General features: G+C 36.1%; 4 protein-coding genes and 1 long non-coding RNA gene across 6 annotated transcripts in view; 1 reads left to right on the forward strand and 4 right to left on the reverse strand.

Moving 5' to 3' along the window:
• Positions 1-15,880, reverse strand: part of LOC127848187 (uncharacterized) — a 47,885-nt gene extending 32,005 nt beyond the window's left edge. Inside the window, exon 1 of the mRNA XM_052380488.1 lies at positions 15,475-15,880. Within this exon, the coding sequence (XP_052236448.1) occupies positions 15,475-15,814 (340 nt within the window). The 5' untranslated portion in view covers positions 15,815-15,880. The remainder of the gene's footprint in view (positions 1-15,474) is intronic.
• LOC127848188 (uncharacterized) lies at positions 7,252-8,367 on the reverse strand. The gene is made up of 3 exons (XR_008034400.1): positions 8,266-8,367; positions 7,934-8,045; positions 7,252-7,434 (listed from the first exon to the last, which is right to left on the reverse strand). It is a non-coding gene; the product is annotated as an uncharacterized LOC127848188 (long non-coding RNA).
• A 42-nt stretch (positions 15,881-15,922) lies between the features above and the next one.
• LOC127849174 (uncharacterized) lies at positions 15,923-24,235 on the reverse strand. The gene is made up of 4 exons (XM_052381893.1): positions 22,855-24,235; positions 18,659-18,758; positions 18,063-18,176; positions 15,923-16,063 (listed from the first exon to the last, which is right to left on the reverse strand). The coding sequence occupies exons 1-4, from the start codon at positions 22,905-22,907 to the stop codon at positions 15,923-15,925; spliced, it is 408 nt and encodes a 135-aa protein (XP_052237853.1). The 5' UTR covers positions 22,908-24,235.
• Positions 24,236-42,452: 18,217 nt separating this feature from the next.
• Positions 42,453-84,348, reverse strand: LOC127847384 (ATP-dependent RNA helicase DDX54-like). Of its 2 annotated transcripts, none has more exons than XM_052379253.1 (20): positions 83,962-84,348; positions 81,183-81,303; positions 80,497-80,567; positions 78,957-79,145; positions 77,578-77,627; positions 74,115-74,156; positions 73,486-73,581; positions 72,342-72,525; positions 70,580-70,711; positions 67,441-67,651; positions 64,144-64,278; positions 63,067-63,158; positions 57,046-57,181; positions 54,730-54,803; positions 51,166-51,354; positions 48,277-48,455; positions 45,976-46,080; positions 45,136-45,243; positions 44,497-44,639; positions 42,453-43,351 (listed from the first exon to the last, which is right to left on the reverse strand). In XM_052379253.1, the coding sequence occupies exons 1-20, from the start codon at positions 84,214-84,216 to the stop codon at positions 43,167-43,169; spliced, it is 2,697 nt and encodes an 898-aa protein (XP_052235213.1). In that variant the 5' UTR covers positions 84,217-84,348; the 3' UTR covers positions 42,453-43,166. The 2 variants fall into 2 exon arrangements, with proteins under 2 accessions (XP_052235213.1, XP_052235214.1); XM_052379254.1 differs by lacking the exon at positions 83,962-84,348 and adding an exon at positions 83,298-83,411.
• Positions 84,349-84,468: 120 nt separating this feature from the next.
• On the forward strand, positions 84,469-121,447 carry LOC127847386 (mRNA-capping enzyme-like). Its single transcript, XM_052379255.1, has 18 exons — positions 84,469-84,600; positions 87,370-87,470; positions 88,415-88,524; positions 92,793-92,896; positions 95,080-95,244; positions 97,348-97,378; positions 98,215-98,323; positions 99,956-100,056; positions 102,148-102,251; positions 104,263-104,364; positions 110,878-110,959; positions 111,379-111,504; positions 113,865-114,029; positions 114,693-114,764; positions 116,107-116,210; positions 117,313-117,379; positions 118,216-118,345; positions 119,114-121,447. The coding sequence occupies exons 2-18, from the start codon at positions 87,392-87,394 to the stop codon at positions 119,260-119,262; spliced, it is 1,800 nt and encodes a 599-aa protein (XP_052235215.1). The 5' UTR covers positions 84,469-84,600; positions 87,370-87,391; the 3' UTR covers positions 119,263-121,447.
• The last annotated feature ends 1,272 nt before the right edge of the window (positions 121,448-122,719 follow it).

Raw genomic sequence — 122,719 nt, forward strand, 5'->3', positions numbered from 1 at the left:
AATTGATTAACATGACTATCACAAGATGAGCGAGCCGGTATTATTTCGAGCTGAACATCATGATCAAGCATGTTGACATAACGGTCAAGATTAATATTGTCAATTATGTCCGGCCGCTCTCCTACTCTTGAATTTAGGTCACCAACTAACATGATATCGCCTTGTTGACTGTGTACAAGTACATCGGACGCTATTTGTTCACAAAAAAATCAAATTCAAATAACGGAAAGTTAACATTTGAATACACATGTGAATCACGGGGTGGTATATAGAATGCACAAACAAAAATATCATTTTCTACACATAACGACTCTTTTTTCACTTTAAACGAGAGTATACCGTTAGTGTTAAGTTTAACTAGATCAATTGCATTTGAATATTTTTTCTTAAAATATACTACAACACCGCGACTTTCTCGCTTTGCTTTTTTGTTACATTTTTGACCTGGTCATGAAAAACAGTTAAAAGTATCAATGAGAATATTTGTTAATCTAGAGTTCCAAGTTTCCGTGAGAATAAGAATGTCATAAGTATTAATACAATTAGAACGTCACTATCATTTAATTTTGATAAGAGTCCCTAAACATTCCACAAACAAATACGTAGCTGCCTCTGCTCGATTTCCTAGTTGGTATGGGGTTGATTAGTGCCGCGACTTCCGGTGTCGCGACGATGGTTGTTCCGTTGTCCATGCTTTGGCATTTCCGGTACAGGCCCGGGCGGTGGGTGATCATGTGTGTTCTTTACACGATCGACGTACAGCGTGTCGTACGAAAGCGACACCTGCTTGCCGTCCTTTCGGGCTTGTATCAGACACTTTATACGCTCTCGTATAGTCTTAGGGAACTGGGGACCGTTTCTTAAAACTACGTACGTTCAAAAATCATGCGTAAGTGCAAAACGTTCAGTTTGTAGCGTTTCTATAAACTTCGTAAAGTTACGTTTACCGTATTTTTGCACGTAAAGTTACGTGTGCTCAAAGGCTCACGTAACTCAGTAATGTAGCGTAAATATGGCGGCGTATGCACCAATATTTCGGAGAACCGAACGTAGACTACGAAATCTACGAGCGCAACACCATTTTAGTTAATTTAAACCTTTATCTATATTAAGATCTTGGTAGGGCATGGAAAGATACTGTAACGGAAATCCTGCGTTGATTGTGCAGGCTCTTTTGTGTACGATTGTGGATTGGAGTTTTGCTAAAAGAGGAAATTTAACATGTTCGAATCGATTGTTGTAATGATTTTTTCGATTTTCCTTTTGACAATTCATTCAACTTTCGTTTTGAACAAGGCTTTATCCATCACAAGACAAGTTGAACTCAACGAATGTGACGTTTGCTGAGTGATAGAATTGATTAATTGTAAACATGGGTAAGTGTACTTTTTCTGTAAGAATTATGTATTACAATTGTATAATCTACGTTTTTGTAAATAGTTGCATTTATATTATACTGCTGTGTCAATGAATGACAATTATACAGTATATAATAATATTATATAATATTAATTCAATTAATCTTAGCACAGATTACTGTATAATTGTCATTCATTGACACAGCAGTATAATATAAATGCAACTTTTTTACAAAAACGTAGATTACCGTATACAATTTTAATTGATATGTCTACAGCGCTTCTTATAAATGTGTATACGGTTGTCACTTTATTGTTGAATTTGGCACATTTTCAGTTTAAGCAGAAGTTCTGCATCAAGATCCATTTCTTTTGGAAATAATATCATGCATATATCATTTTGTCAAAACTGCGTCAAATAAAATATACTATAGAGACTCTGAGATACAATCTGTCGACATGTTAGCTCAGTTCAGTTAGATTGGTCTTTGTTAGCTCTGGTACTACAATTGTATTTTATTTCAGGTGTGTGGCTTTAAATACTCAACACCTTCATTGTTTTCGACTGTGTGCTTATGGATTAATTTAATGTTTGATCTGCATAACGCCTGCATAATATCATAAGACAAAACATGTGCATAGTTGTCTTTTTGTAAGATTTGTTTTATATTGAAAACAATAATAACGTTTCATTTTTGTGCCGATATAATTTGCACAGATATTCAATTAGTTGTAAATATATGTCATAACTTATGAATATTAAGAATCACTCGCTCGAATCATGTTTCAAAATAAGGTTATACAATTCAAGCGTCTGTTGTTTCTTTGGCATTTAATGCTTAATGCATTTAATTTTGAATAAAATGCTTTACGTGAAGCTGCTATCTTATTTAAAAAATATTTTAATTAATGAATGACACGCTAAAGTTCCTGAGATATGTACTGCTTACGACGAGTACTTGTCAAACAAATTCAAACAAAATCCTCGCTTGATATATTTGTTTTAATTTTAATAGATCAAATAAAAGAAATTGCCAGTACCGATAAATACAATCTAGAACATCCCAGTAAAGAGTCACCGAATATCGTATTTCTTCAACAAGTGGCAATACAAGTGCAATACATTTTAGGTTTTAATAAACTACTCAAACGTTAAGAACTTTCGCAAATATCACTGTTGATTTATTGACATACAGTTTAATAATGCCAAGCATTTCTTAAGTAGCTTTACCCTACGGAGTTTGTCTTCGACTGTTGACTAAAGTAGATCAATAAGAACGCCTCCTGCATATGACAGAGTGTATTTAAATCAATATTTGAACACAAATGGATGGGGGATATCAAATCATCATCATCATCATCATCATCATCATCATCATCATCATCATCATCATCATCATCATCATCATCATCATCATCATCATCATCATCATCATCATCATCATAGTCATCAAATTGCTTTGACCATTCCAGACTTACCACATTAAATATATCTGACAATTCCACTGACATTTCAAAACAGTCCCGAACGGGCAAACCCAACCAAACCAACTGGCCATAACCATTCTGTAAAACCATGTTAGACTGTTACGAATGTTAGCTTCATGTTCTGTACGACTTTGGGCGAGTTTTCACTTGCCTTAAAGTGGACGAGCTGGTCGTTTAAGGACAACATTTGCTCGAGTTCTCTTCAACATTGACACGAACATTTAGACGAGCTCAATCAATATATATATTTATATATTCCTTATGTTAGTATATCAATCGCAGATATAATAACTGACTTCGAGAATGATCGAGTGTAGACGATTCTGCACGAGTTAATAAGCATATGTCGTTCGCGATTTCCAGCCCCCCCCCCCCCCCCCCAAATGCACACCAAAGTCGAGTTATGCCCTAGAATGCCAACAGAAAGCTAAATTCTACGGGACGTGAAGACATGCAGAAGATGTGTATTCGAGAGTGCACGATTGTCATGAGACGTGCCCTCGCTACGTGTACGATAGGCGTCGACAATATTGAACGGTTTAAAATTATCGCCGCTTCTTAGCGAGTTCGAGCAAAAGAAGAATACAACACTGCGACATAGAACGACGAGTGGGCAGATTCACACGACACAATGCAAGTTCTGGCGAGGTAAATTGACTTCTCATTACGATCAGCAGAGATCAGACAGACAGACGAACGGACGGACGGGGGGACGGACGGACGGACGGACGGACGGACGGACGGACAGACAGACAGACAGACAGACAGACAGACAGACAGACAGACAGACAGACAGACAGACAGACAGACAGACAGACAGACAGACAGACAGACAGACAGACAGACAGACAGACAGACAGACAGACAGACAAACAGACAGACAGACAGACAGACAGACAGACAGACAGACAGACAGTCTTTTTATTCCAGACTTGTACATAGTATATCGTCTGAACACATACATTTACACAGATAATGTAAATATAATAAGAAGTTATCATTTCCGTATCGTAAAATCAACAGTTAGGAATTATGTGTTGAGTTTACGCTAATGACGATACTATTTTTGTAGTAGAGATGAGCAAATATTGAATATATTGAATATACATTTGAATTTACAAAATAGATGTATACAGACATGACTGAACACCTCAAAACGACCACAATACGCAGTTACACACGGGTGAACGGTAAAACTTGAATATGCACCTTTCAATTTCTCATTTGCAGTGGGCTTATTTGGCGAATGTAAGAAAGTTTGGTTATTGAAACCATTTCCGCTGGTATAAGACATTTATAATTTCAATTTGTACAGGGTAGCAATTCAAATTGTTATTTCATTGTTTTATCTTAAATTGTGTTCGCCGAAGAAGTAGAAGTAATATGTCTTTTTAATTGAATTTGCTATAACATATAACATATATATATATATAATTTCGGACTAGTACTTGAAAGTTCCCTGGGAACTCTTATGTATGCTACAATATACCCTGGGTACAGAAAATATACTTAAACATACCCAGGAATACTTAGGCTAAATCTGCTGTTGTTGGCTCTATTTTCAAATTAATAATGTTTCCGTTTACATTCTGTGAAATGGCCTCCGCGATGATATTATCGAAACTCGTACTCAAACAAGCATATTGAGTTAGGTTTTGTTCAAAGAGGATTTTGATTCGTATTCAGAAGTGCGTTTGATGACATCAAATTTTAGGCAGGAATAAAATTCTGTACCCAGGGTACATTGAAGTGTACTTAAGAGTACCCCGGGTACTTTTAAGTAGTACGGGGCCAACAATGGCCAATCAAGCTTCAGTTGTTAAAGCGCCGCTACAATTATTAACTGGTAGTAAAGGTCAAAGCTCACACACTTGGCTAACATTGCGCAATGGTTATTGTAACAACTAAACCTTAAGTTATCTGAATATTAATAATGGCTAATTTTAAAGTAGGTTAGAAAAGTTTTCACTGTTTAGGTAAATTTACTGAAAACATGTATTGAAATGTACCAAATATGTAATTTTATACAAAAACTGTCAAAACACTATGACTTTTAAACTAATGAGATTTGTTTTTGGTAAGTTACAGTTGTAAGATGCTCAAAGTTGTATATTTAGCGAGGCTGTTTTCGGAGAGAGAAAACCCGAGCTATTGACATAGCCAGCTAGTTGTCTAACGTCCGCCCGTCCGCTGTAGGCAATGTGCTAAAACCTTAACATTTGGCTCCAAAATCAAAGTGCTTCCACCTTCAACTTTGAAACTTCATATGTAGATGCACTTTGATGAGTTCTAAACGCCACACCCATTTTGGGTCACTAGGTTATAGGTCAATGTCACTGTGACCTCTACAAAAATATAAAATTCTGACAAGCTTTCACAGCCCAGCGTTTTTTTTACCAATCCATGCATTTTTTTTAAATATTGAACAAAAAATATAATATAATTATATATGTGAAGAAGCATACTTTATGATAATTGCACATGCCTATTGTCTCAAATTAATATAAGCATTCATGGACAATGTTAATTTATCACAGAAAAAAGATTCTCATTTTAAATAAATTTATGAGTAAAAATCTGTTGTTGTTTTTTTTTTAAATATTTTGCACACAAGTATAAATATAAACATGGTAAAAACATGATGTTGATTGTTTTAAAATTATCTAGAAGTGCGACAACTGAATACAAGCTACAGAGTTTGTTAATTCTTCTAATGCCATACTGTACTACTGTACATTATCATTGATCAGTAAATGAAATGTTAAAAAATACTACCTTCTTTACAGAGGCCATTGCTGATGTTCTTCTCATTATAGGACATTCCATTTGTAATTCAGTCATGCACTAAACATAATCAAAGATACCCTTCCAGTAAATTGAACTCCTGTCAGGAAACTCCTTGATTATGTTTCTGTAAATTCAGATGTGTAAGCTTCAATACACATGCCTGTCTTCTCAGTATTATCCATCCATTTTTTTCCAGTTTGCTCCAGCAATTCCAGTTTTAAATATATATGACTAACCTTCGTAAAAGATTTGCTTCAGTAAGAATCATCTCTCCTGTTTTAACAAAGAGCATATCCAGCACAACAAAGAATGGCAACACTTAATTATGCTCCCCTTCGAAGAAGAGGGGGTATATTGTTTTGCTCATGTCGGTTCGTCCGTCCGTATGTATGTCCGTCCTCCAGATGGTTTCCGGATGATAACTCAAGAACGCTTAGGCCTAGGATCATGAAACTTCATAGGTAAATTGATCATGACTCGCAGATGACCCCTATTGATTTTCAGGTCACTAGGTCAAAGGTCAAGTTCACGGTGACCTGAAATAGTAAAATGGTTTCCGGATGATAACTCAAGAACGCTTAGGCCTAGGATCATTAAACTTCATAGGTACATTGATCACAACTCGCAGATGACCCCTATTGGTTTTCAGGTTAATAGGTTAAAGGTCAAGGTCACGGTGACCCGAAATTGTAAAATGATTTCCGGATGATAACTCAAGAACGCTTATGCCTAGGATCATGAAACTTCATAGGTACATTGATCATGACTTGCAGATGACTCCTATTGATTTTCAGGTCACTAGGTCAAAGGTCAAGGTCACGATGACCTGAAATAGTAAAATGATTTCCGGATTATAACTTAAGAACGCTAATGCCTAGGATCATGAAACTTCATAGATACATTGATCATGACTCGCAAATGACCCCTATTGGTTTTCAGGTCACTAGGTCAAAGGTCAAGGTCACGGTGACCCAAAATAGTTAAATGGTTTCCGGATGATAACTCAAGAACGCTTATGCCTAGGATCATGAAACTTCATAGGAACATTGATCATGACTCGCAGATGATTCCTGTTAATTTTCAGGTCACTAGGTCAAAGGTCAAGGTCACGGTGACCCGAAATAGCAAAATGGTTTCCGGATTATAACTCAAAAACACTTATGCCTAGGATCTTGAAACTTCATAGGTACATTGATCATGACTCGCAGATGACCCCTATTGATTTTCAGGTCACTAGGTCAAAGGTCAAGGTCACGGTGACTCAACTTAGACAAATGGTTTTCTCATGATAACTCGAGAACGCTTACGCCAAGGATCATGAAACTTCATAGATACATTGATCATGACTTGCAGAAGACCCCAATTGACTTTCAGGTCACTAGGTCAAAGGTCAAGGTCACGGTGACCCGAAATAGTAAAATGATATTCGGATGATAACTCAAGAACACTTTTGCCTAGGATCATGACACTTCATAGGTACATTGATCGTGACTCGCAGATGACCCCTATTGATTTTCAGGTCACTAGGTCAAAGGTCAAGGTCACAGTGACAAAAACGTATTTACACAATGGCTGCCACTACAACGGACAGCCCATATGGGGGGCATGCATGTTTTACAAACAGCCCTTGTTTTGTTTAATCTAAGGTTAACAAAATTTAATTCTGAATATATGTTACATTGTTTTAAAGATCCATTTAATAACTATACCTTACAAGGACTGTCGGTATTTTGATATGGTGTCATAAGATACATCTTGCATCCATAGCCAGAGTCACCAAGCAGAAGACCGTCGATTTCACCTGTTATAATAAAAAAGAAAGATCATTTTGCAGCACTGTAATGTCAAACAACGATATCAAGCAGTGTCTTGTTTAATGCATGCAAGTTTATGACATAGTTATAACGTTATATGTTGTTGTTTATGTTACATTTAAATAATTGTGATATTAGTTACTGTGATCATTTGGAATGATGTGATTTCAATGAAGTTCATTTTTTGTTGTTAGTATGAATTATTTATTAGGCTGTTGAGACGCTAATTCAATTGTGTCATTGCGTAAAAAAGTGATGTTTTAAGTTGCTTGCATTTGTCAAATTTGATGTGATAATAATACATGTGATCGTTTTAAAAGCTGTTATATAAAATAAAACCAGACTTGACAGATAGATAGATGGATGGATGGATGGATGGATGGATGGATGGATGGATGGATGTAATAATTCTGTGCTTAAATAAATGTGTGCAATGAATGAATAAAATCATAATACTGAGTAGTCTTCATGTAATTGTCATTATACCTCTTTCAAAGCGCTGACGTATGGCGCTTTCACGAAAGATCCTTGAATCGTGAACGCTCCCAGGCCACTTTGCGACTACGTCAACAAACCGAAAAGTGGCATCACAAATCATCTATAGAGCAAAAAGAAACCACAAATCTTAATAAAATTCACACTGCACAATGTCATTTTGTCTGATATCACAATAATACAAGTAAACAACAGAACATCCAATTGTCACTAGTTTCGTTTTGCAATTTTCACTGTGAACAGACAACCTTTAAACATATATAATCTAAAAAAAATACAAGTTGAGGAAATGTTCATGGACTTTATTTCACTTATTGTTTTACCTGTACATTAAGGGAGTGAAATCCCTTTCTGTTCACATAATCGTCTTCGTTGGCGCTAGGCGCTTGAATACGGATATGTGTCCCGTCAACCACACCAACCACTTGGGTGAAACCTTTAAAGACAATAACATTGTTAGTCTAATCGACATTTGTATTAGATAATTTGATACTAATTTGAGTATACTACAAACAAAGTTTCCGCATTTTTTTTTCAAAAGTTACAAGTTCAATCTTCTGTCTTTCATGTAAATATATGTGTTCCCAAAAATAACAATCACTAATAAACAGTTATGTTTATTATACTTATCAAACACGTAATATACTTAATATACACGTATGTTATTTCAAGACGTATAAATCTAGCATACAGTACTCATACAACGTTTTGAATTGTGCCCGATTCGACTAAGAAACATTTAACTCTCCTTATTTGTTTACTTGACAACCAATAAAAAATCATTAAATTGTCCGATTAAATTATATTGAGAGCTAATACGCACCAGCGATGTTATAAAACTGTTTTTGCACCGTCCGTTGCACATTTTCGATATTTGGGAAGAAAACAAAGTCATTTAGATGTAGACACACGCTGTCCGTGAATTGCTTGACTGCTCTAGATACACTGGACCTTGAGATTCCATGCAGCCCTGCCGTCACAATGTGGTGTGTGCCAGTTGCAAGGAAATGCAATGCCGCTAAAGTTGAAATGAGTGGCGGAAGAGGACAAGAACGTTCAGTAGCCCTCTCCAAATTCAGCATGTTGACAAGAAACAGAATAGTTTCCAGGAAAAACCGGTACCGTTCACGAATTTCCATCGGGGACAAAGTTTCCAATGGGTTCGTTCGATCACGGAAAACTCTCCTATCCATTGGAAACAATTCATTTATGTATCGAGCGCGACGAAGACGTCTTTCAATGTCGGCCATATTGTTTTCTTACCATGGTGATTGTCATCAATTTTCAATTTGACAATGCCCAATACCAATTTCAATTTCAGTGTCATTGATTGCAATTTGAAAATCGATTTTGGATGTCATTTGACATCGATTTTCTTTGTGAACACCAAGTTTGAGAACCGATGACAAAAATTGAAAATCAATGTCACTTGACATTGAAAATCGATGTCAATTTGCTTTGTGAACACGGGGCCTGGACACATTTCTTCATCGCAATCCATCTTTTCCGTTTTAAAGCACTGGATGTAAGCAGGCAATTCTTTGTGGATAGACATTCTTTGATCGACTGACAAAGGAAAGACTTATTCATCAAAGAAATTACCCTTTTAATTCAATATCGATTTCCTTCAATAAGTTAAAGAACAATTCATTGAGACTTTTCTTAAATTTAATCCATCAATTGTTCAACAAAACATCGCGTTATTCGAGTACATTCGACATTTTAACGAAATCGAAAATGGAGTCTCACCAGTTTCATTCCAGTTTTATATCCCAACACTGTTATTCATATTCATAATATGATAATAATCCATCGTAAACACACACAATAATCGTTCGATGCTTAAAAAATATTTAATTGTAAAATAAAAACCCTCCAAGTCCGAGTTTATGTCGTCCTTAAATTTAAAGCGTCTAGCTAGTTTCGTCATTTAAATTACGTCACACGAGTTACGTCATTAATTGCGTAATCAATTCAATGAAAATAAAAGTGCGGAAAGCTGGTTCTTCATAAATTTTAGTGAAGAATCAAAATAGTATTATAGTATGACTCAAAACCTGTGCCCATCTATAATTTAGTATAAAAGTAAGATATATATTATAGACGTTAATACACGGTTGAGCCGAGCCGGGCAGTGATAATTGGCCCCAGGTCGCAAACCAGGGTTATGCCCCCTGCGGGCCGATTATCACTGCTCGTTCCATCTCAGCCGTGTAGTATCCTCTAAATAATCCATCGTAAACACACACACACTCGTTAACTCGTTAAACGAATGCGTACCCAATGACGTGAATGACGCAATCAGGGGTGAAAGGCAAAAAAGTAGACCCTATGTACATGTTCTAAAAATAACTGTGAGATAAACCTTATCTAAAAATAACCATGGAGAAAACCTTATCTTTTTTATGAGTCGTATTTGTTTTATAAAATCATTTAGCTGTAGGATAAGTAAAATTATGCATTAAATTTTATAATCGTAGTCTTGATTTTCTTTTTTTTTATTCTGTTTAACAGAATGTAAAATAAAGTTATATTTCTGAGCTTTTAAAAAACACGATTATGTGTTGCTTGTTTTGTGAATGTGTTTTTTTCAACATTTGTCAAAAGGACGTGAATTGTATTGGTAATTTATTTAAATCTGTTTGAGACTTTTGGAGTTATGTTATGTGTAAGATTATTCAATAAAGAAAATTTAATTATTGCGCGTCCAACTGAGAACAGCGTGTCCGTCTCAATTATCGCGAACGTTTTTATGTGGCTGAAATAGTAATAAATTATTGTAAAACGCTTAAACGAAGGCATAGGATGTTGTTATTGTTGGTGCTATTAATATAAGATATGGTCATCCGTAAGACAGAGGTTTTGTCTTTGCTCTTGGACTGTATAGGACGTCCCCAGGATGGCCTTTCATTGCCCTCTGATTTTACCCTGAGATATGTGGCTGCACACAAGTGGATAATTGTTGGACTTCGACGCGCTAGGAACGCAGCTTATAATAGACACACACACACGCATGAACGCACACACGCACGCACACACGCACACACAAACCAGTGAAGGAACGTTGAGACAACGCAATAAATATGGCTCGGACGCGACGCTTTTGATGACCGTCGTATCGCCATAGTCGTGACCGACTGTGACAGGAACACAACGTCAGATTCACGCATGCAGAAGTTTCATAGTACACTAAATAAAACACATTGTTTTTGTATTTTCATAAAAATCCTAACTTTTCGTCATCTATTCGACGTTTTTCAGCGTTCCTTCTTCAACCAATTCAGCTTAAGGAGACCCTGTTACGTTATATCAAGCATGCTATCAGGAAGGGTAACTTCGAAGTCTTCCGAAAGTGCAGATTTGCATGCCTGTTCAATTTATCAAGGCTTGAAATATAGTTTGTTACCACAGCGATACAATTTAATGTCTAACTATTGGCTTTGTAAAGAATGCAAGGTGAATAATTGGAACATTGCACGTATATTGCACGTATATTGCATAAAAATAGTATAAACATTATTTTGATGTATTCATGTAAAAACAACACTAAGTAAGATATCGTTAATACAAGCATTGATTACCTGTACAGTAGTTACGCTGTCATTCGCTTAAATGCGTTTTTGGATTTGTTAAAGTTGTGTCCTATTTAATATATTTGATAATTCGCTTTTTTGTTGGTCATGTTAATTGTCTTTGTCTATTTAGTTGGAACAACTAAAATGTCCTGAATTGGCTGAGAACAAGTATTTGTATTATTTGATTGGTACTGAAATTCTTACGTGTGACAATTATTTTGTGTTTCTTATTAACGATGCTGCTTTCAGGCAAATATTCGGTAATACATAGTCCGCGGAAGTAAAGTGAGTTTTCAAACAAGGCTAACTTCTATAGATTTTATTTCAAGCCATGTTTGCACATGATAACTATACAAAATGATAATAATAATGATAATTATAATAATACTTTCGTATTTATGATATTGCATTCTGATAAAACTATTAATAGCAATAGCAATATTGATACAAAGAAAAAACATTATATATCATAGAGTATATTAAAGGTAATGAACGCAGATACACTTTAATACAATCACAATTTAAAGAACATAAAACGCATTAATTGATCAGAAATAAACTAAGTGTTTAAAATTGCGCATTTAATCTTACTACTAAATACAGGTATGAATCATTCTGTTGAAGAGTCATTCCAAACTAGAAAGCGTGTTGAAACGATTTTACTACAAAATCTGTATATCGCTAGATGAAATTGTAAATGATATAACACAATAAATAACAACAGCAATATCCAATAGAAAAGCAGATGAAGTGCAGTGGATAGAGATACTGTTTGCATTTACTTTGTTGAATGAGTTAATTGATTTTGCAGAGCGAACTGTGCTAGGCAATTTTATCCAGATGAGTCTTCCATTATTTGTGAAAGACAATTGCATGTATTTAGATGCATATCCATTGATTGGAATAACTTTTTTGGCGATTATTGCAGAATGTACTGTTCAATATTTGAGGAATGTATGATATCATATATTTATATATTCAGGGAACATATAATCCAAAGGTGTAATACATTAAGTGCAATTAAGAATTATTTTTTTCGATTTTCAAGAGTTAACCATTTGATATGACTCAACACCATAAAATGTTGGTTTTCTTCTGGGTTTATTAAAACTTATTTTGACTCCTCGTTTTTAATTTGTACCTGATTGTGTGTCCAATTCGGACTCTTCATCTAATTTACCCGAAAACATTTATGAAGTTCCAATTAAGCAACTGCAATAGAATCGGAAATATAGAGATGGTGAACGGTTACCGTTACCAATTATCTTAGTTCAAAAAAGGCCACCATTCTGCTAAATTGCACTTCATAGTTTTTGCACGTTTTCCTTACAAGATCATTAAGCAGATAGCAACTTTCGGTGAGTAGTAAAGCTCGAACTATTAGGCGAATGTTCGAGCTAAAATGAATGCATGATATACATATCGAATGAATGTACGATGTAGCACAATGCTCGACATAATTGAATTTGTTTGCAAATATTTAGTGGAATTGTGCACGACTTAACGAAAAATGAAAAAAGAACTTACCGTCTTACACCGCATGAAAATACACACGTTAGTTGAGAAGCGACACTCGCGGTCACCATAATCATTGTGGAACAAATGTCACAATTTATGGTACGTTGTAGAGTCAGGATAGTTTTGTTAATGCTTATATGGATTTACACTTATTTTGAGATATTTTACATGCTTTTTCAATTTTGAATAAAAAGAAACATACACAGGAAGGTTGATGTTGCTGAGAGAAAGACTTTGCGATTATGATTACTGTGAAATTAGAAAATCTAACATTGTTAAATTTGGTTTTCCTCTGTACAAACTAAAACATAACATCTACTATGTAGGCATTATGGATGGGGTTGCCTTTGTCGTCTGATCCTCGAGTTCACAATATAAATACTTCACAATGAACATATGTATATGATACATTCGATCAGTTTATGTTTGATCTCATCATTGAATGGCATTGTCAAAATCAAACACCCGATGAGTTAACTAAGCTGCATTTCAGCACTGCAGGAATAAAGCTGTCACGCGCAGTCTTGTATTATAAGCATTACGGACGTTATTTTTATGTATAATGTTTAGATATGTCAAGAGTCCCAGAAAAGATTTAATGCTCGGCGTGAAAACACGAAATCTAGTGCTTCAGATTTTCTTTAACTTGCTTTATAATCTAAATCTACAATAAATTCGAATTATCTATAGCAACATCGCAAAACGCTCATTTTCCATCTTAATGTAACGAAATAAAATAACGTGTAAGACTGTCATATCTTACATACCCGTGCTTTTGGTATATGTTTGGAAAATGTGCTGCTAAATATTGCATACAATAAAACAAATAAAGTTATAGAAGTAGCTGACAACACCGTGTGTATCTTAACAAATACTTGTATAACGTATTTTGTACTTTAAAAAGTTGTCATGTTCATTCTTAAGTACTTATTAGACGTTGCACACGCTGTACGTGCCAGTTAGCAGCATTGTTCGTATCGTACACGCTCAACGACTCCTCGTAGTAATGAAGCGCCCCTTCATAGTCTCCTTCTATTTCATAGCAATGACCAAGCAAATTGAGCACTGTCTCATCGTGATACATGTCGATCGCATTTCTGGGATCATATATGTAAGACTCGAGTATTCCAAGTGCATGTAGCTGTCTGTCGCGTTCACTGAGTCCTCCATACGTGAGATACTGTAGATAGTGAAGGAAAGGAAGAGCATCCACCTCAGCGCTGTCCATCCAGCGTTTATCAACGTAACCTCCCTGTGCAACTTCCTCTTCCGTCATGTTGCGATTCATTTCAAACCACAATATATATGGAGCGCAGCACGCTTCTTCTCTAACAAACTTGACACAAAATGCGAATGGTGGTTCATATAATCCATTGTCACAGTTATCTGATATAGTGTTAGCAAACACCTGGAGATCACGGTCTCCTATTTTAAATCTGCATCCACACACAGCCTTTACCTTGCTATGATAACTCCTCTCCACATCTTCTAGCACTCTAACTGCCGCTTGAAGATATCCACAACAGTATAGCACAGAAGCCAACTTTACGCGATTAGAAGCTACATCCGTGTTTAAAGAATATTTGAAACGCCTTATAATTACGCTGAAAACATGGTTTAGTAGTCGCAAATACTTAGATGACTGCATCGAATTGTGTTATGCGTACAGGTGATTGATATATTCTATAGCAATTTTTTTCATTTGGGCATTCCTGGAGTATTTAAAATAAGTGCGTAATTTTGAGTTTATGTTTTGCTCAAAGAATTCATTTGAATTGTGTGCAAAATATGTAATAAAGTTTAATTCTATAAGAAACCTCTCCAAGCGCTCAAACTTCAGCATTAAACTGATACTGTTATTTACGCATATACGTCTCCGTACTCCTCCAGCTTCTCGGATGTGCCGTATATCACACCCTTGTAACCGACATCCTAATTTATCTATATCTATATCAAATAAATCTAGCAAGTTGTTGTTAATCAAGAAGTCCACGTACTGTAAAAGGCGTCTCTGCTGCACCACAGACAGTTTTTCATCAAATAAGTTCACTCCTTCTATGATATAATGAGGAAGGCTTCCAAGTCGCAGCCATTTCCTTTATACTTGTAAACATAATAATATTAAAAACATGAGGTTATCTTCCATCCACAGAGAAGGGTGGGTTCTCTCTATGGTGTAGAACATAACAGTTTTACAATGAAAGCTTGTTATAAATTCTCCCACCATTTTCTTAAATAAGGATTGTTTAATCAATTTCAAAACAATATAACACTTTATTTGTATCATATTAAAACTAAACATCAACATTCGTTCTATAAGGTTCGGAGACAGTCGCCATTCTTCGCGCTTGTAATCACTTTCCGGATGACCGGCAGGTACCAGGAAAGACGGAGCTACCCGTGCAGCCTCCAGTAATTGGGCAGGCGGCCAGTGTCTACCTCTGCATCTTTCTATCCAGTGTTGTATTTCAGGAAGAGGTTGGCAAACGTGAAATGCGTTTACTATATCCCAGTTGGGTATAATACTCACAGAAGGTCCTTGTTTGGTTATCTCTCCTTGATCTTTATGAATGTACTCTGTTTCCTTTTTCCATTGTTCTGAGCTGAACAATACTGTCACAGAATCTTTCCTCACATACCTGTCATCACACAGTCGTGTCTCCGGCTCCGGTGTGTCTCCCCTAATAACCTGTAGCAAGTACTGTTGCGGTGGAGTGGTGTAGTCATGAAGCATCAGAAGGTTCCCCATCCCAGCCTCCCAGTCTCTCCAGTCTGTCATGATGTTTGCATTGTTATAACTTTGTAGCAAATCAATATCAGAATTGAGACCAGGAGAAGTGGTTCCTTCCGACTGACTCCCGAAATGAAAACTCTCCAGATTTTTCCCTTATAGATGTTCAATAAGCGTATCCATGCGCTCCCTCCGCAAGTATGTTACTCTCCGCTTCATTACAGTGCATTTACCAGCTCCAATATCATCAAGTACTTGCGATATCCGGATAGACAAGGCGGGAAAGTGCTCTGGAATCTGTATGTAAAACTATTCAATTAGCACTGTGTCACTTATTTTATAAATTCATCATAATTGTTCTAAAATACGTTCGTATGTGAACATTGAAAACACAGATACATGCATAACTTTGTAATAACCATTGACATTATTTTGATTTTAAACAAACAAAAAGTGTATTTGTTTTAATGTTGGGATAGTTTACATGCATTTAACGAAAAGTACACGTGCGTTCGTCTTTAAATGGTTTATTGGGAATTGTTATCATAGTTTGGATTTAGTTTGTATTCCTACTAAAATGCTTTAAATTGATAAATTTTAAATTCTGTACAAACTAGTTCTACGTTAGTACAAGACTGTAATTTGTGCAGCACAAAATAAATAAACTTTACTCCATCTGAACTAGAAAAACTGACTTTCAGATTAAAAATCTATCGCCTTAATCATTGGCCATCCGGGCTTATACATTCAGTAAAGCATGTTATACTTAATATAACCAATTTATGCATCGTCGCAAAATACAACGAGAACGGCTCCAACGCTCCCAATTATTCAAGTTTTTCAAAGGAAAAATTATTTTCAGTATGAGCATTTGCCATTAATGTCGCTCATGACGTACAGAGTTATTTTAATGCTTCAATCTGTAAAAATAACTTGGGATATCCTCATTTCGACAATCTTTGAGCGAATGCAATTCAAGCTCATTTATTACAAATTTACGAATTGACATTTTATAAACGTTTTATTATTAAGTGAATTATTCCAGAAAAGTAAATGACACTGCAGAAAAGCAATATTCTGAAAATATTTTTTTTTAATCATATTGTGGTTATTTCCGCCGTCTGTCTGTCTGTCCGTCCGTCCGTCTGTCCGTCCGTCCATCCTGGCCACTTTCTCCTCCTACACAATAAGAACTAGAATATTGAAACTTACACACATGGTAGCTATGAGCATATGTGCGACCCTACACTATTTGGAATTTTAATCTGACTCCTGGGTCAAAAGTTATGGGGGTTGGGGTGGGGCCGGGTCAGAGATTTTCACTCATTTTTTATGTTATTTTACATTTACTTCTTCATTTCAACACCGATTTACTTCAAATTGATACTGAACATCTCTTATGACAATACGGTCAATCTCAACTATGCATGGTCCCATTACCAACCCTGGGGCGCCCCTTGGGTCAAACATGCGGCGTCGGGATACACGTCGGCCTCTGCCGCGCCATTTCTAGTTTAAAATAAGTTAAATTATAAATAGTTACATACGCAAAAACACCGGAGTAATTTAGACAGTTTCTGTGGTGTGGTTTGGCTAAATGTATTTGATCGCTTACATTAAGTAAATTACTTTCTGAATCGTCGGGGGGATAAGGCTTTAGTCTGCATCCGGACAAGTCCAGTTGAAATCATGGTGTATTCACTCTTTTATAATTTATAATAATGTTTAATTAAAAAAATATAGTGATTATACCTCAGTTAATTCATTCATTCCTCAAATTTGTCAAAATAAAACATTTAACAACAAAATTCAACGTCAAACATCTATAACAAAAACTTTAAAGGTATTTGTTCACAGGTTTTCATATTTTTGAAAAATGTTATTAAAAATCACTAACAAAACTCAAATATGTTTAATAGGTAAAAAATATATAATTACAAAGATTTTTTTTTTGATTGTGAAAATAAGTCAGCCCTGTGATTCGAGCCCGATACTTCTAGAAGCAAAAGCTAACGATCTACCATGGACAAGCAGGCTTTTTAATTAGACAATTTAAACGCTTTAGTGGTAAGACACGTGTTTGCTTTATTGTCAATGAAAAGCGTTTGTTTTTCAGATTTTGACGATAATTTTCAATTACATAGATTTTTCAGATCTTTGTTCGTCAGGAGCATTATTTTGCTTGTTTGAATATAATGAATACATGTTTTCAATATGTGTTGTTGTTTTTTATGTTGGGAAGGGGATTCTCATTTTTCGAAACCGCCAAAAAGTCTTTGTAATTCTAGTCTTTTACCTGCAAGAATGTGACCAGGTGTTGATCCCGTCTCTTGTTCGAATGCCTCGATGTATCAAAATTAACACAAGCTCTTCTAACAGCATGACTGAGTTTCGAACTGGCAACAAGTACCTTGAGGATACATATCAGTATAATATAATATACAAGGTATGATGTATTGTGAACTATGCACACAATTCAAAACAAGTAATATTAGTTTGCATATATAATCCGCCCATACAGTTTGTTCGTTTCAATTTTGTAAATAAAAAAGCACTTCAAAATGAATATATATTAATTTACATATACATGAAACCGCTTTCAAGGCGAACATCAAACGCGTATGTGTTTATCATAAATATACATTTCGTACTGCAAATTACGTTCTATTGGGCTACTAAAGCTGACAGTTATTCAATATAGTGACATCAAATCGTTATAACATAAACGAGTTCGTGCATACGGTCTTTGGAACTAAATAGTATTTTCGGTTTTGTCCTTAATACGCTGCAGGCAAAGCATGGTTATTTACATCTTTAATACAATGGAAAACAACCGGATGTCGTGCTAGAAAAGGCATTCATGCTTGCATTGATTCATCTCAACACACAAACCTTGTCCCTTGTTCCTGTTTCACGAGGTAATGCCGGCGTACCCGACAGACAATCAACCGTCCTTTTGATCGTTTCATGTTCGTCTTCCATTTTCTCCAACCTGAGTATATAAGGGATGCTTTTTCTTTACTGTTTTGTTCAATCATGGTTAAATGAAGCACATACGATAATGACATGAGAAGAAATAGTGTACAGAGCATATTCCATTTTCGACCTTATTCCGCTGCTAATGCTGCTATATATGTGCTTAACTTGAAAATGTATATACACACACACAAGCACGCACGCACGCACGCACGCACGCGCACGCGCACACACACTCACACTCACACACACACACACACACACACACACACACACACACACACACACACACACACACACACACACACACACCACACACACACACACACACACACACACACACACACACACACACACACACACACACAACACACACACACACACACACACACACACACACACACACACACACACACACACACACACACACACACACACACACACACACACACACACACACACACACACACACACACACACACACACACACACACACACACACACACACACACACACACACACGCACACACACACCCACCCTCCCACCCCTATATATATATATAGTTTACGCAAACTGAAAATATTCATAATAATGAAAATTGATCTTCAATAAATATTAAGTGTCATAATGGGTCTTCTCCGTCCCACAAATAGTTCAACGATGTACCATGAACACGTTTTTAAGTACACCCTCTATCTATCTAGTTGTTCGTTTATGTTTAAACGTTACAGAAGGCGTTTCAATTAATCATTAACATTGCATGGCCTACGTAATCTACACGAAAGCGAAAGTAACTGGTAACGTGATTTCTCGGACACCACAACATTCGATATATATTCTTCTTTACATGGCATTAGTGTAGTAAACGTGTATTTATGATACGCAAAAGAAGAAAGGTAACATGACTAGCGTTGATGACCATTTCCATAAATAATGATGCGCAAACTTGCAGAAAACAAACATGAACTGATGAACTAACTTTTAAGACGAAAAGCACAATAATAACTTATGCTGAATAAGATGCAACTGCATTTGAATATAAATGTTTATTTACAGTAAGTTAAAATAAAATACATTCCTGAATGATCCATTTATTAACATTCTCGGATTTATTATTCTTTTTATGCTTATTGATCAGTGTATGTTAGCGCAACATTACAATCCGCTATATTTGGAATGGTTTATTAACCTTCTGGTACCCAAATCGGCTAGCATTTTCAATACGAGTATTCCACAATGAAACAATAAAAAACATATGTAAACTCAATTAAATTTGATATAACTTTTCCGATCAAAATTATCACGTTTATTTATGTAATTATTATGATATTATGGCCACTCGTGCCTAATATAGGCAAATTAATACAGAACTCAATTGTTTCCTGTGTACAAACTGACCTGATTCGCCATCTTGGTTACACTTATTCTTAACGCTATCGCTAAAGGACGTACGCGGCAGTTTAGTTTCACGCAAATATTTTTTTTACTGAAACACCGGTTGCGAAATAAGTGCAATATATTTCGGATATTCGGATAAAAAAGAATGTAAACAATGTAAGAACGAAAGAACAACAAAACATGCTTAAAATGAACGCAAGGTACAACAAATGGAGAGTTTGTGTCCATGAAAATGAAATACCTTTGATATGCCCCTTTAAAGGGGCCGTCCAACAGATATCGCGTCGTATCGACGCGAAACGATATTTTGGGAAACTACGAGGATTGCTTATATAGGTAAGAAATACATCCGCTCTCAATATGAGCGTGGATGGTCGAGTTGTATAGGCGGTAGGCTTTTTACTCCAGGAATCCAGGGGTCAGTGGTTCGGGCCCTGTTTAGGGTTACTTTTTTTCCTTTTTTTTAAATTGTATTCTTGTTGTTGTTTTTTACTGGAGATATTTAGTTTAAATGTTTAAATTTCAATATAAAGCATTTTAAGTATTTAATTACAAGCTTCAATACATGCCTAAATCTGTTGAACGACCCCTTTAATGTATTGTATACATCTTGTTTTCAGTTATTTACTGTATTAATCTTCTTTTACTCATCTTGCTAAACATGATTTGTGTTTTCATTTACATTTAAATGTACATTTTCATTGGCATGCAGCAATACATGTACTAGTATGTTTTTATCATGCACCATGTATATGGTTTTAACTGTAGTTTAAATTGCATTTTTAATACCTTCCGTAAAACTGCATTTGTGAACAAACGACAACGGTGACCTATTGTTTTCTTTTTATATTTGTATTACGTTATCACCCATTTAACATTTAGGTAAATTTGGAAAAAATCTAGGTGCAGGAAGGCATTTAAAAATAAAAATGACTTTGATGAATTTTATTTATTTTCATATGTGAAATTCTGTTGTTGTTTTTTGTTTATGTTTAAAAATTGATAAAAAAAACATAAATCAATCGATTCATGTTATATTTTTTTTTACAATCTAATTAAATCAGTATGACATATTTTGTGATAAATAGAGGTTGTTTTTAACACTTTTCTCAATAATTTACTCTAGATTTTATTTTACCTTATAGGTGAATTGTTCTTGTGCTTAAATATGCTTGTTGTTCAAGTGCGAATAAAAAATGAATAACAACGGTGACCCATGATTTTTATTTTATTTTTCTATCCACAACAGATGGTTCTACCTAAATACCAAAACTTATCAAATTCTAGATGTAGCAAAATTTGCATTAAAACTGCCGCGTACGTCCTTAACTGTGTGTTAAACACGCACCGGTGACCACATTTGGGTAGTTTCGTACATATCGTGTTTCATTCGCTCCATTTCTTAATTTTAATCCCATAAAAACAATATATTACCATCTTGCAAACTCGGGTCTCGGCAATTTCGGTGGGTCGGTCGGGAAGGGGAAACAAACGTGTTTGTGTTGGTCGTATGCCAATTTTATTCCTCATAAAGTATGTTGCAATTTGTGGTTAATGTTTAACAATTCAATAAATGCTGCAGTCATTGCATGTTTCTTTTGTTTTATGCTGATGATATTATTATTTTCCGCAACACGACAGAAGGATTATAAAAAGGCTTAAATTTACTTCAAAATTAATGTTAGCGCTGAAAACTTATTCTTAACACTGATCAAACTAAAATTATGATTTTCAACAAAGGAGGGCAAACAACTTCTAAACACTTTAATTTTAACGGAAAACTGATTGATATCGAAAGCATGTTTAATTATCTCGGAATCGTTTTTACGTCCGGAGGTTTCTTTTCGAAGCTTTCAGGACAGGCATTACAAGCATAAAGATCTCAGTATATACCATTCTATTACATACACCGACCTAAAATGCACAAGTTTAATTAATTACATGCAACTGAAAAATAAAACGTTGCTACACAAACTATGCCGTTTCATGTACAGATCATTTTAGTAAAGTATATCAATACATATGTTCCGTGTTGACATATGAATGTCTTAAACGGTCGCTTTAAATTAATCGTAAAATCTGTATTCTGTAATCTGTTTGTTTTTGTTGTTGTTGTTTTTATCAATTGTCACAGCATTATCCTTTCAATAAAGGAATTATTACAGGATTGCGCCTGTTCCTAAATACTTCGCTGACATTATGGCTGTATTATAAGAATTGTATTGCATTGTATTACAGCTATAAAAGAAGATTCAACTATTTAACTCAGAAGTGATGTATTTTTATTTATTATTTTTCATGGCATATTACATGACGTCTTGACCATGTTGTGTGTTTGTTTATCTACAGACACCGTTTTATATGATCCGTTTAATTAAATATTGTAATGCTAACGGAGCCTTTGTGATTCCTATTTTTTATTTGCGTATAAGTAGCAAGCAACGGTAAATGCTTATGCTACGCCCTTCATCGGAGGGTTAAAAATCGGATGATAACATTAACATGACATCGTGAAATTCACTCGGTATAAAGACCGTGATTCCGTGTTTACAATACTACGCGCTCGATTTTAAATCAATCAAATAAAGAATAATAATATAATTTTGAAAATGGTCAAGCTTAACCCACGCAAATAATGTAAACGGTTCGTTGTGGAGATACTTAACGGTAATAACGTCGCAATGAGCTATGATAAGCTTATAATTTAACGTACCTTGTACGGTTTTGGCGGAGATAACCAGGTGATAAACGAAGTAGGCCGGACATGTTGTCACCCGGGTGCCAGATATCAGATCGAAATGCAGTTCAGGTCGAAACGAGAGGCAATATAACGGTGACAATGCAGGAACCTCGGTGGCGCGCAAAGTGACAACGGTTGACAGCTGGTAGGTAAGGAGGAATAGATCGAATAAGGATCGGGTCGAGGTTCAATTAAAAAAAATAACAGTGTACATATACATATAAACATTTGGATATAAACGAACTTAAGAAGTATACAAATGATTTAAATATATACGTTATATGTGGCAATTTAGAGGTATTGAATTGTTTTAAATGATAATTTGATTAATGGTTGTGCTCCTATATAGTTGCATACGTTAACTACATAAGTCGTGCGATAGTTATCGCTTTCAACACTTTTATATCGTCTTTAGCCATATAAGTTTCTCGAAAACGTAAACTAGTCAGCGTACGCGCAAAGATTCGTGTAAATACTTACTTATTGCGATATTTATTTTAACATTCAGTTATCGTTTGTTTGTTAGATATTCAAATATTGCTTAGACCGTTTACTTGAATATCAATATACTATTACTCATATCGTTAAACTAATGTCCGTAAACTTTCCGTTTACTAGGTTATCTAGATTAGCGAAAGAAACCGCGTGTATTGAAGACCAGCAGGTTGGCTTGAGAGTAGGCTATTCCGTGGTCGTTAGCATGTTTATTATGCAGAGCATGGTTTAAATATATTTATCAACACCAGGTGAAAGATTCTTTGTGTAATATATGTATTTTAAAGCCTTAGATTAATTGATCAATTGTAATGTATTAACACATTTTAAAGGTAAAATGATTCAAGGTACCTTTCTCGCAGCATTGAACTATATGCATGCGAAACTGAGATATTATATACGCACGAGCCCAAACACTATATCTATTCCGTTTTTATGTCCGATCGGTGCAAAACAAGGGTAATTATGTTTATCGATAATCTTTATTATATAGATAAATATGCACATCTTAAGGACAAAAGTCAAAACTGGAATTTGTGTTACAAATTATTTTTCTGAAGTAATGTGTACACTTTCTGCTGATTTAATGGCCAATAGGATGCACACGTTCATTTAAATTAAGAATGTGTAGGTCGATACGTTTTTAAGTGAAATTGCATTTTAACAGAAATTTAATATATACAACATTAGTATACAAATACATGGTCATACTATTCACACCGAAGCCATATAAATCAGCTGCCAAAATTAAGCTGTCAGCACTAGCTAGAAAAGCATGCTTTTTATAGGAAACAAATTTTCATTTGGATCTTTTCACCTTAAAGAAGTCTTGCAAACCTATGATTCTGTTATATCACCAATACTAAACTCGGGAGTATGTAAACAGCGTTATTATTGATCATGTAAATATGTTTTAAGTGTTAAACCTCTAGGTATGAGTCTACAACTACATTCTGAATGTCATGAATGTTAAAAGTTTCTTGATGTTTTGGCCTAATGGACTCGTTGACTAACAGCCTCTGTGTACGAACCAGTCGACTCTATAGATGCCTCGTATGCCCGTTCACCACTTACAAGCTGAGCAAGGCTAGGGCCCATACTCGCTCATTCGGGCATCGCCATTGCTGTATGGCCGTCTAGGTCTTTAACGGACATTACATACCACCCGGGGAAACTCTACGGCCCAGAGCTGCTTCTGCTGAAGAACGGGTAGAGTTGGAGGCATGACGAGAACAGGCGAGGAGGGACCGGGAGAGCAATGTAAACATGGATCTCGTAGAATACTTCACTTAACAATGGGCTGAGGTCCATGAATTGGACTATTATCACGACTAGTGTTTAGCTTGACTGACTTGTGTGTAATATTTTAATATCAATGTTTAATATTATATAAGAGCAATTGAATTAATCCTTAAATAAATTTCATTTCATTCAATTATTTTGTTAAGGGGGGAGGAATGTAATAGGACTGATTTTTCTCCCTTTTAATTAATTATTTCCCATTTTGTTATTAAAACTTTAATATAATGTTGTTTAAGGGGTTTGTGTATTTTTCGTGTTGAGTGGGTGTTTCTTATACTTAAATTCTAGTTGAGGGTGGGAGTGGGTTTGTTTGTACATTGTTATATTTTTGACATTCATATTTTGTTTATACTCTGTACTCTGGGAAGTCATCTTCCATTGAAGGAGTCATTGCTCCGACGTAGGACACCGCCTTACAAAGGTATTATTGGAATCTAGTATTCCACTGTATAGATAAGTCCGTGTTTAATATTGAATAGAGTATTAATAAAGGGTTATTTCACTTATTTCAATTTTGTATTAACTTACTCCCAAAAGCCTTTTTAGGTTTAATAATTAAATTGAACCCGAGACTATTACACTATGTTCCGCCAACAAAATGAATGCTCAAATTTTCTATTATCTGTCTTGTTTCTTTAAAATAATTTTCTTGATGGCCACCTACCGTTAGTTTGAAACGTCCCGGAACCACTCGTTAATGAATTTTAATTGTATCATCCATCCTTTAAGTGCGTACGAAATATGCCAGACTTTAGCTAATCATGAGGATAAGAATGTATAAGCGATGAGCGACGTTTATCGTCGGTTGTTAAGAGCAAGAGTCAAAACAAATATCTGTTTATCAAACACCTGATTATCGTTATTAGTTACTATCATACCAGTTCATGGTATATCACGCTCAAGGATTACGATAAGAGTATCGACCAAAACATACCTTTCTACTTATGTCCCCCACAATAGTAGTGGGGGACATATTGTTTTTGCCCTGTCTGTTGGTCTGTCTGTTGGTCTGTCTGTCTGTTTGCGCCAACTTTAACATTTTGCAATAACTTTTGCTATATTGAAGATAGCAACTTCATATTTGGCATGCATGTGTATCTCAAGAAGCTGCACATTTTGAGTGGTGAAAGGTCAAAGTCAAGGTCATCCTTTAAGGTCAGAGGTCAAATATATGTGGCCAAAATCGCTCATTTTATGAGTACTTTTGCAATATTGAAGATAGCAACTTGATATTTGGCATGAATGTGTATCTCATAGAGCTGCACATTTTGAGTGGTAAAAGGTCAAGGTCATCCTTCAAGGTCAGAGGTCAAATATATGTGGCCCAAATCGCTTATTTTATAAATACTTTTGCAATATTGAAGAAAGCAACTTGATATTTGGCATGCATGTGCATCTCATGAAGCTGCACATTTTAAGTGGTAAAAGGTCAAGGTCAAGGTCATCCTTCAAGGTCAGAGGTCAAATATATGTAGCCCAAATTGCTTATTTTATAAATACTTTTGCAATATTGAAGATTAGAACTTGATATTTGGCATGCATGTGCATCTCATGGAGCTGCACATTTTGAGTGGTGAAAGGTCAAGGTCAAGGTCATCCTTCAAGATCAGAGGTCAAATATATGTGGCCAAAATCGCTCATTTTATGAATACTTTTGCAATATTGAAGATAGTAACTTGATATTTGGCATGCATGTGCATCTCATGGAGCTGCACATTTTGAGTGGTGAAAGGTCAAGGTCATCCATCAAGGTCAGAGGTCAAATATATGTGGCCCAAATCGCTTATTTTATGAATACTTTTGCAATATTGAAGATAGCAACTTGATATTCGGCATGCATGTGTATCTCATGGAGCTGCACATTTTGAGTGGTGAAAGGTCAATGTCAAGGTCATCCTTCACAAGGTCAAGGTCATCCTACAAGGTCAAACATCATATAGGGGGACATTGTGTTTCACAAACACATCTTGTTAAAAGTCGTAATTGTCGCACCTTGTTATTATCAAACATATCTATGATGTCTTTTTGAAGCACATTCATAAAGGTCATTATCAACACATTGCGTCGCATATTTACCGTCTTATTATCCCTTCTCCGTCGGTGGCATTTTTTGTATTTTGTAAAGTCGATACTTTTCATTTAAACGTTAATTTTTGTTATCAATTATAGTAACAGATTGCGCTGTTATTTATGAGTGTAAATCCACTTTATTCTGCACCATACGGTCTTAGCGGATACGTGTTTGCGAAGCTTTTTATATACCCATTATAGCCATTAGGTACCAGGTTTGAATAACTATGGTGCTTATTTTAAAGCCACCTTTTGTAGCCGTTTAAAATTTAACAACAGTGCTGCTGTTGAATAGCTATTCGCTGATTGCATGACGTTGATAGTAGTATGTTTATTCAAGACCAAACTGTATATGGTTCAATAAATAGTTCGTTAATTGCTATTCAAAGATCTAGCAATATTTTTTGCGTACATTTCTTTGGAGAGGCATTAAGCAAACAATTACAATTGCGCATATAATCTTACCTTTATTAAATGATGTATACAATCACTTTAGTGTTCGCAGTTTGCCGTATTATGTAGTTTGCGCTTTAACTTCGATTTGCCCAGCACTCAGTCTGTCAAATCCATTTTGTAATCCAATAAATGTTAACAACAAACATTTTATTATTAAAATTACAACGTTCCGACTTAACAGCTTTTCCTCGGTTATATACTCAATATCAAGCTTTACACTAGTATTTTTTTTTCTAATCACGATTAAGAACGAAACGGCTGAAGAATTCCCAATTTATATAAATATGTTGTTCTTAAAATATTTGCTTATTACAGTCCCAATAAGAGACGCGTCGGCTGATTTTCTGAAAATACCAAATGTTTTGGTTTCAGTTGTATGTCGTCCGCACACGTTAACAAACTGTTTCGCTAAAATCCTGCATCAAATTTCATAGGTTTGAATAAGAGACCGAATGTCATGTAAACAAAGACGCCTTTCGTGTCGCTGATTTGCAAAACACACGAATGTTTAGAATTAGGGCCTTACATTAAGGCAGGTTTGGCTTTAGATATCGGGTAACATCGGGCACTCCTCGCTTTGTGAACAGCAAGTTAGTCACACTAAACAATCCCTATTCGTAAAGTGTTATCAAGTGCTTATGACGTAAAATAAAAATAGTTGTTTGTTTCCACTGACGCGACTTAGAAATTTTGTTCATGAAGACTCTAAACTTTTTTGTGCAGGATATTAATATAATGGTAACATGAACTTTTACATATATCCATAAAGCTATTACCAAACCGATTTTTAAATTGGAAATCTCCTATATGTATTTAAAGACTTAACAGACAAAAAAGTTGGCCGACCTACCTACCAAATTGCTTAAATGTTATGATTATTGCTTTAAACATGGGGACGTAGAGGTATGATAAACAGAAAACCGGTTTTGTCCTATCGTTGTGTAATATATCAGGCTCGTCACGGATAAAACAACAGCATACAACCAGCTATTCTCTGAGTGAATGGACTTATCACCAGGAAAGCTCGATAAATCAATGATTTATCAATATTGTTCAAAATGCGACTTTGTGAAACTTTTTACAATTGTTTGCTAAGTTGTATAAGGTATGTAGCAATCACTCGTTTAAGTATGGTATCCGTCAATTTCAAACAAAAAATCATTAAAGCTTGTTTACATCGGTCTCACGTTGTAACATAAATTTGGATGACTTGGATATTGGATGGAACAATAAAACAAATAACTTTAATATCTTGATAATACTATTATTGCTACTACTACTACTACTAATACTACTACTACTAGTAGTAGTAGTAGTAGAAGATCGTGAATATTGCAACGTTCCGTATTGACAACCATTTTGAGACAACATGCTTAATGGCAAAATCACTTTACAACTGTATTTGTTTTTATCTAATCACGCTTTAAAGTGCAACAATTATTCCAATGTATATATGTCTGGGGTTTTAAAGTTTTGTTGTTGGTTATTATAGTCACAATACGAGACGCGTTGGTTAATTGTCGGAAAATACCAAATTTTTCGGTTTCGGGTATTTGTCGTAAGCACACGTCAACAAAATGTCGCGATGCAATATGTATCAAATTACAAAAGTTTGCAGAAGAAACCAAATATTATAAAGACAAAGACGCGTGTTGGTTCGTTAATGTGCAAAACAAATGAACGGGTAGGATTACGGCCTAACAATAAGGCAGCGTTGCCCTGAGCTATCGGGTAGCATCTGTCATTCCCCGCTTTGTGGATGGCAAGTTAGTTAGTTGCATTATTTAGCGATCCCGTTTTGTGAGGTGTTATCGAGATCGTAACTAAGGCGTGAAATGACAAGAGTTGTTTGTTTTCAATAACCCGACGCCCCTATTCGTTAATGACGACCCTACACTCTTTTGTATTGTAAATTATTATATTAACATTTTCATATGCAGAAAGATATGCAGCATGTAATACATGGGACTTGTCTTGTCAAAGATGGTGTTGCTCTGATCAAATATCGTTTGATCTTGGCAGAAGATTAAGTTGTATTGACCTGTAATGTTTTACATTTTGTACTTTATCAAAGACGTGTTCTAATGTTATAATAAAGTTTCTTGATGTGATATAATCAGGTGAACATGTCAAAAATATATGTTAATATGAAAACAATATGAAAATAATGCTTGATCATGTACTACGTTCCGATTAAATCAAAAGCATATGCTAGTATATGTCTAAAATACGTGTCATTAAATAACAATAAGGTTTTATCATATATTTGTATGTAAAAAGTATTGTATTGATGCTAATCTGTCGTTTTATCATATGCATGGATCAGCTGAACTTTTGAAAGGTATATGTTAGTGTTCTCAAAAAAGGTATACTTATTATAAAATGGTTTTTCATCATAGGCTACGATCAGATAATAATCTTGTCAAATAATACAATAAAATGTAATGACATTTACTCATTTTGTTTTATAGTCGCGTAATGTCAACTTGTCCGATCTGCGTTTGTTATATCTAACAGCTGTTATTAAACACTTTTTGGTATTCAATTTTATAATAATTGAGCCTGTAATAAAATAAAAAGCTAGTGGAATTTTGCATTGAGACGATATTAATAAAACATTGGATAAGAGCGAAATTTAGTTGAGCTCAATATCGTAAAAGTCATCCAGTAACGATCAGTCTGTAAATGATTCACAAACTTTACTTGACAAAGGAGTCGCTGGTCAATTACTCAAATATTGCTTTACGTTAAACACTTTTTCTTATGTTTCCAAGCCTCTCACTTACATTAAAGAACATGATTCACAAACTTTACTTGAAAAAGGAGTCGCAGGTCAATTACTCAAATATTGCTTTACGTTAAACACTTCTTCTTATGTTTCCAAGCCTCTCACTTACATTAAAGAACATGATTCACAAGCTTTACTTGACAAAGGATTCGCTGGTCAATTACTCAAATATTGCTTTACTTTGAACACTTCTTGTTACTTTTCCAAGCCTCTCACGTAGATTAATGAACATTTAGTGTGTTCATACATATATCAGACGGAAGGAATGTATTTTTACTTCCTGATTATTCAGGTGAATTGCTAAAAAGCGGCCTTGTGGGTGCAGGGTTAGGTTTAGTTTCTGTTCGGAATGCTATTTAAGATTGAATTGTTTGAATTGCGTGTTTAGATCTCTATCGTTCGTGTCTTTAAAACAGACACATCACAATCTTATTGTTGTTGATTTTTTTTTATACATAACTTCCTTATGGTTGTTTGTGTTACATTATTATTGAAGTAAAATAACTTCCTCGAATGAATGTTTACTGCATTACTAAGAGTATCACACCACATTTACCATTGTGTGATATACTAAACAATAATTGGCTGATATGATTGCCAGCGTTAATATCTGATCTAAATAAAAGATAAAACCAGAATGGTATGTTTGGTTCGAAGCACTCGTTATTTGCTAACGCAGATGTATTTTGTGCTAGTAGTGATTTAATTTTACTATTAAACTGTACACTGGTATTTGCACTTTCCTCATTAAGAATTTGATAATGAGAGTGGAATTTACATGAATAATATGAATACCTTCACTTTGAGTAAGTGATGGGGTTTATTAATGAAACCCAAATGTTGACGTGTCTTTTTTTTCTGTACTGAAATGTGTCCGGACTGTAACATGATGCATATGCTTATTTGCTAATAACTTGGCACAAAGGTTCACCTATACGAGACAGTGTGTTTCACTCAAGAACTACGAGGCTATATTCAAGGTCATTGTGAAACTTTGAGGTTATAGTAGACATTAAGAACTCGACTGTTAAGTAGGGGTTTTCAAGGTCGATCCCCTATGTTTTCAGCTCACCTGAGCTCAATGTGCTCATTTTAGCTTTTGTCCGTATTCGTTGAGCGTCTTCTGTCATGCGTCGTCAATATTTACCCTGTGAACACACTAGATCGATTGACCAATCTTCAAAAAACTTGGCAGTCTTGCTGACATGGTTGTATTGTAATCTTGAGAACACTTTAGCAGACACATGATTTCTATCCCAATGAGCATGATTCGTTATTAAAACATTGTTTTAATGATATATCAGCCGAGTTCAAAATTAAGTTATGATAAAATGCAAGCTAAAGAGCCACATTTCCGATAGGAACATCACTGACAAAATGCTAAGAAAAGTTTAGTTCCTAAGGTTCTTCTCAGTCGTGTATATCCTATCTAACGTCTGGTCTGGATATACCGGTAAGTAAATAGTGATCCATGCAATAATACACAGATTGATTATTGAATCTTACAGACACATTATATAACCATATACCGTTTCAAATTATTAAACGTTTCCACTTAAATGTCACTGTATTTACTAATGCGCCGATTCAACAAAACAATAAACAAAAAATCAACTAAGATGGTCCATTTGTTCTGTTCGTAGCAAGTGTAGCAGTCATTGCTTTAAAGTAAATATGAGGTTCAGAAAATAAATATTGCATAATGAGAAATTGTTAATAGTCGATTAACTTGACCAACAGCAGTAGCGATTTATCGAATAAATGATCGCTGATATTTGACGTGTCGCCATAAATTGGTCATGGTTTTCGGGAGTTTGGTCTCTTTTTTTCAGCCCATTCGTCCACACATCTTTAATTTGACTACTTCGAGTGTCCTTGATACCTGATTATATTTATATGTTTCTTTTGTAGAATTTAACTAATATGTAAACGCCGCTTTTAACTCGACCATAGGTCAATAATTGTCCGTTACGCCGCCAATTCTGCCGACCGTATCCGTTTTGCATTATGTGATATTTATAGTTCACTTTCTTCAATTAATTGCACGATTAACCAATAGATCATTAAAACTAAACTTAATTAACGAATACGACTTTTTTACGTGCGCCGGTTTGTCATACTCGAAATGATTTATCACCAGTATTTCTTAACTTACATGTGTTTTTAGTTCATATTTCGTCTCCAAATGCCAACATGGTTAATTGCATGCCTGGCAAAATGTAGGAACTACCATGCGCACAATAACACAGCAAAGCAATTTGTCAGTCCTCGTCTAAATATAATTTCGCATTGTTATTATACCATGCGCAAAAATAAAACACAATTGAAAATGCTTTTCTTACTAGGCAAAAACAAACTGCTCCAAACTGAGCGAATAAAGACTTTATTTCAATTATTTCATTAGTCCTATGTATTAAGCGCGTGCCATTAACTTACGAATATTCTACTTAACTAAATACTATTGCCAATGAAAATTTGACTTTGGAAAACGTTGATATAGCCTATTGACTCAAGAGTGGTCCGAACCGCAAGTAAGATGCCATCTTGTGCTTTAAAACGCGCATTACACGAAAAGGGTACTTCTGTACTTAAAAAAGTCATTTTTCTAAATGAAGAATTATAACAGTTGACCTTTTTGGCCTCGTAAAGTGTAGTATTCCTATAATATTTGATTTGTATCTATGATATCAAAATTTACATCCCAACACCTTTCCATCAAACTCTTATCTTAATATCGCTCCACCAATCAGCGATCGATAAATCTGGAGCCCTGATGCTATTGGTTCTTCGAAAGAAAATGGTAAATATGAATTGGTGTAACTGAATCTATTTGGTTTATGTGCCTCAGACAGTGGGAATCAATATTGATAAGTTAGTGGCGTGAATTTATACCATTTTCAGATCCAAATGCAATCTTGAAAAGTGCGAATGTCAGATTAAAATGTGTATAATTACCGAAATCTTCTTTATTGAACTTAAATTAATTTTTGAAAATGACCCAACATAGATTGATAAATGTCATAAAGAAATGTTTATTATGAATTATATTACGTGCATATGTATAACATGGATAATTTCGGTACTCGCTCCGCGTTATTTACCGAAATCCATATTTTAAATCTCTTTTTTGTGTCAGAAAGTTTTTAAACAATGTGTAACAATTTTCATTAATACCATCCATAAATGCTGTTGTAGGAGTATTATGAATTACTTATACCACCATTAAACGTGGAAACTCGATACCCTCGCGAGCGTCTAATATTGGCATCTTAGCGTTACATGTACCGAACTCCCCGTGATAAATCGTTAATTGTTTTCAGAATATGACGAATATTTGCACGTTAAATTATACTGCTTGATAAATGTCCTATAACCAATAATGAATATTATTAACAACATCGTTATATAAATGGGGGATTACGATACCCGCTCGGCGTCGGAAAGCGTGGTTAACTTACCAAAATCCCAGTTATGAAACGCTATATCATGTCAGATACATGTAACAACAATGTTTATTAATATTTTCTTAGTTACATGAAGGATTTCGTTACCCGCGCAAGCAAGCATCTGAGAAAGTTTTTAACTTTACAAAATAACATTTATAGCTATTTTCATTAAACAAAACGTAACTAATCGTGTTTGCATTTATACAATAAAGACGTGCTACAATACCATTTTACTAGTGTTATGAGGGATGATTCAAAAGTTCATCAAAATCATCCGGAATATTGCGTTATCTACAAGCATATACCACCTTTTGGTGTTAGCTTGTCGATGTATCTAACCGCTAAGTAACGTGATTAATAGAGAAGAGTGTTCGTCTTCCAGGAGATTTGTTGATTGTTCCTGAGATAATGTGTTTCTTATGATTTGCCAATCTTATATTTCATATATGCTTCATAGGTTTGACCAGCCAGTCAGCATATGTATACCAAATTAAAGGACAAAACTCAGACAAAGTTCAAAACATGGTGTTATTTATTATTATTATTATTATTATTATTATTATTATTATTATTATTATTATTATTATTATTATTATTATTATTATGTGTGAAAATATTAAATCTGAATTGATTAGACACTTATGTTTATTAAGTATCATTTGTTTATTGTGTATTTATACACGAAAATGAGTATAGTGTTTGGAATATTAAAAAAAAAGTTGAATGTGGATAGCAAGTAAATGCCTTTTCAATAATTTAATTAATAATTTTATATACATATGCACCATATTATTTAGCGCACTATGCATTAGTATGATACTTATTCAATTTATAATGTCTTGCAAATAACTTGATTTTAAAGATACAATCCGGTAAGTATTAATAAAATAGCTGAAATATATTTTTAAATCAACAACAACAGTAAATAACCTTAAAACATATTAAACGGCCAAACACACAACCGCAAGACAAAAATTAGCATGTTGTATTAAGCAATCCATACATCAAATTGCGTGATCTATTGCATAATTTCTGAGAAATTACATTTTAACAGGGACACGGGATAGTATGCCAATCAAATTTTAATTCAAAAGCAATAGTTAACAATACATTTATATTTGTGATGTGTATAATATACGTGAATGTGCATTTCCGGCGTTTATAAGTACATGACATGAATTTTACATATTTACCAGTCAATACATTACTAATGGGTATTGACGATTGACCTAAACTCGTGTTTCTATTAATTATACCACATTCTCAGTCTGAACGGTTTCGACTCGGAAGTGGTCAATCATGTATGGTAATCATAATTCTTGGAAACCTTTATCTTTCTATTAATATCAGTTGCTTCGAAAGCTTCGGATTGATAGAGACTCTATAGAGTCCTTATATTAGGACTAACCAGTAATTGATATCTTTGGAAAGATTATAATATGGCTACCATAGTTAGTGAACCTTGTACCCTCCGGAGCAGGGCGGACATATGCGTTGCACCGGTTTATCCTTGTATTGCGACATAAAATTGCGTTATACATGGATAAAAAACATATAGCCTAACACTTTTATTTTATTTATTTGTCCGTCATAACTCGATATTGTATGGTTTTGTTTTAAAGAGCTCACAAACGCATGCGTATGTTGGCATTAACCAGCCTTATAGAACAATTTAACAAAATAGCTTTATATTTATAATTGTCACAGAAGCAATAAAATAAAAATATATTGAGGTTAGCTTTATAATCCACCCGATACGCGATATACGGTTCTGTGGAAAACAATATTTTTTCCACAAAACCGTATATCACGTATCGGGTCAGTAACTAACCCTGCTGTAACGATTATATAACGTCAACTACTTTCAATCTCATCTAATTAACAAGGACAAACACTGATTTTAATAACTAGTATTAAAAAATATTAAAATCAAGAACATTATACATGTGTTACAATAACAAAACTTGTCTACTGCCCCATATAGTCTACTGACACCATATAGAATATATGGGGTCAGCATACTGCCCCATACAGTCTACTCATATAGTCTACTATCATCATATTGAATATATGGGGTCAGCATGAGACGTCAAACAGCCATTGAGAGAATACTATTTTGTAGGTGGCGTGTCAGGGTTAGTTACTGACCCGAAACGGGTTATATCACGCAATCTACAAAATACTCTTGAATGTCCATTCATCAGTCGCATGATGATAAAATAAATATATTTGGACAAACAATGAGCAAACAATAACAATAGCGAATATACTCTTACCTTTATTAAATGATGTATCATTAGCTCATTGTTCGTGGTTTTACGAATTCCTTAGCTTGCGTTTAAACTGCGATTCTTACAGCACTCTGAATGCAGTCAGTCGAATCCTTTTAATAATGCAAAACATATAATAATAACAAACATAGATTATTTAACTTACACCGTTTTGACTTAATAATCTTTCTTAGGTAAAGATGGAAACTCAGCTTTTTCACAGTAGTGTTATTTTTTATCGAGTCATGATTTATAATGAAACGGCGAAAGAATGTCCAGTTTATATAGGTATAATGTTCTAAAGTTTTTTTGTAATAATACCAGTATTCACATAAAGACACGCGTTGGCTAATTTTCGGAAATACCAAATGTTTCGGTTTCAGGTATTTGTCGTCAGCACACGTCAACAAAAGAGCTAGATAAAATCTGTATCACAATACGAAGGTTTGTAGAAAAAAACAAATATTATGAAAACAAAGACGCTTGTCGAGTCGCTTATGTGAAATAGAGAATATATGGTAGGTGCCGAAAGGAGAAAGTTTATCCGGTGAGGCTTAGAAAAAGAAAATATTTTTCTTTTTCGGGCCAAACCGTATAAACTTTCTTTATCTCGACACCAACCATGTATTCGATTCGTCCTGCTTCATGCCGTTGACACATTTAATCAAAGACAAATGATTAATTGACATAACAATATAATTATTTTTGTCGGTCCTCCTACATTACTGACGACCGAATAACTACCGATTGTGTCACGTAAAAATAGTTCCACATTAAACTGTTCATTTTTATACTTTCCTATTGAAAAAATAAATAAAAAACGAATCGAGAATGTAATATTTTTTCTTGGTAAAAATGAAAATATTATTTTGTCTGAGAAATGACGTCACACTAGATGCGTCATAAATTGCGTAATCAAGTAAATGAAAAATGATAAATACGGAAAGCTGGTTTTGAAATATATTTTAAAGAAGAAAAAAGTATGATATAAAAAATTATAATATAACGATAACATTCATGCTGCGTCCCAATAAATTTCAAAGGTCAAATATTATAACTTTTAAATCGGCGCGTATGAATACATACTTACGGTTAGATCACGGTCATGTGATGTACTGCCGGATATCAACTATATAGTTTATCCGACCCTGCTTTATTTCGTCAATGTTTGCAACAGAGGCAGGATACAAACAGATGCATGGTTTGGAATAAGGGCTTACAAAAAGGCAGCCTAGTCTTTAGATATCGGGTAACATTTGGCACTGCTCGCTTTGTAAATAGCAAGTTGGTTAATTAAACAATCCCAATTCGTTAGGTGTTATCAGAGCTCCAGATAAGGTTTTGTGAAATTCTTAAATTACTACCAGATTTTCAAAAAGAATTCTTAACTCTGAAATTTTATTCTTAACGTTACTTCTAAGTTTTGGAAAATAATTCTTATTTTTTCTAATTGACCTAAAAATAAATTATAATGGTTATTTTCATGCAAAAAAAAATCAAAATAAACATACTAGCAACTTTATTTATACGAGTTCAACAGTGTCTTGTCAGTATTATACAATTTTATTTTTCCAATACCTTCATATGCCCAAACTGTGTTTAGATTGCATGCCTTAGATGAATTTTTACATATTTCACATTTAAAACGGGTCTCCCCTTCAATCTTTTCAACGATTAGCCACGAGACCTGTCCCTTCCACTCGTTCAATGTTTTTTTGTGTTTAAGTTTAGACCCGTCGTGTCGCGTTTTTGTTTAGCTTTTCCGACTGTGTCGGCAACTGAACATACAACATCGTATAAGATCTTTTCTATAATGTCTTTCTAAACATTTAACGTCGGCTCACTTTGCGTACAATATGTTAAATGGTGTTTTTGGACGCTTTGCAGTTTTTTAGGACGCTCTCTGGGCGCCGCCATTGTTTTTTGACAGATAGACTGTATACGCCGCTTTTATTGGAAAAAAAATGCGCTTTGTTAAACAAACCCGATAACCATTCTATATAAGCACCGCAAAGATCTTCAATACGCGAAACGAACTCAATAAAAATCGATACGAACCGATGTTAAAATAATATTCGTAACTTGATTTTGTAATTCTTAATGGTACGACAAGATTTTAAAATAAATACGTAACGGACTTGAAAATAATTCGTAATTACGAAAATACGACCCTTATCTGGAGCTCTGTGTTATCGAGTGTCTAAGGCGTAGAATAAAAAGAGCTGTTTGTTTACTCTAATCCGACTGAACACATCGAATGCCGAAGGCGTACCATAACAAGAGCACCGCCTAGCGGGTGCAGACCGCTCATCTATTTTTCTTTTTAAATGTGAAAGGACCTATCTCAATACTACAATCAAAAAGGGGAGGGGGGGCGGATAAGGGTGTATAGTGTGGGTGTGGTCATGTATACATTATCTTTCAAAAATGAAAAAAAATGGGGGAGGGGGATTCTTGGGTGGGATGGTTGGACAGTCTTTCAAAAATAAAATAATAAAAATAAATATTTGTGCCTTTTTAACCACTTTTCAACTACACTACTTGATGACTCTTCTGTCATTTTTTGAAGAATTATGTTATTCATTTCCAAGCTCTTGATCAAGAGCATTGTATGTCTACAGTTAAAATCAGCATGTTTGCAGTGCACAATTTTTACGTGCTCAAGCATTCACTGATATGGAACTCAAATATTACATTACTTCTAAGCCTTTGTCTGATTCGTCCAAGCCCCTCGCGTATGTTAGTGGACAATAAACTGGTCACAAACATATCAGACTGAAGGAATTTCTTTTTACTTTTTTACTTCCGGATGATTCACGTACACGTTTGTAGAACCCTCGTATGGGTGAAGGGTTAAGCATATCTAGTTTCGTATGGTACGCTTGTTCAGACCGATTGAATTGCGTGTTTAGATCTCTATCGCGCGAAGCTTTGCAAAAGACACATCACAATCATATTGTGTTTTTTTGTCGTTGATACATAACTTCCATGTGGTTGTTTTTGTTACATTATTTTGAAGTAAAAATAACTTCCTCGAATGGGTGTTTACTACATGCTATCAGAGTATCATGCGTCATTTACCATTGTGAGAAATACTGAACAATACTTTACTGAATTCATTGCAATTGTAAACTTCCAATCAAAATAAAAGATACAATAAGACTGGTTAGTTTAGTTAACATCATTTTGCACGTGATAACACACATACACATATATATCTGTTTGACATCCCAGTTTTTTTCGAGATTAAATAGTAAGTATTTCAGCCTTTAACGCATCATTTCATGAATAAAAGTCATTTACGAATTTCATTGATTTTAATCATATACAATCCGTTTCATATCTTGTTGTGTGTTTTTTGTTGAGAGTTTACATTTCATATATTTGGCCAACCGTTTATGTTGACCGATACCTGCTATTTGCGTTTAGTTTATTAGATTTTTAGTGTGATGACTATCACATTAAGAACTAATTTCCAAATTTAAACATTGTGTATTTTTCACATGTGTGTAAAAATGTTATCGTTATGATAAATATACAAATTATTTATATTTGTATTGCTTTATACAAAAAAACGATTCTAGTGCGAACAGGCTGTCCGTTTTGTCTAATGTTGTGTATACCTTTTGTAACTCGCTGGATATTGAATTGTTTTATTGCATTTTATACATATTTATAAAAAATACTTTTTAGAAGAAAAGCATAATAAATTGAGTAGATCAGCCATGCGTGTTACTATGTTATAACAACCACACTAAATGGTCCCTACAGTGCACTCCTCCATGATCAAATCGTGGACAGTTACTTAGGAAACTGATGATGGCTCCAGAGAGCAATCCATTCTAAAATTGTACATTTGATATGTAATATCGTCAAAACGTGCATTTCGACACGTAAAGCCTTTTACAAATTATCATTGAATGTATTAAATACAGCTTTAATTGATTTGATGAATTCTCCAAGGAGCATAATTGTTTTAATCCAAAACACACTTAACGCATCAGTAACAAGTTGTAAATGCAATCAACCCATTTATGACTAGCGTCTAGAAAAAAGGCCTTGGCAAATAGTGTAGACCCAGATGAGAAACCGCATGATGCGGCGTCTAATCAGGGTCTGCGCTGTTTGCTGAAAGGACTTTCTTTAAAAAATATTCTAAATATAGTTATAAATATTCTATACATCCCTAATTTTGGAAATAAATTGAACCAATTTAGAAGGATAAGAGTGGCCACTAGGCATAAATGGGTTAAACAGCGCACATATATTTCATTTTGATCGTTTGTACCGATAAAAACCTAGCGCAGTGTATTCTGCACACGTAAAACATCACATCATCTGCATGGGAAGCGTGTGTCTTTTAAAAGTTGTGTAGTGCATTTTAACAAAATTATGTTGCAAATGACTGAGAATGATTTAGATAATGAAACAGTCATTATACATTGTACGATGATTAAACAGAAAACTCGGACAAAATGGATTAAGTCTATTGCAATACTCGAAATGTGATTTTATATAAAGTAAAGATAGCACAGTTTGAGCGTCACAGACAATTATGGACGCTGATTTTCAGACATCAAGTCTAACCCATTTGGTAAAGAGGCAATTTGTACTGCCCTTGGTGAATTGAGCACACAACAGCGGAATCCACATGAAAGCATACAATGTATTATTGATAAAACGATTCGAATTTTCTAATGTTACAATTTAGTCATGTATAAAAGATTTACCAATTGGAACTTCAGGCCTACAAGCTATGATTCACTCACAAGACATGCATGCTATATAACTTCAGAACACACGCAGAAAGGAGTTTGATCAATGAATTTTTTATTTATTTAATAAACTTTTGCCCTCATTCTCTTCCACAGCTACCTGGAACAATTACTCAAGCTAATTGGAAAGAGGGCAAGTGTTTTTTGTCAAAAGGGCACATTTGCCATCGCAGTAATATTATCCCATATTATATTAATACAACCATATGCCCTGCGAAAATTTGAGTTATTAAAACTTCAAATAAAATTTGCTGTATATTAAAATGTAGAGATAGAACAAGAGTGCCAAACTGTCACAAAATACGCCCGTTCGAACGTTTTGGACACCATGCTCAATGCTTGAAATGCACAAAGTGACCTCGAGATCTAGTTATTGACCCGGCATGACCCATATTTGAACTTGACCTAGATATCATTTAGATGTAACATCTGACTAAATTTGGTGAAGATCAGATGAAAACTACTACAATTAGAGAGCGGACACCATGCTAAATGCTTGAAATGCACTATGTGACCTCGTTTTTGACCCGACATGACCCATATTCGAACTTGACCTACATATCATCTAGACACAACTTCTGTCCACATTAGGTGAAGATCAGATAAAAACTACTTCAATTAGAGAGCGGACACCATGCTAAATGCTTGAAATGCACTAAGTAACCTCGTGACCTAGTTTTTGACCCGGCGTGACCCATATTTAAACTTGACCTATATATCATCTAGACACAACTTCTGACCAAATTTGGTGAAGATCGGGTGAAAACTACTTCAATTAGAGAGCGGACACCATGCTTAATCCTTGAAATGCACTAAGTGACCCCGTGACCTAGTTTTTGACCCGGCATGACCCATTTTCGATTTTGACCTAGATATTGTCTAGAAACAACTTCTGACCAAGTTTGGTGAATATCGGATGAAAACTATTTGAATAAGAGAGCGGACACTGCTGTGGACGCCGCGCACCAAGGGTGAAACTATAATACGTGCCGTTTTTAAAAACGGGCGTATAAAAAGGGCATGGCAGGGATCTGAAGGAGCAGGGTGAAATCTCAGGGCTTTAGGCTGCTACATCTTTCTGTTCAGGCCCATCTAGAGCAATGCTGCTGCATCTTTCTGTTTAAGCCTAGCTGGAGCACTGCTGCTGCATCTTTCTGTTTCGGCCTAGCTGGAGCACTGCTGGAAGAATTGAGGCCTGTTTAGGCCTAGCTGGAGCACTGCTGGAAGAATTCAGGCCTGTTTAGGCCTAGCTGGAGCACTGCTGGAAGAATTGAGGCCTGTTTAGGCCTAGCTGAAGCACTGCTGGAAGAATTGAGGCCAGTTTATGCCCAGCTGGAGCACTGCTGGAACAATTGAGGCCTGTTTCGGCCAAGCTGGAGCATTGCTGGAACAATTGAGGCCTGTTTAGGCCTAGCTGGAGAACTGCTGGAACAATTGAGGCCTGTTTATATCTAGCTGGAGCACTGCTGCTGCATTTTTCTGTTTATGCCTAGCTGGAGCACTGCTTGAACAAGTGATGACAGGATGCCTTTTCTTTTACACCATACAAGAATGTAAATAGAGAATAATAGGTTGGTGACGTGAATGGAGAATGGTTATCTGGCAAGTCGGAGGAATTTATCAGGTGAGCCGAAAGGGGACCCAATAAGATCCTCCGACGAGCCAGATATCCAATCTCCATCCACGTCAACAGCCTATTAATCTATTTATCATGTCATACCACAGAATCCAACAAATTTTCTTTTAATTTCATGCCTTTTTTCACCATTCATTTACATTATAAGAGTTTAACCTGAGAATTTCACTGGTATAATGACATAATTTCTCAAACAATGACATCATTTCACAGTAACTTTTCGGTTATTAGGTTACCTGATCACCTAGCTTTTTTACTTTTGGGTTATTAGATTACCTGGCTATCAGGCTGATTTAAAGGCATGTGACAGGATAAAATCATATACAAATCAAATAAGATATACATGTATTACAAAGATGTTCATGAAAAAACACAAAATAAAAACGTTTTAACAGTAAACATGTTTATTTATGATGCATGGTGTCATGCATAAGACCATATCTAGTACTCTCATCAAAAGATGCCTTGATTTTGATACAAGCAGTCACTTAAGCAACAACAAGTTGGCTACATCATCACACACATCACATGATATTTCAAAGTTAATGCCAATGAATTAAATCAAGGCAAAAATTGATATTGATGAATGTTTCCATAACACAGTAAACTCCTTGACTGTTGACTCCCTCATTTGCTTCAACTTATTCATACCTTAAAACAAAACATTGACAGAAGAAAGAATCCAACTTCAGTTGCACATACCAATATAATATTAACTTAATCTTTTACAAATTAATACAAAATATAGGGAAATTGCAGAAATCTATGACCATGTCCATCATCACTTCATTAATTCTTCCACTCACAGAAATCTATGACTATGCCCATTGTCACTTAATTACTACTTCTGCTTTCCTTATGTTTATCTATGACCATGTTCATTATAATTTCATTAATTCTTCTTCTCACAGAAATCTATGACCATGCCCATTGTCACTTAATTACTACTTCTGCTTTCCTTATGTTTATCTATGACCATGTTCATTATAAATTCATAATTTATTCCTGACACAGAAATCAATGACCATGTCCATTATCACTTCATCACTACTTCCTCTGCTTTCCCTTATGTTTATTCTGCCTCTGTTTCTGGAACGCTTGTTTCTTCATTTTCTGTTTCCGTGCTTTCACGATCTGCTCGGGTCTTTTTAACCCTGAGCCATTCTTGAACCCTGAGCCATTCTTGAACTTGTCTCGACTGTTTTTCTGAGTATCTGAGCCCATTGTGTGCCCTGAAATTTTCATGTAAAGGTTTGAGCGCAAAACTGCTTACATAGAAATCGATGCATATACAAGATATTCAGGCCCTATCTTTGAAGTTTGAAAAAAAGGTCTTCTGGACATATTTTTCAGTCTGAAGTCAACTTACACATGCATATAACATTGTTTGTTTTTCTGATGTGACTGATATTGCTTTCGAATCAATAGATCAAGTGATATGTGTTGTTCTTATGTGATGAAATATGAATTAATGTTATAAAAATAAATTATTAAAATTTGCTGAAAGCGTTGTTTTTACACATTATGCTATATAATTCACCTTCTGAAAGTAAAATATTCAATTTCCCCTCTAAACCGGAATTTCATCTCGGTCCTGGGGGTGTCCAGTTTAGAGGGGTTCCACTGTATATTGCAAAGTTATAGAAATATATAAGGCAAAGTTATGGTTGAGACAGGAATGTTTAACCTGTTTTATGGCAAAGTCGACTTTTAATCTATACTAGTAATTGTGACCTTGACTTTTGTTATAAGTGTTTTACACGCAACACACTGTCTCCTGATGTTGGTTACTTATGTTTGTTTTCTAAGTACAATAGCATGAAGAATGAAAAAGTTACAGTCCAAAAAGTAGTTTAATAGCAAAATTTGCACTTAAACCGAAAAGTGTTCCGTCAAGGTAGAGAGATGGATGTTACATGGGACAAATTGTCTAATGAATAGTTTACATCCGTGCCAAGTTATTTAAAAAATGCATCAATATATGGCAAATAAATGGCTGAGAAAAGAATTTGCAAGCCCCTATGGACAATTTGACCTTTAAACCTTGTGTGTCCTTGGCCTTGAAGGTAAAGAGACGGATGTTAATGTCTTCTTGTAAATGTTTACATTTGTGCCTGATAAAAAAAAATCCATAAACCTATGGAAAAGTCATGGCAAAGTCGGGTTTGACTGACTGTGTGACTGATGGTTTCCTGTTCAAAACGGATCATTGAACATCCAAAGCATATTAAGACTTTCATACCGTAATAGAAATACTCATTATCTAGAAATATGCAATGGAATCAAGAGGAATGGGATAAATTATCCCACTCAAAATTATGTATGTAACTGTTGTTTTTTTATTATAAATGTCTAGTGAAGGTGCGAAATTCCATACGTCTCCTGAAATGACCACCGCCCAGTATGGTCAGCCTGTTCTTTGATCGCTTGACTGGACTCGGGCCACCATCGTCTTCCTCATCTTCATCGTCCCTGACAACGGTAGTGTCCAGCCGAGACTTCTGTACCCAGTCTTTATAGGTGGACATTGTCAAGGAAAACCGTTTGGTTTGTTTGGATTTTTTACAGGTTTTAATCATGTATGATCAACTGTTCATTAACATCTTATCATAATACTATTGTGAAAATGTTAATAAAAAAGCATGTTTTTCCGCTGTGGAGACAATAAGCTATAACTGTGAAAACAAATGCCGCTCTGGGTCAGGTGTAAAAATGTTTTTTATAAGGTGCGAATAGTAACGGTTGCAGAAATACTTTTAACATCCTGAATGGTTTAAATTGGTTATTATAGTTTGGTTTTATTGTACTAAGGGACAGAACAATATAAGCCTAACATCGCATCTATTTTGCTTTCAAGATTTGGTTAAATTGCATGTTTTTTTCAGAGAATTATATTGGAAAAAATGAGCACAAACTTTTCATGGTATCCTATCATTCAGATAGATTGGATTACTTGTATCGCATTTTTACTTTATTATATCTTACATAACATTTTGTAATTTTCTTCAAAGGATATACATTGGACTTGTAGGAGGCAGATATTAGGGCCCCACTTTCTGTGCGTATTTTCTTCCTTTTTGGATCGTCTCCAGAATCCCTGACAAACTTCTTTTTCTTGCGGTCCCTAATTTAAGGGAAACATTCTTTATAAAGGGATCAACAATTTTTTTGAACGAACACACATGTTCAACAAGAGCACCGCATAACAGGTGCCACCCTCAGCTGTGGGTGCAGTTTTGAATAGATGAAAGCTTGTCAGATATTTTTTTTAAGAGGTCACAGTGACCTTGACCTTTGACCTAGTAACCCAAAAATGGGTGTGGCATGTAGAACTCATCAAGGTGCAGCTACATATGAAGTTTCAAAGTTGTAGTTTGAAGCACTTTCATTTTAGAGCCAATGTTCAAAACCTTGAAAAAATGTTAAGGTTTTAGCACGACGCAGACAGCCGACACGACGAGCTGGCTATGACAATACCTCGGGTTTTCTCCGAAAACAGCCGAGCTTAAAATGATATACAGTAAATTGTTAGCAATAACAAAATACCAGTCAACATATAGCACTTTTTCAATATATTTGGAAATGGACCATCACAGATATTTTATGACGACAAAATTGAACATTTGTGTCTCTAGCTCATTGTACAATGTGCAGATGTCATCATTTAAGAGTAAACTTAACAGCAAATGTTATTCACAAAGCCAGGCTAAATTATTCAACACACTGAAATTATCATTAATATTTGGTTCTGATGTAGCCTGAACTACTTTCTATCCAAATAGAATTTATAATAAGAATTTACAAAAAAATCTTAGTACAGAAGAAAACAAACTTAACACTTGTATGAAAAACCAACCATCTCATTGTGTTCTGTTGTTTTCTGACTGCACCCTCCTCGTCTCCAACAACTTCCAGTAAAACACTTGAGGCCTCACGGTCAAAACTACTGCCCAATCGTAACCTGGGAAATATTACACATAGGTTTAATCATTCCATCTGTCATAAGTTTATGAAAAAGATCATTATATTTATATTTCGCCTGCATTATGTTCATAAGTTTACAAGTTTATAGGTTTTGTAATTTGTTTATTTTATTTTCATGACTTTTTCATCAGAAATTGTTTTTGCTAAAAGAAAAAGAGGGCCACAATGGTCCTGAAGCACTAACCTTAGTTTTTGAGGTAACCAACAGTCCAAACATGATCTATAGACCTAGTTTTTAGACATGTGTGACCCAGATACGATCTGGATCTATATATTGTGTAGATAAACATTCTGACCAAGCGTTATAAAGATTGCATCATAGATGTAGTTTGATAAGGTTTTTCTATGATTGCACGTAGTGACCAAGTTTATATAGACATATGTGACCCAGATAAGAACTCGGCCAAGACATTTTCAAGATAGTCACTCCGAGCAAGTTTGATAAAGATGGGATGAAAAATGTGGCCTCTAGTACGATAAAGAGGTAAACATTGACCACACACGATGCAAGAAGACGGATGCTTTAAAAAAAAACTTGATTTAATATTGTTTTTAAGCTCACATGACCCAGTTTCAATCTCAGTTCAAACAAATGTTTTGACCAAGTTTCATGAAGATGAAGATTGGCCAATACATGTGACCAAGAGAGCAATAACAAAGTTTCATGATAGACATATAAGGAAATCTGCCTTGCCCCCTGGCCGCCATGTTTTTCATCAAACCAGAACCATTTTTTACCCAGTCAAGAAATAGAATAAATAAATCTTCTGACCATGATTCACGTAGATTCGACGATAAATGTGACTTCTACAGTTTTTACTATAGCCATATAAAGAAATGATACGCCTCCTGCAATGTTTTTGAACCAACCAGTCATTTTCTAACTCAGAGATTTTCATAAGAATAAATGTTCTCATACATTTGAGTGTCAAGCTGCTTTATCTTTAATTTGACATTGTGACAAAGCTTTTTTACCTCACCTGACCCTGTTTTTAAACTTGTCCAAGATATCATTGGGACAAATCTTCTGACAAGTTTCATGAAGATTGCACGATAAATGTGGCCTACAGAGTGTTGACAAAATAAATGTTGAAAAAGATGAGTTTGTGAAACACTATGTTCCCCCCATATATTTGACCTTGAAGAATGACCTTGACCTTTCACCACTCAAAATGTGCAGCTCCATGAGATACGCATGCATGCTTAATATCAAGTTGCTATCTTCAATATTGCAAAAGTTATGGCCAATGTTAAAGATTGATGCAAACAAACCAACAAACAGGAAGGGCAAAAACAATATGTCCCCCAGTTTGGACTTGGGCCGAATTTCTAACGGCCAAACTAGGCCCTGCCGATCAAAAGCTTGTGCTTAGGGGAACTTAAATCATACATATCAAAAAAACAAACAATTTTATATGCTTTTTTTTTAATGTTGATGGCCTTTTCTTATATCTTCCTTTTAAAAGTGAGGTATTGATAAATTTATGTACTGCACTGAAGACAATTTGAATGCGTCAAATCAGTAATAACCTGTTTCGCTCAATTCCAAATTGTAAACATAGGAAGACATTATGAATTGCATGGACTCTCTAAATATTGATACAATATGATGGAAATGTGATACTGAACTCCATGATGACTATCAAAAATAACAGACTACTATGTATACATGTGTTAACATTCTTGAATACATGAAAGTCAAGAAATAACAACTCCCTTCTGGAATCAGAGGAAGGGATGATGGCCAAACAAAAAATTTCATGACCAATGTACAAACTAGTTTGGAATGAAGTGAATTAATAATGTTTATAATCCTAAGAAAACATTTTTTTCTATTGCTCGGTACTAAGAATACTGATTTAAACAAGTTCAATACATATGAGCCGTGCTGAGAAAAGGCAGGCTTAATGCTTTCACTTTTAAGGGAGTCTCATTTATATGAAGACACAGTCTAGGCGGAAAGTGTTGTCCCTGATTATCCTCTGCCGACTGCACAGGATAAACTTGGAAATCAGTCCACACAGGCTAATCAGGGAGAACACTTTAGGCACATGCATTAAGCAGGCTTTTTCCAGAGCACAGCTCATGTATGAGTGTGAGCTCAGGTATGAAATGTATTGAAATTAAACTGTTGAAGTAGTTCTATGTATATATTATATGCTTGTCTTACTACCCTTGTTCACTCTGATAGTCAGAGGGTCTGTAAGAAATGTAGTTCTCTTCATCCCTCACTGGTTGCTTAGCAACCTTTCTCTTTTTGGACTTCCTGTCTAAATTGGAGCTGGTTTGTAACGTCTTCTCTGCTTGGTCAGATCCTTTTTTCTTCCCGCCAATCACTACGCTGAATGCATTCTGCAAGATTAGTACAAACAACAGATGTTAGTAAAAGGTATATGCCGCACAACCTGCAGCAGTCGTCTGATGACCTTGACCTTTGATCTTTTGATTTTAACATCATTTGTGGTCATCCTTCATGAAGACTAACCACTTTACATGATCCTTAGAATTGTCTAAGTATTGAGTGAAAGCAATTTTCAGTTTACAAGCACATGTGACCTTGATCTTTGAATTGGTGAACTAAAATCAATAGGCATTTTTTCCTCCAAAAATATCTGCATACCAATTAAGATGATCATAGGTCCTACCTTTCCCAAGATATCGCCCTGAAACTAATTTCTTAATACATGCTAATCTGACTCTGACAAATTGACCTCGTCACTTTAAAATCAAAATGAATTTAGTTCTTTCTCCCATGTAACAGTTATAATACCAATTTGCAGGATCTTAGTTCAAAGCACTCACAAAATATAGTGCGGAAAGGAATTGACTTTTACAAATGCCTTGGAGAAATATAAGTAAGCGAATGTAATAGCTTGCTTTTGAAGCAGAAATGTGGAAAAAAATTGTAAAAGTTAGTACACATTAAACAAAAACTGAAGTTATAAACCTTATAACAATAGGAATATTAAACAGCAGCAAAAGAGCCGTTATGTGTAAAATATTAATTTCAGTCTCAGACTGGTATCATACATATATAGGATCTGGCACTAGTTGTCATATCATACCGAGCCTCTGGCGAGCTTACTAACACATTTTCTGGACGAGTTTAATAAAAAATGGTATGATATGACAAAGAGTGTCAGATATTTTTTATCACATGCTTTTAAATGAGCAAATTAAATAAATATTTACGTAAACATAATGATAAATCCCCAATGTCGTTTACATTTCGTGACGTCATTTGACGTTGCAACGTCATTTCAGCAAAATAACAAAATGCGATTGGTCAATAAACGAAAACCAAGCCAATGAAAACGCTTAAAAATGTTGTATTACACATGTGTAATATAAAAAAATATGTAATCGTTATGTTACATGGAAAACAGGGTATGGCATGTGATAAATTTGTTTATGACATTGTTATTAAATTCTACATTGTGAACAGCATGCCTTCTAGATTGATGCTAAACATATTAAACCCATAAATGTCAGTTAAAAACCTTTTGTGACCTTAGGCTAAATTTGTGTTTGTCTTATCAACTTTAAATAAAAATTTTGGATGACATATTATGCGATAAAAATGTATTGCATGTCACCTCCATGATTCTCTTTCATATAAATGGGAAGCTAAATGCTTTCAAAATAGTACATTGTATTCTGAATTTTTTGTGTTGCATTTAACTCCCAAAAAATAACCATTTACAAACACACATAAGAAACTAAATATGGGTAAGTAATCAAAGTACAAAGCATTGTTCTGCATCTAAAGCATGTAATGATAACATGATGCCCCTTAAGCGTTCACTTGAGTTAGAGGCACCCCAGTGGCCTAGTTCTTTACCACATTAGACCCATATTCAATCACAGCCAAGATATTGTCAAGATAAAAATTCTGACCAACCAAGGTTAATAAATACTTGATAAACAAGCAATGTGTTTGTAAAACACTATGTCCCCATATATTTGACCTTTGACCTTAAAGGATGACCGTGACCTTTCACCACTTCCAATGTGCAGCTCCATGAGATACACATGCATACCAAATATCAAGTTGATATCTTCAATATTGCAAAAGTGTACATTAAATTTTTAGCGATTTTTACCAATATATTTAACCTTTGACCTTAAAGGATGACCTTGACCTTTCACCACTCAAAATGTGCAGCTCTATGAGATACACATGCATGTCAAATATGAAGTTGCTATCTTCAATATTGCAAAAGTTATTGCAAATGTTAAAGTTTGCACAAACAAACACACAAACCAACCAACATACCAACCAACAGACAGGGCACAAAAAGGGCAAAACAATATGTCCCCCACTATAGTGGTGGGGGACATAAACAGAAGCCTCTAAAGTGATTATGAGCTTAAAGTTGACAACAAAGAACACGGAATGTACAACATTAAAGATACAGACTGACCAAATTAGCTCCCCATATGCACTATAAGCTCAGGTGAGCTTAAAATAATCAACTTCAGGGAAATAATTTAACATCCGTGGGTAACAGAGGGGATAATCACCTGATAGTCAAGGTGACGACATCCATGCCGAGGCAGCTATTTTTCGCCATTCTATACCCTTTGTTACTTGTATTAATTTTGTAAATGCCGCTCACTTTCCAGCCATATCGGCAAGAAAGTCTTTAGCGTTAACTTCGTATTAACATTCGCTATATATCTCGACTTTACTCGATGTGAAATTTCTTAGCGGGATGACCTAATTACAGCTTCGCGAAGAAAATGTAGGGAATAAAGTCTCGATAGAAAGCAAGTTTTAATACCAAATAAATGCTTATCAATATTTTGATGATATGGCTGGAAAGTGAGCAGGATTTAAAAATTAAACAATTGTTATAAAGGGTATAAAATGGCGAAAAACAACTGTCTCAGCACGGAGATTGCCATCTTCACTATCACGGAATAGTTATGACCCATCTGGGTAAGTAACCTCTACAACTGCTAAACATTGGTTCTGCATTGTAGAATTTCAGGGATAAAAGACAACCAATTACGCACACTAAATACAATCATCAGTCAAGAATGTCAGTTATGCGCAAACCTGCAAATCATGGTCGTCAGCTGATGGTTGACTGGTTGCCAGGTTACCGGACTGATCTTCAGTGTTTGCAGACTGGTATTCATCAAGCTGACGTTGCCTGCTCTCAACGACTCGGCCATGAAAGTCACGCTTTTTCTTCATGACACCAAAACTTGCATTTTTTGCGGTCGAATTAATCTCAAAGATTGTCTACAATACATAAAAACAACCTTGTTAAACAAATATTTATGATTTTGTTTTTTTGTAGCAGACCCATTTTAAAAGGCTGCATAGAACAGGCCCACTGTATATTTGTCTTTCTGTGCAAAACTTTCTGTTTAAGCCATAACTTTGCCAAGTAACAGTGAATTCTGAATTAACTTTCAACTAAATGTCAACCACCATAAGAAGGTATGTCAAGTGTAACACCCGACTCCCTACCTCAAAGGTCAATGAACACCAAGAGCTCAAAGGTCAAATTTGACCATAAAACGGATTGTATTGGACATAAGGAGAGTTTTGATACAAACGTGGAATGTGTCTTTTTTTTATTATTCAATGAGCACTAATCCAAAGAAAATCAAAATATGTTTTGTAAGTAAGAACAGGGTGCAGGATCAGGTGACTTTGTTGGGTTCCCAATTTAATGTTAATAGATGTTAACACACCGGTCAGTGGTGCTTTTTTCAAATAACTTAAAAAAAACTTTTTTTCTTTACAATTTCAACTAGTGCATAGAAAACAGATTTTTATGCTGCTTATGGCAATGTATAATACATCAGAATTACTTTATTTAATAAGCCTGTGTTCTTGTTAAAAATTTTCTTGTGTACTACACGGTCAGTTTCAAGCAAAATGAAAGTTTGTCACCGATTTTGAGGTTTCAAGGATTTATTTTTAAACCTTAAAATATCTGCTCCAACTGCAAGGAAAACAGTCTTTTATGCACTAAAGATTTTTGCAAATGTACTTCAATTACTTTGAACAAAAAAAGTTTTTAACCGTGTGTTAACGTTCTGTCCAGCCCGTGTGTAAACCCCTGAAAACCCTGTTGATTCTACACACTGAAAACAGAGGTTTGTTTACATAGAGTGATTAAACTGTACCCAATCATTAAGAGCTGACCATCGAAATAACTCAAAATGGTATAAACTTAGTGCAATGTAATATCAGCAATACTGCGATAAAGTTGTCACACCAATTATAATAAAAATGCTAATTGATAAGGGGCGTAATGGTTTAAATAAGGAAAAAAAATCATAAAGATGCACATTCACCTTATTTACTGTGTGTATCACTTACCCAGGAAACAAGTTCATTTCATCAAATATTTCCCTAAGTTTGTGCAATAATTTCCCAACAACTTACTGCGTAATGGGAGAAAAAGCCTCTCAAAACAAAACACATTTAAATAAAGTTCAATTTGACAGAAATAAATAGGCATTTGAATGCCCATTTATTGCAAAGAACCTATGAAAATCATAATTTTACTGCAAATAAACATATAATGCACTGCCTGCACTGCACGTAACACCTACTGCACTACTCTACATAACATCTACTACACTACACTACATAACACCTACTGCACAACACTGTAAATAACACCTACGGCACTACTCTACATAACACCTACTGCACAACACTGTAAATAACACCTACTGCACTACTCTACATAACACCTACTGCACAACACTGTAAATAACACCTACTGCACTACTCTACATAACACCTACTGCACAACACTGTAAATAACACCTACTGCACTACTCTACATAACACCTACTGCACAACACTGTAAATAACACCTACTGCACTACTCTACATAACACCTACTGCACAACACTGTAAATAACACCTACTGCACTACTCTACACAACACCTACTGCACAACACTGTAAATTACACCTACTCCACTACTCTACATAACACCTACTGCACTGCTCTACATAACACCTACTGCACTACTCTACATAACACCTACTGCACAACACTGTAAATAACACCTACTGCACTACTCTACATAACACCTACTGCACTACTCTACATAACACCTACTGCACAACACTGTAAATAACACCTACTGCACTACTCTACATAACACCTACTGCACAACACAGTAAATAACACCTACTGCACTACTCTACATAACACCTACTGCACAACACTGTAAATTACACCTACTGCACTACTCTACATAACACCTACTGCACTACTCTACATAACACCTACTGCACTACTCTACATAACACCTACTGCACAACACTGTAAATAACACCTACTGCACTACTCTACATAACACCTACTGCACTACCTACATAACATCTAGTGCACTACACTACATAACACCTACTGCACTACTCTACATAACACCTACTGCACTTCTCTACAAAACACCTACTGCACAACACTGTAAATAACACCTACTGCACTACTCTACATAACACCTACTGCACAACACTGTAAATAACACCTACTGCACTACTCTACATAACACCTACTGCACTACTCTACATAACACCTACTGCACTACTCTACATAACACCTACTGCACAACACTGTAAATAACACCTACTGCACTACTCTACATAACACCTACTGCACTACCTACATAACATCTAGTGCACTACACTACATAACACCTACTGCACTACTCTACATAACACCTACTGCACTTCTCTACAAAACACCTACTGCACTACACTGCATATAACACCTACTGCTTTGCATGTAACATCTAGTGCACTACACAACATTCAACACCCACAACATTTAACACCTACTATATGACCAGAGCTCCATAAAAAAAATTCAGCCGAGGGGTATTTCACTCATGAAATTTTTAATTGACGAGTAAAAATCAATATCCGATATTTTTTTAAGGAGTATTTATGTTCAAAGGATCAGAATTAATAATAACTTGTACCTGTAGTGTTAACTTGCTTCAATAAGCAGTCTTGTACACAATAAAGCAATCACTTTTGTTTTATTTAACAGTTTTTCTGTTGGTTTTTTGCCCTGGGCTTATATAGTGCCACACAAGAGATGCACTGATAGCAAAAATTATGTGCTTGAAGTTCGGTTTTATCGAATAATATGTCAAATGATTTCACCATAAGCGTACATCGATTCTCAACAATGCAGCGGGGAGCCCGTAACGGTTGTGTCAACATCGGCCTTTACCGAAATGAAATAATACCGTTCTGACTGAGGAGGAAATTAGGTCGGGAACCACATTCTATACATAGATGGTGATGTCACTACGTTTATACCAGGGACACAATGACGGGAACCAGTGTTGTTTACATGAATTTATATGCATTTATTAATGGCTGATATGCATTGAAATTGCACACGATGCGTAATCGGAATTTAGCCAGGAGTTTTTTACTTAACAAAATGTAAAGTAATGCGGGTTTTTTTCATGCATATTTTATGCAAATATGCATTTTATCTGGCCCTCTGTATATGACACTGCATACTGCACTTCTCTGCATATAACACCTACTGCACATGACTGCATATAACAGTTCTACATTAGACTGCATATAATGCCTACTACACTGCACTGCATATAACACGTACTGCACTGGACTTGTAGGACTTGAGAGCATCCAGCAGCTTCATTCTTTCTCCTTCCAGATTGTCCTCTTCAACACCTGTAGGATAGTAATGCATAGATTTACAATAATGGGGTTTCATTTAACCTTAACCACTTAGGTACATATTTCGACGTTTTCGTAATCCTTTAGACCTTTCTTACTAGATTTTAGTTTTAAAGGCTCCATTTCCAACCCTTAGATACTGATGAGCAGCAAACATCACAAAATCTGAACAGTCTGCGAGTTCCTAGCAGGCTGTTCTGGTTTTATGCTGTTTGCAAATAGCCATTTTCACATTGCCTCTGAGTGGGAAAAGGTTAATTGTTTGATCTTTAATTTGTGGGTATTAACATTTTGTCTGGTAGACTGCAGACATTTAGAATTGGTTTTCATTATTTTGACAGATTCTGCTTTCTGTGAAACCATTATTAATCGTCAGGCATTAACTTTCGTGTATATCGTCAGTCGACCGATTGACGAATTCAAGATCTTAACGAACAATTATGTCCCATATTTGAACAAAATTAAGACTGAATTACCAAAGGCATGAGACACTAAAATCCAATGTAATCCACGCATACATACTCTGTCTGTTTTGCAATCAAGATAAATCCAGTTTTGACAAATAGGTGTGTAGATTACACAGTTTACTTCACTGACACGTGACATTGCTGTTAAACGCGAGTGCATTACAGCTGTATCGACTGCGTTGACTTCGTTTAGGTAAAAGAGCAATCATTAGCAATTTGTTAACAATTTTATTACCCATTGTATGTATGGTGTTTTTCAGTGGTGTTGCAGATTATACAGCCTCCACGCAGCGGATCCAGATCAAAGGCAATAAACGAAATTAAAAGAAGATGATGTGAGATCAACACCTGACTGATACACATTGTCCGCATTGATTGCAAATTAATACTGAACATATTGATTACAATACAGGTGTGAAAATAGCTTGTGGTTTGTTTATGGGCTATTGATCTTTTTAATCATCGACAGCTTTGACAAGTTGTACGATACATGTTTCTAATCATTGTTATTTGTAGCAATTTAAAACGTAACAGGTAAAGAGAAATTAGCGATCATGACAATTGGTTCCATCCAAACGTACGCTAATTGATTACAGAAATTCACTTTTATTTTTCGCGCGATTTTCAGGAAATCTGCGGGAAGCACGTTTTTCGAATGATGGAGTATGACGCAATAAATCATAGCTTTGTATCCTATTGCATTCAATCTAATTTAAACTCACTCGTCCATTGGTTATTACAATTAAATCTGAACTGTGACCTATGAAACCGCTATCCCATAATACACTGTTAATTGTACACGTCCGAAAAATCGCGCATGTTTGTGTTAATGAAATTTTTAATCACATTTATCGAGACTTGGACCTGCTCATCCGCGTTATATTGGAATTAGTGTGTTAATTTAACTTTGCTAAATTCATTGACATTATAAAAAGTGACGTTTCAGACATATTACTGTACTTAAATCGATCAAATATTCACGATGCTAAACTCTTAAAACTTTATTGAAAACTGACCAAATAGTTTGCTAACACTGTTCGTAACCAATAATGTTTGCACCTTCTCTTATTTGCGCTGATAAAGGTAAGACTGTTATCAGTTTGGCCATGATAGTAATTGAATAAGACCATTTGGCAATTGGCTTCACTGTTTCAAACACTCGTTAACGGTTATTCGGTCCCACAAATCTGCTTATCATAATAATGATACACTAATGGGGGCCCATTACTGATCACCTGTAACAAAAGACTAGTATATTGACATGTGACAAACAGGCCCCACCTCCTGCAAGAGACTCTTAAGTGTCCTCCCTCTTTTCCCACTACAATTTATCGCAACCGCAATATTTTTCGGACATGTTTTACAAACAAAACGGATTTTAACTGAAGCATTTTTTTATTGTTATTTTTTCAAAGTCAGGAATTGGTGAATTTAAGTGCTGACAAAAACGTCATTTTTATAAAAATGATGAAATTGTGTGCTGGCGAAAATAAATGGTTTCACAGTATTTATGTTACCATTGCAACCAGATTTTTTCTCTGAAAAGAAACTGAAATAACATGTAATTATTCATATGGCCCCCTATCCACATAACAAGTTTCATCAACCATGTTTAAGAACATTTTCAGTTTATATCTTAGGATCAAGATCCTTTGACTGTTATGCCAACAGATCTATTGCAAACTATTCCAATCATATATTAATTGGTAAAAGTTCATAAATTCTTCCAACTCAGATCAATGATTGAATTATTCCCACTCCTGTCTTACCATAAAGTGGATGCATGCCTATTGGTTGCCCGAGAGACTCTCGCTCCTTGAAACGCTTCACTGACTCTGGGGCGGGCTGGGGTCTGGACCGTATGTAGCGCTCGTAGGCGTTGCTGCACACCTTTACCAGGGCGCCCTGAATAGAGAGTGGCCAATCAGACTTTGGAGTAAACAGAATGAAGTCATAGGCCAATGAACTTTGGAAGAATAAAAACAGTGGTCAATGAAACTTGGGCATAAATAGATTGAAAACAGAGGCCTATAAAACTTGGGGAGAATAAAACAAGAGGCCAATGAAAATAAGGGACAAATAAAATAAAATAGAGGCCAATGAAACTTGAGGATACAAAGAATGAAAACACAGGCCAGTGAAACTTTGGGAGAACAAGAGCTGTCACCATAGGATGACTTATGCCCCCTATAAACGCTTGGTAGAAGTTATGAGCTCTTTTCGAAACCTAAACGCAGATTTTGAAATCTAAACGCGGACCCTAAGTTCAAGGTCAAAATTTGTGTGCGTATGGAAAGGCCTTGTCCATATACACATGCATGCCAAACATGAAATTGCTATCTAAAGCGACATAGAAGTTATGAGCATTTTTCGAAATCTAAACGCAAAGTGTGACGGACAGACAGTTCGATCACTGTATGGCCTCCTTCAGGGGCATAAAAATGTCTTAGAATATCAAAATAAATCAGCAAGCCACATAAACTAGAGTGCGGACATCATGCTAAATCCTTGAAATACACTAAGTGACCCTGTGACCTAGTTTTTGACCCGGCATGACCCATATTCAAACTTGACCTAGATTTTGTCTTGATACAACTTCTGACCAAGTTTGGTAACGATCAGATGAAAACTTCTTCCATTAGAGAGCGGACACCATGCTAAATCCTTGAAATGCACTAAGTGACCCTGTGACCTTGTTTTTGACCCGGCATGACCCATATTCAAACTTGAACTAGATATTGTCTTGATACAACTTCTGACCAAGTTTGGTAAAGATCAGATGAAAACTACTCCAATTAGAGAGCAGACACCATGCTAAATCCTTGAAATGCACTAAGTGACCTCTTGACCTAGTTTTTGACCTGGCATGACCCATATTCGAACTTGACCTAGATATTGTCTAGATACAACTTTTGGCCAAGTTTGGTAAAGATCAGATGAAAACTATTTGAATTAGAGAGCGGACACGAAAAGTGTGACAGACTGACACACAGACAGACTGACGGACAGTGCGAAAACTATATACCCCCTTTTCTTCGAAAGGGGGCATAAAAAGACTTCACTAGAGCACAAGGATTTGCTTTTTGCTTAAGCTTTAAAAAAGCCAATAAAGTTATGAAGTACTTTATTGACAAAATATTACATACTTTAAATGAGCATTGTATGTGAAATAAACAAAATAAATTTTATTTCATATAACATTATAAAATGTAAACAAGAGGGCCAAGATGACCCTTGTTCGCTCACCTTTAAGGAAAATGCGCCATCCCCCCCCCCCTTTGGCAGCCATTTTTTCAATGGACCAGAACCATTTTTGAACTCAACTCTCGTAACTAGGAAACAAATGTTCTGACCAAATTTCATGAAAATTGGACCAAAAATGTGACTTCTAGAGTGTTCACATGTTTTCACTAAATACATATAGAGAAAACTGCCCTGCCCACCGGCGGCCATGTTTTTCACTGATCTGGACCATTTTCGAACACGTCCGAGATATCAATAAAACCAATGTTTTGACCAAGTTTCATGATGATTGGGCGAAGAAATGTGACTTCTTGACCGTTCACAAGCCTTTTTAATTATATAAATATAAGGAAAACTGCCCCGTCCCCTTGGCAGCCATGTTTTTCAACGGATCTGAACCATTTTCGAACTTAACACACGTATCTAGGAAACCAATTTTTTAACCAAAGTTCATGAAGATTGGACCAAAAATGTGACTTCTAGAGTGTTCACATGTTTTCACTATATACATATAGAGGAAACTGCCCCTCCCCCGCTGTCCGAGATATCAATCATAACAATATTTTGACCAAGTTTCATGATTATTGGGCAAAAATTGTGACTTTAAAAGTGTTTACAAGGTTTTTATTTTTTTTGACCTAGTGACATAGATTTTGACTCAGCATGACCCAATATCGAACGTGATCGAGGTATTATTGGGACAATCTTCCAACCAAGTTTCATGAAGATCAGACAAGAAATGTGGCCACTAGAGTGTTTACAAGGTTTTTCTATAGCCAACAAAATAAGGAAAACTGCCCCGCCCACAGGCGGCCATCTTTTTCAACGGACCGGAACACTTTTGAACTCAACCAACATATCATTAAGACATACATTTTGACAAAGTTACATGAAGATTGGGCATGAAATCTGACTTCTACAGTGTTAACAAGGTTTTTCTTTTTTTTATCTAGTGACCTAGTTTTTGACCCAGCATGACCCAGTTTCGAACTCGATCGAGGTATCATTGGGACAAATTTTCTGACCAAGTTTCATGAAGACTAGACAAGAAATGTGGCCTCTAGAGTGTTTACAAGGTTTCTCTAAAGCCAAATAAGGAAAACTACCCCACCCACTGGCGGCCATGTTTTTCAACTGACTGGAGCCACTTTTAAACTCAACCAACAAGAAAAAACGTTTTGACAAAGTTGCATGAAGATTGGGCAGGAAATGTGACTTCTACAGTGTTTACAAGGTGTTGTTTTTTTTAACTAGTGACCTAGTTTTTGACCTAGTTTTTGACCCAGCATGACCCAGTTTCGAACTTGATTGAGGTATCATTGGGACAAATCTTCTGATTAAGTTTCATGAAGATTGAACAAAAAATGTGGCCTCTAGAGTGTTTACAAACCAAATGTAGACGACCGAGGGATGGACGGACGGATGGAAGACGGACAAAGACCGATCCCAAAAGCTCACCTGAGCAATCAGGTGAGCTAAAAAAACAACATACAATACTTGACTTACAGTAGCCCAGTAGCCCAGCAATTTTTAAAACTGCTCAAATTTACTTTTGGCTGTTATTTAAAAAACTGACTTAACTATTTTCTACTATCTAATTGACAAGAGCTGTCAGAGGACAGCGCGCTTGACTATTCGAGTGCTTGACAGTATAATGTAAGCTATCATGGTGTAATTGTTCAAATTATTCAATAAGGTCAAGGTAATAGTTTAGGTATATTTTCCACAATGTATTAAACATTTGTAAAGACATTAAACAAACTAAATAGATTTTATTTCAAGTTTGATAGCAAAAGCTTGGGTGGGAAGTTTGGACAGTCCTTCAAAAATAAAGTAAATGAATAAAAAAGGAAAAAAAATAATTTTTTTTTGGGGGGGGGGGAGTAGGAAGGGGGGGGGGGGGGTTGAGAGGGGGGTATAATGTGGGGTTGGGTCATTTATTAGATGATCTTTCAAAAAAAAAAAAGGCAAAAAAAAATTCGGGGGTGGGGGTAGCAGGGATTCTGGGTAGGGGTGTGGGGTATTGTTTGGGTGGAATCCATTGTGGTATTCAGGTAAGTGTTGTTTTGTCAAAGTATTTATAAAATCTGATCATAAATAAAGAAGTTATGGCAATGTAGCTTAAGTAATATGCATATTGTAAATTTAAAAAAGGGCCATAATTCTTACAAAATGCTCGATACAGTTGTCTGCTCTTGTTTATAGATTGGGGTCATGTTGGTAAAGAAGTTTGCAAAATATGAAAGCAATATGTCAAGGGACATTGAAAATATTTGAGGTGGTACGCAAACTTTAACATAGATTTATCAATAATATGCATATTCTAATTGAAAAAAGGGCCATAATTCTCACAAAATGCTTGATACAGTTGTCTGCTCTTGTTTATAGGTTGGGGTCATGTTGGTAAAGAAGTATGCAAAATATGAAAGCAATATGTCAAGGAAAATTTAAAATATTTGAGGTGGTATGCAAACTTTAACATAGATTTATCAATAACATGCATATTCTAAGTGAAAAAAGGGCCATTTTTCTTACAAAATGCTTGATAGAGTTGTCTGCTCTTGATTATAGGTTGGGGTCATGTTGGTAAAGAAGTATGTAAATCAGGAAAGCAATATGTCAAGGGACATTAAAAATATTTGGGGTGGTATGCAAACTTTAATATTTGCACGCTAACGCTGACCCTAACAGGAACGGGAACGCTAACGCAGACGCCGGGGTGAGAAGGATAGCTCCACTATATATATTTCATATTTAATAGTCGAGCATCAGCTAAAAATGGCTTTATGCACAGAGCGTAAAAACCAGAAAAGCCCGCGAGTAACTCGTATATTAGGGTTAGAAATGAAGCCTATACAATTATAATTAATAAGAAAGGTCTTAAATTTAATTTGTTTTGTTTCTTATGGGACTACAAACCCGTCAACATGCTTATTCGAGTGGTAAAGCATGGGTTGAAGAATCCACTCGACCGCTGGCATATGCGAGTGAACTTGACGGTCGGGCGAGTAAAATTTGTTGATTACTCGACCGACCGGGCCAGTGCTGTTTTTCAAGTTGAGAAATATAAATTCAGTTCCAGAACTCCTTCCACATCGATACAAATTGCGAACAATTTTTCGAACGAACAAAAAATAGGTTTAGTACACAAAGAAACTGCACTTTCGTTTTGACACTGAAATATGACCTCACGGGCACAGTAAAAATAATTCTCGAAATCGGCTGGGCTCTTTTCGTCGTTGTCAGTGCTCTTAGCTAATGGATTAAAACTAAAAGTGAATAAAACTGTTAAATATATTGGTCATTCCGTGAATTTTAATGTTTATATCAATAAAACAATAATACATCACTGGTTAATTATACTACTTCTTATATTTAATTAAAAATAAACAGAAACAAGGGACAAAATTGTCACAAAACCAGGTTTTCATTGTGAAAAAAAATCTGATAAAGGAGGACAACTCAAACTGAACTTTTGAAATGAACAAACAAAATTAACCCCCTTTGTAAGTTTGTTTAAAAATAAATCTATTTTTAGTCGTGGCGACCTTGACATTGGAGATATTGACGTGATTCTTTCGTGCGACACACCGTCCCATGATGGTGAACAAATGTGCCAAATGATTTTAAAATCTCATAATGAATGACATAGTTATAGCCCAGACAAGCTCATTTATGGCTATTTTTTACCTTTGAACTCAAAGTGTGACCTTGACCTTGGAGCTATTGACGTAATTTTTTCGCGCGACACACCGTCTAATGATGGTTAACAAATGTGCCAAATGATTTTAAAATCTCACAATGAACGACAAAGTTATGGCCCGGACAAGCTTGTTCCGCCCGCCAGCCCGCCAGCCCGCATTCGCCAATCTAATAACCAGTTTTTTCCTTCGGAAAACCTGGTTAAAAAATAATTATTAGTAAACAGAATAATTCCGAATTTCGTGATCAGAAGCCTTAGGCAAAATTTACCATATTGTTACCGTTTGTCAATCAAGCGTGTCTTTCAGTAAAAGTTCGTCTGAAATATTAAAATGGAAAAGGGTTCTATTTTAAAATATCTGCAAGGTGGTGGCGACGGGGTACAGAAAGAATTAGAAAGGTTGTCAAAACGAGAAGCGGAGAGAATTGAGAAAGGAAAGAGGTGCAGAAAACGTAAAAAGCAAATATAATCCATCAGATAATGTAGTTAATTTGTTTGAAGTTTAGTGTCACTATGTTAAGTAAGTTTAAAAGGTTCTGGTTGATCATAACTATAAATATAGATATCTATTTTTTAAATGCAGGGCGAGTAGATTAAAGTGAAGGGCGAGTGGATTGTCAGGCCTACTCGCCCTGCAGGACGAGTGGCTCTGGAAAAATTCTTCAACCCCTGGGTAAAGGATTCTGATGTGTAGCAAACATCATAATACCTGAACAGACTGCTAGTTACTCGTAGGCTGTTCTGGTTTTATGGTGTTTGTATATAGCCACTCTATTTTCACTCTGCTGTGGTAAAGGGTAAAGGTACTTAAAAGCTTTCAAGAAATTGTGTCCAGGTGACTTACGATGTCGTACACCTCGGCATGCCAGGCACGGAGGGTCTCAGCTGCCTCATCAATAACCACCTGGGGCACACGTCCATACAGACCGTCAGCATCTGAAGGTTTAACAGTGAAATGTTCATGTTTAGAGTCTGCTATGATGACAGGTGCATCTTTAAACGACTTTCACATTTTACAACCACAGTATTAAACCACTGCACATTGGCTTATTTCATTCACAAGTACTGATCTATACACATTGGTTGAGTGGAGCATACATGGGATCAATTTTTTTGCTAACCAAAATTCCGTGGTTTGAGCGGATTTGAAACCGAAACTTTCTGATTCAAAGACCAGCATCTTACCACTAGAACACTGTTCCTATTGGAATCAGGACCTGATTTTTAACATTGGACGACCAATTTCAATGATATTCCTTTTTTTAAAGTATAAACTGCAGGCAAAATGATGAAAACAATTCTTTATTCTATTCATTTACTTACAATCTTTCACATGCCCTATTTTAGTAATATATAAATGTTTAATTGTTAGGAGATTTAAAGTCAGTCATAAATTTAATGTTTTATAAAATCATTGAAAAGATAAAACCCTAAATGTTAGTCGCTTTATAGCATAATATTTAATTACATAAAATATGCACATTTCATTATATAAAATATGCCCAATATGTCATGTACTTATCTTTACCACAACATTACTTCTGTATTGCACAACATTTCATAAAACATTTCATGTATTACTGTATAACACTAAATTTCCTACCGTGAAATTTTATTATATTATGTACCATAGTATAAAGTAACATTTTATAACATCCAATTATTTACTTTAGGGCAATTGAATATGGTAAGAGTTCCACCAGCAGAAAGGAATATTAACTGACGCAGTGTTTGCACACAATTTATTTCTAGTCAAGTAAAAAACGGTTTCAGCTTTGGCTTTGTTTATACCAGAAGTATAATGGTAGTAAAAGCAGGCTATCTATTAAAATGTATATATAGAAGTATATATTAACATCCATGACCACTCTCTCAAACAATGAAATTGTGTTTATTTATAGGAAAAATGAAAATGTCCTACCTTCAACATGTGTTCCTACAGGCACATACTTTATACTTCTACCAAGAAAGACATGGAGGTCATACACGTGGGCTATTTCATCAGGAGAGACAAGGGAGTATGCCACACCCTTCCTGCCAGCGCGCGCCACACGACCTGCCAATAAGAGGTCAAAGTAAACAAGGTAGTCAATTGGAGGTCAACTTCAACAAATTATTGAACAAGAGGTCAATGTCAACATAAGGGGTCATGGTCAACCTGGTATTAAGCATGAGGTCAGGGGCAACAAGAGATGTGTTCTTCAGAAACACAATGCCCCATACTGCGCCGCTTTGAAATAAAATTTCTATTTATCATTTGGCAGGTATAGAAATCATCTCCCTTTAAAGCTTATTACTACCCTTGGATTTTGTCCAATCCAACCGGGGGGGGGGGGGGGGGGGGGGGGGTCTGTAGACACTCAAAAATGACCAAGTCAGACATCACTGACTGACAACCAAGGCCTGTGGTTTATCAAAGAGATCATAGCCAGAGTTTATCATGTATCTATGGACATAAGTCCACAGGTATGTAATGAACCTTACCATTCACAAATTAGTACAGAAAAGAAATGTTAATTATCTCATTAAAAAAAAACCTTTGGTAAATCAATCATTTGAGTTATAAATAATCAAAACAAGAGGGCCATGATGGCCCTGTATCCCTCCACTGCTGAAAAAAAAGGCTGAAACAAATATTCTTGGCATGTGCAAATACTTAAATATAGGCCCTATTTAAGCACATGTACACTTTTATCACCCCCTGGGCTAGGTAAAATTTAACCCCAGGGGCATAATTTGAGCAAACTTTGTAGAGGACTACTATATCTCACTACATACAAAATGTGGTAGCCCTAGGTCATAGAATTAAGCACAAGAATATTTTACAAGTTTTCACAAAATAAGCAAGATATAAGAGTGTATAATGTTCAATTTTGTGACCCGCGGGTCAGGGTCAAATTTGACCCAAAGGGCATAATTTGAACAAACTTGGTAGAGGACTATACGATGTTACTGCATACTAAATTTGGTAGCCATAGTCAGAATGGTTTTTGACAAGAAGATTTTTTTAAAGATTACACGAAATAGGCGCTTTATAAGCATTTCAATTCAATTGTGTGACCCCCCGGGGCAGGGTAAACAAATTCGGTAGAGGTTTATTAGATGTCGCTATATACCAAATTTGGTAGCCCTAGGCCCAATGATTATGGACAAAGTTTTTAGAGTTTTCACAAAATAGGCCCCATATAAGCGTATGTTCAGTTTTGTGACCCCCCGGGCAGGGTCAAATTTGACCCCAGGGGCATAATTTGAACAAACTTGGTAGAGAACTATTAGATGTCACTACATACCAAATTTGGTAGCCCTATGCCTTATGGTTAAGGACAATAAGATTTTCAAAGTTTTCACAAAATAGGCATAATAAATTATAAGCATACAAGAGCACCGCCTTGCGGGTGCAGACCGCTCATCTGTTTTTCTTTTTAAAGGTGTAGGGACCTATCTCAATTTCAAACACAAAGGAGGGAGGGGTGGAGTGAAGAGGGGTGTATAGTGTGGGGGTGTGGTCATTTATTACATTATCTTCCAAAAATGCAAAATAAATATTTATTTTTTTTAGGGGGGGGGGGGGATTCTTGGTTGGACGGTTTTTCAAAAATAAAATAATAAAAATAAATATTTGTGTTTTTTTACCTTGTTTGAAAAAAAAAAAAAATTGGGGGTGGGTATAGTGTGAGGGTGTGGTGGTCATTTATTAGATGATCTTTAAAGAAAAAAAAATTGGGGGGGGGGGTTTGGGGGGAGATTTGGGGGGGCGTGGGGGATGGTTTGGGTGGAGTCTATTGTGGTATGTCAGGTAAGAGTTGTTTTGTCAAAGTATCAATCAAATCTAATCATAAATAAAGAAGTTATGGCAGTTTTAGCAAAATTTAATTAATTGACCTTGAGAGTCAAGGTCATTCAAAGGTCAAGGTAAAATTCAACTTGCCAGGTACAGTACCCTCATGATAGCATGAAAGTATTTGAAGTTTGAAAGCAATAGCCTTGATACTTTAGAAATAAAGTGGATCTAAACACAAAATGTAACCATATAGTCAAAGTTACTAAGTCAAAAAATGGCCATAATTCTGTAAAAATGACAACTAGAGTTATGCAACTTGTCCTTTACTGTCCCCTTATGATAGTTTGCAAGTGTTCCAAGTATGAAAGCAATATCTATGATACTTTAGGGGTAAAGTGGACCAAAACACAAAACTTAATCTGAGATTTATAATTATATAAATTACTTCCCTTGAAAATAATTGTCTCTAACAAATCTCTTTTTTTAGTAGTAAATAATTAAAAGCCACTACCGTGACTGTAGATTCACCACTCAAAATGTGCAGCTCTATGAGATACACATGCATGCCAAATATCAAGTTGCTATGTTCAATATTGAATAATTATCTCCCTTTAAAGCTTATTACTTCCCTTGGATTTGTATTTTTGACCTTAGACCTTGAAGGATGACTTTGACCTTGACCTTTTACCACGATGTGTTTGTCAGAAACACAATGCCACCTACTGCGCCGCTTTGATTTATTTAACAAAAATTTGGCAGGTCAGATAATTATGTCCATTTAAAGCTTATTACTTCCCTTGGATTTGTTTTTTCGACCCCTTGACCTAGTTTTTGACCTGGCATAACCCATATTCGAACTTGACCTAGATATTGTCTAGATACAACTTCTGACCAAGTTTCGTAAAGATCGGATGAAAACTATTTGAATTAGAGAGCAGACACGAAAAGTGTGACAGACTGACAGACAGACTGACAGACGGTGCGAAAACTATATACCCCCTTTTCTTCGAACAGGCGCATAAAAAGGTTTTAATTAAGAAATCAAGGTCAATATGGAATTCAATAACAGCTCATGGTATTTATTAAGGGGTCAACCTTCCATTTAATCAGAGGTATACATGGTTATTTACCCATTTACGCGAATGCTTAGGCATGCATCTATGACCTTAATAAGGTTGTAAAAATCCATTATCAAGGTGACACAAGATAAGCGAAAACAGGGCTTAAGTCTGCAAAATAGCGCATTCAAATTTATGTAAAAAAATTAAGAGACATTAATTATGGACGAAAACATATATGTCCAAAAATTAAGAGTCACGATAAAATAATTATTTTTACTAAAAAAGAGGGTGTCTGAAAACTTACGGTAAACATTATTTAAACAGGGGTATGTTAAATGATGATTTTCAATAATTTGCACTGGGCAGATCTACATACCAACTCTGTGTACAAACAGCTTTGGTTTCCCAGGAAAGTTATAATTTATCACGTTGTCTAGGAGGGGAATATCGATCCCTCTCGCGGCCAGGTCAGTGACTATCAAGACACGCACTTTATGGTGCTGGAACTTGGCTATGCTGATTTTACGGGCCGTTGGGTCCAGGGAGCTGTAGATGTAGGTGCACGAAATGTTTGCCTTTTGTAAGATCTGCAAACATAGGATACATGTTACTTTATATGCAAAGTATGAATTATTTTACTTGTAAAATTAAACAAATAAATGAAAATATAACAAATATATACATATATTCAAGCAGTTTAAGAATACTAGTATTTCTTTAAGCTCAATTGCATTGAAAGCCTAACGCTTAGAGAGGCAGATACCATATAAGGTCTTTACCATGCCCCAGACTTTTGTTAAGTCACAGGGGGGGACCAATCAAATATTTTTTCTGATCTAAAATGTGTCCTCCATAAACATCTTTCCTATTCCAGAGCTAAAACAAGCACACACAGATAGTGATTTGAGATTTACATAAAAGTGGTTTCTGAACTGAGAATTCAGGCACAAGGGTAACCTTATTTGGAAAGGTATACACAGAGGATACCTTTGATAGGGAAATTCAGACACAGGGGTGCCGTTGTGCTTAAAAGGCCCAGGGGAAAAAAAGGCATGGGTATCCATTACAACAGTATGACTTCTTCTGAACAACACAAATATTAATTTTGTTCTGATATTTAAACAAACCAAAGATAATAATAATTGTTCAGACTTTGAAAGTAGATGTATAAGTTCATCAGAACATTATCAGTACACTGCATGCAACAGCTGAGTTATTATAATGGCTATACATTTTACAATAATTACAACTTCTGTCACATTCATATTAATGCTGCATTCTGATTGGATAATTTGTTCACGTGCCCGGTTTTTCATTTTCCAATGAACCCACTTGGTATGCAAATTTAAACATGAATATTCATGGCGCTACTTTCTGGTCATAAAAAAGTTGCCAAAATGATGTTATGTTTTGCACAAAACTTAATGGCGTTGTTTTTTATTGGTCAATAGTGAAATGATTTTATATTATTTGCGCTAACTTCAACGATATACCCGTTTGATGGAGACGAAACCGAAACTGAAAATAGATTCATACGCTAGATTAAAAAGGGCTTTTATGACCCTTACCATGATAGAATTTCAGCTTTAAGATCATTTTGTGATGTAATTATAAGAATTGAATAGCATTTTCAATGCCGTCGGCGTTAATGCAAATTAGGCATAATTTTCCCTACAGTTCATACACGGATGAAATGCAGAACAAGGGACAAAATTGTCACAAAACCAGGTTTTCATTGTGAAAAAAAAAATCTGATAAAGGGAGAAAACTCAAACTGAACTTTTGAAATGAAAAAAAAATCTGATAAAGGGAGAAAACTCAAACTGAACTTTTGAAATGACCAAAAAAAATTAACCCCCTTTGTAAGTTTTTTTTTTTTTTTAAATCTATTTTTAGTCGTGGCGACCTTGACATTGGAGATATTGACGTGATTCTTTCGTGGGACACACCGTCCCATGATGGTGAACAAATGTGCCAAATGATTTTAAAATCTCACAATGAATGACATAGTTATGGCCAGGACAAGCTCATTTATGGCCATTTTTGACCTTTGAACTCAAAGTGTGACCTTGACCTTGGAGATATCGACGTAATTATTTCGCGCGATACACCGTCCAATGATGGTGAACAAATGTGCCAAATGATTTTAAAATCTGACGATGAACGACATAGTTATGGCTCGGACAAGCTCATTTATGGCCATTTTTGACCTTTGAACTCAAAGTGTGACCTTGACCTTGGAGATATCGACGTAATTATTTCGCGCGACACACCGTCCAATGATGGTGAACAAATGTGCCAAATGATTTTAAAATCTGACAATGAACGACATAGTTATGGCCCGGACAAGCTTATTCCGCCAGCCCGCCAGCCAGCCAGCCCGCCAGCCAGCCCGCCCGCATTCGCCAATCTAATAACCAGTTTTTTCCTTCGGAAAACCTGGTTAAAAATGCTATTCAATTCTTAATTTTATACTTTTCAACCATCATATGTTTTTTATTGTACAAATTGAATTTATTTTCACACATACTTCAGAAGTCTTATTTGGAAACTACAAATACAAAATGTACCCAGGAGAGTTTTCATCAAGCATCTCAAATTGTTTCTTTACAATTTTAGAAAAAGTGAAATACATTATACTTAATTTCTAAATCCACATTTGTATGTTATTGTTTATGGAAAACACTGTTTTAATACACTAATGTCTTTTTTTTCACTCTTTTTCCTTGACTTGTTAGGTACTTGTTAATTTCCCAGATTATAAAAAAAAGAAGAATCAGAATCCATCTTAAGTTCAAGATGATTTGTGAAAACTGAATCCATCCTAAGTTCAACATGCTTTGTGAAAACTGAACCAATCTTTAGTTTTAGATGCTTTGTGAAAACTGAAACCATCTTAAGTTCAAGATGCTTTGTGAACACTGAATCCATCTTAAGTTCAACATGCTTTGTGAACACTGAATCCATCTTAAGTTCAACATGCTTTGTGAACACTGAATCCATCTTAAGTTCAACATGCTTTGTGAAAACTGAACCAATCTTTAGTTTTAGATGCTTTGTGAAAACTGAAACCATCTTAAGTTCAAGATGCTTTGTGAACACTGAAACCATCTTAAGTTCAAGATGCTTTGTGAACACTGAATCCATCTTAAGTTCAACATGCTTTGTGAACACTGAATCCATCTTAAGTTCAACATGCTTTGTGAAAACTGAACCAATCTTTAGTTTTAGATGCTTTGTGAAAACTGAAACCATCTTAAGTTCAAGATGCTTTGTGAACACTGAATCCATCTTAAGTTCAAGATGCTTTGTGAACACTGAATCCATCTTAAGTTCAAGATGCTTTGTGAACACTGAATCCATCTTTAGTTTTAGATGCTTTGTGAAAACTGAATCCATCTTAAGTTCAAGATGCTTTGTGAACACTGAATCCATCTCAAGTTCTAGATGCTTTGTGAACACTGCTCCTATTATCTTTTCGTATTCTATTACTTCTACTTAGCCGGTCATCCTACCAGACTTAGGTACTCCACGTGATGCTTGGTGGCTGCAAACACCACAGTCTGCTCGGTCACTGGTATCACATGCTGAAGGAGGTGCAGCAACACCGCCAACTTGTCATCCAGTCGGCACTGCAGGAACGATAACTGAAACAATCCGAACGATTGGTGGATCATGACGGCTACATATTGATAACATGGGCTCACATAACAAAGCAATAATGGGGACAGCTTTGACACCTGCATTTTTCTTATAAATGTCACTCTTGTTTGCACAAAGTATCTGAACATACCCAAAATGTAAAATAACTGTTTTGAGTTTGTCTCAATGAGTCAAGGGATTTTGCTGCAATCATGCTGGATGTTAAAAGTTACATGATGACTAACAATATGTTGTTGTTTTTCTAAACAACATTGTACCCTGAAATTAAAAGCTGCACAGCCAAGCCAGAATGCTTAGTATACCTTCCTCATACTCAGTATACCTTCAGAATACTTGGCACACCTTCCTCATACTCATTATACCTTCAGAATACTTGGCACACCTTCAGAATACTTGGCACACCTTCAGAATACTTGGCACACCTTCAGAATACTTGGCAAACCTTCAGAATACCTGGCACACCTTCAGAATACTTGGCACACCTTCAGAATACTTGGCACACCTTCAGAATACTTGAGAATACTCAGTATACCTACAGAAAACTCAGTTTACCTTCAGAGTACTCAGTATACCTTCAGAATACTCAGTATACCTTGAGAATACTCAGTTTACCTTCAGAATACTCAGTTTACCTTCAGAATACTCAGTATACCTTGAGAATACTCAGTATACCTTGAGAATACTCAGTATACCTTCAAAATACTCTGTAAACCTTCAGAATACTCAGTATACCTTGAGAATACTCAGTTTACCTTCAGAATACTCAGTTTACCTTCAGAATACTCAGTATACCTTGAGAATACTCAGTATACCTTGAGAATACTCAGTATACCTTCAAAATACTCTGTAAACCTTCAGAATACTCAGTATACCTTGAGAATACTCAGTATACCTTGAGAATACTCAGTTTACCTTAAGAATACTCAGTATACCTTCAGAATACTCAGTATACCTTCAAAATACTCAGTATACCTTGAGAATACTCAGTATACCTTGAGAATACTCAGTTTACCTTCAGAATACTCTGTAAACCTTCAGAATACTCAGTATACCTTCAGAATACTCAGTATACCTTCAGAGTACTCAGTATACCTTCAGAATACTCAGTAAACCTTCAGAATACTCAGTATACCTTCAGAGTACTCAGTATACCTTCAGAACACTCTGTAAACCTTCAGAATACTCAGTATACCTTCAGAATACTCATTTACCTTCAGAATACTCAGTATACCTTCAGAATACTCAGTATACCTTCAGAAAATTCAGTTTACCTTCAGAATACTCAGTTTACCTTCAGAGTACTCAGTATACCTTCAGAGTACTCAGTATACCTTCAGAATACTCAGTATACCTTCAGAATACTCAGTATACCTTCAGAATACTCAGTATACCTTCAGAATACTCTGTAAACCTTCAGAATACTCTGTAAACCTTCAGAATACTCAGTATACCTTCAGAATACTCAGTATACCTTCAGAATACTCAGTATACCTTCAGAATACTCAGTATACCTTCAGAATACTCAGTATACCTTCAGAATACTCTGTAAACCTTCAGAATACCGTCAAAACACTAAAAAGAATCTGCACAGTCAAGCACAAATACTCAGCATACCTTTAACTGGTCGCTCAGTTTGGTTTCAACGTCGAGCCGTATCAGGGTCGGGTCGTGAAGACCTGCCTTGGCGAACTCCACGAGGAGCTTGGGAAGAGTGGCAGAGAACAGCAGCGTCTGTCGAGACTCTGGCAGACGGTTGAGCACCTCGTTCAGTTGCTCTTGGAAACCCATCTCAAACAACCTGGCAGACAGAATGAACAATTTTTCTTTAAATATGACTGATTGCCTTCGTTCCCAGCATCATGAATGAATTATAGGAATCAGAGTAAAGATGTTCTACTCAATCTATGTGAAAGCATTACAAATATTTCTAAAATTGTCTGTTCTTTTCATTTAAATATAACTTTTACAAGTCAAAACTGGATGGTCTTACTTGAGAAAAGGTGACACTATCATGAACAAACAGTATGACACAAGTTCATGAAAATTGTATAATTCTTTCAGTAAACATATCTTATGGGTGAAGCTGAATAAAAAAAATTGTCTTAAATAATTGATAACAATCATACCTTCAAGAGAAGATTTAAAAAAATATATAAATTCAAACAAATTAAGAATCAATCATGTTCAGAATAAGAATGGGTTGTGTCATGGGCAAGCCAGTACTTATGATGCATGTGTAGTAATAAATGTCAACTTGATCTACTGAGGCTGATATGGGAAAAACTTTCCTTACATGAATCATATCATTTTACAACAAAGTCTCTTCTAACCATTTTAGTGTTTTTTTTCACCATTTTTGGAATGGGGCTTGGTCCCTTTGAATTGGAAAAAATGCGGCATTTTGCCTAAAATTGGGAAATTTGTGTTGTTGTTTTGCTAACAAATGCTTCATAATTGAGAATAAAAGTTTTGTCAATATTATATTTACTAAGGTTGAACTTATAGTTGAACTTTTTTTTTTGATAACCCTCAATTGGGAATTTGTAGGTCTCATTTGTGAATAACATGTACTTTTCTCAATTGGGAATGGGGTCGTATACCGGCCCAGCTTTTGAACGAAAACACACACACTGCATTTACACAAAAACAGCAAACACTGATCTAGGACAACATTTTAAGCCAATCCAATCAGTCTGGTTACGCCTTGACATGCCTTTACTTTAACTTTACTCATACTCATGTTGTCATGGTTACCTACCTGTCCGCCTCATCAAACACCACATACTGTATGGACTTCAGTTTCAGGTCCATCTCCACAACCACATGCATGAAGCGACCTGGTGTTGCTATGATACTGAAATACAGGTTACACAACACTAATAGGCGTAACAAAAACAACTATCTTGGTGTAGCTGTATTTCACAAAGACACATATTTTACTTTAAAATAAATAATAATAATTATTCTTCATGAAATTGATATTTATACATGTGTACATATTTGTATTAATATCATAGTAACCTTTCCTACTACTGACCAATGTAGATGGTTACAATATGAAAATACATTTATATAATTAGTTCATTAGACAATGGTAATAATACTTTGTGAGCTCTGATTGAGAAGCAAAAGCAAACAAAAGCGGTGTTGTGAAACACAATGCCTTTCTTTGCACTTTTAAGCAGACCAGCAGCTATTTTAGAGAATAGTATAAGGTTCGTGGCACAGACTACTCGACCAAAACTCAGATAAATATCTGAAAGCGTTTAGGAAAATATCCTGACACGGATGCCGGACAGACGGATGGAAAGACTGACAGACAGTGCGACTGTTTTATTCCATCCGACCAGGGGCACACAATTCACAAAATCAAGAAGTGATACTTACATATCAGGATTGGCATGTAACGCTGCAAACTGGTCCTCCATCCTATAATGAAAATTGATGATGTAACAAGTACAGTATGATAGTAGTGGTACTCTGTATGTGCCATGAAAGTAAACAACTCTGCTACAATTGGCAACTATTTCTGCAACTACTTTAATCCTTTACCACTCAGATACGTATTTTGAACTATTTGTAGCTACATTTAATTAAATACATTTCTTACTAAATTCAAATTGTTAAGGCTTCATTTTCAACCCTTAGTTATTGATGAGCAGCAAACAGCATAAAACATGAACAGACTGCAAGTTGCAAAAGCCATTTTCACTTTGATTCTGAGTGGGGGAAAGGGTTAACTTGGTATCCCTGCACTCTTTGACCCTTCCATCTAAACGTTAAAGATAATTATTAGAAAATTCTTTGCCAGTGATCAAAATGTATTGTTTGGTATTCTTGTGTGCATCTTAAGTTAATTAGAAATAATTTGTTCTTAAGGACTTTAAAAATCATAATCTGAACATAAACTTCTGAGAAGTGTTATTTTCTTTGGAGTTTTTGTAAGATTTGAAATGGTGACCTATATTTTGAGTTGACCCCCCTTACCAAACATAAAACTTTGCTTACAAGGATTTTGTATAATATAATGAAAATTTGGACAATCTAAGGGCAATAATTATGGCATTAATTATGTGATTTTGCTCATCAAACTTGATTGAGATTTTTCAGCAACTTTGATAAAGAATGCTTGAGACATGTGAATGCTACAGTGTTTACATACCAATGTGGACGAACGGACAGAGGACAAAGACCAATCCTAAAACCTCAACTGAGCAATCAGGTGAGTTAAAAAGTGTGTTTCACCGATCTGAGCCATTTCCCAACTTGTCCAAGAAATCAATAAAACCAATGTATTTACTAAGTTTCACAATGATTAGGCAAAATTATGTGACTTCTATAGTGTTCGATCACAAGGTTTCTCTGTATATGGTCACATAAGGAAAACTGCCCCTACCCCCTGGCAGCCATGTTTATTGACCCATCAGGACCATTTGCAAACTCATCTGAGATATATATAAACATAAAACCAATCTTTTCACCAAGTTTTATGATGATTGGGCAAAAAAAGTGACTTCTAGAGTGTTCACAAGCTTTTTTTTACTTTATAAATATAAGAAAACTGCCCCTCCCCCCGGCAGCCATGTTATTCAACTGACCGGAGCCATTTTCCAACTCAACTCTCGTATCAAGGAAACAAATGTTCTGACCAAATTTCATGAAAAATTGGGCAAAAAAATGATAGAGAAAAATTCCCCGCCCACTGGCGGCCATGTTTTTTCACCAATCTGGACCATTTTCGAACTTGTTCGACATATCAATAAAACCAATGTTTTGATTAACTTTCATGATGATGGGCCAAAATTGTGACTTCTGAGTGTTTACAAGGTTTCTCTTTAGCCATTTAATGAAAACTGCCCCGCCCACTGGCGGCCATGTTTTTCAACGGACCGGAACCACTTTTGAACTCAACCAACATATCATTAAGACGGACATTTAGAAAAAGTTACATGAAGATTGGGCATTAAATGTGACTTCTTCAGTGTTTACAAGCTTTTTCTTTTTTTTTGACCTAGTGACCTACTTTTTGACCCATCATGACCCAGTTTCAAACTCGATCGAGATTTCATTGAGACAAATCTTCTGACCAAGTTTCATGAAGATCAAACAATAAATGTGGTCTCTAGAGTGTTTACAAACAAATGTGGTTGGATGGACGACTGACAAAGACCAGTCACAAAAGCTCAACTGAGCAAACAGGTGAGCTAAAAACAAGAGCTGTCACAATAGGATGACATATGCCCCCTATAAACGCTTTGATAGAAGTTATAGCATTTTTCGAAACCTAAACGCAGATTTCGAAATCTAAACGCGACCCTTAGTTCAAGGTCAAGGTCACAGGGGTAAATAATTGTGTGCGTATGGAAAGGCCTTGTCCATATACACATGCATACCCTATATGAAGGTTATATCTCAAGGAAATTAGAAGTTATGAGCATTTTTCGAAACCTAAACGCAGATTTCAAAACCTAAACGCGGACCCTAAGTTCAAGGTCAAGGTCACAAGGGTACACAATTTTGTGTGTATGGAAAGGCCTTGTCCATATACAAATGCATACCAAATATGAAGGTTATATCTCAAGGGACATAGAAGTTATGAGCATTTTTTGAAACCTAAACGCAAAGTGTGACGTAAAGACGGACAGACAGACAGGCGGACAGGAGACAGTCCGATCACTATATGCCCCCTTCAAAAGGGGACATAAAAACATCCAACCTCGAATAACAATTAACACATAAATGACACAACTACACAGTATTATTATGAAAACATTAATAATCAAAAGGGGGTAACTACTGTAAGCTTAAATGCATTATTTAGAAGAGTTGTCTCGCATGTTACATGACCTTAAGTCATGATAGTTTACAAGCCTTTTTACTATATAAATATAAGGAAAACTGCCACCTCCCCCTGGCAACCATGTTTTTCAACGGACCGGAACCATTTTCCAACTTAACTCACGCATCTAGGAAACAAAAGTTCTGACAAAATTTCATGAAAATTGGGCCAAAAATGTGACTTCTAGAGTGTTGACATGTTTTCATTATATACATATAGAGAAAAATGCCCCGCCCACTGACGGCCATGTTTTTTCACCGATCTGAACGATTTTCGAACTCGTCCGAGAAATCAATAAAACCAATGTTTTGACCAACTTTCATGATGATCGAGCAAAAATTGTGACTTCCAGAGTGTTTACAAGGTTTCTCTATAGCCAAATAAGGAAAACTGCCCCGCCCACTGGCGGCCATGTTTTTCAACGGACCAGAACCACTTTTAAATTCAACCAACATATAATTAAGACAAACATTTTGACAAAGTTACATGAAGATTGGGCATGAAATGTGACTTCTACAGTGTTTACAAGTTTTTTCTTTTTTTTGACCTAGTGACCTAGTTTTTGACCCGACACGACCCAGTTTCGAACTCGACCGAGATTTCATTGGGACGAAGCTTCTGACCATGTTTCATGAAGATCGGACAATAAATGTGGCCTCTAGATTGTTTAGGAACAAATGTTAACGGACGGACGGACGTAAGACGGACGAAGACTGGTCACAAAAGCTCACCTGAGCAATCAGGTGAGCTAAAAACAACTAGAAAAGGCGCAGCCGCGGTCGAAGCATAACATCACGCCGCAACTCTTGACCCAGGGGTCAGATCAAAATTCCAAATAGTGCACTGTTGCACATATGCTCATAGCTACCATGTGTTTAAGTTTCAATGTTCTAGTGCTAATAGTGTAGGAGGAGATAGTGTCCAGGACAGACGGACGGACGGACAGACGTCGGAGATAACCACATAATCCCCCCGCTCCAATTCTGAGCTTGGGGATTAAAACACTGTTACCTGTCACCACCCAACACCACGGCTGCACGGAGTCCTGTGTACTTGCCCAGCTGAGAAAATATGCAAACACATCTTTCAGTTTCATGAATAAACATTTAACATTTATATGTTTGGGCTTAACCCTAATATAAAATACTTGTGTTGTAATAAAAGACTTCTACAAAAAAGATAAGTTGGCCTAAAAGACCTCTCATTTAAAATACTCATGTAGAAATAAAAGACCTTTAAAAAGAAATTCTCAGGTAAAAACCTCTTTTGTTAGAGACCTCTTTTACAGATAACTTGTGTAGTTAAGTTTTTTCTAACCTCTTTTACAAATAAGAGGGCCTTAAGGAACAAAATGTGTATTGTTTGTGTAACAACTGTATTTTTTATACAGGTTTTAACACTGTATAACACAGATTTGATATGGTCTGAGACACGTGAAAATTTTCCCTACATATAGATAACAGATAACCCATAATGTGTGGGCTAATTATGACCGCATAGGCATTACTTGAACAAATTGAGTAGAACCACCATACATTGTTGCAAATCAAATATTGAACCTCTCGTCCTTGCAATTTCAGAGATTGTTGAAGTTATTTAATATAAAAAGTCTATAGAAATCATTTGACCACTGAGGCATCGCCAGTTTTCACCCCAGAACATGATTCGAACAAACTTACCAAAGAACCACTAAAAGGTGTGACATGCCAAATACCGGTAACCATCCTCTGTGCCTTGCGATTTCAGATAATATTTTTGAAATATTCACTATGAACACAATCAATACAAGAAACCCCTAAGGTAGGGCTTATTTTGACCCCACAGGGAATGATCTGAACAAACTGAAGAGTATAACGATATGATGTTACACACCGAATACTCAGCCCCTGATGCATGTGGTTTCAGAGAAAATGTTATTTATTATATAAGTCTACATGAATCATATGACCCCATGGGGCGTAGTAAGTTTTGCCCCAAGGGGCATGTTACAAACAAACATAGTAGAGGAATATGAGATACTGATACTTAAAATATTAAACCAATTACTCTTGTGGTTCACGAGAATAAAAATAAATTTTCCATTTTTAAAATCTATTATATTTCAAGTGACCCTCATATGAAATGCACCGCAACAATTTGAACGATTTCAAGAGAGATTACATAAATGTGAGCCTCGCACTGTGATAAATGCATGTTCATCAAGTGTTGTCTCGCATGCTAATCATGGATGTGACACTTTCCGCCTAAAATGTATTCTCACTAATAAGAGGCTTACATTAAAAGAAAACTACAATAAAAATAGGAAATGTAGCCTGCACAGTTTAATCTGGGATGACACTTAACATGCATTAAATCTCGAGCGAGGCTCATTTAAATCAGTTTACTTTCACCTCTTTAGCAAACTTGAGTGTCTGAACAGCGAGTTCTCTGGTTGGAGACATGATGAGGGCGCGTGCCCCAGCCTGGGCGCTGTGGGTCTGTAACTTCTCAAACATTGGAACCAGGAAGGCAGCGGTCTTGCCACTTCCTGTCCTCGCCATGGCAACCACGTCCTTGCCTTCCATAATCAGGGGGATCGTCTGCAGACAGGGGAGTCAGAAAAGGTAAACATGTGAATGAAATGTAAGCAGTAGTATTGATGAACCAGTATACAGTCCAACAAAACAAAGCAGTCACCTAAGTATAGCTGTCACCTTGCTACAATGGTCAGTATATCTCCCCTCCCGACTAAAAATAAGAATTTACAAAACCGTAGTATAATGCTCACCTCCCCCCTATAGCAGCCAGTATATTTCACACTTCAAGCCATGTTGCACCAGTGTTAGGCAGTCACGAGGCAATGATGTCACGGTAGGACAAGCATACACTCAATCAAGATGATAGAAATAGATGTAAATGACTGCCGAATGGATGGAAAAGGAATCAGAAAATGTTACTAGAACTTAAAACTTGATGCTTGTCACTAATATCTTGATTCAGTTGTCACGAGTTTCATTCATATTGCAATTACACATGTACTGTAAACTAATTTCTATATTGTCATCAGGAAATGTTGTGTTTTTTCAAAAATGACTTCCCTGACCGAATCTGAAATTCATGGACTGCTGATTTTGGAAAATATAGAAGAGAAGTTTCAATTCGGTAATTTTCCGATGTGTTTGTGTTAAATTTGTGGATCGGTCAAACCATGAAATCAACGAACATTAATGTCCCACAAATAATAATGATTTTGAAGTATTTTAAGAAAAAAAGAAGTTCTAAAATACCGTATTTTTTTACAATTATTAGTTTATATTGATTAAAATATCACGACTGGTATATAACATTACTTGAAAAAAGTTGTTTAGTTTTCATATTTTCAGTATATTTGGTAATAAATTTTACTGGGTATGTCTACCAGGTAACTACCAGCTAACTATGAATAACGCAAGTAGAATGATCAACATCGTCATGTGGTAAACCCAGGAATGCAAATTGTGCATGCGTAGTGAATTGTATATATTTTATATATAAAATTATCAATGTACTTGCGTTATTTATAGTGTGTATATCATTATGTCACTTTTTTTCACGATGTACCTTCGATTTCACATTGCGAAATTTTATTACCGAATATAATAAAAATATGAACTTTTTGAAAAAAAAACAACAACACTGTAAAGTGTAATGGCATTAATTGATTTCAGACTGCATATTATTGAATTAACAAGGAATAAAATATACTTCATAATGAATTCCATCAAAATGTGAAAGAATGTAAAGGAAATCAGAATTAATGTAACAAAACAATGAATACATTTTAAATACATTTAAGAAAAAATATACATATGCAAGTTTGATCCACCACAGTTATTTTTGAGGTTTTATACATTCCTTATATTTTTGAAATTATTACTGCAACATTTGCTTGGGCATTTACTGAACAAATACCTTTCTCTGGATTGGTGTGGGAATCTTATAACCTTTTCTAGTAATTCCTATGTAGACATTGCGAGAGAGGCCTGAAAATCAAAGAAAATGTAGCATATTTCTAAAAAAAATCTAAAATAGGTAAATTTTTCTAAGTAGCTGTTTGAAAACAAGTAACAACTGAGCAGCAAAATCCCAATAATAAACAAAAAAATAGGCGTCCAGATTGTTTTTGAAATATTGTATTGAATTGTTGTAAGTATGAAATGGAAACAAATTCAATTGCATCCTTAACCCCTATCCACTCAGAAGTAAAATGAACATGTGCAAACAGCATAAAACCAGAACAGCCTGGGAGTAACTCGCAGTCTGCTCAGGTTTTATGCTGTTTGCTGCTCAACAGTATCTAAGGGTTAAAATGAAGCCTTTAAAACTTGAATCTAGTAAGAAATGTCGTAACTGTAATTTGATTTTATAAATTATCAAAATATGTATCTAAGTGGTAAAGTGTTGGATATACAATGTACAAGATTAGGATTTTTAAATTATAAAATCATACAAAGAAACACACTAGATTCAAGTTTTAAAGGCTTCATTATTAATTCAAATTTATATTCTAATTTTGTTTGTTAATTAGAATAAATAACTTGTCTTGATGTATTTTCACATACAAGTAAGTGGACAAATAAAAAGTTGAGCGTTCTTACCCATCGATTGAAAACCACCAGACTTTTTATTCTTTCTGTTCTGCTGCTTGACCAAGGCTCTGACATCTGTCTGCTCTGTATCACTGTCAGGCTCATCATCTTTTTGATGTGACTCGGGTTTCTGTGAAAATAAGGGGGACCAAAAACACTTATAAACAAATATCAAAGACAGTTCAGTGTACGGTGCAGTTGGTTTAAATCAATAAATGTGAAAAAAATGTTTGTTCAAATAAATGGTACTGCCAACTGATTTGATGATTTAGGAGAAAATTTTTATTCCCAAATTTAAAATTAGCGCTTCTGTTGAACCATTTTCGGGCGTAAATTATGCCCGAAAATTGCAGTTGTATGAGTTTCAAAAACAGAAAGCAGAGAAAAGTATGCTGTTACTTGTGTGACTAACCAGTGTTTCCTTTGGTAAAAAATATCTCCTATAAGTTTTTGACTGTACAGTTCTTAGCTCAGAGTGTAACTGTAACTGAAAAACAAGGGACAAAATTGTCACAAAACCAGGTTTTTATTGTGAAAAAAAATCTGATAAAGGGAGACAACTCAAACTGAACTTTTTGAAATGAACAAACAAAATTAATTAATTTGTAAGTTTGTTTTAAAATAAATATATTTTTAGTCGTGGCGACCTTGACATTGGAGATATTGACGTGATTCTTTCGTGCGACACACCGTCCCATGATGGTGAACAAATGTGCCAAATGATTTTAAAATCTCATAATGAATGACATAGTTATAGCCCAGACAAGCTCATTTATGGCTATTTTTTACCTTTGAACTCAAAGTGTGACCTTGACCTTGGAGATATTGACGTAATTTTTTCGCGCGACACACCGTCTAATGATGGTTAACAAATGTGCCAAATGATTTTAAAATCTCACAATGAACGACAAAGTTATGGCCCGGACAAGCTTGTTCCGCCCCGCCCGCCAGCCAGCCCGCCCGCATTCGCCAATCTAATAACCAGTTTTTTCCTTCGGAAAACCTGGTTAACAAAATTGCAGTACTTGAATTAACGTGGAACATTGCATGTGTTTATATAAAGATGACAAAATAACAAATACAAAATATTTATTTGTTAAACCACTGACTTATTTAAGCATGATAAATTCACAATGTTTTCCCAAAATGAGCCGTTTCATCTTAGCAAAAATGCCCAAAATGGACAATTTTGACGATAAAAAATTCCCAATTTGGTCGGACTCCTTTTCCCAAAATAGGCAGAAAAACCCCTGCAGGGTTAAGTGGTCTTCTGAAAGCAATATTGTTTTGATGTTAATTGAAACATGTAAGTGTGCATGGCCAGCATGCTTCATATAAGGTAACATGTATGTTTTATTAAAATAAGGCAAGTCAAGTATTTACATTGATAATTGTGAAGGTTTTGTAACGCAATCATTCTAATTTTTGGCTTTATTTCAGAAAATATTTGGTACATGTTTAATTCAATCTAAACTAAAGATTACTTGTTGATTGGTCGCTATTCAAATCAAATGCAAGCCAAATGAAGGGTTAGAAAAGAGGTGAGATTCGAGAACAGGTACTTTAACGATACCTTTTTATTGAAACATTTATAATGTTTTGTACACAATTATATCCATTTTTTTTACTATACATGGCTATTAAATAAGCTTTTACCGGTAATTTAGATGGCAACTTATATAAACAAGAGCATCGTATAAAGGGTGCCACGCTCGGCTGCAGTTTTGAATAAATGAAAGCTTGGTCAACAGATTTTTTTGATTTTTTTTAGAGGTCAGTGACCTTGAACTTCGACCCAAAATTGAATGTGGAATGTAGAACTCATCAAGGTGCAGCTACATATGAAGTTTCAAAGTTGTAGGTTGAAGCACTTTGATTTTAGAGCCAATGTTCAAAACCTTGACAAAATGTTGAGGTTTTAGCAAGATGCGGACGGCGGACACGACTACGGACACGACATGATGACCTGGCTATGACATGGTTGCAAAAATTCAACTCTCAGCTTTATAACCCAATGGGTTGCTAATAGTTGCGATGCGCTCTCTCTTGTCCATGGGTGCAATATGTTATAAACAATGCAAGGGTTAAGGAACACTGAAACTGCAAGAACTTATTATAGTTTACCTGTCTAAACCACAAACTCATCCAAATGGTACCATTAAAGCAATAAATAATTGCTTTTAATTGACTCAGTAAGTTAGTTTTTCTTTCGTACGCTGTATCCGCCATATTGGAAAATTGACCCAATATTGGTTAGGTCGCAGTACACCAATATTTTGCATGTCGGGTTATGTGATGGAGCCTATTAAAGTCGACAACGATAATGAATATTCGACACAGAAAAACTGTTTCAAATTTCAACATAAAAATGTCAACGAGAATAGTGTGTTGAAACATTGTAGTATTTATTAGGGTGCATGCAAAGGATAACGTCCGTACGTAGCCGTTCAGGTAAATTTAACATGTTTATTAAGTTTATTCATTATTTTTATCAATATGTCTCGAAAGACGTCTGTTTAGTAAAGCGCAAGGATTCTCTGCGCTGACCTGCACCCATGTTTATATAGGGGTGCATATGGACTCCCGGCCAGAGCCAATAGCAAAAATTATTAAAGGCTCTGGGACTCTGTTTATATGGACTAGCTATGACAATACCTCGGGTTTTCTCCGAAATCAGCCGAGCTAAAAACACAACAATATTGTAAATTTTACCTTTAGTAAAACAAAAATCATTGCAATGCAATACAGATTTGTATTTTTAGGGAACACAAAATCCTACATTACATACCAGTTGATTTTTCTCTGTTACTTCTTCAAAATCTGACATTTCTTCTGTTTCATCCTTCTTTTTATTTTTCGCCACGAACTTCTTTTTATTATGCTTCTGGCTTGTATGACGTGACGTACTCTTTGCATGAAATTGTGGCTTGTCAGTTTTAATTTTACGGATGTTATTTTTAACACCATCTTTCTTGCGGTTTTCGTCTGAGCCAAATGTAAGTCTTTGTCCACTGGACTTCTTTACGCGTTTAGTCTTCGCCATATCTAACAAGGTAGCTACTTTGCTATTATATTTTTTTTTATAATTTCAGTTTTTTATTAAAAATTGTAAGTACAAAACAGCATGTCAAATGGGCGCAGCCATTTTGGTTTATATTCTCTAAATTGTAAACAATTTACTTTTTATAAATTCAATGGAGAGATAATCGATTTCATTTAATCTAAATAGTTAATGATTATAACATATTACGTGAATGCAAATTCAATAAAGATCATTATTTATTTGCGGCGTATTTGTGTTAAAGATCATATTGGTCACTTCCGGTAGAATGGCAGTAAGCAAAACATTCGAAAACAGGAAAACATAAATAGAACGGTTTCGCGATATATAGTTTACTCGTGAGCATTGATATATATTTTCTACGAAGTAAGTTACATCAATAATAAACAGTATTGTTGTTTGTATCATGTCATATGTTTTCGCGATACAAAGGTTGCACACCACCAATATAAAGAAGTGAAACACTAGCTGCTGGAGCAGTATTGAATTCTTATTATATACAATTAGTTGGTTCTTTATTTAAGGCAAGTGACCAATTGCCAAAACAGCACAAAACATACAATACAAAACATAAACACATAAAAGAATAAAGCTGGGGTCATAGCCCAGGAACGATCAATGCAAATTATTGGCCATGGTGGGGTTTAAACCCGTTATACTTATAGAGCACTCAACCTCTCACTTGGCCCAGCAATATTCATGATATATTTAAGTGTAAATAAAATTTAACCTCATAGCATTGCAACTCAAACAATAATAAAAGGGAATTAAAACGCATTCATTTTAATTACCATTTTATAACTTAATGGTAGGAAGTAGACCAGAGCTGGAGAGTTACTCATTTTTGAGGAACAATGAAATGAAACTACGAACTATGAACACATAAAAGAATAAAGCTGGGGTCATCGCCCAGGAACGATCAATGCAAATCATTGGCCATGATTGGGGTTTAAACCCGTTCTAGAGCGCTCAACCTCACACTTGGCCCAGCAATATTCATGATACATTTAAGTGTAAATAAAATTTAACCTCATAGCATTGCAACTCAAACAATAATAAAAGGGAATTAAAACACATTCATTTTAATTACCATTTTATAACTTAATGGTAGGAAGTAGACCAGAGCTGGAGAGTTACACATTTTTGAGGAACAATGAAATGAAACTAGTCTACGAACAAGTGTCAACTACATTCCTTCGTTATAGAAATAGATTTAAGAATATAGCATCATAAAGTTAATATTTCAGATCATCATCGCGCAAATACAGGAAGAAGCAGCAATATTTGGTGTAAAAGTTCCATATTCAGGGATGGAAATGAGTGGTTTCCCGTGAGCCCGAGGCCAGTACATTTTTGCCTGGGCAACTCAAATTCAAAAGTTAGTAGTCTGGCTGGGCAACTTGCTTTTTAAGCTTGAGACAATTCATTGCAATTAAACATTTAACATACATGCCAGACGTCCCGATCTCGGCGGGACAGTCCCGCTTTTGGGCCCTTTGTCCCGGCGTCCCGATATGAGATGATTTGTCCCGACATTCGTAAAAAACTATGTAAGGTTCCCAATAAAATTCGCTATTCAAGCTCTGTTTCGCTTACACTTACCACTGCTAATCCCTTTATTGCCCCCAATTAACAATCCGATCCTACTCGTGTGTACCAGTGTTGTTTATGACACCTTATCAGCGATTTATTGGCTAATTATTGATTTTATCAGGCATTCACACCATGGTGGTCTTTAAGATAGTGGTCGCTTTTTGCTATCGATAGTTGTATTATAATGAAATAAATGTTGAAAATGTGTTTGTTTTTGTCTTTGTTTCAAACGGTTTACAAAACAATTGTTTTGTAAAATTAATTCTACGACATTCATGAGTCTTTTACATTTAATGTTTAGTTCCAAAATAGCGGGATAATCCGAATGTGCAATATACCAAAATTGCAACAAACAGTCCAATAAGTGATACTTATCCTGTCCAGTGTAATTGGGTGTAATTGTAATAAAAACAACGAGGTGCTATGCATGACAGTTTGACCCTACTCCAATTAAGCTAAAAACAACGAGGTGCTATGCATGACAGTTTGACCCTACTCCAATTAAGCCGCGACGATTGACAAGTAACAAACTGCGCATGGATACATGCTTAAAAAACATCTGTTCGCGCATTCCGTGTCAAGCTGATGTAACTGTTCGGTAGATAGTTTACTGTAACCCGTACTTTCAGTGTACTGGATAGCCTCCCCTGCGTTAATGTTTGCCATTGAAAGTAATATCATGAGTATTGTTGTCGTAATGTTCCAGATTTTGTACTCTAAAAAGATGAATATTATCTTCGTTGTTTGCTATTGTCTTATTTAATAAAACTGTTAATGTTATGTTTAAGATTTCATGCTTCATATCAGATGTTTTATGTCTTGAATTAAAGTATCAAGAGTTTTTGTTAGTACTATACTGATTACAGTAAAGGTGGAATGATAGATGGTTTTAGGTGTCCTGCTTTTTGGTCAAATGTCCGGACAATTTTTTATGGAATGTCCCGCTTTGGACCTTAAAAATTATGGCATGTATGCATTTAATCAAATTGGCGACTGTGAGTTAATAATCAGTTTTATAAAATTCATTTTTCAAAGCCAATGAAATGATTTAACTCAGTCTTATATAAGAACATAATACACAGAAAGTTTGTCAATTAAGCAATGTTTTTGTTTAGTTATCTTTTATTTAAAGTAAGTCTTATATACACATGACACTACATGTACATCGTACTGCGCTCGTTAGTCTTAAGCTGGGCAACCAAAATACTAATGATGGTTGCCCGTGTGGGCAACCAATCGTAAAACGTTAGTTTCCATCCCTGATATTACATAGCTTGGTTATAATGAATCTGATTTAAGGTCCAGTAGTTGTATATTTGATAGCCTTGCATACCAGGTAAGCCTAGTTGCAGACTGCACAGCTTTGTGCATCTGTTATGAGGTTTTCTGTAATATTTGCCTATTAATATTGCATTCAATTTCAACATTCTTTCGATGATAACTGTAACTTGTAAGTTCAAAAATAAATATAGAACTTTACAAAAAGAATGTTTCTTCACATCGACACTGACAGTTATCAATATCAGACAAGTCTGAATACAGGGATGCCTTGATTACACTTACTATGGGAAAGACAAAGCGTCCAGACCAAGGCCCGCCTCCAAGATGGCTTCACTGCCCACGGAAAGGACAAATGATTGTGGGTTAGTAAAACATACAACAATATTTAGTTTTTTACCCAAGTCCCTACTCAGTGATGTTTTCCTTCTGTTAAAAACAACCATTAAAGGCACTTTAACAAACAAATAAAAGTTACTCAAAAGCATGTTTAAGAATATTTAGATGGGTTGGTGAGCAATTAAGTACCAAGCAATTAACAATTAATTCCCAATTTGAAGATGTCATTACCTAAATTTTCCCACTTTCTGTTTTTTTCACCCTAAGTTTGCCCTGTACTGTACCAGTACCTTTCCTGATTGGGTGAAAAAAATCGCTGCTACAAACGGAATAAGAAATTAATATTTTTTTACGTATATGTTTTTAGCTCGGCTGTTTTCGGAGAAAACCCGTGGTAATGTCATAGCCAGCTCGTCGTCCGATTTCTGCCTCATGCTTAAACCTTTACATTGGCTCTAAAATTAAAGTGCTTCCACCTACAACTTTGAAACGTCATATGTAGATGCACCTTGATGAGTTATACACGCCACACCCATTGTTTACCCTTGTTATCCATGTTTTAATTATCTAATGTTTAACCCATTCCCATACTTAGGTATATTTGATGATACATTTGGTAAACCTACTTAATCATGTTTGAGATTGTTTAACCATGGCAAATGAATTAACACCAACACATATTGTAAAAGCTGTGAAAAATCTTAACATTTTTTGGATTTAAGAGTCTTTTTTTTAAATCAATGTTTTCATTGTAATTGATACTGACAATACCAAGATTGTAATTACCAGTACTCAGATACTTTCCCAAATGAGAATTTTAAACCCTGATTCTTTTTCCCAAAAAGTAAAGTAGAAAAAGGCTGTCTTGTTTTAGACTCAGAATTTGCAGTACAAAACGATGTAAAAAGGACTCATCCTTAATCAACCACAAAGAAAATAATATATTTAAATTATCAAAAAATGTTTTCAGACACGTTTGTGCCTTTTAAGACGCCACTAGACTCCAAATATGATGAAGATGTGCCAGAGGAAAGTCGCTTTACAGTCGGAATGCTGATCGAATCCCAGAAAACATACAAGGTATACATTTGAGTGATAAAACACTACATATCTCTAACTCACAAACTTAAGCTCTATACCTCTATACCTGTGGACTTTATAAGCATTAAAGGTACTGGTAAGTTTGTATTTCAATTTATATAAAAATGTATTATTTGTTATGGATTTTAAAATTACTTTGCACAAGAGTTAACCATCATAAGATGACATGTTTTGTTTAACACCTGTACACTACCTCTTACTGGCTTTTAAAGTATTTTATCACAAATGTTTACCATCTTCAGACAATTTGTCGTGTGTAACACCTGCCTCCCTACCTCAAATGTCAAGGTTAGAGGTTGAATTAGATTGTCCCACCTGTAACTTTGTATTTCATTATACAATAAAAAAAAAAACTTACCACGAATAAAGATGCCATGTCGTGTGTATCACTGGATTCCCTACATAAAATGTCACACTTAGAGGTCTAAAGTCAGCTCTGTTTATAAGCAGCTTGTTTTTGACATTGGTGTCGTTTTTAGGCAAAATTGGCATGTGGGGGGGCTGGGGGGTTTGTTCCATATGGGCTTATGTCTTGTTATTCATTCTATTGATTCATGTGGGATTACCCGTACAGTAAACTGTAAAAAATATCTTTGCATGTAAGTATTTCTAGTCTGAATCCTACATAAGAATTTGCTATTTTTCTGTGGACAAACTGATCAAAAAATGAATTGTTAAACTATTTAATAGACAATGAAAATCAATGTCCCTCTATGTATAGCTCTGCATAGTAAAATCTGTATCTTGTTTCTATTGTAAAAAAGTGAAGTAAAAATGGAATTTCTTTTTGCTTTACAAATTATTTTGTTTGTTTGTTAAGAAATTAGCTATTTAAAATCTTATAATTGCTTCATAGCCCACCACCCAAATTTTATTCAGTTTTTACAGTACAATCTTGAGCAATAAATCACAAAAGTGATAAAAGTACAGTACACAAACTTGTTGTCATTTAGCATTTGTCAAAACCCACCATTACAGCAACAATTCTAGTTTTTGTTCTGATGCCTCATTCCAGCGTCTGTCGCTCTGTTACAATAGATTTATTTTGGTGTTGCATGCGGCACATACTATATGAGTCATGTTCTGAGAAAACTTGGCATAATGCATGTACGCAAAGTGTTGTCCCAGATTAGCCTGTGCAGTCTGCACAGGCTAATCAGGGACGACACTCCGCTTTTATGACATTTTTCGTTTAAATGAAGTCTATTCTTAGCAAAAATCCAATTTAAGCGGAAAGTGTCGTTCCTGATTAGCCTGAGCGGATTGCACAGGCTAATATGGGATGACACTTTACGCACAAACATTAGTTTAAACATATTTATTCAACAAAGTGTTTTAATATCATAAATACATACCTGTTATTTCTAGCTCATCCCTTTCCAGGGAGTTAATTATCCGGAAAACTTTAAGCGCTGGGAATCATCCACCTCTAATAAAGAAAGCCAAGTCAGGTTAAACATAGTACAATGTAACCTAACCGGAAAACAAGAACAACAACTCATCTTTCCTTTCCGGAAAACCACGAGTGCACGCCTATTTTGGCTCAGGACTTTTTCGTCCTTTTAATCGTTTTTATTGTCTGAGTTTGAATGATAAATTTTATTTATCTTTTCTGTATATTATTCGGTTTATTTTTTTTATACTTTTTATTTCAGTTTTTGTTATAATTCTGCTTTTGCTGGGTATCTTTGTTTATAGTGCTCATGTACATGAGCACGTGCACCACGAGGTTTTCGTTCCTTTTCCTTCTATAGGTAATCCATGAGGACTTCGTGCCTTTTTCCTCAATAAATAATTGAGGGCATTTGTACAGCGTTTGTTTATTTACATTGTGGTTTGAATTTAACAATTGCTTTTGTCTGTTTTAGGATATTTCTGTTTCATTTGTTAACCAGGTTTTCCGAAGGAAAAAACTGGTTATTAGATTGGCGAATGCGGGCGGGCTGGCTGGCTGGCGGGCGGGCGGGCGGAACAAGCTTGTCCGGGCCATAACAATGTCGTTCATTGTCAGATTTTAAAATCATTTGGCACATTTGTTCACCATCATTGGACGGTGTGTCGCGCGAAATAATTACGTCGATATCTCCAAGGTCAAGGTCACACTTTGAGTTCAAAGGTCAAAAATGGCCATAAATGAGCTTGTCCTGGCCATAACTATGTCATTCATTGTGAGATTTTAAAATCATTTGGCACATTTGTTCACCATCATGGGACGGTGTGTCGCACGAAAGAATCACGTCAATATCTCCAATGTCAAGGTCGCCACGACTAAAAATAGATTTTTTTTAAAAACAAACTTACAAAGGGGGTTAATTTTGTTTGTTCATTTCAAAAGTTCAGTTTGAGTTTTCTCCCTTTATCAGATTTTTTTTTCACAATGAAAACCTGGTTTTGTGACAATTTTGTCCCTTGTTTTCAGAAATGAACTTACAAAAGAGAGGTTCGTGTGGTCACATCAAGGCAAGGTGGGATTCTCACGACACTTGCCTGGCATGTACTGGTTGTACTCTACTTAAAAAATGTGCGGTGTGCAATTTATGGTCTTACCACATATGGACACAAGCTGGTCGCCGTCGGATGTCGATCAGCCGCAAACGCCACGAACCTCTAATGGACGTTGATGATTCGGTGACTTCACTGGTCACGGATGACCAGCTGACATTTCAGTCACCGGACACCGCTGGTGGTGTTGTCTGTCTGTTGTCGTCTGACTGTATGACTCCCACCATACATACCAGCGACATTGATCGTGGACCTACGGATCAATCAATGTCTGACCAAATGGCAGCCGCCATTCTACGGTCTTTGGCCGGTGATGAAACCGTTCATGATATGACTGGCCGGTCACCGGTCCGGTCCAGTCATGATATGACTGGCCAGTCACCGGTCTGGTCATCTGTGACTGGTCTGGTCACCTTCACCGGTCCAGTCCGGTCCGGTCACCGGTCAGAAGAAGGCATCGATCTTCATCATCGGATGACTCTTCTTCCAACTCGTCATCGACGAATGAATCTTCGTCATCAAGGAGTAGACATTAGACACGCTCATTTTCATCGAGCGATTCTCATCGCCGCTACGCGCGTAAGCGATCACGTCGTCGTTCACAGAGACGCTATTCCAGAAGATCCCGGTCTCATCGCAGCCGATCTACATCTTGCTATCGATGGATCTGTTACATTATTATGTCAGCCAGGATTTCTTGCTAAAAATCAACTTCCCTCTATGGCTTCCAAACCCTTCAAAGTTCCAAGTCTTTCTAGAACTTGTGGACATGAAGATGATGATTGACTCCTTTGCCCGGTAAGGGCTTTGAAGTTCTACCTTAAGAGAGTAAAGTTTATTCGAGGTTCTCGTAAAAGACTTTTCATTCCATTAAAAGGGGGTGGCAATGTGTCTGCGGCTTCTATTTCCCGTTGGATAGCCTCGACAATAAAGAAAGTTTATTCTTCTCTTTCATCCAGTGATTTATCCCTGTTTAAGATAAGACCACATGAATTAAGAGCTCTTTCGGCTTCGTGGGCATATATTAATTATACCCCACTGTCTGAAGTGCTTCAAGCTGCTTTCTGGAAGAATCCTACCACCTTCTCCTCTTTTTATTTTCGTTCTCTTGAGTGCCAACAATATAATTTGTATATGTTGGGTCCTCTTGTTGTGGCTCAAAGTGTAATTTCTTCTATGGCGTAAGTATTCTAGGCCATCAGAGAATTAAGTACGTACAATATGGTACTAACGAAGATAATCTAAGGACATGATCTACTATCTCTGGCTGAAAACCCTAAATATGGGTTCTGCTGTGATGGGAAAAAATATGCGAACCTTCCCGCCACAGCTTCAAAATCAGCTAGAGATAACAGGTATGTATTTATGATATTAAAACAAATTTTTAATGTAAAATTCATTTTAATTATTAAATACTTATCTGTTATCGGTAAGTCCCACCTCCCACCCCGCTCATCGACATTTTATGTTTTTGTAAAGGAAAGATGAGGTGTTGTTCTTGTTTTCCGGTTAGGTTACATTGTACTATGTTTAACCTGACTTGGTTTTATTAATTAGAGGTGGATGATTCCCAGCGCTTAAAGTTTTCCGGGTAATTAAATCCCTGGAAAGGGATTAGCTAGAGATAACAGGTAAGTATTTAATAATTCAAATGAATTTTACGTTAAAAATTTGTTTTACAACATACTTGCTGCTCAAGTACATGCCTTGTTATAAAATGTGCTATTGAAATTATTATTTTTTAGAAAAAGCTTGGTCTTCTTGTGGATCTGACAAATACAACACGATTTTATGAAAGTTCAGAAGTGGAGAAGCTGGGTTGTAAATACGTGAAAATGCAGTGTCGAGGGTAAGATATATTACTGACATATAAGAAGATTGTCAGCGTAGAAGCAATGCATAGTTTTCATTTATTGTTCAGCAGTTTCAAAGAAAAATTTCCATTTTAAAATAGAGTACTAAGTTTTTCACTAGAGGCTGCATTTTATTAGTATGTATTGTACATACTTAAAGCTGCAGATTTTCATTTCTTGTTTTTTAATCCATCATGAAATGTTCACTCCTCATGAAATGTTCACTCCTGAGAACATTTAGGAATATAACTTTAAAAACTGACATGTCTTGAACGGGCATCCAGAACCACCTTACAAGTCAGGAACGTCTTGCAGCAATATTAACCCTTTCCCACTCAGAAGCAGAGTGAAAATGGCTATGTGCAAACAGCATAAAACCAGAACAGCCTGCGAGTAGCTTGCAGTCTGTTCAGGTTTTATGCTGTTTGCTGCTTATCAATAACTAAGGGTTGGAAATAGAGCCTTTAAAACTTGAATCTAGTAAGAAAGTTCTTTAATTAAATTTCATTTTCTAAGGGACTTCTAATGCGTAAAAGTACATTCATGTTTCTAAGTGGTAAAGGGTTAATCAATGTATCACATTTTCATCTATGTATCACAAAGCTATATTACAAAATAGCTAGCAGGTAAGCAAATTAAGATACAAAGACCAAACAGAGGACCAAATATCTGTCCCACATGTCACTTCATTCTACTTTGTTATCAAACCACAACAGGGTGCAGGATCACGTGACTTTACAATTGTAGGGTTCACAATTCAAAGTTAATGGATGTTAACCCTTTCAGTGCTGGAACCGAATTTTGAAGGCCTTTGCAAACAGTTTGGATCCAGATGAGATGCCACAGAACGTGGCATCTCATCAGGATCCAAACTGTTTGCTATTCTGATAGTATTCTTTGAAAAAAAATCGAATAAAATGCTAATTTAAGAAATTCAGCAGATAACATTTTAGCAGACGACTAATTTCCCAGCATGCAAAGGGTTACACACCAGTATGTGGCGCTTGCCTTAGTAAGAACCCAGAGTGCTCATGGTAAGCTTGTGGCCACCATTTGTCCTGGGTCCTGTATCATGGGTCCCCACCTTTAGCTCATTACCACCTAGAGGTAATATTCCTCTTTCAATCTTGATGAAACTTAGTCATAATGTTAATCTTTACAATATCTAGGCCAAGTTTGAAGTCACATGGATCCAAAAGCAAGGTCATCGGGTCAAATCTGGAAAAAAAAGAACTTTTTACACATGTACAGGCCACATTTATGAATCAATCTTGTTGAATTTTTGTTAGAATCTTGACAATACTAGGGATGAGTTTTAAAGTGGGTCATGTAAGCCCATAAATAGGTCACCAGGTCAAATCTTTGGAAAACCTTGTGACCATTCCAGAAGCCATTGTTTAGAATCAATTTTGATGGAACTTGGTCAGAATGGTTATCTTTAAAGTATCTTGGTTGACTGGTGTTCAAAATCTCCAAACAAAAAGTAGATCACATGGTCAAATCTTAAAAGACACTTTTAACCACTTAAGAGGCCACATTAATGGTGTGAAAGCAGTGATTTTTTTTTTGGACAATTTTTGGATTGGAAAAAATCACATTGCTTTAACATGTATTGGGCATGTTTCGTTGTTTGCTTACAATAATATTATATTCACTAAAGTTAAACTTCTAGAGCTGATTAGTGGGACTAAATGTTGGGATTTAATTTAAAAAAAAAGTAACTTTAAATGGCAATTTAGGTTGTCATTTGTGAAAAATATGTACTTTTTATGCCTACGGATCCAATCGAATGATCGGGGATATATTGTTTTTGGCCTGTCTGTCTGTCTGTCATTCTGTCCCAAAACTTTAACCTTGGTTAAAGTCAAGGTTAAAGTTTTGCAATAACTTTTTCACTATTGAAGATAGCAACTTGATATTTGGCACGCATATGTATCTCATGGAGCTGCACATTTTGAGTGGTAAAAGGTCAAGGTCATTCTTCAAGGTCAAAGGTAAAAATATGGCTTCAAAGCGGCGCAATAGGGGGCATTGTGTTTCTGACAAACACATCTATTGTTGACATTGTATTGTCAAATGTCATTGACATTTGGCCGATATTCGGCCCCACATTAGACCCAAAACACACCGTACAGAAAAATTTACTATGTATGTACTGTCCACACGGTGTCTGTTGTAGTCATGGTGAGACGCCTTCTAAGGAGCAGACCATTGAATTCATTCAGCTGTGTGCCCGCTTCAAGAACCAGAAGCCCCTTGAGATGATAGGAGTTCACTGCACGCATGGCTTTAACAGGACTGGTTTCCTTATCATTGCCTATATAGTGGAACGCATGGACTGGAGGTTTGCATCGTTGTCATTATTTACTGAAACAAAAAGTTTTTATCTTAATGAGCTTCCCTATGAGAAAACGGCGTAAAGCAGTCTCACATGCTGAGAAGGGAGCATAATAAGTGGGAGCAGTGGTCTAATGGTAGGACGCTGGCTTAGAGATCGAGAGGTCCGTGGTTCAAATCCCGCCCTGAACACTCAAATTTCCCTGAGCAAGAAATTTATCCCACATATGCTCCTCTCCACCCAGGTGTATAAATGGGTACCTGTGAGGGAAATAATCCAATGTGCCGTGGCCTCATACTGCGCCAAATATGCTAACGGACGACTTATGACCCAGTGACCAGGGGAAAAATGTGAAGCGCCTCTGAACGCACATACTGTATGAAAAGGGCGCTAAAAAAATGTGGTAATAAAAAGGAACAACACTCTCTGCGTTATCTGGATTTTTACTGAGAACAGACTTCCTTTAAACAAAAAAACAAAACTTTCATAAAAGCTGAAAGTGTTGTCCCTGATGAGCCTGTGCTGACTGCACAGGCTAACAAGGGCTGACCCTTTATGCAGATGGATTGAACCTGTGTTCCCAGAGTGAGGCTCAAATATAAACAGTTTGGTCAGGGTCTTTGGTGAGCCCGTTGTTATGTTGCCAAAGTTTTGAAGAACCTGAAAAAATGAATGAATTTGAGTATGCCCCCCTTCGAAGAAGAGGGGGTATATTGTTTTGCACATGTCGGTCCGTCCACCAGATGGTTTCCGTATGATAACACCAGAACGCTTAGGCCTAGGATCATGAAACGTAATAGGTACATTGATCATGACTGGCACATGATCCCTATTGATTTTCAGGTCACTAGGTCAAGGTCACAGTGACTCGAAATAGTAAAATGGTTTCCGGATGATAACTCAAGAAGGCTTAGGCCTAGGATCATGAAACTTCATAGGTACATTGATCATGACTGGCAGATGACCCCTATTGATTTTCAGGTCACTAGGTTGAAGGTCAAGGTCACAGTGACTTGAAATAGTAAAATTGTTTCCGGATGATGACTCAAGAATGTTTACGCCTAGGATCATGAAACTTCATAGGTACATTGATTATGACTGGCAGATGACCCCTATTAATTTTCAGGTCACTAGGTCAAAGGTCAAGGTCACTGTAACTCGAAACAGTAAAATGGTTTCCTGATGATAACTCAAGAATAATTAGGCATAGGATCATGAAACTTCATAAGTACATTGATCATGACTGGCAGATGACCCTATTGATTTTCAGGTCACTAGGTCAAAGGTCAAGGTCACAGTGGTTCAAAACAGTAAAATGGTTTCAGGATGATAACTCAAGAATGCTTACGCCTAGGATCATGAAACTTCATAGGAACATTGATCATGACTGGCTGATGACCCCTATTGATTTTCAGGTCACTAGGTCAAAGGTCAAGGTCACAGTGACTCAAAACAGTAAAATGGTTTTAGGATGATAACTCAAGAATGCTTATGCCTAGGATCATGAAACTTCATAGGTACATTGATAATGACTGGCCGATGATCCCTATTGATTTTCAGGTCACTTGGTAAAAGGTCAAGGTCACAGTGACTTGAAATAGTAAAATGGTTTCCAGATGATAACTCAAGAATTCTTACGCCTAGGATCATGAAACTTCATAGGTACATTGATCATGACCGGCAGACGACCCTTATTAATTTTCAGGTCACTAGGTCAAAGGTCAAGGTCACAGTAACTCGAAACAGTTAAATAGTTTCCTGATGATAACTGAAGAATAATTAGGCCTAGGATCATGAAACTTCACAGGTACATTGATCATGACTGGCAGATGACCCCTATTGATTTTCAGGTCACTAGGTCAAAGGTCAAGGTCACAGTGACAGAAAACGTATTCACATAATGGCTGCCACTACAACTGACAGCCCATATGGGGGGCATGCATGTTTTACAAACAGCCCTTGTTACTATTCTTTATGGTGAGTTGATTATCAGTAGGTTTAATATGACAACACTTGGTTTCACTACCATGTCAAAAATAGTACAACTAGTGATAATTGATGTTTAATTTATTTGCCTGTGACTGACATTTATGTTTTCTTACATTTTAGTGTGGATGCAGCAGTGCAGTTATATGCTCAGGTATACACTTTTAGTATCTTTCATTTCACTTGTCTTCAAATTCACCAGTAAGCTCATTTATTTCAAAGCCCATTAAATATCAAACTTATATATTATTGATATTGACGATTGCATATTTTATTTAAAAGCATTGAGCTTTTGAAAGCTTTTGAAAGCATTTATTTGGCTTATCATGGTATAAACCAGTAAGATGGCAGTTAATAGAAGATCAATTTTTCTACAAAACTTTCACTTTGGAACGAAAATGAGAAATGTATAAAAGTAAATTGTTTTCCTGAAAATAATTCATACAATTATGTTCATATTTAGCCTTTTAAATCATAGTGAATTTTGACAGAAAACTGTCAGATTTTGTTTTAAGATGTTTAAAAGAAGAAACATTTACTTTACCAAAGTCCAGTAACTCAACACTTACCCAACACTCATGCAGGAAAATCTCTGTTTTTATGCCCTCGGAAGGTTGGCATGTAGCATTTGAACTGTCCGTCAGTCAGTCAGTCAGTCCGTCCGTCCGTCCGTCTGAAAACTTTAACATGGCCATAACCTTTTCAATATTGAAGATAGCAACTTGATATTTGGCATGCATGTGTATCTCATGGAGCTGCACATTTTGAATGGTGAAAGGTCAAGGTCATCCTTCAAGGTCAAAAGTCAAAAATACAATCCAAGGGAAGTAATAAGCTTTAAAAGGGAGATAATTTTAAACCTGCCAAATGATATATTGAAATTTTATTTCAAAGCAGCGCAATAGGGGGCATTGTGTTTATGACGAACACATCTCTTGTTCTGTTTATTGTGACATCACATCTAATTCATGGAATCCCCCTCTCCTTCAGGCCCGACCCCCAGGCATCTATAAACAGGACTACCTACAGGAGTTGTTCCATCGCTATGGTGACATAGAAGACACACCCCCTGCCCCTGTTCTGCCTGAATGGTGCAACGGTAAGACAGTGGTGATATTGGAAATGGTGTGATGGTAAGGAAGTGTTGAAATTGGAAATGGTGTGATGGTAAGGAAGTGTTGATATTGGAAATGGTGTGATGGAAAGGCATTGTTGACATTGGAAATGGTGTGACGGTAAGAAAGTGTTGATATTGGAAATGGTTGTGATGGTAAGATAATGTTGATATTGGAAATGGTGTGATGGTAAGAAAGTGTTGATATTGGAAATGGTGTAGTAATGGTAAGAAAGTGTTTATATTGGAAATGGTGTAATGGTAAGAAAGTGTTGATATTGGAAATAGTGTGATGGTAAGAAAGTGTTGATATTGGAAATGGGGTGATGGTAAGACAGTGTTGATATTGGAAATGGTGTGATGGTAAGGCAGTGTTGATATTGAAAAAAGTGTGATGGTAAGACAGTGTTGATATTGGAAAAGGTGTGATGGCAAGACAATATTGATATTGGAAAATGTGATAGTAAGACAGTGTTGATATAGGAAATGGTGTGTGATGGTAAGACAGTGTTGATATAGGAAATGGTGTGATTGTAAAACAGTGTTAAGATTGGAAATGGTGTGATGGTAAGAAACTGTTGATATACAAAAAGATGTGATGTTAAACAGTGTTGATATTGGAAAAGGTGTGATGGTAAGACAAGTGTTGATATTGGAAAAGGTGTGATGGTAAGACAGTGTTGATATTGGAAATGGTGTGATGATAGGACGGTGTTGATATTAGAAAATGTGTGACAGTTAGACAGTGTTTATATTAGAAATTGTGTCATGGTAAGAAAATAATTGATAGCATTTAGCACATACCTTTTTGGCAAACAAAGCACAGCAGAGACTTTTTCTGAGAAATTAAAAATGCTTTTTGCAGATTAAGGATATTTGCCTGGTTGTGTAATTTTTAGCTCGGCGTTTTTGGCGAAAACCCAAGGTATTGTCACAGCCTTGTCGTCTAATGTCTGAGTCGTGCTAAAACCTTAACATTTTGTTAAGGTTTTGAACATAGGCTCTAAATTCAAAGTGCTTCTACGTACAAATTTAAAACTTCATATGTAGATGCACCATAATGAGTTCTACACGCCACACCCGTTTTTGGGTCACTAGGTCAAAGGTGAAGGTCACTGTGACCTTAAAAAAAAATGAAAATAATTCTGACAAGCTTTCATTTATCCAAAACTGCACCCGTAGCCAAGCGTGGCACCCGTTATGCGGTGCTCTTGTTTAAATAAAAAAATTACAAGACTTTGATGCAGAAACTGAAAACCCTGGTAGCAAATGTGGTTTCTTGTATGTGAGTGTTTAATACAGTGAATATTGTTGACAGATGAGCAATAATAATATAATTAAACGTGTAATTAACCCTTTCCCTGCTCAGAAGCAAAGTGAAAATGGCGATATGCAACCAGCACAGAACCAGATTGACTGCGGTTAACTTGCTGGCTGTTCAGGTTGTATGCTGTTTGCTGCGTATCTATACCTTAGGGGAAATGAAGCCTTTAAAACAGGAATCTATTATAAAAAAGACTTTCTAAGGGACTGCAAACGCATCAAACTGTGTATCTGAGTGCTGGCAAAACCGAAACTTGTAAAGGCTGTTTACGTGGGTTCTGTATTTGGCTTCAGAGACTGAGGAAGGTGTGGACGATGATGGCAATCTCATAGAGGCTGATGGCTCCGACCAGAATGGCCAGCGCAAGAGGTTCAAGGCAGAGGTGGTGAAAAAGGTGAGTCAGAGAAGCAGAATGGCCTGGGTATCTATATGAGCCTGGCTTGGGAAAGTGGAGCTAAATGCATGTGGGTAAAGTGCTGTCTAAGATTAGCCAGTGTGGTCCGCATAGGCTTATCAGGGACAACACTTTTTGTCCCCTACCGGTTTCACTGGAGGGGACTTATGGTTTGCGCTCTGTGTGTCCGTCAGTCTGTCACACTTTTCTGGATCCTGGGATTACTTTAAAAGTTCTTAATATTTTTTCATGAAACTTGAAACATGGATAGATGGCAAGAAGGACATTATGCACGTCATTTCATTTTGTTCCTACATCGAAAATTCTGGTTGCTATGGCAACAAATATATTTAAAAAAAATATAAATATTTCTGACAATGGCGGAGCCGGTAGGGGACATATATTGCTTGGCAATAGTCTTGTTAATTTTGTTGTGTTTTTCGTTAAAAATAAGTCTCTTCTTAAAGGAAACCCAGTTTAGGCAGAAAGTGTCATTTATGATTAGCCTGTGCAGACTACACAGGCTAGTTATGGAAAACACCTGTCCAGTCGCCCAGTTGTCCCAGAATGCAGCTCATATAATAAAAAGCTTACTCAGTCATAAATGGTGATTTTTTTCTTTCAAAACTCATGTAAAATTAAATGCACTATTTAGAAGCCTTTCAAAAAGTATTAAGTGCATATTTGTCTTAAAGAACATGTGTTGTTGCTTAATTTCAGTTTTTAGCAAGGCTGTTTTCAGAGAAAACCCGAGCTATTGTCATAGCCAGCTCGTTCGCTGTCTGCTGTAGGCGTCTTTCTAAAACCTTAGCATTGGCTCTAAAATCAAAGTACTTCCACCTACAACTTTGAAACTTCATATGTAGATGCACCTTGATGAGTTCTACACGCCACACCCATTTTTGGGTCACTAGGTCAAAGGTCAAGGTCACTGTGACCTCTAATATCAAAGTTTAACATAGGCTCTAAAATCAAAGTGCTTCCACCTACAACTTTGAAACTTCATATGTAGTTGCACCTTGATGAGTTCTACATACCACACCCATTTTTGGGTCACTAGGTCAAAGGTCAAGGTCACTGTGACCTCTAATATAAAACTTAAACAAAACCCTTAACATTGCCTCTAAAATCAAAGTGCTTCCACCTACAACTTTGAAACTTCATATGTAGATGCACCTTGATGAGTTTTACACGCCACACCCATTTTGGGTCACTAGGTCAAAGGTCAAGGTCACTGTGACCTCTAATATAAAACTTTAACAAAAACCTTAACATTGCCTCTAAAATCAAAGTGCTTCCACCTACAACTTTGAAACTTCATATGTAGATGCACCTTGATGAGTTCTACATGCCACACCCATTTTGGGTCACTAGGTCAAAGGTCAAGGTCACTGTGACCTTTAAAAAAAACAAAAAACATTCTGACAAGCTTTCGCAGCCGAGCGTGGCACCCGTTATGCGGTGCTCTTGTTTGTTGACGAAATACTTAAGAGTAAAATAGTTATGAAGTTATAAACCTATTTTAAACAATATGTTATAAACATTTATAAATATATATGTAATAAACATATTAAAACCTCCGGTTGTATGAAAGACAGGATTAAAGTACCTTAGGGCTTGGTTGGGCTATAAATCATAAACGCAGTTGGCTTTCTTGCAGATTGATATTTTGCTATTTTTTACAACATTACCCGGTTTACGTAGAAATGATAAACCAATATGGCAATTTTTGTCAAAGTTTTAACGCCATTATTTATTAGAGTTATAACTGTAGTATTAACTGAATATTTGTCTTAAAGTATTAACTGCATATTTGTCTTTCAACTTTCAGTTTTAAATGTAGTTGTATGTAGGGTTTGCTGATGCTGAAATTTTTTCTGCTGTGTAACATTACAAGCAATATACTTGTATAGACTGTAAGGAAATAGGTCCAAATTGATCCAAAGATCAAGTTAGAATAAGACGTATTTTTTCATTTCCGAGCTCTTTCTTCTATTTTAATATTTTACCTTTACACTCAATTTTAACATCCACTTGTCTACAGTTTGTTTGTTTGTTAATGAGCCTAGAGCGAGATGTATATGTTTTTAGAATGCCAAGTTTGTTGACGGGGTCACAGGGGTCAAGCAGGTGACAGACCAGCCACGGCTTGGCAGCGTCCAGCGCAAGGTGCAGGAAATGTGTGGGTGGAAAGGGTTAGTCTGCTTGACATTCAGTTTAGACTAATTGGGCTTTGCTCTGTGAAAAGGGGGTTTAATGCATGTGCGTGAAGTGTTGTCCCAGATAAGCCTGTGCAGTCCGCACAAGCTGATATTTTATGTTTAAAAAAAGTCTCTTCTTAGCAAAAAAAGTTAATGCGGAAAGTGTCGCTCCTTATTAGCCTGTGCAGACTGCACAGGCTAATCTGGGACAACACTTTACGTACATGCATTTAACCCCTTTTTCACAGAGCACGGACTATTTATTTATGCTCAAAGGAATTGAAAGCCTAAGGCTTATTGAAACACTTTTTAGTCAGTTCCCTGAGTAGAAGAAGTATTGTGTCTTTTGGGGAGATTTATGGAACGCTTCCACAATGGGGATCAAGCTATAGACCTTCAAGAGGCTAGGTGGACACCATATCCACTACACTACAGCTTCTCATTTTGTGAAATGTGTTTTTCATTAGTGATTGAAATTTATCAAGTTGCGTTAAACATGGCTTGATGTCTGTAAACTTTTAAGGCCTCAAATTTTTTCTCGAATAAAAATATTGACCAATCAGAATGCCTGTTACATTTGTGCTCCAATTTCTATGGTGACGTGTTTAAGACTATTATTAGCTCTCTTCTGGCCGAAGGCCTGGAGAGCTTATGTCATGGCATGGTTTCCGTCATCCGTCCGTCCGTCTGTCCGTGCGTGCGTGCGTAAGACTTTTTAAGCGATAAAGTCCACAGTTTTCATCCGATTCTTTTCAAACTTGTTCAGTGTCTTTATATTAATGAGGACTCGAACCCTATTGAAAATGGGTTACATTAGAGTAAAAAGTCCAGAATTATCTCCCCTTGAATTTGAGAAAATTGTGAAATAAGGCTTGTTTATGCAATAAAGTCCACAGTTTTCATCCAATCATTTCCCAACTTGCACAGTGTCTTCATCTGAATGATGTGTCAAATCCTATTGAAAATGAGCAATATAGGAGTTATAAGTCTAGAGTTATCTCCCCTTGAATTAGAGAAAAAAATGAAAATTCCATTTTTTTATGTGATAAAGTCCATAATTTTCATCCAATTCTTGGCAAACTTGCACAGTGTCTTTGTATCAATGAGGACTCAAACCCTTTTTTAAAAAGAGCAATATCGAAGCAATAAATACAGAATGACTTTCCCTTGAATATGAGAAAATTTTGAAATCCCGCTTGTTTATGCAATTAATTCCACAGTTTGCATCCAATTATTTCCAAATTTGCACAGTATCTTTATATCAATGAGAATTTGAACCCTATTAAATATGAGCAGTATTGGAGAAATAAGTACACAATAATTTCCCCTTGAATTTGAGAAAATTCTCCTGTTTGCGCGTTTAAGTACACAGTTTCCATCTTATTATTTCCAAACTTGCACAGTGTTTATAGCAGTAGAGCGATTCAGGCCCTCATGGGCCTCTTGTTGAAGGATGTGACCTGATTGAATGCTTTTTCGTATTTACCAATCACAGACAATGTGTTCATGCTTGTTGTCCCTATGAAAACAAAAAGATATTGATATAAAACAAGTAAGTATTCAATGTCATTACATATAAAAGAACACCAGGCTTTTCCCCAGCATTTTGTTAATGCACAGGGGTCTATGTACATTACTTAAGACCTAAAATAGTGGCACCCTTTTGCCTAAATGCCCTGGGGAAAGGCCTGGACCACAGGCCAAGGCAAATGACTCTGACATGTCATTTAACAGATCAGCAAGTTACTAGAAGTATGGCCTCTTTGTAAATTGAAAATTCAGATTGATGTTTGTGGTCATAGCTTGGAAACGCATATTAAATTGAAACTTAACACATTTTAGAGTCATCATGTGCGGTCAATGACCAAGGTGTTTAACCTTGACTAAAATAGCAATTACCATTGCTCGTAGCCAGGACGAAAATAGAATGGTTACTTGAGCCTGCTGTCTGAAGACAGCCTTTGTAATTGTTGCAAATATGTTATCACTATGTATTGTCTACAAGGTCCGGCTTTCCTGGCTCGCAGCCGGTTTCCATGGATATTAACAACATAGACTTCCTAAGGAAGAAGCCTTACAAGTGCAGCTGGAAAGCAGATGGCACTAGGTAGGTGGTTCACAGTGGTTGATGGCATTAGGTAGGTGGCACACAGAAGTTGATGGCACTAGGTAGGTGGTACACAGTAGTTGATGGCACTAGGTAGGTGGTACACAGTAGTTGATGGCACTAGGTAGGTGGTACACAGTAGTTGATGGCATTAGGTAGGTGGTACACAGTAGTTGATGGCACTAGGTAGGTGGCACACAGAAGTTGATGGCACTAGGTAGGTGGTACACAGTAGTTGATGGCACTAGGTAGGTGGTTCACAGTAGTTGCATGGTTTGTGGTGGCACTAGGTAGGTGGTACACAGTAGTTGATGGCACTAGGTAGGTGGTACACAGTTGTTGAAGGCACTAGGTAGGTGGTACACAGAAGTTGATGGCACTAGGTATGTGGTACACAGAAGTTGATGGCACTAGGTAGGTGGTACACAGTTGTTGAAGGCACTAGGTAGGTGGTACACAGAAGTTGATGGCACTAGGTAGGTGGTACACAGTTGTTGAAGGCACTAGGTAGGTGGTACACAGTTGTTGAAGGCACTAGGTAGGTGGTACACAGAAGTTGATGGCACTAGGTATGTGGTACACAGAAGTTGATGGCACTAGGTAGGTGGTACACAGAAGTTGATGGCACTAGGTAGGTGGTACACAGTAGTTGCATGGCACTAGGTAGGTGGAACACAGAAGTTGATGGCATTAGGTAGGCAGTACAAAGTAGTTGATGGCACTAGGTAGGTGGTACACAGTGGTTGATGGCACTAGGTAGGTGGTGCACAGTAGTTGAAGGCACTAGGTAGGTGGTACACAGAAGTTGATGGCATTTGGTAGGTGGTACACAGTAGTTGATGGCACTAGGTATGTGGTACACAGAAGTTGATGGCACTAGGTAGGTGGTACACAGTTGTTGAAGGCACTAGGTAGGTGGCACACAGTAGTTGATGGCACTAGGTAGGTGGTACACAGTAGTTGCATGGCACTAGGTAGGTGGCACACAGAAGTTGATGGCATTAGGTAGGTGGTACACAGTAGTTGATGGCACTAGGTAGGTGGTACACAGTAGTTGCATGGCACTAGGTAGGTGGAACACGGAAGTTGATGGCATTAGGTAGGCAGTACAAAGTAGTTGATGGCACTAGGTAGGTGGTACACAGTGGTTGATGGCACTAGGTAGGTGGTGCACAGTAGTTGAAGGCACTAGGTAGGTGGCACACAGAAGTTGATGGCATTAGGTAGGTGGTACACAGAAGTTGATGGCACTAGGTAGGTGGTACACAGTAGTTGCATGGCACTAGGTAGGTGGAACACGGAAGTTGATGGCATTAGGTAGGTAGCACACAGTTGTTGATGCACTAGGTAGGTGGTACACAGAAAATGATGGCACTAGGTAGGTGGTACACAGAAGTTGATGGCACTAGGTAGGTGGTACACAGTAATTGATGGCACTAGGTAGGTGGTACACAGAAGTTGATGGCACTAGGTAGGTGGTACACAGTAATTGATGGCACTAGGTAGGTGGCACACAGTAGTTGAAGGCACTAGGTAGGTGGCACACAGAAGTTGATGGCATTAGGTAGGTGGTACACAGTAGTTGATGGCACTAGGTAGGTGGTACACAGTAGTTGCATGGCACTAGGTAGGTGGAACACGGAAGTTGATGGCATTAGATAGGCAGTACAAAGTAGTTGATGGCACTAGGTAGGTGGTACACAGTGGTTGATGGCACTAGGTAGGTGGTGCACAGTAGTTGAAGGCACTAGGTAGCTGGCACACAGAAGTTGATGGAATTAGGTAGGTGGTACACAGTAGTTGATGGCACTAGGTAGGTGGTACACAGTAGTTGATGGCACTAGGTAGGTGGTTCACAGAAGTTGATGGCATTAGGTAGGTGGTTCACAGTAGTTGCATGGCACTAGGTAAGTGGTGCACAGTAGTTGAAGGCACTAAGTAGGTGGTTCACAGTAGTTGATGGCATTAGGTAGGTGGTACACAGAAGTTGATGGCACTGGGTATGTGGTACACAGAAGTTGATGGCACTAGGTAGGTGGTACACAGTTATTGAAGGCACTAGGTAGGTGGTACACAGTAGTTGATGGCACTAGGTAGGTGGTACACAGTTGTTGAAGGCACTAGGTAGGTGGTACACAGAAGTTGATGGCACTAGGTAGGTGGTACACAGAAGTTGATGGCACTAGGTAGGTGGTACACAGTAGTTGCATGGTTTGTGGTAGACATCAGCTAAGCCAGATGGCACTAGGTGAGTGTGGTACACAGTAGTTGATTGCATTAGGTAGGTAGCACACAGTTGTTGATGCACTAGGTAGGTGGTACACAGAAACTGATGGCACTAGGTAGGTGGTACACAGTAGTTGATGGCACTAGGTAGGTGGTACACAGTTGTTGATGGCACTAGGTAGGTGGTACACAGTAGTTGATGGCACTAGGTAGGTGGCACACAGTTGTTGAAGGCACTAGGTAGGTGGTACACAGAAGTTGATGGCACTAGGTAGGTGGTACACAGTTGTTGAAGGCACTAGGTAGGTGGTACACAGTAGTTGATGGCATTAGGTAGGTGGTACACAGTAGTTGATGGCACTAGGTAGGTGGTACACAGTTGTTGCATGGCACTAGGTAGGTGGCACACAGAAGTTGATGGCATTAGGTAGGTGGTTCACAGTAGTTGCATGGTTTTTGGTGGCACTAGGTAGGTGGTACACAGTAGTTGATGGCATTAGGTAGGTGGTACACAGAAGTTGATGGCACTAGGTAGGTGGTACACAGAAGTTGATGGCACTAGGTAGGTGGTACACAGAAGTTGATGGCACTAGGTAGGTGGTACACAGTAGTTGGTGGCACTAGGTAGGTGGTACACAGTAGTTGCATGGTTTGTGGGGAAAATCAGCTTAGGCAGATGGCACTAGGTAGGTGGTACACAGTAGTTGATGGCACTAGGTAGGTGGTACACAGTAGTTGATGGCACTAGGTAGGTGGTACACAGTAGTTGAAGGCACTAGGTAGGTGGTACACAGTTGTTGAAGGCACTAGGTAGGTGGTACACAGTAGTTGATGGCATTAGGTAGGTGGTACACAGTAGTTGATGGCACTAGGTAGGTGGTACACAGTAGTTGATGGCACTAGGTAGGTGGTACACAGTAGTTGCATGGCACTAGGTAGGTGGCACACAGAAGTTGATGGCATTAGGTAGGTGGTTCACAGTAGTTGATGGCACTAGGTAGGTGGTAAACAGTAGTTGCATGGCACTAGGTAGGTGGCACACAGAAGTTGATGGCATTAGGTAGGTGGTTCACAGAAGTTGATGGCATTAGGTAGGTGGTTCACAGTAGTTGAAGGCACTAGGTAGGTGGTACACAGTTGTTGATGGCATTAGGTAGGTGGTACACAGAAGTTGATGGCACTAGGTATGTGGTACACAGAAGTTGAATGCACTAGGTAGGTGGTACACAGTAGTTGAAGGCACTAGGTAGGTGGTACACAGTTGTTGAAGGCACTAGGTAGGTGGTACACAGTTATTGAAGGCACTAGGTAGGTGGTACAAAGTAGTTGATGGCACTAGGTAGGTGGTACACAGTTGTTGAAGGCACTAGGTAGGTGGAACACAGAAGTTGATGGCATTAGGTAGGTGGTACACAGTAGTTGATGGCACTGGGTAGGTGGTACACAGTTGTTGAAGGCACTAGGTAGGTGGAACACAGAAGTTGATGGCATTAGGTAGGTGGTACACAGTAGTTGATGGCACTAGGTAGGTGGTACACAGTTGTTGAAGGCACTAGGTAGGTGGAACACAGAAGTTGATGGCATTAGGTAGGTGGTACACAGAAGTTGATGGCACTGGGTAGGTGGCACACAGAAGTTGATGGCACTAGGTAGGTGGTACACAGTTATTGAAGGCACTAGGTAGGTGGTACACAGTTGTTGAAGGCACTAGGTAGGTGGTACAAAGTAGTTGATGGCACTAGGTAGGTGGTACACAGTTGTTGAAGGCACTAGGTAGGTGGTACAAAGTAGTTGATGGCACTAGGTAGGTGGTACACAGTTGTTGAAGGCACTAGGTAGGTGGTACACAGAAGTTGATGGCACTAGGTAGGTGGTACACAGAAGTTGATGGCACTAGGTAGGTGGTACACAGTTATTGAAGGCACTAGGTAGGTGGTACAAAGTAGTTGATGGCACTAGGTAGGTGGTACACAGTTGTTGAAGGCACTAGGTAGGTGGTACACAGAAGTTGATGGCACTAGGTAGGTGGTACACAGAAGTTGATGGCACTAGGTAGGTGGTACACAGTAGTTGCATGGTTTGTGGTAGACATCAGCTAAGCCAGATGGCACTAGGTGAGTGTGGTACACAGTAGTTGATTGCATTAGGTAGGTAGCACACAGTTGTTGATGCACTAGGTAGGTGGTACACAGTAGTTGCATGGTTTGTGGTGGATATCAGCTTAGCCGCTCTTAACCATTTACCGCTCTGAAGCAAAGCAAAAATAGCTCTATGCAAATAGCATGAAACCAGAACAGCCATCGAGTAACGTCAGTTTTTATGCCGTTTGCTGCTTGTCAGTTTCTTATGTTTGGAAATTAAACCTTTACATCTGGAATCTAATAAGAAAGATCTAACATGTATTGATTTGATTGTCTATTTAGTAGGGATGGCAACGAATACCGATTTCGGTATTCGAATATTCGGTCACCCTTCCGAACGAATATTCGGATATTCGGATATTCGGTCAACATCTGTTGGGAAAAAGTCAACTTTGTTTACCGTACCATTACTCCATGAATGCTACTTTCGTTTTTACCGGAAGTTCACCGGAAGTGTTTAAATATTGACACAGCGTTGCCGTCGTTAATTCGAAGCTGATGTTGTTGATTACTTTTTATGGTTAAAATTGAATGACAAAAACTGTTTTTAAACTATTAATATCGTACACCAACAATAGAACGAGAAACCTAATATTACATGACGACAACATATTACATGACAAAACAGTTAGATCTACATATAATTAAAGCTGAACTTAAACGAATTACTTAGTATGTACATAGACACAACACACTTTGAACCTGTTTAACAGACTAAACAGTCAGTCTTTTAAAGTTGCCACGTTTAAAAGACACTTGGATCGGCGACTTCTTATCGGATGACGTCGTGAAATACGTCCAAGCAGCGAAAGGCGTAGGTGGCATTTTGCTTGGACAGATATTTACTTTATGCGGGTAGCAATTATAATATTTTCAATTAAATGAGGGTGAAATACCAAAAACATTTCTTTAAGTATAATACCTGATTGAATATTGAGTAATAAATTAATGTTTGGACCATACGATACGCAAATACTCATTAGAGGTTGAGTAAATTATTTTCTAAAAGCTTTTTTGATTGGACAACGTGATTATAACCATACGATCTGTTTTGTTTTTCACACCAAGTCGGCTCTTTCTTTACTCAATTAATCTTTGATCATTTTAAATGTAATTCGAGTTATTAGATCAATACGGGTCGGTGTTTTAATTTCCATACGGTCTTATTTGTTTAACACAAAGTTGGCTTTTCCTTTACTCATTTAATCTTTAATGATTTTAAATGTAATTCGAGTCATTGGATCAAGTGCAGGTCGGTGTTTTGATTGCCGACGCGACTTGCATCTATCATAATTTTGACACAAAGTGTCTGGCTTTGTTAGTGGGATTTATGACCGGTATACTGTCGTCACCATAGCGACGCATTAACGCGCCTACCGGAATAAACATTATGACACGGGGAACAACTTTTTTGACAATGTTTGAAGTAAATTTTACGAATACAAAGTCTTTGAAATTACTCGATTTTTTATTTTTTCTTCCGAATATTCGATTCGGAAAACAGTATCCGAATATTCGGTCCGGGACCGAATATTCGGATATTCGGATATTCGTTGACATCCCTACTATTTAGGGATTCCAAATGTATCAAAGTGTGTATCTGTGTGGTAAAGGGTTAAACTTCTTTAATATACCCATTCTACTTTATGCCCTCTTTTTTGGAAGACATGGTGTGGAATATAGATTTTCTGTTTCACGTCTACCTTGGTTATTGTTTCTTTTTATTTCTTGATAGATTTATGAACTTTGTTATGCTTCAGTTGGAAACGTTTCAAGTTAAAATTACTGAAAATTTGAGGTTTATTCATATTGCGCTATATCTAATTTTGATTTAAACTTTTATATTGTGAAAAAAGTTACATTCCGTCAAATTCTTGTTGCTTATTGATGGACCTGTAGGCAAAGTTGTTTTATACAAAAGTTGCACATTTTAAGCAGTTTCATGATGCTAATTGACAGCCTTGTAGGTTATGTTACAATATAAAATGTTGGAACATTTTTGCAGATTCATGATGTATATTCAAGGCAGTATAGGTTATGATGCAATATAATATGCCTTGGTGAAAATGTTTGCAGGTTCATGATGCTAATTGATGGCAGTTTAGGTGTATGATGCTCTTTTAAATGGTGGAACATCTGTTTACAGATTCATGATGCTGATTGATGGACCAGATCAGGTGTTTATGCTGGACAGAGATAACACAGTCTTTCATGTGCCTAAATTACAGGTAAGGCATCATGATGAGTCTTGCTTTTGGGCCAGCTGTTTGGAAAGCATTGAACAACGATAACAGATAATTACAAAATAGTGCAATTATCTGCCTTTAATTACAAAACCCGTATTATTTTTGGTAATCACTGAATATGTCTATCTGTCTCTGCATTTCTCATGTCATATACATGTACTATATATATTTTTTGCCAATTTTTTACCATCTCGGGCTAAATTGTTCTTAAAGTCAAATTTACCATATAGCACTGATTGCTACAAATTTAAGGCATTTACAAGAATATAATAAAAAATAGACACAAAGAATGCAAACTAATTTAGCTTATTCATTTATTGTTTTTGGCTAATTTGATGCAGAAAAAAAGTGAGCCATGTATCAGTAAAGAATAATGGAATAACATTTTTTTCCTTGTTAAGTTTCCAAAACGGAAGGACCTGAAGTCTCATATCAACAATACACTGCTTGACGGCGAGATGATATTGGACACTGTTGGCGGAAAAAATGTGCCAAGATATCTTGTATATGATATCATCAAGTTTGAGGTTAGATATAAATTTGATGGTTTTAAATAGGACACATTTTAAGGCATGAAGGCAAGAATTCAGATATCTTGTTTATATTTATTTAAGATTATTCATTCTTTCATCGTACCTGAATTAACCAAATAACAGCCTGTCTTATTAATTCAAGCATCTTGCAGCCTTGTATAACCCTTTACCACTTAGATATGTATTTTAACGCATGTGTAGTCCCTAAAAAAGTTAAATTTAATTTAAGACCTTCCTTACTAAATTCAAGTTTTAAAGGCTTCATTTTCAACAGTAAGGTACTGATGAGCAGCAAACATATTAAAACCTGGACAGACTGCAAGCTACTCGCTGGCTGTTCTGGTTTTATGCTGTTTGCAGATAGACATTTTCACTTTGCTTCTGAGTGGGAAAGGGTTAATATAGGTATCATGCAAAGAATAGTGACATAATTTTGTTATTTTTATCTTGTCATTTGGGTTGTTTTCAGCCATTTCTTTTGTTTACTTTTTTGTTTAAGACAGGAAAATGCTAAATAATGATGGGATAAATAGAATACTAGTGAAGTGTTATATACAGAAAAGTTTAGTTTTTCCTTCTTAAAGTTGTTTATTTCCTTGCTTAATAAGCGTAACTGTGTTCAACAATTACCTAGTATTCTTTATTAATAAGGATATGCCAAGTGTTTGAAGCAACATATTGGACACAGTCAGAATGTAAGGAGATATATCTTGTTGATGGTATTGTAAAATTTTAGGTTATAAATTGTAAGTAGAAAATGTAAGTACTTTTCAATGATATTGTCATGTTTTGGCCTGTTGTTTAAAGGCCCTATAAAGGTGACAAATCCAATTATTATGCATATAAACTGTTCTAATTTTTACCGGATTTCAGTTGCTCTTGCATAAGAAATGCTAATAACACAGCTTAGGTGCAACGTTGTCAATAATTATGTAAGATATACCCGTTTCATAATTGGAAGAAATGTTTACAACTTTGCAACTAACGTGATGTGTAGCCCCAAAGCGGTGACGTATGCTTAAAATAGCCGAAAGAACATTCAATTTTAATTCTATTTTAAACAACTTTTTACCAGCAGAAAGTAACTTACTTCACAAATTTTTACCATTTAGAAGAGACCTACTTTGTGAGTTATACCGGAAAACGTTGAAAATCAACGATATATTTTTGGCGACCTGAGTCACTTTCACTTTCCCTAGTAAACAGTGATGTAAATAAACTGATTGTTTGTAAACACATTGACTTGGAGGACACTGTATTTTGAGCTCAAAGTTGTATTGCTCATATTTTTATGGTAATGTCCAATAGCATATACATATATATTTTTGATAATATTTATTAATAAAATATGGAAAAAATATTTAAAAATCGGTAAATAATTACTGATCGTCACCTTTATAGAGCCTTTAATATTGGTCTATATAACTCAAAACTTGTTATGGAAGTAATTGTCAAAAAACAAATCATGAGCTGTTATCAATTCTTCTGAAATACAGTAAACACCAGTTGTAACAACGTCACTTTAAGCAATAATCAGTCAACACGCAATATAATAATAAGAGATACAATTAAATGATTAAATACTATGAAAGATTTGCCAGTCCTGTCTGATTTTACAAATTTATTGTTCAGTCTCTTTGTCAAATAATCAAATAAAATCTGTCACCATATAATGAATAGGTTTGCAACTGTATCTATTCACACCTTGTCACGGATATTTTCACATCTGAGTCAAGTTTTCATGTTTTACATTTATTGGTCATTGTCAGCAAAGTTGTAAAACAACAAGCTTATTTATAAACACTAACTCTAGTATTATGATTATCTTCTTTTTTGTTCTGGTAATGATAAGATGTGAACTGTATTAAAACTGTGTTTTGCCTTTATATTTGTTTATACATGTGTAAACTTGATTTAAATAAGAAATAAAATACAAACACATGCGGAAGTAACATTAGAACATGTTGTACACAATTCTTAAGCATCTGAAAGATGTGATACAATGAAAGATGCGTTATTACAAACAATTGCGTTTTTCCCTTGACTATTGGTTGTATTGTATTTTGACTATATCACCATTATTTTATATCTCAAACCAAAATTTTCTGTCCTGAATTTGAATTCAACAATTTTGCTTTTATTAATAAGATTCATTCAAATTTGTACACAAAAATGATATTAACTCTGGGTTGGTTTTTCCACTTCTTTCAACTGTTTTCCTCTCTTTGAATTTCAAAAATATTTTACCAACAGTTCTTATAATGGTTAACCCTGTATGTTGGGTTGAGCATCCCCTGAGGTGGTTCATGCATCCCCTGTCAGACTTTGTACTGGTCACTGTGTTCATTTCTCAGGGAAAAGATGTCGGCAAGATTGACTTCAACACTCGTCTCACTTGTATAGAGAAGGAGATAATTGGGTCCCGAAACGAGAAGGCGACTCAAGGTCTGTTGGATAAGACCAAGGAGCCATTCAGTGTGCGATTGAAACCCTTCTGGGATATTGTCACTGCAAGAAAGGTTAGTTTCCTAGCCAATTAGAATACGTTATAGATCTTCAGATCCTTTGCTTAGTTTCAAATAAGGGTGGAGGTTGACATCTTATTTTGTCTGGAATCATTCGCCAACAAGACTTAGCTGTTTGATATGAGTCGTGTTCTGAGAAAACTGGGCATAATGCATGTGAGTAAAGTGTTGTCCCAGATTAGCCTGTAACGACACTTTCCACCTAAATTAGATTTTTGCTAGGGAGAGACTTCATTTAAACGAAAAATGTCATAAAATCGGAAAGTGTCTTCCCTGATTACCGGTAGCCTGTGAGAACTGCACAGGCTAATCTGGGACAATACTTTACGCACATGCATTATGCCCAGTTTTCTCAGAACATGACTCATATTAGCACAACTGGGACTGATTTGACCCTTGTTCTGTTAAAGCTGTGCTTAATGCATGTGCGTTAAGTGTCCTCCCAGATTAGTTTGTTTGCACAGGCTAATCAGGGACGACACTGTCTGCCTAAACTGGATTTCCTTTAAACAAACAATTATATGAAAGCATAAAGTGTCATTTCTGATAAGCCTGTGCCGACTGCACAGGCTATGCTGGGATGACTCTTTAACACAAATGCATTAAGCCCAGTTTTCTCACAACGTGGCTCATTTGGAGGAGTTGTGGCTGTTGTAGGTACTGGATGGGAAGTTTTCCAGCCAGGTCAGCCATGAAGTGGACGGACTTATCTTCCAGCCTATCCCTGATGTAAGCATCTGTCTGATCTATTATAAATCTTGTCTTTTAATTAATTTTGTTTGTATATTTGTTTTGTAATGTTCCCCGGAAATTGCAATTACTGACAATTTTGCATATGTCGGTTTAAATGTCAGTTGGCTGCTTTTATTACCGTTCTTTAAGTCGATAATTAGTCCCCTACCGGTGAAAACGGAGGGGACTTATGGTTTGCGCTCTGTCTGTCAGTCTGTCACACTTTCTGGATCCTGCGATAACTTTAAAAGTTCCTCTTTTTTTCATGAAACTTGAAACATGGACAGATGGCAATATGGAGATTATGCACGTCATTTTATTTTGTTCCTACATCAAGAATTCTGGTTGCTATGGCAACAAATAAACTAGAAATATTGCTGAAAATGGTGGAGTTTTACCGGTAGGGGACTTTTATTGCTTGGCAATAGTCTTGTTTTTATTATGTAAAGTCTGTGTCAAGTTTTCATCTACAAAGAACTCTTGACAGGCCATTCTGGCTTTCATGGATGATATGTAATGTGTTGGGGTCACAATTATTTGGGCGTAGTAAATGGGACTTTTCATGAAAGTGTTGAAATAGAAGCAAGGGAAGCTCAAAATTGTTCATGCATTTGTTAAAATGATTGTGTAATAAATAAATAGATTCACTCTTACAGATTGTTTTGTGGCTACATTATCAAACGCATCGTCTGGAAATGCCTTTAGAAATGCAAGCTTTGGGAACTGAAATTTTTACAACTAAGTTTATATGCTTGTGTAATAAATTAAGTTTCATTTTCATCTTATCATCAGTCAAGAGCCAAAATGTCCAATAAGTACATGTTCATAGAAAGCCATTCTGGATTTCAGTCGTTAACCCTTTCCCACTCAGAAGCCAAGTGAAAATGGCCTTGTGCAACCTGCATAAAACCAGAACAGCCTGCGAGTTTTCAGGTTTTATGCAGTTTGCTGCTCATCAGTATTCTAGGGTTGGAAATGATGCCTTTAAAAGTTGAATCTATAAGGAAAGGTCTTTAACCCTTTCCCACTCAGAAGTAAAGTGAAAATGGCTATGTACAAACAGCATAAAAGCAGAACAGCCTGCGAGTAACTTGCAGTCTGTTCACATGTTTATGCTGTTTGCTGCTCATCAGTATCTTATGGTTTGAAATAGAGCCTTTAAAACTTTAATCTAGGAAGAAAGGTCTAAAATTTGATTAAACTTTCTAAGGGCTTAGAGATGCGTCAAAATACATATCTAAGTGGTATAGGGTTAATTTAGTTTGAAATTTCAAATGGACTACAAATGGGTCAAATGCGTATCCGAGTGGTAAAGTGTTTGTGGGCTACACGTTTTCAGGTGTACCACCCTGGTCGCTGTCAGGAAGTGTTGAAATGGAAGCCACCCGAGCTGAACTCTGTGGACTTCAAGCTGGAAATCAAGACAGTGGCTGGAGGAGAAGGGTACACATAGAGATATAGGTCTTAGTTTAGACCAATTTATTTTAGCTCGATTGCATAAAAGGTCTAAGGCTTATATGAAACGCTCTCGAGTCTATTTCCTGGGACTAGAACCAGTACTTGGTGTCTTTGAGAGAGATCTAAAGAACGCTCTCATGGTGGAGATCAAACCCATGACCTCCGGGTCGCTAGGCATGAGACACCATATCCACTATGCCACGGCGACCTATCGGTCTTGATTTGAGACCACATTCGGACTGGCTGAATTGGGGTTGTATCCAATAATCTTACTGCGAATTATTTAACGCAATACAGGAGTAATGAATCTCTGGAAACATTATGAAGAGAGAATTTCTTCTTAACATCAATAGCCATGTTTTAAAAATATATTCACATTTAAAATGACTTGTACAAATAATGTTTTATTCTAAAACTATGCAAAATAAGATAATTGTTTATCCTTTATTGCATTAAAACCACACCAGACAAAATTAACTTTCTTAAGCTGGCCATAAATGTAATGATGTTGAATGGCTTTAAAAAATGTACATATATTTTAACTAGGGAGCTAAAATGGATATGGCCCCTGATTGTATTGATTTCTTTCTTTCAAAAACTGTGTCTTTGTTGGTGTATTCATTCTAATGATGAAACCTAACACTGGGCCTCTTGATCTAAAACAAATAACTTGTTTAAGCTGAGCAATTAAAATGTTTGTTCAAATGTCTCAGACTTGAAAGTTTTTTTTATATATTGTGATAGAAATTGTTTTTTTAGTTGTATCATGTATTTGGTTTCCATTTTAAGGTATAGACTTGTGTTTTATGTTGATAGGTTTAATCACAGGAGGGAAGCCCATAATAATTTTCTTATGTATATATGCTCTTATACAAAGCATATATATAAAAATAAAAAATAAAAAAATAATACTATGGGCTTCCCTCATGTAGGTTCAACGTTATAATGAACATCAGTAGTGGAATCTCCAATTTATCTGTGTATATAATTACCTTTAATAATACCTGTTACAATTTTATATCAGAAATGCATGAACATAACTTGAAGTCTGATTAAATATCTTTTTGTTCATGTGTTTTTCTTCCAGAATGTTGGCTACTAAGAGGGCCTTCCTGTATGTGACAGGCCTAGCAAACCCATTTACAGAAATGAAAGTAAGAAAGGAACAAAGTATATGTATGCACTCTTAAACTGTTTTTGTTACCACCCTAAGAGTTATGTTTAGCTTGACTAGAGAGGGCTGTCTATTTAGTGCAGTGGTTAGTACACGTGCCTCTGGCCTCTGCAACCTGGGTTCAATTCCCAGTCCCAGCACATTTTTCTTCACTGCACATTAGTTTCTCCTCTCAGCGCAAGACCTCACCAATATATACATATAACACCAGATAGCGAGTTTTACAACTTAATGTCAACCGGAAAATGATAATATTAACCTGAGTGAAAGCCAGTTTTGACATAAACAATCTGTGGGTTCACAATACATTGTATCAACCTTTATGCATTTTTATTTTATTACACAAACAAAAACAAACAATAACTTCATAAAACGATTGTCATAAAATGGCAGAATCATCATCCAGTTTTTTCAATACCGGAATGATGTAAGAATCTATATTTAGACATGTCATGTTTAAAACATGTTGTGTGATTGATATGAAGTTCTGCACAGTGTTTGTTTTAATAAGTAATTTACTCTGTGCACTCTGCACTGGCTAATCAGGGACAAAACTTTTTTGCCTAAGCTGGATTTTTCTTTAGAAGAGATTTCCTTAAATGAAAAATTCCACACAAAAGTGGAATGTGTTATCCCTAATAAGCCTGTACAGACAGCCTGCACAGGCAAATCGTGTATGACACAAAACAAAAGATTTGAATGAAAATCCAGTGTATGCAGAAACTGTTGTCCCTAATGAGCCTGTTTTGACTGCACAGGCTAATCTGGGACCACACTTTAGGAACATGCATTAAGCGTCATTGCATTTCAATTCAGTTCACAAAAGATCTGAAGGAGCTGGACAAGAAAATTATAGAGTGCAGCTTTGACCCTGTGGCCAACAGTTGGAAGTACATGCGGGAACGCACGGACAAGTCCTTCCCTAACCACTACACTACTGCAGTTGGTTAGTTTTACCCATATCTACTTATTGAACACGTTTTATCAAATAAATGTAAATGCCATTATGAATGTTTTCAGTATTTGTCATTCATATGTTTTTCACGCTTTTTCAAGCATAAGAAAACCTAAAATGTAATCAACATACTCTGGAACCAGTTTTTTTATTTAGAATTGTGTATGTGAAGATTTTGCTTATCAATTGTGAAGATAAATCAATGTTCCTATAAAATTATAACTGTTTTTCAGTTTAAAACTGAACTTGAGGTTGCATACTGTATCTGTAAATTCCTGCAGTATTGAAATTGGTCAATCGTAAGCAAGAAAAAACCTCGATTGTTACCCTATTACAATATGTTGAACGACACAAATAGCAATAGTCGGATGTATATTTTATATAGTTTTAATATTTCACTTCTGTTGTGACAAACAAACTAAGGCATACATATTTAACAATGACAAAAAAAATTTAAAAAATGCTGATTATAAAAGTTATTATAAAAATTAAAGCTGAAGTATTGATACAGTTCTAACTCACAACATTGTTGTTTTGGGGATTTCCTTATTTCATTTTCAGCAATAAAAAGCTTATAACTAATTTTGATGAAAACATTTAATACTTAGTATATTTCATGTGTGTTGTGAGGTAAACCTTTTGACTGACAAAAACAGTATTATAGCAATTATAAAAGATAGCTTGAAAAACGTATTTTAGCTAAAATGTTGATACCGTTCTTACTAAAGAAATTCCAAATGTTGGGTTCCCATATTTCAGCTGTGTGTGAAAGCATCAAGTACCCTGTGACCAAGGACATCCTGTTCAGGGTCACAGAGATGGAGCGATGGATGCCCCCTGCCAAGGAGGTCATGCCCCCGCCCCCATCCCGCCCCCTGCACAAGCCACACCCCAAACCAGCCTCGTGACCTCAGTGATACTGTTAGTGTATCACTGTTAGAGTGATATGCAGCCTTTCTTTATAGTGGTGTGTAGCCACTCCTTCCAAGCAAGCCACGTGACCACAGTTTGACTTCAGTGATACTGTAACAGTGATATGCAGCCTGTTTTTATAGTGGAAAGTAGCCATGTTGAACATGACCACAGTTTGACATCAGTGATACTGTTACAGTGATATGAAGCCTTTTCTTGAAAATGAAGTGTAGCCTTGATTAATGGAGAATGGAATACAAAAAGGATATTGCATAACATTTATTTGTGGATGATTGGTGCAGTTCTCTTTGTGTACATTTTGGGTCACAGACTGTCACAAGAAAATCTGCAAAACAAAAATTATTTGGACTATGATGATAAAATGTGGATGTGTTATGGGAAAACAGAAAATGACAACTTTAGGTTGTGGAACTGATGTCAAAATTTGAAGTGGAGAATTTTTTATTTGCAGTTATAGTGCTACAATAATATTACATGTTTCAAATACCTGGTAACTTCAGACTAGACACTTTGAGAGTGATGTATAGCTTAATTTCAATAAATCACACTGGTTTGTGAAAAGCAACCATATGTAGCTTCAAAACTCTGCTCTGAACTTGTGTACGTGGTTGTTATGACAACTTGTAATTAGCAATTACTGGAAACGAGACATGCTATTAGTATGTAGTTTGAGAACTTTTGAAGTTTTACACAATCTCTGTTGAGGTACTAGTTTTTGTATGAATTTATATTACTGAAAGTTGTGTCTGGTTCTGTGTTTTTTTCTGTTCAATATGCTTAAATATTCCTTTAAATTTTGGCTAAATATTTCTTTAATTTCTTGTTTCTATGAATTGGTTTATATTTATTAATTATAAGTTTTTCTGTCTAACATATTTTTTAACAAATAAAGAAAAGTTGTAAAGCACTGGATAAGTAATTTAAGTGAAAATTACATTATTTGCATCTTTCTTAATTTTGTTTCTAGTGTTTTCACACATGGCTGAACTCATTCGCTTTAAGGTTTACTATCATAAGTTTGCTTCTTTTGCAGCAGTTACTGTTTGGCCTTCTGATTTTCACTGTCTCATATGACTAACATTAAGTATGTGTGAATGAGCATGTCCTTTATTGTGAAGTGGCTGTTATGTCATTAAAAATATTGCACATCATTATAAATTTGATATTTTGATACGACATGATTGTATGTTATTGTCCTGATTTTATTTTCAATCTGACTCTTGTCAGTTTTTTATATATAATTTGTCAATGATTTGCCATTAATATGTAAGATGACACCAAGTGTTTGATTGGTATGACATAAACGATGGCATGTCATCAATGATCAGATCCCAGGCAAATAGATCCTGTATTCAAAGGGTTGGTACACATGTCAAAAAAATCAAACTTTGTTTTGGCCAAAGCATTATGCTCTAATATCATTTATAGGGTCGTATTTTGCATTTATTAATACGTTATTGTAAGATTGATAAACAAATTCTATAATTTATAGAATGCTAATAATTTTTATTTTCAAAACAAATACTTTTTTGGAACAAATGTAATGAATGTGTAGACACTGTGAATTGCTTTTATCATAGTTAAATTCAAGTTCGGAGTCTACAATTAAACAAAAAAGGGCGTTTCCCAGTCTAAGAATTGCTTAAAGTAGATGTGGAACTGGACCAGAATCTCTACATCTGTTTCAAAGCGGTATGTGGGATATATATCAGTGTAAACCATAGTTAAAGTTTGGGAGGTATTTAACTTTGCAGTCCTTTGCTTGTATCTACGTCCCGCAGTTTGTGTGGACTCTACTAAAGGTGTCAGATAGGTAAACGAACGTGTTACGCTCCGAAAATACTGATGGCTGTGACCAAACATTGGGCGGCACATCTAGTTTGTTACTTCCACCCTGATTAACCCACCGTATGTCTTCAAGTATGAGATCAGATCTCCAATTCATATCGCGAAAAGACAACCAAATTCTACAAATAATTCCAAATAAAAAAAACTTTTATCTTGCCTAGGCGCGCGGTCCCTTGGCATGGTTTATGATTTTATAGGATCATCAATACAGCACTGTATAACGAAACGTCAAATATCATCAACTTATCTTATTGTTATGTTTAATTGATTGTGTAAACCCATGACGATACCTTGAAATAAAAATAAGATAAACATGTGTTTTTGTTAGTGTATTAAACCTGGCCCATTTTGTGTTGCAGGTAGCGAAGATCAACGTCGCATTGAGTTGTTGTTTTGTCGATGAATGGTGATGATAAGCAACAGCCTGTAAAACTTCAAAGAGTTGTATGTATATGTATTTATACATTCCGAATAAGACTTGCATAACAAGACTATTGCGAAGCAATAAAAGTCCCCTACCGGCTCCACCATTGTCAGAAATTACACCATTGTCAGAATATTTTTTTATTTGTTGCCCTAGCAACCAGAATTTTTGACGTAGGAATAAAATGAAATGACGTGCTTAATGTCCATATTGCAATCTATCCATGTTCCAAGTTTCATGAAAAAATATTGAGAACTTATAAAGTTATCGCAGGATCCAGAAAACCATCATTTTCAGCAGTATTTCTAGTCTGTTTGTTGCCATAGCAACCAGAATTTTAGGAGTAGGAACAAAATTAAATGACGTGCATAATGTTCATATTGCTATCTATCCAAGTTTCATGAAAAAAATATTAAGAACTTTTGAAGTTATCGCATTATCCAGAAAACCACCATTTTCAGCAGTCTTTATAGTCTATTTGTTGCAATAGCAACCCGAATTTTTGAAGTAGGAACAAAATTAAATGACGTGCATAATGTCCATATTGCCATCTATCCATGTTCCAAGTTTCATGAAAAATATTAAGAATGTCTAAAGTTAACGCAGGATAAAGAAAACTACCATTTTCAGCAGTATTTCTAGTTTATTTGTTGCCATAGCAACCAGAATTTTAGACGTAGGAACAAAATGAAATGACGTGCATAATGTCCATATTGCCATCTATCCATGTTTCAAGTTTCATGAAAAAATATTAAGAACTTTTAAAGTTATCACAGGATCCAGAAAAGTGTGACAGACTCACAGACTGACGGACACACAGAGCGCAGGCCATAAGTCCCCTCCGGTGAAACCGGTAGGGGACTACTAAACTTTCTTTCTGTCAGTTTTTATCCTGGAACACGAAGTGAATATGATACAATTAAGCAAAGACGCATTCATGTAAAGCCCTCTTTTATGACTTCATATCAACGTTACAAAAACTCAAACTGCCACGGTGATGTACTTGAACGATAGGCAGGGTGCAGAATCAAAGGGGTTTTTAGGGGGTTACACACGGGCTGGACAGAATGTTAACACACCGTTAAGGACTTTATTTTTGCAAATATCTCAAGTTATTGAAAAACATTTGCAAAAATCTTTAGTGCATAAAAGATAGTTTT

This window comes from Dreissena polymorpha, chromosome 10 (genome assembly GCF_020536995.1).
Source record: "Dreissena polymorpha isolate Duluth1 chromosome 10, UMN_Dpol_1.0, whole genome shotgun sequence".
NCBI classification, from domain to species: domain Eukaryota; kingdom Metazoa; phylum Mollusca; class Bivalvia; order Myida; family Dreissenidae; genus Dreissena; species Dreissena polymorpha.

What these genes read in the sequence shown, in the direction of transcription:
- LOC127849174 (XM_052381893.1), bottom strand. Translation starts at nt 22,907, where the DNA reads ATGTCCGGCCTACTTCGTTTATCACCTGGTTATCTCCGCCAAAACCGT. An exon ending in CTCCGCCAAAACCGTACAAG is followed by an intron (nt 18,759 to 22,854) that starts GTACGTTAAATT and finishes TTATATACTCAG; the next exon opens with GTTGGAGAAAATGGAAGACG. An exon ending in AAACAGGAACAAGGGACAAG is followed by an intron (nt 18,177 to 18,658) that starts GTTTGTGTGTTG and finishes TGTATCCTCAAG; the next exon opens with GTACTTGTTGCCAGTTCGAA.
- LOC127847384 (XM_052379253.1), bottom strand. Translation starts at nt 84,216, where the DNA reads ATGGCGAAGACTAAACGCGTAAAGAAGTCCAGTGGACAAAGACTTACA. An exon ending in GTGGTGTTGGGTGGTGACAG is followed by an intron (nt 74,157 to 77,577) that starts GTAACAGTGTTT and finishes TTTTCATTATAG; the next exon opens with GATGGAGGACCAGTTTGCAG. An exon ending in GCTGTTTGTACACAGAGTTG is followed by an intron (nt 64,279 to 67,440) that starts GTATGTAGATCT and finishes TCTTATTGGCAG; the next exon opens with GTCGTGTGGCGCGCGCTGGC.
- LOC127847386 (XM_052379255.1), top strand. Translation starts at nt 87,392, where the DNA reads ATGGGAAAGACAAAGCGTCCAGACCAAGGCCCGCCTCCAAGATGGCTT. An exon ending in AATCCCAGAAAACATACAAG is followed by an intron (nt 88,525 to 92,792) that starts GTATACATTTGA and finishes ATTATTTTTTAG; the next exon opens with AAAAAGCTTGGTCTTCTTGT. An exon ending in GTGAAAATGCAGTGTCGAGG is followed by an intron (nt 92,897 to 95,079) that starts GTAAGATATATT and finishes TGTCTGTTGTAG; the next exon opens with TCATGGTGAGACGCCTTCTA.